Source organism: Chaetodon trifascialis, chromosome 17, assembly GCF_039877785.1.
Source record: "Chaetodon trifascialis isolate fChaTrf1 chromosome 17, fChaTrf1.hap1, whole genome shotgun sequence".
Taxonomy (NCBI): domain Eukaryota; kingdom Metazoa; phylum Chordata; class Actinopteri; order Chaetodontiformes; family Chaetodontidae; genus Chaetodon; species Chaetodon trifascialis.
In genome coordinates this window covers 8,640,389-8,777,402 of record NC_092072.1, presented here as the reverse complement: position 1 = coordinate 8,777,402, position 137,014 = coordinate 8,640,389, and the positions used below count along the sequence as shown (strand labels likewise).

At 42.5% G+C, this 137,014-nt stretch overlaps 13 protein-coding genes, 1 long non-coding RNA gene and 1 other non-coding gene across 29 annotated transcripts in view; 6 read left to right on the top strand and 9 right to left on the bottom strand.

The window, feature by feature from the left end:
* kmt2ba (lysine (K)-specific methyltransferase 2Ba) overlaps positions 1-18,064 on the bottom strand; it is an 86,452-nt gene extending 68,388 nt beyond the window's left edge. For 2 of the 4 annotated variants that reach the window (XM_070984130.1, XM_070984133.1), the window contains exons 1-21: positions 17,668-18,064; positions 13,594-15,130; positions 13,194-13,360; positions 12,693-12,782; positions 12,225-12,381; positions 9,756-10,026; positions 9,199-9,260; positions 8,829-9,071; positions 8,082-8,191; positions 3,653-4,504; positions 3,275-3,388; positions 3,032-3,178; positions 2,744-2,836; positions 2,337-2,454; positions 2,088-2,201; positions 1,617-1,807; positions 1,327-1,428; positions 1,055-1,165; positions 780-853; positions 388-569; positions 1-58 (exon numbers count right to left, since the gene is read on the bottom strand). The exon at positions 1-58 is cut by the window's left edge and continues 28 nt beyond it. In XM_070984130.1, coding sequence (XP_070840231.1) covers positions 1-58; positions 388-569; positions 780-853; positions 1,055-1,165; positions 1,327-1,428; positions 1,617-1,807; positions 2,088-2,201; positions 2,337-2,454; positions 2,744-2,836; positions 3,032-3,178; positions 3,275-3,388; positions 3,653-4,504; positions 8,082-8,191; positions 8,829-9,071; positions 9,199-9,260; positions 9,756-10,026; positions 12,225-12,381; positions 12,693-12,782; positions 13,194-13,360; positions 13,594-15,130; positions 17,668-17,970 — 5,096 coding nt within the window. In that variant the 5' untranslated portion in view covers positions 17,971-18,064. The remainder of the gene's footprint in view (positions 59-387; positions 570-779; positions 854-1,054; positions 1,166-1,326; positions 1,429-1,616; positions 1,808-2,087; positions 2,202-2,336; positions 2,455-2,743; positions 2,837-3,031; positions 3,179-3,274; positions 3,389-3,652; positions 4,505-8,081; positions 8,192-8,828; positions 9,072-9,198; positions 9,261-9,755; positions 10,027-12,224; positions 12,382-12,692; positions 12,783-13,193; positions 13,361-13,593; positions 15,131-17,667) is intronic. The other 2 variants (XM_070984131.1, XM_070984134.1) reach the window with 2 other exon arrangements.
* A 720-nt stretch (positions 18,065-18,784) lies between these two features.
* On the bottom strand, positions 18,785-21,473 carry LOC139345863 (oocyte zinc finger protein XlCOF22-like). The gene is made up of 5 exons (XM_070984728.1): positions 21,440-21,473; positions 20,787-20,923; positions 20,510-20,625; positions 20,132-20,275; positions 18,785-20,034 (listed from the first exon to the last, which is right to left on the bottom strand). The coding sequence occupies exons 2-5, from the start codon at positions 20,884-20,886 to the stop codon at positions 19,348-19,350; spliced, it is 1,047 nt and encodes a 348-aa protein (XP_070840829.1). The 5' UTR covers positions 20,887-20,923; positions 21,440-21,473; the 3' UTR covers positions 18,785-19,347.
* Positions 21,474-21,980: 507 nt separating this feature from the next.
* Positions 21,981-26,823, bottom strand: ndufv1 (NADH:ubiquinone oxidoreductase core subunit V1). The gene is made up of 11 exons (XM_070985367.1): positions 26,763-26,823; positions 25,508-25,617; positions 25,340-25,422; positions 25,014-25,184; positions 24,425-24,608; positions 23,710-23,899; positions 23,365-23,577; positions 22,839-23,005; positions 22,669-22,750; positions 22,407-22,552; positions 21,981-22,219 (listed from the first exon to the last, which is right to left on the bottom strand). Exons 2-11 carry the CDS (start codon positions 25,610-25,612, stop codon positions 22,142-22,144), a joined length of 1,419 nt encoding a protein of 472 aa, XP_070841468.1. The 5' UTR covers positions 25,613-25,617; positions 26,763-26,823; the 3' UTR covers positions 21,981-22,141.
* A 976-nt stretch (positions 26,824-27,799) lies between these two features.
* On the bottom strand, positions 27,800-35,708 carry hcn3 (hyperpolarization activated cyclic nucleotide-gated potassium channel 3). Its single transcript, XM_070985381.1, has 7 exons — positions 34,767-35,708; positions 31,404-31,833; positions 31,113-31,274; positions 30,605-30,823; positions 29,914-30,060; positions 28,912-29,152; positions 27,800-28,743 (listed from the first exon to the last, which is right to left on the bottom strand). The coding sequence occupies exons 1-7, from the start codon at positions 35,222-35,224 to the stop codon at positions 28,541-28,543; spliced, it is 1,860 nt and encodes a 619-aa protein (XP_070841482.1). The 5' UTR covers positions 35,225-35,708; the 3' UTR covers positions 27,800-28,540.
* Positions 35,709-37,902: 2,194 nt separating this feature from the next.
* On the bottom strand, positions 37,903-38,931 carry LOC139346263 (uncharacterized). The gene is made up of 3 exons (XR_011603239.1): positions 38,822-38,931; positions 38,074-38,128; positions 37,903-37,966 (listed from the first exon to the last, which is right to left on the bottom strand). It is a non-coding gene; the product is annotated as an uncharacterized lncRNA (long non-coding RNA).
* A 13,797-nt stretch (positions 38,932-52,728) lies between these two features.
* ecm1a (extracellular matrix protein 1a) lies at positions 52,729-54,481 on the top strand. The gene is made up of 4 exons (XM_070983975.1): positions 52,729-52,824; positions 52,920-53,176; positions 53,924-54,129; positions 54,263-54,481. The coding sequence occupies exons 1-3, from the start codon at positions 52,752-52,754 to the stop codon at positions 54,125-54,127; spliced, it is 534 nt and encodes a 177-aa protein (XP_070840076.1). The 5' UTR covers positions 52,729-52,751; the 3' UTR covers positions 54,128-54,129; positions 54,263-54,481.
* A 1,285-nt stretch (positions 54,482-55,766) lies between these two features.
* LOC139346260 (phosphatidylinositol 4-phosphate 5-kinase type-1 alpha-like) lies at positions 55,767-63,520 on the top strand. Of its 3 annotated transcripts, none has more exons than XM_070985252.1 (15): positions 55,767-55,895; positions 56,268-56,422; positions 57,763-57,797; positions 58,025-58,111; positions 58,741-58,871; positions 59,013-59,130; positions 59,356-59,508; positions 59,651-59,950; positions 60,128-60,324; positions 60,462-60,545; positions 61,247-61,295; positions 61,384-61,468; positions 61,671-61,838; positions 61,991-62,216; positions 62,405-62,489. In XM_070985252.1, the coding sequence occupies exons 2-15, from the start codon at positions 56,374-56,376 to the stop codon at positions 62,487-62,489; spliced, it is 1,767 nt and encodes a 588-aa protein (XP_070841353.1). In that variant the 5' UTR covers positions 55,767-55,895; positions 56,268-56,373. The 3 variants fall into 3 exon arrangements, with proteins under 3 accessions (XP_070841353.1, XP_070841355.1, XP_070841352.1); XM_070985254.1 differs by lacking the exon at positions 55,767-55,895 and adding an exon at positions 62,577-63,520 and having other exon boundaries at positions 56,114-56,422; positions 62,405-62,480; XM_070985251.1 differs by lacking the exon at positions 55,767-55,895 and having other exon boundaries at positions 56,114-56,422.
* A 2,752-nt stretch (positions 63,521-66,272) lies between these two features.
* psmd4a (proteasome 26S subunit ubiquitin receptor, non-ATPase 4a) lies at positions 66,273-71,244 on the top strand. Its single transcript, XM_070985410.1, has 10 exons — positions 66,273-66,329; positions 66,939-67,079; positions 67,237-67,351; positions 68,092-68,178; positions 68,327-68,395; positions 68,537-68,752; positions 69,497-69,605; positions 69,727-69,858; positions 69,982-70,034; positions 70,662-71,244. Exons 1-10 carry the CDS (start codon positions 66,304-66,306, stop codon positions 70,830-70,832), a joined length of 1,119 nt encoding a protein of 372 aa, XP_070841511.1. The 5' UTR covers positions 66,273-66,303; the 3' UTR covers positions 70,833-71,244.
* A 294-nt stretch (positions 71,245-71,538) lies between these two features.
* Positions 71,539-80,455, top strand: znf687b (zinc finger protein 687b). Of its 2 annotated transcripts, none has more exons than XM_070984906.1 (10): positions 71,539-71,585; positions 72,319-74,676; positions 75,375-75,637; positions 75,721-75,905; positions 76,111-76,287; positions 76,382-76,544; positions 76,851-77,207; positions 77,514-77,614; positions 78,189-78,276; positions 78,464-80,455. In XM_070984906.1, the coding sequence occupies exons 2-10, from the start codon at positions 72,333-72,335 to the stop codon at positions 79,070-79,072; spliced, it is 4,287 nt and encodes a 1,428-aa protein (XP_070841007.1). In that variant the 5' UTR covers positions 71,539-71,585; positions 72,319-72,332; the 3' UTR covers positions 79,073-80,455. The 2 variants fall into 2 exon arrangements, with proteins under 2 accessions (XP_070841007.1, XP_070841006.1); XM_070984905.1 differs by having other exon boundaries at positions 75,342-75,637.
* On the top strand, positions 76,597-76,732 carry LOC139346437 (small nucleolar RNA SNORA13). Its single transcript, XR_011603263.1, has one exon. It is a non-coding gene; the product is annotated as a small nucleolar RNA SNORA13 (small nucleolar RNA).
* A 599-nt stretch (positions 80,456-81,054) lies between the features above and the next one.
* On the bottom strand, positions 81,055-83,283 carry aqp10b (aquaporin 10b). Its single transcript, XM_070984386.1, has 6 exons — positions 82,972-83,283; positions 82,333-82,459; positions 82,103-82,240; positions 81,706-81,824; positions 81,361-81,578; positions 81,055-81,265 (listed from the first exon to the last, which is right to left on the bottom strand). The coding sequence occupies exons 1-6, from the start codon at positions 83,281-83,283 to the stop codon at positions 81,055-81,057; spliced, it is 1,125 nt and encodes a 374-aa protein (XP_070840487.1).
* Positions 83,284-85,007: 1,724 nt separating this feature from the next.
* Positions 85,008-87,678, bottom strand: hax1 (HCLS1 associated protein X-1). Its single transcript, XM_070985250.1, has 7 exons — positions 87,494-87,678; positions 86,890-87,143; positions 86,364-86,578; positions 86,205-86,268; positions 85,980-86,113; positions 85,547-85,667; positions 85,008-85,443 (listed from the first exon to the last, which is right to left on the bottom strand). The coding sequence occupies exons 1-7, from the start codon at positions 87,556-87,558 to the stop codon at positions 85,370-85,372; spliced, it is 927 nt and encodes a 308-aa protein (XP_070841351.1). The 5' UTR covers positions 87,559-87,678; the 3' UTR covers positions 85,008-85,369.
* Positions 87,679-89,077: 1,399 nt separating this feature from the next.
* On the bottom strand, positions 89,078-114,628 carry ubap2l (ubiquitin associated protein 2-like). 9 transcript variants are annotated; one of them, XM_070984247.1, is made up of 30 exons: positions 114,577-114,628; positions 113,050-113,187; positions 112,213-112,290; positions 111,025-111,135; positions 109,461-109,635; positions 108,744-108,845; positions 108,562-108,607; positions 104,951-104,995; positions 104,052-104,158; positions 103,639-103,698; positions 102,964-103,016; positions 102,636-102,721; positions 102,224-102,404; positions 101,822-102,020; positions 101,376-101,710; positions 101,045-101,217; positions 100,460-100,580; positions 99,440-99,479; positions 99,142-99,331; positions 98,669-98,735; positions 98,039-98,369; positions 96,794-96,882; positions 96,609-96,662; positions 96,411-96,492; positions 95,987-96,204; positions 95,611-95,716; positions 94,214-94,339; positions 92,176-92,243; positions 91,798-91,992; positions 89,078-90,547 (listed from the first exon to the last, which is right to left on the bottom strand). In XM_070984247.1, exons 2-30 carry the CDS (start codon positions 113,143-113,145, stop codon positions 90,452-90,454), a joined length of 3,630 nt encoding a protein of 1,209 aa, XP_070840348.1. In that variant the 5' UTR covers positions 113,146-113,187; positions 114,577-114,628; the 3' UTR covers positions 89,078-90,451. The 9 variants fall into 9 exon arrangements, with proteins under 9 accessions (XP_070840348.1, XP_070840347.1, XP_070840349.1 ...); XM_070984246.1 differs by lacking the exon at positions 114,577-114,628 and adding an exon at positions 114,398-114,530; XM_070984248.1 differs by lacking the exon at positions 114,577-114,628 and adding an exon at positions 114,398-114,530 and having other exon boundaries at positions 100,460-100,550.
* A 1,085-nt stretch (positions 114,629-115,713) lies between these two features.
* Positions 115,714-118,438, top strand: LOC139345997 (protein C1orf43 homolog). Its single transcript, XM_070984904.1, has 7 exons — positions 115,714-116,071; positions 116,166-116,267; positions 116,386-116,494; positions 116,601-116,654; positions 116,830-116,996; positions 117,096-117,154; positions 117,719-118,438. Exons 1-7 carry the CDS (start codon positions 116,009-116,011, stop codon positions 117,924-117,926), a joined length of 762 nt encoding a protein of 253 aa, XP_070841005.1. The 5' UTR covers positions 115,714-116,008; the 3' UTR covers positions 117,927-118,438.
* A 9-nt stretch (positions 118,439-118,447) lies between these two features.
* tuft1b (tuftelin 1b) lies at positions 118,448-135,652 on the bottom strand. Its single transcript, XM_070984903.1, has 12 exons — positions 135,548-135,652; positions 124,569-124,646; positions 124,374-124,472; positions 124,176-124,250; positions 123,920-123,985; positions 123,500-123,589; positions 122,561-122,671; positions 120,804-121,027; positions 120,469-120,574; positions 120,138-120,221; positions 119,809-119,903; positions 118,448-119,689 (listed from the first exon to the last, which is right to left on the bottom strand). Exons 1-12 carry the CDS (start codon positions 135,596-135,598, stop codon positions 119,617-119,619), a joined length of 1,152 nt encoding a protein of 383 aa, XP_070841004.1. The 5' UTR covers positions 135,599-135,652; the 3' UTR covers positions 118,448-119,616.
* Positions 135,653-137,014: the final 1,362 nt, after the last annotated feature.

Below are 137,014 nucleotides of genomic sequence, written 5' to 3'. Positions count from 1 at the left end.
CACAGGGCGCACTGCCTTGCATCTTCCGTCTTGGGAGTTTGCAAATCACTAATTACACCTGCGAGGATGAAAGAGGATCAAATGAACATAAACATTTAAAACCACAGAAGGAAAATATAATGCCGATATGGCATATGATGTTTGACGATAACCAATGATTATCGGCTTGACTCTTACAAATGCGAAAATAAAGATATTTCTTCGATTGACATGCTTATTTTTCTAACACTAGTGTTTAGATAGCCTTCACCAGTTTAATATAGACTAAATAATACAAAACCTGATCCTTCCCTACCAGAAATGAACAGCAGCTGTACGTCCGAAGGCTCTAACTTCTCACATTCCTTCGCTTACATGATACAGAACAGGTTAGAATAGTTTACATACCGCGTGAATACAGAGGGAAGCTGCGGGATACACCAGACTGCTGTGTAGTGACGGAGGATAGCAGAGAGTCAGTTTTCCCTGCCTGTGGGCCCCTGGACTCCTTGGGCTGGTATGTCCTTTCCAGCCACTGTGCATAGCTGTGCTCCTTAGATGGTGGCAGGACCGCCTCAGGGAGCATGCTGCTACAGAGTGAAGGTCAAGAGGGGAAGGCCAGAGAAGACATTTGAGACAAACGTCCAGCTTCTTAAGAGTCACGAGTGACACTTTCATTCTCTAGAAGTTATGACTAAACACTTATCTTATGACATAAAGCTCAAATATACATTGTGAGGGAATCCTGAATGTGAATGGAGGGAATAATGTTTGACAACATGTACTTATAATAAACAGACCTTGGAAATTCCTCAGAGGAGTTCCACTTTTTCAGATGGCTGGCAGGAAACCAACTGAACACGCGCTCAATCAGCTGTGAGAAAAAACAAATTTCAGTAAGTGCAAAGGCAAACTGTGGACAGTGTCTTCTTAAACTATTTTTTGAGAATATGTTACTCAACCAGTCTTTTTATAGTTTATTTGTCTAGTGTCTCAGCTCCACACCCCATCCGGTCAAACCAGAGGAAGTTACCATGAAAACAGAAACTGAGGGGAATAAGTCCGGGAGGCTCACTTTGACATAGTGTGCTCTGGCCTGGCTGGTCGGTCTCTGATCCTCAGGAAGAAGCTCCTCCTCCTTCAGACACTTCTTCATCACAGAGGCGACATCTGCATGGAAAGCTTTCTGTGAGCGCAAGAATAGAGAGAGAAAAAAAAAAAGTGAGCAGGTTTCATAACAAGAAAAGAGCCTCAAAGACAGAACGTCTAATTGTTGATTGTTGACATAACAGTTTCATATTTTCAATCATTTCTCTCAGCTGAATATGGTGACAGTTAGTTACTCACTATTGAGGTGTAGCTGCCCCCTTTAAACTTCTTCTTCATGGCTTGTAGATCACAGACTGCTTGCTGATGCCTGACAGAGTGCGTGTTGTTTGTTTCCTGACACTGAAACACAGCAGTTAAAATAAGAGGAGAAATTCAGCGACCTGGTGAACGAGATTTAAAATAAAACATAACAGGATAATTTTAAGGGAAAAAAAGCTTAACAGCACAAGTTACTATATTTCTGTTTTGTTTATCACTGTTGAAGTCAAACACACTGCTTCAGAGCAGAACTCTTGGGTAGCTCTTACCGCTTTACAGATAAGGAGGTGCTGCGTGGCAGAGTTGCAGAGGAGATCAGTGAGCACCTCCTCCAGTCCAGCAACCAGTCTGCTCTGCAGCTCTTCACTCAAGCTACTGGGTTCACTTGTGTTCTGGCTGCAGGCTTGGCAGGTGAAAAACACTTCTTCTTGTTGGTTTGACAGCAAACCAAACAGTTCATCTGTAACGACAGAGGATAGAAAACAGAGGATTTTAGTGTTGATTTACTGTAGATCTGTAATACTATGTACATATTTACTATGTGTGCATGTTCTACACGTATAACTAGTATTGTAATTTATTAAAAGTAGGTCTGTAAGCGTTTATTTATATGCATCCTTTTAAATGCAATAGCCAAACATCTTCATTCAGAGCCTTAATTTAACTGAATCTACCCCCCTTTGACTGTAATGATGACTCTGGATTCCTTTGAAATTCAATTTATGAATGAAAAGTGTTACCTGAAAGTCCTTCACATGTGTAATGAATCCAGTGGCTGCACTCTGAACACTGTATCATCTGTGCGTGTTGCTTCTTGTCCTCATAGCACTTGTGGCAGATGGTGCAGAAATTACCTGATGCAAACACAGATCATGTATCAGTGTATGTCATCCATTCTAGTGCCACACATATGAACTATGAACACCCAGGTCATCCCTCAAAGCAACACTGGACATGTTTGGTTAATTTCTGAGTCTGAGAGGTCTTACCTTTGTTGTGGAGAACAGTGCAGTCAGGACAGAGATCCTGCTCATGGTTCCAGGCCAAGTCCCAGGTCTTTCCAGGAGTCACACCACAGCTTTTACACCGAATGCAGGTCATGCACACCTACACACACACACACACACACACACACACACACACACACACACACACACACACACACACACACACACACACACACACACACACACACACACACACACACACACACACACACACACACACACACACACACACACACACACACACACACACACACACACACACACACACACACGTCACAAAATGACAAAATGACAAGCATATGAGGCCCTTGACAATGTTTTTTACTTTTGATACCCCTGAGACAAAGCAAGGTGATTCCTATGTATTTTCAGGCTTTTAAAGCAATTACCCAAGGTATGCTGCAGTTCATAGGTTTAGGGTAAGTTGGTCCCAAGCAGGCAGGGTGGTAGGAGGTTTGACATCTCCTGCACTGCAACACAGGCTGGACAGAAAAAAACAAATACATTGATTATTGGTTATGTCATCCCTATCTCAAATGAATAAATATGTTAATATAAAAGCATTCCTATATGATCTCAGTATCTCATCTCTCTCTTAAGGCACAAATGGACTGGTTGTACAACACTGCAAGTGCAGGGACATTTAGGAGACATTTTATGGGTGCTGGGTTGCATACCTTCGTGCTCTTGCTTCGACGACCACACACGTGACAAAATTTGCAGCGCCTGCAGCACCAGTTCTCCTTGTTCTCCTTCATGGGACGCTCCTCCGGTGAGAGACAGAAACTGTGGAAAGGCTCACAGCAGATCTGGCAGAATATCATCTGATGGAAGTGAGACATGACGAGAGTCGTTTAGTCACAAAAATGATGTCACTGGCACCAAAACTTTGCAAATACGAACTTGGAGAGCTAAATTACCTCATGTCGTCCTTGACTGGCGCACAGCAGACAGACAGGTTGTGGTGTGGTTGGGACAGACGTGAGGACGCTGAGGCCGCCCATCAGCCATACATTTTGTACAGCACAGTCCTCCTGGTAGACACGAGGTCAGCCAAAAAGCAAGCGGAACGTGATCAGTTTCTTCTTTGTTATTTTAGGGATGCATGCACTCAACGTGAAATATGGAAACAAGCAGCTTCATAACGACCCCATAACAACTACTAGTAGCCTGACCAGCCCTTGACATGCAACAACATCAAATACAAGGATGAAGGCAATTTATATAGCTAGTGCTCAAAAGCCATATAGAGTCAACTTCACACACACTCCAGTGAGTGATATAGAAATTCAACACACCTTAAAGTCCACGCGGATCTTGTACTTGTTCTGCAACAGGCCCTTTTGGGGAAATCCGTTAGTTAACCCCGACAGGGTGTTCACTGACGCACACTCTGCAGGACTCTGGGAATGAAGGACATAGTGTGGATCAATTGTAGGACAGTTTTGCACCACTGCCGCTTTTACAGAATCCTCCTCCTTCTCCTCTTCAGGCCGATCCCCTCGTTTGTCCTGCCTCTCCTCTTGCGTGCCCTCCTGTAACTCTGTGTGTGGACGGACAGTCTGAGGGAGCACTTGCACAGTTTTGTGCACAGTCTTATCTTTGTTAGCTCTGTATGTCTCAGTCAACACATCTGGGTGCTGCACCTCAGACTCTGTTTGTCCCTGAAAAGACAACTTTGGCGAAACCTCTGCCAGAGATGGTTGCAGTATGGACTGAGGATGTTGTCGAGATGACGATGATATACATTTGTGCGAATGCAAGGTTGACTGCACCACAGACTGGGGCAAACGGTGCAAACGTAACAGCAGGGATTTCTGTGGAAGGTCTGTTATGGGATGCGGTGAAAGTGGAGAAGCAGGATGCGTTACAGGCTGGGACAATTCTGGAGGAGACTGTGTTGTAGAATGTGATGAATGGGAAATAGCAGGCTGTGTTACAAGCTGGGACAATTCTGGATGCGACTGTGCATCACATCGATCCAGACACTGAGGCAACTGCTGTGGCAAAGACAGAGCAGACTGCAGGATAAAATCAGGCAGACGGTGTAAGTGTATTTGTAGCCGCGGCAGCTTCGGCATTGGACTCCTGGATGGGCTGGTTTCTGGTAAAGTTTCTCGGGGCTCCGTCTCCTCCGTGCTCTCCTGTTCCTGTGGAGGAGGGGACCGCCTAAGCCAACCAGCACGACAGGTTCCAACGTTACACTCATACTAGTGACATGCAGAGGCGGCGACCGGCAGCAGCCAAAGAGACAGAAAAGGGGAGGAAAACTGACTTTGAGTAATGCGTTAGTCATGAATACAAAGTGAGAAAAGGTAAAGAAAATCTAGCAAATGCATTCAGCAGAAGTTGAGGTAGACACATTGGTACAGCGCAAGTAAAGTATACATGTGTCCAGTTCAGACAGCTGGATAATCACAAAAACAAAATAACTAGTTGACAAGTGCCAATAAAAATGGGTGATATCTCTAATGTGTAAGCTGCATAACACATCTAGGCAGAGAACAAGGGAAAAATCATCTGCTTTTGATGTCTCAACATTTTCTAGCATTGCAGATTCACACCTCCCTTTCACTCCACAAGGAAATGCACGTGAGGCTGATGCGGTGTATAAGTTAGAACACGTTGCTCTGATTTAGTTGCCATACCACAAAGAAAGAATTCATGCGAACAAGGAAAAGAGAGGTTTGTCTATTTCCCCTGGGCAAAATTCAATTCAGTATACCTTTATTAGTCCCACAAGGGGAAATTCCAAAATGCACTGTGCTACTGCTATACACTCACATCTACGACTGCTCTTAATGATTTCTGTTGTTCTTTAAAAAGGAGTTCATAAGTCAGAAATCATAAGTCGCCCAGAATTGTTATGCACTAAACGCTCACACAGCACTTCAGTTTACATTTTGGACACATGCACATAGTTTGTTTAGATGGACCTAGCATGTTCAAGTATTTCTGTGCATTTTCAAAGATGCATATGTGATCATATTCAGGCAGGTACTCCAATTAGATATGTTTGGATATGTTTTATTGTTTACTAGCATTTCCTGAACCGCAGGTCTTCACCTGTAAAGAAGAATTTCATTTTTTTTAAGTCTGCCTTTTGCACTCACCAGTGTGCTGTCCAGCACCATGTCTGTTTATATTCTGAAAAGCTCTTCTCCTGAAGAAAGTTGCCATTGCACTCCCACACTGTAGTGGGCAGTGTGGTGGACAAATCCACAGCTCACAAAGTGCTAAAGCCGACCATAACCTGGGTAAAACTAGGAAAAGCTGCGTGTTGCTTTGTTTACATTGCCACATTTATAGACCACATGCTGCTGATTCTGTGTACTCGCTTGCTCTTTGTTCTCATCTTAAAAATATGGCTGCTCCTTTCGTTGCTGGTCTGTTTTGGAAGGAGCAGTGAGATTGAGCTTTTGGATTGTGGCAACACAAAACAATGAATCAAGCATCAGTGAGGAACAACATGCAGTCACTATGACCTCAGACCATGATGCTTCAAATATTAATATGTATGCATGCACTGCATCACAGATGGGGAGGAATTCAGGGGAATTCACAGGGGATTTTTTTTTTATGAAGAATGGTAAAAGATTCAAACAACGAAGGTTTAAAGGTCAGAAATAAGAAAGAATCATGTGCATTAGCACTAACAGACAATTATTTCAGGACAGAGCAAAGAGCTTTGGGTTTGCTTGATCAAACTGGCATGTGATTTGAAGAAATCAAATGCACATGCCAACTAGAATAAGCAGAAGCAAAGACTGATGCAGCACAGCCAAGATTGATGCTTCATCTTAAGTTATGATCCAGCACAGCAGCCTCTTCCAACATTGAAATTAGTGGCGTGACAAAGCAATGGTGAACTTTACAGGTCAGTCATACTGATGATCAAAGTAATTATGGGTTCCTTAACAGCTCCTTGTTAGCATCAGGCTAATACCTTTATCTGAATAATAATAATAATAATAATAATAATAATAATAATAATAATAATAATAATAATAATAATAATAATAATAATATCCAATTTTTAAAGTGGTGCTACTTTGATGGGAAAATATTTTTATCAATGATTACATCAGGTTATTCTGGTTGTTATTTTGTTTATTTAAAGCTTACACATACAGGATAGGAGGTCATTTCTTTCTCTGTGTTTGCCTTTTCTTGTAGCCTTTGGCCGGGGGCTGGGTATCATTCAAAGATTTTACTCAACCTTCATAACTAGACTAAAATTAAGAAACTATGGAAAATCTGTACAACATTGCACTATATAAAAACATCAATAACTGATGAGCATTGATAATAAACGGGAGGGCAGCAATGCACCATTGTAGCATCTAGTCTACTAATCCAACAAGATTTTTGTGGTACTGGGAAATGGTGACAGGGTGTGAACTCTTATTGTCTCTGTGCTAAAGAGCAGCTAGCCCGTGCCTGACAATCATCCACCGTGTCAACTTCAGGACATTTCTCTCCTTTTATCATTCTGAAACACCATGTTTGCTGTCAGAAACGCTCTCCACCGTGGCTCCCGGTTATGGACAAGCCAGTGGACAATGTGGCAAGCAGACCACAGACAAGTACATACAGGTTAGCTATACTGGCTAGCTAACACGCAGCACAAAGTTTAATTAGTTATCTGTGTGGACAAGAAAAGAAAAAATAACAGAGCTCCATCTCTGGGAGTAACTTAGTGTTTTTCTTGCAGGTCTCTGTGATGTGAAACGTTAGACAGTTTATCACCAGCATTATGAGATCTTGGCACGGGATCTTGGTAGAGGCATGCTGCGTGCTTTTTGGCTCAATGACACTGATTAGATTTACTTCTTAGGTATTGAAATTTGATACCAAATGACAAGGCATTGTTTGATCCTCAATAAAAGAATTGAACTCTGGCACCCAGCCTTCCTGAGCCACCCTCTTTATGCAAAGTCCCATGCACAAATCCTGTTGTAAACCATGAGTGCATAATGCTGTACTGTAGATGTATGATCACAGAAGAAAATAATAAACTTGTGTGGGCCAAATGTGTAAAGTGCATAGTAAATGGTTATTTAAACATGAAATTATTTTTACCTTCCAGTTAAAATGCGGTTTACGTTTCAGAGCCAGGAGTCTGGATAAACAAGTTTTTCCAAAAACTTCACTGTCAAAATTACACTTTGCTTCAAACAGACAGCAAAAGGGGAATGTATGTTGTGCTTCAATGAAAAAGAGAAATGGGCTGCTTTTTATCATGAACGTAACTTAATTCGTTTATAATATATAAAGCATGACGCTAAAGATACATGCAAGATGTTTAACATGAAGAGGAAACTGAAAAGTGAGAGACAGAAGATTAGCAAGGCTGAATTTGAAAGATGTTATTAAAACGAACCACTCATTCCAGCACAGAAGATTAAATTAAAATATGAAAAAAATTATTGAAAGTGAGATGCAGACCTGGGCAAAGTATTAATTGGAAATATTTGCAGGTGTTTGTCGTCTAAAATCATTATTACTCACACCGTAGGTTAATTAATTTAATCTGGTAAATTTGTTTAAGAAATCCATTATTTTGAAGGTGTTTTTGAATTGTTAATTTTTTTTGAAACACCATCTATGTGAACATTTAACAGACTACCAATATAAGCGAAAACAGTTTCCAAAAATACAATTTGACCCAGGTTTGACCAGGTGACATACTTTAGGCGAGGAGGGGAATCTGCTGGGTGTTTTTACCTTGTATGCTTTGGGTCTGCCCCCAGCTCCTCTGGAGAAGGGCCTGCGATGCTTCACCACCTCACCTGGAGGGTTTTCTGGCAGTGATTCGCCACCTTGAGTAGCAAGATCTCCAACAGAAGACAAACATATCTAAGACACAATTCTGATGCTACTGGGGGGCTTCAAAACATTGTTTGCTCCAATTTCAGTGAAATCTAAACATGAATGATTATGTGGTCTTCCTGTGACAGATTCACAACCACTGTGCTTGTCAGTTGTTTTCAACACCAATCTGACAATCAATGAAGTTTACTCATCATGCAGGGTAATACACAGCCAGTGAAACACAAGTACAATGTCTTGTGTGAGAAGCTCTTTAAAATCTCAGTCCAATTTTTCATTTTGATTATATTTTAAATCAAGTTTAAGCCATGTTTACGAGACCAGTAGAAACTGTAGCCAAAGAAATGTTTGCATTGCAAATGGCTTTGCTAGATGAGGGAGGGCTAATTTGACTAGCTTTTCTTCAGCTCGCTCCATGTTGTCTTCTCTATCAGCAAAAAATCTGCCAGAAATGAAAATGTGCTGGAACCACAGCTGAAAAACAGAACTGCTATTGACTCCACAACTAATCCTGACAATCTGTCTGCTCTATGTCAGGAATATAAAAGTTATGGTAATTTCTGATGCACTCCCTGCAAAGAAGCTCTGAAATTAAGGTCAGAGATATTCAAGCCTCAGTCCCAGTGACTTTGCTTTACCTACCTTCATTGCTAGCAGCAGCAACAGTTGGCTTGACTGTTTGTTTTTCTGCCCTATCCTGTTCTTCTTCTTCCTCCTCTTCAGATTCAGACTTCAGCAGGCTGCTGTAGGAGCGTGGCGTGATGTTACGCAGGGACTGTTTCCTGACTCCAGGCGCCATGGAGGACGATCCCTCACCGGCCCATTCGAACCCTCCATTTGCATCATCACTGCTTGACGCAGAGCCTGACAACCGCCTCGCCTGGACTGAGAAAAGGAGCCTTGTGATTAATTTTGTAAACAAACCAAATATTTGGGTATGTCATTGAATTGCATTTGTTTCTGCTAGCTTAATTAATCACAGAGCAGGAGCATCATTTAATTAGAGACATACCTTTCAATGGTTTGATGATGCGCTGAATCCTTGCTTTCTCAATCCGCTCACACTTCCTGTATCTGGGGGCAGAAGAAAAAATTCAATGTAATTGTATGTCCACACTGGCTGAGTGATTTGTACTGCTCATCGTCACAACAGTTTGAGCAATTGGTTAACTTATCTTAGAACAAATGGGAAATCTTAGGAAATGGGGAAACGGCTAACCTTATTTTGTCTAAACTGTATGAAAATCTGCATACAAACACCTCTAAAGCTCATTAAATAAATGTATCTCCCTTGTTTATTCTGTGCAGAAACCGGTGTAAAAAAACATCACATTTGTTACCTTTGGACAGAGCCAAGCTAGCAGTTTCCTGCCTTTGTGCTAAGCTAAACTAGTCAGCTGCTATCTGTAATTTAATTTTTCCCGAGCACACTTTTAAGTAATAGCAAGCATTTTGTTCTACCTTTAGTGCTGGTTACTGTAACTTCTCTACGGTAACAGTGGTTAGGACCTTAATTAAGCTGAGTGGCAGCGAGAACGAGGCCTTTATTTGGAGCCTTTATTAACTTACATGCAACACTGCCGCTTGGTGTTTGGCCCCCCGAACTTGGGCTTATCAAGGCAGTTGATACACTTTGCGCAGTCCTCCTCTACTAAACAGCCTTTGCAGCGTCCACAGCGCCGGGAACGGACTCCCCCGGCTGCATAACGACTCAGGATCTTCCTTTTTCTGAACCTGCGGCCCCTCCCCCTCCCCCTTCTCCTCCGCTGGATGTTTTCCTGAGAGACAACCCACTGAGCCCTGCCCTGATCAGTGATGTCATCGTCGTCATCTGCCACATCTGTGGGCAAGACACAGAGAGGATGGGTAAAAGAGGCACAAACAGCATGTTTCAAACATCATTAAGAGCATTTGATGTGGGGCAACATACTGCATTTGGATGCCAGAACATCAGTCTGCAGGAGACATGACAGGTCTAACTGCAGTGATTGGAGGTGCTTACTGTATATACTCATTTACAGGTCTTTCGTCCAACAAGCAAGCCTGGTTTCTACAGCTACTGTAGATACTACTGGCTGCTTGAAGTGTTGGAAACTAAGAGTCACTGTCGAATAAAGTTAGGTGACTGGACGTCTCTGACAAATCCATTGCTGGTGGAAATTCCCCTGCCTGACCTTTTTGGATTTGAGAACTAGTAGCAATAGATTTGAAGCTTAACTCCCTTGACATCCTCTTGCAACCCCCAGTGTTAATATTTTAAAGCCAGCAGGCACAAAGCAACTTCAGACTGAAAATAATTACTTACATAATTTAACTGAATAATGTAGCTTGTGTAAGGATCCGTTTTCCCAGCAGCGCTAAATGTGTTCATTTGTCAAACGGCACTTCCTCACCTCATACTGAGTGATGCTCACTCGACCAGTGTTGGGTATAGCTTTCCAACAGCGGTGGCTAATCTGTGTGTGACAAAAGATATTTTTGCTGGCAAATATTTTAGTTACAACTACATTGAGCTAACAAAGCAGTTTTTTTATTTTTGCTCAGCAGGTTAAGTTCGCCAAAAGCTTTCAAAATTGTGCTCTTTTTACAGAAGAGGTTCATATTTTTTTTGGTTGTGTGTTTAGAACTGCAGAAGCTTAACTATGCCAGTTTGAAAGAATATCTTAGCTGGCGAATGTGCTAGCACACTAGCAGAGAAGCTTTGCCAAACAAAAATTGGCAGAAATTAATTTAAGTCCGGACAATCTTAATGAAGCATTTTGGAGAAACTGGATTAGAAAACAGTTAACCTACCTGAGAGTGGGTTGGGGACAAAATCAAGTCAATCTATCTTAATTTACAATCTGTGAATAATGTGTAATTCTGTCCATTCTAGGATGGTAGTAACTCCAACTACACAGTAGCAACAGCTGTTGCTGCACACCTTGCACTATGCTGTGGGGATGTAAGCTTCTGAACTCACCTGTGAAGGTTTAGCAACTTAATTTTAAAACCTTTTTGACTTTTTCACACTACATAGAAAGCAATTTAACACCATTTTCACCATCATACAAAACTATTTCTAATGATATCATTAAATGAATTAATGTGACCCCCATAAAATGGATGGATGGATTAATTAATTGATTTTTTTTTTTTTTTTTTTTTACTAAAATCAACACTTGGCCGATGTGAGTTCACGAGCTTTCTTGCTACTGTAGCTAGCAGTAGTGACAGTGTTTGCTGCAGGTCAATAGTGGACTGAAAAGCCTCCTGTGAGCACCATCCACTGTCGCAACCATCTTCCTTTTCATTAGTAAGTGTGCAACAGCCTGTAAACATTTTATAACATTACTGCTTTGAGCAGACAACAAAAAATATCTTTTTCCCCCTTTTATTTATATTTATTTTTTTATTTGTTTATTTTTTTGGAAGAAACTGAATTCATGGTTTTTAATACTTTTCCAGACAAGCAGATGCCCTGTATTAAACTGAGTACTTAAGTCCTCTTTGGGTCCCTCCTTTGTGTTGTGTGTCACACTCTGGACATTTCAACCAGATCCTAACCAGTAAGAATGACACTGAATAAATGCATTACGCATATCTATTTTCACCGTCATTTTGTTTCCTTCATACCATGATAAACCATGACTGCACTGCCTTCTTCCTGTATTCACTGGTTTACTTTGCTGGTCCAAGGGAAATGGGACACACATTTGACTTTCTAAGCAATGCAAACTAAATTTAGTTTACATGCAATTTACCATTACCAAAAAATGACCATTAACTATGGGTCATTTACAGTCTACATTGTGGAGAAATTCCTGCAATGGCTTAAAGATTGTACACACATTAAATTTGGAACTTGTTACTTGTTGTTCTGATCTAGTTTGTTTAGTTAACCAAATGTCGCTTCCTTGCTTACCAAACCTCATTAGAAATCATTGCACATACTCAGCACAATACAAAATGCACTGAAGTGACAACTCTTCTCTATTAAAGACAAAGGGGTTAATTTCTGCATTCTGCTTAAAAACAACACATGTAGACACACTGTACCTTCTGCTGCGGGAGAAAAGGTGATGCCCTCTCTCTCGTGAAGTGGCAGGGCGCTGAGTCTGGGAATATCATCTGGCACCATGGCGCGGGGCTGCCCCAAAGCCACTGCTGCTGCCCGACAGACATGTTTGATCCTGGGACCGCCCAACGGCTGCTCCTGCACAAGAGCACACACAAAGACAATACTGTGAGATGTATGAATCTTTGGTTGAAAACAAGTTATGATGGCATCCCTTGTGATCTATAAACAAACTTCCCTATAGCATGATGTATTCCCCGAGTTCAATTGCAAATAATAACAAAACAGATATAGGATTAATTTCGTCCACTGTGGTTCTGTTACTGACTTGTATCACACAAAGGTGATGAAGGTAAGAACCAAACCGCAGGTGATTACAGCAAATTCGGTGGACTGATGCTGCTTGGATTTTAACATGAAAATGCACATTTTCAAGTTAAAAGAATTACCTGAGGACTAGTATCTTTGGGAGACACGCCAACTCTCCTCCTTCTCCTCCTCCTCCTCCTTCCACTCATTGGAACACGTGATTCTCCCAACTATTGGTAGGAAAAACAAGGTTTTATGAAAGAGGTGCTCTAATACCATTATGTTAATATACATTCCTAAATAAACAGCTAAGCTATTTGTTTACTGGATGTAATGAGTAACCACAACCCAGGGTGACATCCTTAAATGTCTTGTTTCATCTGACCAATAGAACAGAAAAGCGACAAATTCTCATTTTAGTAGCCTGGAAACAGCACATTTTAAGCATTTTCCCTTCCAAAAATGACTAATACTGAGTAATTGAGTCATCGACGTATGATTACAGCACAGGAAATCATAGTGAATTCAGACTATACAGTACAGTGTGCAGTCATGTATACCAGGCAGAGGAACACAGATTTAATAATTCCTTATAATCTTCTCTTTTCTGTCTCAGCACAGATTTGATCTTGGATTCTTACTTGTGACAACTTGAGCTGCTTCTGCTGATCAATCTTGATGAGCTGGACTTTGGCTTTCTTCAGCAGGTGGAGCATCGTCTTATTGGCTCCACTGAGACCAATTCGATGGCTGGACCCGCTGACTTCCAACGTCTCATGACTGTCCCCAGTCATCACTCCTGCTTCATCTGTACCAAACAGCATTTGTAGAAACTCTGAGATGATGTACAACTAAACAGCTTGTAATTGTTGGACCACCTGTTGAAATCACACTTGTCCAAAATAGCTAAAACATCTTAATAATGCATGAACAGAAAATTAATCAAAGGCTGAAGCAGCTGCTGACTCGAAACCCCATTTTTTTCTCAGTTTAAGTTGAACTCAACATCATAAACACACAAAAAGAAGAAACAATCCTTACCATTGTTGCCTGTATCTCCTAACGGCACGTGTGAGGGAACTTCCACATCGGTGTTCACCACCACGGCTAGTTTCCTCACAACACCAGGAGAGTCCATCTCCTCCATCATGAGCTTTGACCTCCGCCTCTTCTTGACATGAGAGGTCAAACCGTCGCCATGATGTGTATAATTCCCCTGAGTGTCGGGCTGGCCTTTCTTTTTCTCTGCCAGTTTCAAGGTCAGTTTCTTGAGGTTCTTATAGATCTCTAGGTGGCTCGTGCCAGGACTGGGCTTTGATGAGAACTCTTTGACAGCAGAGGAGCTGTCAACCACAGATAGAAAGTCACTGTCTGACTGCAGAGAGTTATCATCATAATTTGAATCAAGACATGATGGACTTGGTTTTCCGTCCTCTCTCTGCTGACTTTTCAGCCAGGATGACAGAGAACCCTTTGGAAAAGAAATCATTTCCTCGTCCAAGAACCTCTTCGGCGTTTTAATAACGCGGGAGGACCGTGCACTCATTACAGGAGTGGAGGAGTTGTTTAAGCTCTGCTGGACTTCAGAAAACGAGCTCAGCTCACCCACTGATGAAGTGATATTCGGACCTTGCAGCTGCTGCCCATTGTCATCCGTCGTAGACGTGGCCGGAATGGGCAGTGGTACATAGGTGTAAAAAACACGCTTAGTGCGATTACGACCAATTTTTGGACGACCAATGATTGGAACGTTTTTTAGAGGCTTTCGCCTGTGCCCAAACAAAGATTTGCGTTGTTTTCTGTGTGTTTTTTTTTCTGAGGAATTTGCAGATTTACACTCGAGGGGCATCGTTGCCTCCTCTCCACTCTGGGCACCGGCCTCAGCTCCGACCTCTGGAGAGGTACCCATACCCTTCGACAATCGCTTTCTTTGCCGTTTGTGAAAGGACGTGAACGACAGAGCTACAGCTTGAGATGCGTGTCCGGTGTTCCCAGTTTGAAAACCCCTCATGCGTTTTACAGATCTCTGTGGATGGGATTGGTCTGCATGCAAGTCCTCTGATACCTCGCCTCGTTCTTTGACCTTGGAAGCTTTTTCTGCAGCCCTGACTTCTGCCAGAGCGCTCACCAGCTTCTCTTGCTTGGTGCCACCAGCTGAGGTAGCGGCTGTTTGGCTTTGCGTGCTGCCTGAGTCTGCTGATTTTCCTGCTTTCTTCATAAAGTCAGCTGATCTTGCACTGTTCTGTCTACCTGAGGCCTGCTCGTCTGAATATTTGGCTTTCGCAGTGAGAGCTACCTGCTTGCCATGCAGTTTAATTACCATTTTGGGTACTTCTTTGACTTTATCTGGGCTGTCTTTGTCACTCTGGCCTTCTTTAGGGACCCTTGGTACTATTTTCCCAATAAGAGCCGATTTGGGGGTCTTGGGTATAATTTTTCCAATGAGAGGCCTTGCTCCCACAGAATGGTCTGAAGCTTGGGGAGACTTCACTTGGCTGAGTAACGACGATTGAGGATCAGTGCCAGATGTTTTCTGTGGACGAACTCTTGTGGTCCCAAATCCAGTGAAATCTTCCTCCTGGAGAAAAACACAGAATGTAAGATGTTTAAATGATGTGGACATGTTGAAACAAAGACCTATGGGTATGCTGTAAACCACATGTTACAGACCATAAACACATACAATTGCCATGATATAGCTTAAAGCTTAACTGATATTTCGGAAAGGACCTCTATATAAAATAGGCATGAAGATGAACATAAAATAATTAACATATCTGAAATCTCCAGCATTTCCATAATTTTGAGAGCTGATATTAAATGGGTAATGAAGATCATTGTCTGCCCAGTATTGTATTAGCTTTCTGTGTGTGTGTGAGTGTGGTGATCTTTAATTTCACCCAAGCCACTGCAGGCATTATGCAACTCAGAAACAGAAAAAACTATCCTTAATATTTTCCTCACCCACATCTGAGTTCATCATTTGATTAAGAGGTATTAGTCCTCTGTTCAGCGTCAAGTACCGTTCAGCGTCAAGGCACTGCTTTCTACTCTTACTCCAGTGTTACATCAGTATAGTGCTGAGGCACCAAATGAAGCTGATTTTGGTTTCAATCGGTGAGTCAACTGTAAGAAATAACTCGACCTGTGCACCATGCCTGTGCATAAGTTTTAGTGACACATACAGCAATATTTTCCCAGTAATGGATCAGGAGTGTAGCACCCAAGCTATAGTGGAATTAAAAACAATGCACTTCAATCTAATGCTCCCCTAAAACAGTGCTGTTTTAATACAGCCAAGCACTGGAAATTAAGTACATTCAAACTCCATTGCTATAAAAGTTTAAACAGATCCTTTGGAGCTCACTCAGCCTCCATCATCCTCTCATTCGGGTACCTGTCTACCTCAGATGCAAAGACTGCACACGACAGCCGATAAAAAGCACACTTCAACTTAACTTCCACTGACTCACATCCATCTTCGTGTGTAATATAACAACTTGATACATCTGTCAGCGATGAAATTCCCCTAATAATCAAAAGTACCACAGAGCACAGGATTGTGTGGGGCACTAAGTGACGTGTGGTCGTCCAGTAGAGCAGCACCCACAAGCTTTTGCATGGACCATGTGATTCTGTTACAGTCCACTTTAAAGGATTGCATCAGTGAAGTCCAACTGATGTCAGATGCTAAAGCCCCCTGCTCTGGAGATTAAATAATATGATGAATCCAATTTGGCATTATAGCATTATTACCATCCTGTCTGTCTGGGGCTAAAAGGACACTACCTTGGAAGTAAATGATATTCATCAGACTGGCTTCTTCACAGTGTGGCAGATTTAAGTCCTCTCTTATTTACTGTATACTACATATATATCATTATGAATGAGCCCAGCACTTATCAGTTAGAGAGTACAGCTGTGCACAGAGTGTCTATAACCTTTGGTCATGCAACCCTCTCACAGTATATGTGGAAAAAAATAAAATAAAAAAAGGTGGGCCTGCACACAATACTGTTTTATTTTCTAACTGCATTCCTAAGCTTTTGCCAATGTTGAATATTCAACTGACAGTAACCTAACAATGACAGGCTATCACTCCATCACTGTCGAGATTTCATCCTCAGTGCCCCTGAATCCTCTCATACATGTCAATCAACGAGACTTCATATCCAACATGTCACCCATCATGCATATTACACTTTGCAATAACTCACAGTTCGTGTAAAAGCTTGTGCAAACAGTGTAAACCGTGCTGGTAGAACATATGTTGCAGCATGCAGACAATTAACAAAGAATCATGCGCTTTCCTTAAAATAAAACGCAAGAAAAAAAAGCTGAGAAAAGCTTTGATTGCTCCTTAACTTAACCTTTATATCAATCTCCAAAATTAAAGGGAGATGTGGACGATGGGAGTGACAGATGTTTGTAAGCAAACACGAGAAAAAATATGGTTTTAGAAAGGTGGTGGAAAAAATATTTTTTTTTAGTATATGGTCAAAACATCTAGCTCACGTTTCTGTGTCCCACGTTAAGATGACGTTCAAAACACCGAACAGTCAGCTGACAGCTCCAACGTGGAGAGTGTGAACCCCAAGTTAGCAGCGCCGACGTTTTAATTACGGCGAGATTAGCACTCTGTGGACGTTCAACCCAACAGGGGATGAGCAAAGACCTGCCTCGGTTTCCACAACAAAACACATCCACGATTGTAATCATAACCGCCAAAGTTTCCGCTTTATGTTCCCCTCATGCAAACAAACTCAGCTGGACAGACACTGATCTCCGTGTATGTACGGCTGCTGTAGCATTGCTACGGCGATTTCAAAACAGACAATGACTTACTAATACTGCTCTGCAGTAGCAATCAAACTGGAAATATTCACCCATGTGAAGTATACCCTGCCCGCAGACGGCTAGCTACAATGCCTATTTTGGGGTTAGTGTTTGCAAGCTAAGTTATCGCTAACTAGCGTAGCTTTACGTTAGCTTAACACTTCAGGAAGTAACAAACAAACTGTTTTAAATGCCATTCTTTTAAACGAACTTAGTTTATGCGTCCCATTAAGCATATTATGACCCTTTTAGCTGCCATGCTATAGTTAGCTTATTCACCTCCTCGCTGTTGCTGGAGTCGAATCCCACATCTCTCTGCCGGCTGTGCTTCTCCGCCACCCCGAGCAGGCGTAGCAGGGACGGATCCTCGCTCAACGCCAGGCCGATGTTGACGGGCCTCGGCCCTCCTGCAGCCAGATCCCCATCGTCCGTGCCCAACCTTCCGCGTCTGGTTCGTTTCTCCGACCGCAGCCTGCTGCGAAACGTGCACGGTCGACCCGGGAAACGAGCCCGAGCAACCGTTTGGGCGCTCAAGCCCGCGACGGTAGCGGGAGATGATAATCCGCCTCCCGATGCCGCCATTATTTACTCCAACAACACGGACGGCGCGCGGGCAGAGGGTGACAGCAGCTATACGAGAGGCAAGATGGACTGCGCTGATGCAAAGGCGCGAGATAGAGAGGAACCACAGATGCATCATGGGAAAACGAACTTCTCCGAGCCGGGACGCTCCAATTTCGAGACACTGAGCGACTTCGCTTGAGTGAAGCACTTTTCCATAGGATGAGGTATCAATGTTTTGTGTACGAATTGAAAATTGTGTAATCCAGACATCAAATTGTGATAGTACCAGTGATGGAGGAAGTATTCGAAACATTTACTTGAGTAAAAGTAGCAATATATTAATGTAAAAATACTCCATTACAGAAAAGTAATATAATAAAAGTACTATATACGGTTCTGATTATGCAGAATGGCATAATGAATTATAATATTATGGCTCATGTTAACTGCTTTGTGTACTGGGTGTTTAGATCTTTAACAGTGAACCATATTTTACAAATAGATATGTTTGTATGTAAATCTTAAAAAAAAAAAAAAAACGGAATCGGCAAAATAAATGTCAAGTAAAAGATACAGTATTTCCTTAAGAAATGTCATGAAGTAGAGGTATTAATTAACATAAAATGGAAATACTCAAGTACTTAAAGTACCTCAATACTGTACTTATATACTTAGAAATTTACACAGAAACTGAAAATGATCCACGCACTGCACAGGTAAATAGACTGCACTTTTGCACTTTTCAATCTTAGTGGACAGATCACTTTAAATTCTGCCTCTCATTCAGCCATTCATACACACACTTTCACAGAGGATCTGCCAAAGACACCATGGAACTGTAAGTATTGTTTAATTCAACAATTATTTACTTTTTGATAAAGAAATTTAAGACCATAACATTGCATCATTTAAGTGCCATTGTACAGAATCCCATACCCTTACTGTGTTTAGGAATTACATTCACCATGTAATTGTCACAGAGTTTTCCTGAAAAATGAAACAGTACAGCTTATATACAAAACCTTCCCACAATTGAGGGAGAATCAGCTCGTTGCTCTACAATGAATATAAAACATTTCAGGTACAATAGAGGTAACATGGACAGCAAAAAGGCCCTTGTGACATGAGCTTCTAGTGGACATAAATCATAACTATGTGCAGATTGGTATAGAGTTTTATTCACAGGTGTAGGATGTCTTTCTAAAAGCAACTGAAAAATGACAATCCAGAAACCCCCATAATTCAATTGTGTTGCATAACCTCCCTTCAAAAACTCTCACCCTGAAATATTCACATAGAAATCTTCTACCTATACTAAGGAGAATATGATAGAAATACTCTGACAATCATTTAACTGAATGTTGTAGAATGAAGATACAGTCTTTTCCCCATATATTATCTTTGCTCTGCTCCCTCCTCTCCCTCAGTGTGGGTGTTCTGGTGGATCTTTAGGCTGCTCTCTCGTGCAAAGCTCTTTCCACAGGTGGGGCAGGTGTATCCAGAGTGGTGAGCCCTGGCCATGTGTGCTTTGAGCAGCTCAAGCCGAGCGTAGCTCTCATCACACTCTGTGCATGTGTGAGCCTTGCGGGGGGAAGGCCCATGTGCCTCCCTCTTGTGTGCCCGCAGGGCTGCAACAGAAGGAAATATGAGGTCACAGTCTGCTTCTGGACAAGGGATCTTGAGCTGAGCTTGCGGCTCATTGGAGGGGCATCCCTCTGTTGTAGAGTCATCGTATCCTTTGCAATCGCCTGTTTCCTCTTCTTGTTTGATCTTCTTGTTGTCAATCATCCCTAACTGAGTTGCGTACTTGGGTTTACGGCCACGTTTTTTGCCTTGTGGCTTAACATCACAGTTTAGATCATTGGCGAATCTCTCCTGGTGCTGCAGGAGCTCTTCTTCTGTCTGGAAACCACGACTACATTTGCAGCATTGGAAGGTGTTGATGTCATCAGCCACTACCGGGCACTGGGGGTGCACCGCAATGCGATGGTTGCGAAGTCGTGAAGGACTGGGGAACATGGCGCCACAGTCCCTGCAGGGACACCGTCGTTCTATGCACTCATGTCGTCTGTGTTTGTTCAGCTGCAACACATTTAATATTCATCATTACAATAAACAACTATTTTATCATTTCCCAAGCACAAAAAACAGGCTTACATGTAGCCTGCTGTGCCCTCACCTCAGTGAAGGTGAAGAAGTTTTTCCGGCAGTAAGAACAGCTGAAGGGCTTCTCCTCTCTGCTGTGGGTGGCCTGATGCTGGCTGAGCTCATCAGAGGAGGAAAAGCACTTGTCACACTTGTAGCAAGTGAAGACTGTATTAGTCTAAAAAACGATGAGCAGAAAATTGGTTAAAAATATGAATCCTAACTCAATGTTTCACATCAATTTACTCCATGGGAAATCAACACCACAACAAGTACACAGTACTTTCAACACTACTGATTATAATAAATCAAGATTATATCATTTTTAACACGTGGTATCGAAAAAGTATTTAAGTTTGACAAGCAACACTACTTGCAACCGGTCGTGGCATTTTCAGTCTTTTCTCCCTACCTGCTGGAGCTGCTGCTTGTACTGCTCCCGGTGACTCTTCCTCATGTGTCTCTCCTTGGCTTTGGCGTTACAGAAGGTGATGAAGCACTGGAAACACTGCAGACTCTCATGCTGATCTGCATCATGATGACATGAGCTGCTTGATTAGTAGTGAACATAATAGAGGGAACAGATAGATGCTGCACAGCATCAAAGCCTGTCTACTTAGGCAGTCACAGTTGGATTCACTGCATCACATCGTGTATGAACAAACTTACGCATAGAAATGTTAGCTTACAGGACTGCAGAGGGACGACCGCGGGCTCAGACTTGATCTCCGCTGATGTGGACCTCCTCTCACTCCCGACAATGACTTGCTCTATCTTCAACATTTCCATGCTGATGCTTTCATACACAAACCCCAGCCGTATGGAGCTGTAACACAGGCACACTGTTGTTGCATGCACATGTAAGTTGTGTTACCAGGCAAAGCTAAAGCGACTGTTGCTGATGACTGCAGAGGCAGACGTGAGGCTAGCGTTAGGTTAACCCGCATACGTACGAGGAAGCGGATAAATAATCAAACATTGGAGACTGGGCTCGTTGAAAACAAAGCACAATTGCTAAAAACAGACACGCCCAATGAAAGGTGGGTGTTTTTCATTTATTCGGGCAGACGAGCAATGAAATAAAAACAGAATCACAGCTAACGTTAGGCCTGAGCTAGTTTCCAGAAAGGATGGAGGCAACGGACCCTGGTCGACACATGCACTGCTACAACTAAAAGCGAGACTACTGTGTTCATATATTTTATCATTATTTTAAATTGTGTTCCATGGTGCTTTCTTCTGTCTTGTATCTATGCGTTTTAGAGCAATATCTATGTGAGGAAACGCTATTAATTTGTGCTCATGTCTTTGTAAACAATTCAAAAAGGCATCCATTTCTTACCGTGACAAACATCCACCGAAATGAAGCCGCGGTGAAAATTCTGCCCACGTCACGTGACACGAGAAAGGTTCCCGAGCAGGAAGTTATCGCGAGATCTAAGACAATAACAGCTGTGTCTGCATTGTTTGTGGAGTGGCTTTGAATCTGTCTAGAAATGGATGCTTGAATAGGTAAAACCACAGTTGATATCACTTGGTAACTGTATTTACTTGCATCTTTATTCGATTTATTTGATAAATTTATTCTGTCTATTCTTCCTTTAATAAGTGTTTAAGTAAATTTAACCCTGGCTGTGCTGAATGTTTTGATACTGTGCATTGTCCCATTCCTAAAAATTGCACAAGAAATCATTAGCATAATACCTTCAGTGCTTTAATAATAACTGCAATATATGGTGGAGATCATCAAACTCTATTGAAAAAGTACCTGTGAACAATAATCATTTTGATTATTGTTAGGTGTTCCTTTCTACAATTTTCTACATGTAAAACGCTTCAAAACGACTGAGATTAAAATGCTACAAAGACAAAACAAAAGTCTCTTGAAGGTTCATATAACTTTATTCAGACAAGGCAGACACATCAATGTAAAACTTGATGATGAGGTGATCAGACGGCACATTATCGCGTTAAATAATTTTCAAGGACACAGGGCTGGGACATGTGAGGCAAGAGAAGAAGTCCAAGGAGGTGTAGGAGCCATTTAAGCCCTGGCCTGCTTCTGCTGCTGGTATTCAGAAATCCGGCTTTCCATCACAGGCCTGAAGTGCCTGATCAATCCCTGAGAACATAGACAAGAGAATACAGAGGAAAATTGTACATTAATTTAGCTTAAATATGGCAACAGAGTGTAATAAAAACAGCATATCAGAGCATATTTACAAAAACAAAATGACTGCATCAATTTCTGGAGGAGGAACAACAACCCTGTTAGTCTTCAAATGCATTATGACAGTACATGTGTTTACCTGCACTGGCCAAGCTGCACCATCTCCCAGAGCACAGATAGTGTGTCCCTCGATCTGCTTACTGAGCTCCCAAATCATGTCGATCTCTGTTGGCCGTGCATTGCCTTGCACAAAACGCCACATCATCTTATTCATCCAGTCCACACCTACAGACACAAAGGAAAGGGAAAAACAATGTATTTTTAGGCTTGTAATGCTTGTATGTGTGTAGCGTTAAGGTCGGCGTAGTTGATGCATGAAATGACACTGAAGTAGCACTTACCTTCTCTGCAGGGGGTGCACTGGCCGCAGCTCTCATGTTTGTAAAACTCAATCAGGCGGGCGATGGCTCTGATGACGTCAGTCTGCAAAAACAATGCATCCACCAATGTAACAGATGTCTGATTATGGCTTGGGGCGTCACGAATTATGCTGCAGAGCTGACAAACTTACAGATTTGTCCATGACGATAAGCGCAGCGGTGCCCAGGCCAGTCTGAGCCTGGATGAGGCCGTCAAAGTCCATCAGCACCTCTTCACACACGTTCTTGGGAATGAGGGGCGTTGAGGAGCCACCAGGGATTACAGCCAGCAGGTTATCCCACCCACCACGCACTCCACCTACCAGACAGATGTTTGTTTCAATTAAGTAAAAAAATTGCATTCAGTAAGGCTGTGCTTAAGCTGTCTTAATCTTTTCAGTCCACAACCCCCCTAGTGCAGGAAAACACATGCAGATAAACAAATGTATAAAAGAATATATTCAGAGGTCCCTTTCCATCAGCTCTCATGACGAAGCAATTTTCTTGACAAAATCCCATTACTCTTGTCATAAAATATCACAAACATCTAACTCTATCCCCCACTTTGAGACCCAAGGTGTTATCATCAACTCGAAAATGTTGCCTCAGTGAATTACAGCAGTAGGCTCATTACAACGCTGGATAGATTTTGTGTCACATGCTTTGTGTGACATGTACCTGCGTGCCTCTCAATGAGGTCTTTCAGGGGGATGGACATCTCCTCCTCAACGGTGCAGGGGTGGTTGACATGGCCAGAGATGTTGAAGAGCTTCGTGCCGGAGTTTCTCTCTCTGCCAAAGCCCACAAACCACGAGCCTCCACGACGGCAGATGGTGGGCGCCACTGATACGGTCTCCACATTGGCAACAGTCGTCGGGCAACCAAACACACCTTTGAAATAGCGGCAGGAGTGAGGTGGATATTTCACAACTACTTTTATTTGGAAAGTACGAGTGTTTTTGCTTGTGTTAATGCTTTGTAATTCATCACACTTGTACACTCGACCTGTGGTCTGGAACTCACCCACATCAGCAGGGAATGGGGGCTTCAGACGGGGCTTCCCCTGCTTTCCCTCCAGAGACTCAATAAGTGCAGTCTCCTCTCCACAGATGTACGCTCCAGCACCACGCATCACAAACACATCAAAGTCATAACCAGAACCACAGGCGTTCTTCCCAATGAGGCCGGCAGCGTAGGCCTCATTGATAGCCACCTACGAAGAGATATTGAAAATATAATGGTTTTAGGATGAATGATTACAGAGTCTTGTACAATCATGCCCTGTGTTGTACATAAAGCTATGAAGGTGCCAAAATGAACCCAGCTTCAAATGTGGCTACAGAAAAGACATTGTCATGATGTAAACAGCAATTTGGTTTTATCTAAAATAAGGTCATAACTGGACAAAGTGAAATTTGATTAAGATATGTGGATTTGGGAACCGATGTTCCTTCTCGAACTTTCAAAGCAGTTTTGAACATCGACGGAGTTTAGATCATTAGATTGGCTATTAGACTAACACACAAAATATGTGAAATATTCCATATTTAATCATATTTTTGAGTAATATGAGACTCAAGAATTCACTGAACAGAAACACTCAGCCCTTGCTAATGCGGATTTTGTGAAAAAATTAATACTGGAATGGTATTTTCTTAATAATCTAATGATTTGATTTGAAAAATCCTTGAAAAATGTCAAATCATTTTAAAGTTTGTATGTGTTTGTCCATTTTCACCTGCAGGTTGGACGACTCATTGTAGAACTCTCCTCTGATATAGATATAAGCAGCACGCGCCCCCATGGCCCTCCCAGCAACCAGGCAGCCCTCCACCAGCTTGTGTGGGTCGTTCCTCATGATTTCCCTGTCCTTACAGGTGCCAGGTTCTCCCTCATCTGCATTCACCACCAGATACTTTGGCCTGGAGCAAGAAGTTGTGTGAATGGTGTTTATTACAGCAAATGTCATTTCAGCCCAACACAACTTTGTATCTTTATTCAATGACCCCTGTTTGTACAGGAAATATGTTAATATCCACAATCACACAGCATTTTGCTCACTGTTTCATGGGAATATTAACAGCTTCCTCTAAGCTTCCTTCCCCACCAGCCAGCTTCCTGGCTGGTGGGGAAGGAACTGATCAAAAATAATCTTGCTGCCTTTTGGAAAAGTTTGTTTAAATATCAAGCCAATTGGTATGTGAAAATGTCAGAAGAATCAATGTTAATTGCTGACAGAAAGATCTGGTTATTTTCTGATGAATAATCAAAATAGTATGAAAATAAGAAGAACTGATATATGTGCATCTGTTTGTCTCCTCACTGACCTGCCATCGCTGGGCTTGTTCATGAAGCTCCACTTCATGCCTGTTGGGAAACCAGCTCCACCCCTCCCACGCAGGCCAGAAACTTTGATCTCATTGAGGATCCAGTCAACTCCCTTCAAAAGGATCTCCTTAGTTTTGTACCAGTCGCCGCGCTTCATCGCTCCCTTCAGCCTGCAGCACAAAGATCCTCATGTCAAAAACATGCAGAACTGGGATTCTTGTTTTACATTTACTGCTCAGCACACTATTTTGCATTGTGTGAGAGGATCAATCAAATTAATATTTTGTTTTAGATTTTCCAGAGCACATGAGATCAGGGGTGTTACCTCCAGTCATGGCGGCCATAAAGGTTTGTGAAAATTCTGTCCTCATCTGCCAGTGGTCCAAAAGTTGTTTTCTTAGGAGCACTCTGGAAAAGTAAGACAAACACATAAAAGGTTAACCACATTGTTACCATTAAAATGTTCTCTTTTTTTAAACAAAGTATCAGGTACCTGTGCTGTGCTGTTAAATCGGGTGATTGCAGTCACTCCACCCTGGCTGACAGCAGCTGGAGCACGAGCCACCCCACTCACCACTACTCGAGCCAGGGACAGCATCCTTCCTGCAGGGAGGAGACAACATGACATGAATGGCAAGTCAAACAAAACATATCAAACAAACATGAAATGTAGGACAGTTACAGTCAGGGCTGCATCTAATGATTATTTTCATTACTGATTCAATTGCAGGTTAATTGGAATCTCATCAATAAAAGATCAGGAAGTCCAATGTGGCATCTTCAAATGTTTTGTTTTATTCTGACTAATAGTTCAAAACCCAAATGATGATGATCATTTTCCAAATATATAAAACAATGAAACCAGAGAAACAATTAGGGCAAATTCTCATATTTGAGAGGCTGGGGCCAGAAAATTATTGGGATTTTTGATGAAAAACAATACCTAAATCAGTTTTTTTAAGAAAACTTAGCCAATTAATTGGTTTTCAAAATAGCTGATTAGTAAATTTCTGTCGATCGACTAATCGATTGACAAATTTAAAAACATGTTCGTTTTACTACAGAATTCATGCTGTAATTTGCTTAAATAACAATCTCCTGCCATAACTGCTACACAGCTTTTTGTAACCCAGTGAGCAGAATCAAAACAAGTCGAGTGAAAGCCGACGCTGGTTCAGTTTCAGCAGCAGACGCAGATTATTTCAACACAATGACAGAAACAAACACTGGATTAACTTTCTTTTGATGGCGAGGATCAATATGTACTAGAATTAAATATGTTTTGACATTGGGAGAGCATTGTCGGAGATCTTGTGTAACTTCTTATGTGATGATGTTATGTCAGCGGTATCGCCAGCACGTTAGTTAACGAAGGTGAAGGCGAACCTAACAGTGTAATTAATCGTAAAACTCCATCTGTAAAGTTTAAGGTCTGCACACCTGTAAAAAAATAGAGTAATTGTGTTTTGAGTAACTGTTTTGTCTTCACTTACCCATATTGAGGGTACAAACTGACCTCCATGCGCATACTGCTAGCTACGGCTAGCCTAGCGCTAAGCTAAATTAGCTAGCGGTTAACCTTGCAATGTCAAAATAAAAGCGGCGAATTTGCGATGTAGCACCCAAAACCACAAACTGACAACGCGTGAATGAATTCTTTAATACCTGTTGCAATGCAAGCAGCATTAACATCAATTAAAACCGATGAAGTGATTGATGTAAGTTAGCAAACAGTGGGTTTTTCCTACCTTCTCTACGTCCCGAGTTTATGAAATGTAGACAGGAAGTGGATGCACAAGGACCGGAAGGTGTCACCAACAACACAGCTGCAGCGCTGCGGAGGCTTTTTAAAAAGTTCTGGTTGCACAACATGCAGACAACGAACCGCCCCTCAAAGGTGTGTGTGTTTGTGTGTGCATGCACATATGCAGTTATGAATAACACCTCTGAAACAAACTGTTTAGGTAAAAATACATTTTTATATCACGTTTAAGGTCAGGGTAGAAATATTTAAATTTACATGACATCAGAATGAGGACCATTCAGCAGAAAAAAAAATGAAATAATGAAAGAGGACAGGATAAGTATTGTGTTCAATATTGAACAAATTCATGTGATAAATTAATTCACTAATAATAAATACATTTCAATAATAAATTTTAACAATAGTTTTTTCCCCCTCTGCATTAAATTTATCAGCAAAAAATATACTGGATCAGTCTTTGCAGCACACATGCATAAGAGAAGGTGACTTACAGATAATTTAAACGATTACTCATCTTATCAATATCAGTATTTCCTCTTATTGCATGGTTGCTTAGACTATCAACCTGTTGGTGTTAAGCCTATTCACATTTGTCAAGTTTTGAAAAAGATAAGCAGATACTCTCATAGTTGGTCTTTCACAGCCATAACAGGTGTAATTAACTTTAACTGCAGAAGAATTCCGTTGAGCTGCTTCTGTTTGCATTGTTCATGTTGGCTCACTGTCACACTGTCATGGCTTAATGGGACATCTGAATAGGACCAAGCAATTGGTAATATTGTTTACACCTGCACTTTTGCTGTTTTCACATGTCAGAATATCTGGTATGAAAAGGAGCTTTAACCTTACTTGTAGCTCTCACTGTTGTATCTGCTAATTATCTGCTAATTAACCAAATCTAGGTTTATTACCATAAACATTTTCTTAAAAGCCAAAATACAGTATGTTTGCAAATTTATGCCATCAGAAAAAAATGGGTTGCAATTCAAAAGGAAAGTGAGAAACTTACGAAAATGTGTGGGAAAAAAAAACAATTAGAAAAGTGGATACTAAATTGTAGAGATGCAAAGGTGGACTCGTCATTTGTTGAGCTTTGTCCGAGCTCAAATGTGAGTCCAAAGAAATGTGGCAATTTAAACAGTGACGTATAACTGTGTACAATCTGTCTCTGTACAGTTATTACATCACAGCAGCTTATCCTCAGCGAACACCAGTATTAAACCCTGACTTGATTCAACCTACAGACCTGAGGGCTCATTCAAATCTGTGCTACTTACAGCTGTATGATGGATCACCCAGCTGGTGCTCCTGTGCGCTTCTAATATCTCCTTTGAACGATGTGATGGATAATGAAATAGCAGTCTCAGAAAGCATACAGTCATCTGATAGTGATCCTTAAAGCAGTATTTACAGTTGCTGCCATTGGTAAAAGCACATGTATCACCATAATACAGTTTGTACATTACATGATGGATCTAAAATGAAAAGCTCATAAAGATCTAACACAAAAATGTTCATGTAGCCTATTGAGATTCAAGTAATGAAATGAAATCAACTGAAGGTACAACAAGTGCAGCGATAATATGATAATAAATAAAACTGAGAGGCTCCATCAGGTTGTCCATCACTGAGCACTAAGTAAAAAGCAATCAGTAGAATTTACATGGACGGTTTCTTTGTTATGTGGTCAAGTTCAGTCAAAGTGTGACGAATGTCCTCCACATGTCTGGCCGCAGTCTCTCTCTGTTAGTACTGAGGACGTCACTCAGCTGGGGGAGGCTGATAACTGGGTCTGCGGGCGACCCGGCCCAGTCGGTCCACAGCCACACTCTCAAACGCCCTCCTCATCAGAGGATGCTCCTCCAGGACCTCGTTGAAACTGTCCACACTCAGGGAGTAAAGGCGACAGTAGGTGTCAGCCTTCACTGTGGCTGTGCGTCGTCCTTGGGTGAGCAGGCAGATCTCTGAACCAAAGGAGGGAGAGTCAGTTTAACGTTTAAAGCAATCGTGTCTATGGATTAATTGAGCAATTAACTGATTGATATTGAAAACAACCAAAAGTTGCAGCCTTAAATAATTATACATTTGATAATGAACTGTTTGAAGGCTGAAGTCGGCGACAAATAATTTACCCCCAAAATATGCTCCATCATTGAGCGTAATGTCTTTACTGCCGCGTGGGATAACAGTGACGGTGCCGTGCTGGATGAAGTACATCTTCCGACCCAGAGTTCCCTCTCGTATAATCAAGTCTCCAGGTTGGAAGACTTCGAAACGCAGCTTGGTCAGGATCACTGTCACAAAATGAGGGTCGGTGTTGGCAAACAGTGGCATGTTGGCTACCAGTCCACGACAGTTATAACTGACAATCTCCTGCATGGTGAGACAAAGAGAAGACAGGCGACATTAAGGAACGGTCACAGTGGCGCCTAGAAATGGTTATTTTATCTATATACGCTTTACAATTAACATGAACGTACTGTGTTTGTTTTAATGTTGAAGATTAATGATTTTTAGCACATTTTATAGAGAAAGTAACAAAATAAGTCTTGAAATTCTTGTTTTTCTTGTGTGAAGAGTGACTAATGGACTGACTAATTACTGGAGAAAATAATAACATTAATCAACAATGTCTGATGTGATGCATAACAGTGGAACACAGATTGCTGCACTTTGAACATCAATTATCCTATGTTATGTGGTTCTGCATACATTTGAATATATTTTAAATACACAGTATATCAATATCTGAAGAAAACACAGTATTAATAGTATAATATTGATTTTGAACTGAAACTATTTGTCTATTAATTGATTAAGTAAAAAGACAGAAATTGGTGAACTTTGCAGCTATTCCAATGTGAAGATTTAACTTTAATATCATTGTAACATCTGATCATCTGTGGGTACAAATCTTTCATCCTGCTATTTTTTTCACTATTTTCTGACATTTCATAAACTAAACAATTGATTGAAAACAATTAATTGAGACATAACCAACAGTTAAATCGATATATTGAGTTCCATCTCATCGTCCAGGCCTAAATTTGCACCTGCGTGGGAATGTGACAATGACAGAGAGAAAGAGAGCAAAGCAACAGGAAGTCAGGTCAAAGGTTTCATGAATGACAAACCTCTTTGAGCGGATCGCTGAGCTCTCCGAGGATGCTGTCCTCATCGAACATCTTGCCTTGGAATCGCTGCTCGTAGTAATCATGGATCCTCTGTCTCACATCCGCTGGCAGTTTATGGAACGACATGTACTGCTCCACTTGCTTATACTGAAAACATTTGTACAAAACACATGGCGAGATGACCTTCATGAAGATGTAAGTGAATTTCCACGGGGCTGATGTCAGATGTCACATTTAGTCACATTTTGTTCCATGTGTTTGCTGAATTATTGCTAAGCACAATAATTATGCATTTATTCTATTTGTTTAGCAGTTTTTTCCCCCCAGTTTTAAGTGGATTACAAACTCATTTGTAATGGGCATTAACAAACAGTGATCCAGAACAAAGGGGCCGCCATTTGTCTATCATCCATTCTGCTTTATCTTGTGAAAATCCCCCGGAAAGGGTCACAGTAGGGCCACAAAATCCATTAGGTAATACACATATTCTCTTGGCGTTTGGCAGAGTTTCCATGAATAAAGTGCGAGCAAGTAAGCAAGCTTATGATATAAAACATGGCTGTGATATTAAACCTCGCAGCCAGAATCACATTAGCATCCACGTGAAGCTCCCAGGGCACAAAACACCAGAAGCTGTATTGCAAAATGTTTCAGTCTGTTAATCTTGTCACGTCTGTGCAGGGACAATTACCTTCTCTTGATACTGGCGGTGCGATGCATCCAACGACTGGACCAGGTTAGTTGCATGACCGAGGAACATGGCATAGCAGGTGGCCCCCACGACCATACTGATCATGGTGAGCCAAACGTCAGTCGTGCCTTCTGGAGGGTGGGCACCGTATCCTATACACAGCATGTGGCTCATGGCCATAAACAGGGCGTAGGAGTACTGTATGTGCCAAGTAGAATTCTGAGGAGAATAGAGTATCAACAAGGGGAGAGGACACAATAATGTTACTTTGACACTTCATTGTGATTGTTATGGAATTGGCTAAGAAATGTGACATGAAGTTTTCAGTCCCATTATTATAAAGGTGTTGCAGAAATATGTGTAATTTTTAATTAATGATAAGGAAAATGAACCCAGTTTTCAATTGGTGCACTTGCAGTTAAAGAAATAGCTTGATGCTCATTCATTTTTTTGCTGAGAGTAAGATGAGGAGAATGTGAATAGTATATATGAACAAACATGTACTGACCACCATATTATTTTTGGACACCCAGCAGTCTGCGGGGAAGTCCTGCAGCATTGGCACCATGAAGGTCAGGCAGCCATCCCAGTGGCACAGCAGCAGCATCATGCCAATCAAATTGACTATACGCACCACAGCGCTGGCCAGGTCATAAGTCATGTGGAAAATCTGACAGAGAGGAAGTTGTATGGAGGAAAAACACAACATTAAATTGGAAAATGTTGACTTTCTGATGTGTAGTGATCTGTACATGAACATGAGCTCTGCCTCTCCCTCATCCTCCTCCCCATCCTTTACCTCCTCCCACTGGTGAATGTAGCGGATGAGGCGAGACAGCCTGAGAAGACGCAGCAGACTCAGGATCTTGGTGAAGCGCACGATGCGGAGGGCGCGGGCGGTGCGGTACACGTCAGACGACTCGTGCCGGGACTCCAGGTCGACGATGAGGAAGATGTAGTCGACGGGGATGGAGGAGACGAAATCCACCAGGAACCAGGTGCGGAGATAATGCATGCGGATCTCTTTGGGGTCCAGGATGATGTGGCTGTCCTCTCCCGGGATGCCCGTGCGGAAATTGAAAGCCAGGTCCATGAGGAAGAGAGTGTCAGACAGGACGTTGAAGATGATCCAGGGCATGGTGTTCTGGTCTTCAAAGAAGGTGATTCCCCACGGCAAAATGACCAGATTGCTCATCATCAACAGGAGCATCACAATGTCCCAGTAAAACCTGGACAGAAGAGGAGTATGAGCTTTTTATTGTTTTCAGAAATGCATATTTGTGTGTCCAGTGTCCATAAACATGTATCGTGAACTGGACAGGATATAACACCAAAGATGAGGTCCACAGTGCTCACAGATCACATCCTTGATTCAGATCTGGAGAATTTTATTGATCCCGAGAAAGGCAATTCATTTGCAGGTTACCCAGTCCATACACACAACTCCAAAACTCACAGACAAGTTATCTGTAAGAGGCAACAGATCAATGTGCATGGGTCAATACAAGGAAACAGTGAGCAGCAGTAGATAGAATAAAACATCATAGTTGATTTAAATGGTGTTCCTGTATTTCAGACACATGGGCCAGACGTCGCCATCGAACAGGCCAGGAGGCTCTGAAGAATCAAACGCTTAAGACTGATTAATATGTCTTCAGTCTTCAGGTTTTGCTCAGTTCACTCAGTGTAGTTACAACAGTGGGCTGGGAAATATTTCTTTTTCTATCCAAGCCTGTCTTTTGCAGGTTAACAGTCACACACTGCTGCATTAAATCAGATGCAAAAGCTAAGAATTTTTTAAAAGTGTTGGCAGCCTCCGTGTATCATGATCTGAGTACACACATATACTTGTACACAAGTCCTCACACTGACTCGTGCACAGTAAGTGTTCTTGCATGCATGTGTATATGGATGTGAAGAAAGCCAACATGTGTATTTCTCAAAATATTAAACAATTACTTTAAGTTAGAAAATCTGAATCAGCTATGAAGGTCAGGTGAAGTCATCCAATCAGGAGGTCAATGTGTCATCCAGGGCTTGACCCATCTCAGGGCGAGGCTTACTCTCATAACAGCTTCTGTCACAGGAGGAACTCCACTCATCAAAAATGTATGGCGTTTACCTCATGAGGCCCAATGTACTATCAAAGAAGACAATGAAGAAAACAGCACTGCTACTGGAAATGTCTGTATGCAGTGTGCTGCTTTTCTGATGTTGAAGCCAGACGTCTGCGCGCTGCACATAGCTGCTCTCATCACCGTATCATGTCATACTGGTCCCATTTGCCTTTAGGTCTCCAGTGTCTCATTATACACCACGGCTACACGGTTTAGGTTTCCTTACAGATTGTTTCCATCAAGTGTCAATCACTTTGGGTCTCGCTCTCAGTCTCTTGCATTACAGAGGCACAGTAACAGAATATGAACCAGACTATTTTTGATTACCGTCACACGTCGGTGATCGCAACATGAACCCTGTGAGAAAATGACCTTCTTCTTTAGCCAGTCAGAGTGGAGACACAGGAACTGATAGATTAGGCCATCATTCTCATTCATGTTTATCCCTCCATCAATCTCTTGCATCCATGTCCTCTGTGTCTACACGCTGGTTTACATGACTGCTTATCGTCTCCTCTCATGTTGCAAAAGATTAGTGGTTGCTTGCTGCTAATAACTCGGAACCCGGACCGAATGATAGCTGTTTAAGCACGTGCATATGTATGTGTGACACAGAGGCACTATTAACTAAATTTAGTTTGTAGCTTTTAAAAGCAACAGAAGTTCTTCTTCTTCTGCTTCTGAAAGACTGAAATATCTCAACAACTTGTGAGTTAAGTTTCTTCAGACATTCATGGTCCTCAGAGGATGAATGCTGGTGACTTTAGTGATCCCATGACATTTATGGGGGTAAATTGCTCAACAGCTAATGGACTGACGTTGGCGTTAAATGTGGTACATTCATGTTTTCTTCAGGATGATATCATTTTGAGACTTTTATTTTTACCACCACCACCATCAGCTATTAGTCCAATACTTTGATTTATTAATGTTTTGGATATTTATCTTCTCTAAAAACAAAAAAAGAGAGGAGATAAAGATGTGACAAGAGGGTTAAAATGTACCATATGATGTGTTTGGTCGCCCCCTTTTGGATTCCACTGAGGGACTTTTGTTGCTTTTCCCGTCACTTGTTTTTCATCCACCTCTGAATAAAAGCCCAAAATGCTTCTCCATTTCTTCCTCTCTCTCTGCTTATATCCATATAATATATGTCTGTTTGATAAGAGGGTCATAGCAGTGCAACAGCTGCTTATTTACCGAACTATAAACTGGATTTAAAACACTAAACAGAAACAGCTAACTGACCTTAACCCCCAAACAGGATAACTGAGTGCCAAAAACGTGCTGTTCCAACTCATCTATTCTAAAGGGGAAGTTGGAGCATACGGTTTAAGGAGAGCAGGCCTTCGATAATCCCCCCTTCAGCTGTCTGTGTATTATTGCATAATAGAGCAAGATTGGAATTATAGGGATTCTTATGGGCAATAATCCCTCTGCATGGGTTTATCCTCTCTGTCCGGCATTGGCCTGATGTTTAAAAATTGTTTAAATTTCATGGCAGCTATTATTATTGACCCCACAGACGGACTGCTTGGGCATCAATGCTAAGATGTCGCTCAATAAAGCTAGCAAAAGATGAATGATCTGGCACATCCTGCAAAAGTGAGGCCAAATGAGAGCAATAAATTAATGGATGTTTTTCAAATGGAAATATCCGATCACCTAAACTATTAGGATCTGTGAATGCAGATCCTCATACACAAGGAGAAAGGGAGTCACCAGTGCTGTCATTAATCCAAATGATCTTGTCCTATATACTGTATCACTAATCAAATCCCTTCATCGCCTTATCATGCACGAGGAACCATGACATCAGCTGCTGTACTGCAGTCTGTCCTTGGAACAATCGGATCTGAGCACCACCCCGGTCTGTTTGGTTGGATGAAAACTGGATGCTTTCAAGGGAAATGTATAAAAAATCAATGGTAAACTTCTACATTTTCCACAGAAATATGTAGACAAACCGTCCCACAAACAGCACTGAGAGGAAAGTGATGTGAGGTGAAAGTGAAGTTCTGAGGACACCCCAACCTCATCATTACCTGAAGTCACTGTAGGGGTGGATGATCCACACTCCAAAGCTCTTGACCCTGGCCTGTTCAGCGGCAACACCCTTATGGCTGCCAAACATGCGCAGGGAGAACTTGTTGACCCCGGGCTGCAGCATGGATCCAAACTGCCTCTGGAAGTAGGTGGACTGGTCCTGTGGAGGGTCATCCTCGGGTTCTTCGCCGTCCACGTTGGTGTCCAGCAGGCCATCAGGATCCGCTGTGTAGTCGTCATTGTGAGTCTTGACCAAGGAGAAGAGCGTCTTGGTCACATCGGCCCTCTTGTCTGTCTTTGGGGAGGGGGTGGTAGGGGGGCTCGTCCTCTGGGAGCCACTTCTCCATCTCGAGAAGCGGAGGCTGCTCCAGCTGCGGTATTTGGGCGTCTCCGGTTTGTGAGTTGGACTCTCGCTGATGCCTCTCGGTTCATCTGCGCTCCTGGAGAGGCTGGTCATTTTTACACTTTGCACTTTAAAATAGGCAAAACAGAGAGGGCGCTTTTGCCCCTGGATTTGGCTCTTAGGGGGCTGGTTGTAAAGTTCACTTACTGATAAAGTTTACTGCAGCTGTTACTTCTGTGTGAGGCATTATTTTAATGTTAACTTCCTTTACAAAAAAAAAAAAGAACAATCCTGACACACCTTGAAGTAAAAATAAACACCATGCAGCTGCTGTACTTTAAAAGTATAAACCACAGCAACTACAAAATTAAGTACCAGGATGCCAATTTAACTCCCTCCAGAGTACATTGGAAGTGTCAGAATGTTGTATCATAAAAACAAATGATTTTTCTCACAATATAAATCCATAAAAAAGTTGTAGCGTCCTTTAAAAACAGCAGTTTCCAGTAATGAATGAAGCCCGCTCGCCGTCAAAAGAAGAACTCAGATGTACTGTGTCCGCCTCTGCTTGACAATGAGAGGACGGATGCATATTGACAGAGGGCTCAGTAGCCTTCAATAATCGGCTTGTTGGCAAAACTGCGTCCACTCACCTCTCTCCTCCGCCTCCACCTCCTCCCCCTCCTCCCTGCGGTGAAAGCGCCCTCCCTCCTCCGGCACGATGAGTCCCTGCTGCTGACCCCGCTGCAGGTCGTGTTGCTCAGCCAGGACGAGGGTCCTCCGGGTCGCCAGCAAACCACGACCCCTCCATACCTGCTGGAAGTTTCATTTGATACGAGAACATACTGAAAACGGGTTTTCTCTTTCACTTATTCTGCCCTTATTGAACAGGCTTTTAATATGATCTTATTAATATCCGCATCCGCACAAACCATGCACAAAAGGCATTAAAAACCCCTTATATTATAGTTAATTTATAGCCTCCTTCATGAATCAACACATGAATAAAAAAGGAAGAGTTAGACATTTTAGGAAGTACCCTTACTCGCTTTCTTGCCAGGATTTAGACGAGGAGATTGATGCGCTGTATATAAATCCTAAAAACAGCCAGCAGCTGGTTAGCTTAGCTTAGCATAAAGACTGGAAGCAGGGGGAAACAGTTAGCATGGCTCTGTCCAATTTATTAACGTCATGGGTTTGGGGTTTATTTTTATTATTGATTAATCTGTCACTTATTCTTTCATTTATCAGTAGTCCAATGGCTCTCAAACCACACCACCAAAATTGATTACATTTATTTAAGTTATAAGACAAACAATGCTTTAAAGGTACAAATTTGCTGTAAAGGAACAATCCAAGTAAAATGTTCAGAGTTATGTGTTGAATTACAGCTGTGCATTCACTTGCTCAGTGCTGCCCACATGTGCCCCTCTCCTGGTATCTTCCTGTCTGTGGCCAGGCCAGTGTCCATTATATAGACCCCCGCATCACATTTCATCATTGTCGCAAATGGACTTCTCTGAAGCGGCAGGTGTCGTGTTTACATCAGTGACTCAGACACACACAACAGGCACACTTGAGAAGCTGCAGTCACCATTACTGGGTCACGCTGAACGCCACCTCCTTTCAGAAGTTCAGTGTTTCTGATATCATGGTCAATGTTCATCAGTAACATCAGTAAAGCGTTTTTATTTTATTTTATTTTTTTTTATGACATTTCAGAGGAAGAGCTCTCTCTATATATCTCCCCGTTTTTAACAACAATTTGCTGTTTTATGGGGGTTTTAGTCCAGCACATGAGAAAGTAAAGCTTTATTTATTAACAATTCCAAAGTGATTCACATGTGCACGAAAAAAAATCTACACGTTTAAGCAAATAAAGTAAAAATAAATTACAATATAAAACACTGCATCTTTTGAAAGAAAGCTCATACTTCTTAAGCAAAATGAATAATTTAAAAATACACTGGATTACTTTAAAAACCCAACAACATGAACCTGAAGCCCACCTTTTCAGCTTGACTGCTAATAATGGCCTTTATTCAAATCGTATTTAATTATTTTTTGGAAACCTTTTTATTGCATTTATCAATGCTAATGTTTTTTATTCTTACATTTTTATCATGTATTTCACTCATATTCATTTGTTTTTTATTTGTATTGTCTTATTAACTTGTCAGTCACATGTAAAGCATTTTAAATTGCAATAACTTGTATGAATGGTGCCATATAATAAAGTCTGACAATTCTAAGACATTAGCTAAGATGGGGCAAATATAGGGTTGTAAGACATCAGCCATGTGATCACACTGTCTACCCACCTCCCTCTTTCCCTTCATTTTGTGTGCGCACTGTCTAATGAAAGCAAAATAAGGCCTCCTAAACATATCAAAAAACTAAAATAAGTGCCTAAGAAATGATAAACGATCTGACAGAAAAACAGCCTGTGAACATCGCAAACATTTCAGTAAAAAATCCACTCTTATTGTCAGTGTTATGGGAAACATTTTAGCTCAACAGTATATCAGTAACATTTCATACATGAGTCACAGGATAAATATCAAAAGTCAGAATCGGAGTTGCAGTTCAGTCACTGAGATTTTATACCGTCTTCAGGAGAAGCTCAGCTGGTTTTGGTGCCACAGAATTTCCTAAAGGACACAAACATTTGATTATTCCACTATGGACGCTCCCTTCCAGAAAACATTTGCTTCTGCATGACAAGAGACTTTTTTGTGGCTTACAGAGCTAGTGGGTCCTTCTTCACATGATCACATATCAGTCTGTAGCCTGTCAGCTGCGCTCTCAGAGAAATTATCTCTTTCTTCCAGGCATCAGACTCTGTCTTTAAGGTAGCTTGTGGACAAAGAAAGAGAAGGAACGATGCAGACCTAAACAGTAATTCTTGTATTTGACCACATGGTGGCACCAGCAGTTGAGCATAAATTATGTTTGAGTTATACCTTCAGTCTCACTGTGTTTCTTCTCCACGCTGGCCAGCTCACCAGTTTTTGTTTTCTACAGTAATGCAGGAGGAATGCTTGTCAAAATAAACTGCAACACAAACACTAAATACTTACTTTAATACCTCACAATCAAACCTGTAAGACTAGAGTGCATGCTTTAACATCACGCAAGGCAGAGACGGGCAGTTTTAAAAGCATCAATGCAACAATGTGAAAATACTCCAAAAAGTTAAAGCTGCGCACTCAAAAATCCTTCTTAAATAAAAGTGTAATTGAATCTGCATCAAAAGTAATTACTATATATACACAGTTAGGCGGTTCAATCCAGTGGGTCTCAACCTGTGGGTCATGCTCCCTTCAGTGGGTCAAAAGTACTTTATAATAATACAGTTCCACTTCTGCACAAGGCCTTAATGTTTGCACAAAGTGCTTTGCATTCATAATTACATATGTTTGCTTTCTAAAGGATGGATGCCTCACTGGATCTTGACTGCCTCATTGCTCTGCAACATCCTGGTGCAACAAATCTATAAGTTGGGTGTGATCATTTGTTCAAAACTTCAATCTGTCCTCCTGCTTTTCCTGATTCATACAATGAGTTTCTGTGCTGCTGATACGTTCTTTCTTCTGTAATAGCACATTCAGCTTTGGCATACGGAATCAAAATAACCGGCCCCACACTCTGACCATGTCATGTAAAAGATTGTTTTGTGAAAGAATAACATGAGAAAGAGAAACTTGTCACCTTTTCTGCTTGACAGGCATCATTTTCTGTTTTCTTTTTCTCCAACTCTGGGCTGAGTTTGGCCAGTTCAGCCTCCAGGTCCTGCACCACTTTTGTTCCCTGAACCAGCAGCTTTTCCACAGTCACTTTGAAAATCTCTTTATTGACACGTTCATTGTCAAGTTCCTGTGAAACCATTTGCAGCTTTTCAGACCCCTTGTCTAGCATTACCAACACCTGATATTGGCCGGCAATAATCACCAGCAGCGCCATGGACACCAAGGTGGATAGAATGGACACGATCCAAAGAAACCTCATTGAAGCTGTTTACTGTAGTGCAGAAAGAGTGAAACCAAAGAGGAGAGACATAAAGGTCAGGCTCTTATCGTCAACAGTGTGATAAATTTCCTACTTTCTGAGTCACATGTCCTCTTACCTTTTTATTGTATGTAGTCCACTTTAGTTCCTGCTTTCTTGTGCTCACTAATTTGCCCCCAGACAACAAACAGCCACCAGGATACACCATGCAGGCTGTCATTTGATTTGCCGCTTACACCAGTTCATGCACTTCTCATTTTGCCTCCTCCCTCTTTCTCAACAGACTGCTCTTCTGATTGAGTTTCACACTGCAAACAGGTTGAACAACCCCATTAACATTCAGTGTAACTGGTGTGATTTAAATATTAAGGTGATGAAGTCAAAATGTGTAATTTGACCTCAGGATAGGTAAATAAAGGGGTTTTACTCCAATGGGAAGAGGCCCTGTGTTTCCCAAAGAGGGAAGCTGGTGGCTTATTGGAGCAATTGAGCACACCTGTGTGACTAATGAATGATTCAGGCAGAAGTATGGACAGAGTACTTGGAGACCAGTGGCGACGAGTGTGAGAAGCGCTGCTACGTGTTGCAATCCCTGTCTAAGAGACTCTTAGGCTTCTTAAAAGTCATCCTCCCTCCTCCTAACAGTTTTTCACCTTAGGCCTAAGACGCTTTGTGAATAACTTTTATCTTACCAAGGGAAAATTCTAAGAAAAATCTTAGAATTCCTCCGTGACGTCATTCTTAGAAAAATCTTAGAATTCGAGGAAGCGCTACTTTTAGCCTTAGGATGCTTTGTGAATGCGGGCCCAGGCCTTCTTCTCATTTCTCAGCTTGTGCATCCTCCACCCTCTCCTCGCATATTTATCCCCCCTGCCAACCTGATGCAGGCAGAGGAGGCAAGGAAGAAACACGAGGAGAGAGAAACTGAGGCAAAAGGCATTTAAGACAAGGGGACATCATTTCAAAGTGACATGACATATGGCACAGCTGCATCATCTGCCCGTTGGTTTGTTACAGTCTGCTGCTGCATTTAATGGCCTTTGTCACATGAGCAGAGCAGTGTTCATGACTACTTGTATATTTACTCTTAATTCAGTTCTGTTGGGATCCAGATACTTGTGCATGAAGCAGGTGTTTTCATTCAACTACAGATCTTTTTGTTTTGAAAAACATGGAACCCAGTTTTTTTCCTGGCCAAGTTCAGATAGCTCCCGCTTCATGGACAGGTGCCTGAAGGCTTGCCTGAGCCAGTCCATGAGACCAACCTTGAGAACAGGTTTGACACGCTCACTAGAAAACATTAAATGCTCATATCATTTCTTGCTGAGGATGGTGGATTTTAAGGGCCAGTGGTAGTTTGTTTTTCTAAATGACAATGTGACATTGTCAGGGGTGTTCATGGCTCAGTGCTTCATTCTGCTCTCATAGCATCACGTTCAGCTGCAGCAGGTTGTTTTTTCAGAGGAAAGCCTCTAAAGACACACAACCTGCTCAGCACCAAACAGACACAGTGAAGTGAAGCATTCAGCAGGTTCAGATAGTCATTTTAATACTTTCTTGATGAGGAAAAAAACTGTTTTTCATAAGAAAAAAAAATCCTGTGATTCCTGAGTTTTACATTATTTTGCGGCCCCTGGGGGAAATCTTGAATTCCAGGTTTGGATCTACTTTTCTATGTAGGAACCACTACTGCCGCCCTGCTTGACTTGTTATCTCCTGCAGCTAATGCTTAAAACCCTACCCACATACTTCATGGCCCCGCTTTGTCATCTCTGGTCCGACCGGCCTTACTGGTTTTACTGGAGTGAAGGAAAAATGAGGCTGTCCACACAGTGACACAGGTCACAGTGACACAGGTCACAGTGTAAGGGCGGCCCTGAGGATCCCTGTCCATGTTTGCAAGCTGTGTGGATTTTGTTTAGTTGGCTAACAACTTAATTGTTTTATAAAGATTTGGTTATCGATGTTGATATGAGACTGTTCCAATGTAAATACAATACGTAGTGTATTGATATACCGGCAGCCAAGAATCTAGATTTATTGCAGTACAGTAGGTTTATCTGGTATATATATTTTTTTCATGTTATTCATGTTCATTTCATGTTATTCACATATAATATTATGAATCAACAGGTTGTATATTATTTTGCCAGCCTGTCTGTCTCATTTTTCTCTCCTTATGATAGAAATAAGAGAAGAAGGAGAGAAGAAGAAGAAGAAGAAACATACTTTTATTATCACACACAAACTCTCACACACTACATGCATGTGATCTTCTTGCATGTTTTTAGTGGGGGTATTTTTATGGAGGATACCCCAGGTAAACACGGGGAGAACGTGCAAACTCCACACAGAAAGGCCCTTTTTCCCCGAGCAGGCACTGGAGGCATGGTGGAGGACACGCCCCCCAGCACCCACAGCGGGAATCGAACCGGGACCTTCTAGCTGTGAGGCGACAGTGTTGCCACCAAGGCTTTATTCACATTTTCAAACGCTATGTTTCACTTTCAAGATTACAAAAGAATTTTAGGATGAAAACTAGCCAATGTGTTTTGCGAACATTGCGCGCTCGTTGGTAATGTTAGCTGGCTTCCTGGCATGTAAACAGCACCAAATCCAATAGAGCAGGACATTGCCACCAATCTCTCTCTTTTTCTGGTGTATCAAAAATGTACAGTTTATCCATTACATTGTGTGCATGCCCAAGTTCAAATATCCAAATAAGCTTATTCAGAGAAATCAGCCAAGATGGGTGCAATGTGTATCAAGATTAAGGGTTACATTTGTAAACCAACTGGATTATTTGAAAAATACATAGAGCTGAAAAGAGCACTGTTGCACTAAAAGCTGACATTTTGGAGATACCTGGGTTTCACAGAACATAAATGCGTGAGAACAATCTGCATGTAGCCTACGAAGAAAACATTTACGTATGTGTGTGTGGGCATGACTATATAACGATTGCTGCTGATATATATACACGTGCAAACAAAGATACTTTTACGTGTTCCTGCTGATTAAATAAAACGACCTGATAAAATCTTTCTCTATCTTACACAAAACACAACAGTGGTACAATTAAGAAACAACGGCACCATGTCGCAGTATGGTCACTGCCACCATGACGCCAGAAAACACTTCCACTTAATCCTTGTGAATATAGTTATGATAGCATTGAGGGAGCTCTTAAGAATTATGCATTTACACAACACACACCTACCCATTATTCTTGTGGGTGTTGACAGCAAGGTCACAGTGTCAACAAATAAGTCATAGTTGTTGAATGTGTTACAGTAACGCTGTAAGGTGGGTTTTAAAAAGCAGATAACAACGACCACAATGAGACCAAGAGACATTTTGAATTGATCTGTGTTATAATCACTGCACTTTTGCCATTTTTTTGTGTGCCCTGATCCATTTTCACTTTTGAACTCACTGTAATGAATTCCTTTGCAACCTGGTAAAAAATGTGTACAAAGAGCTTGAGTCCATCTCTTTTCCAATCACATCAACAATGACTTTACAAAGAAACATGTCACGTGATGCCGCATTTGCTCACATTGAGCCACCTAAAAGCTGATAGGTCCATTACTGGAGATAAGAAAGTATTTAAGCTTCCTTAAATCCAACACCTGAACCCTTGAATGCCTGTTGATCCACTCAGGTGAGAATGATGTAGATCTCTGAAGTACTGAACAAACTATTTACTCATTCATTACCTAAAGTACGAATGGGAATCCTCTCACGCGATCAGTCGTGCATTTGGAAAATTTTATGTTATATATTGTATGAGTGAAAAGCATGTTTTTTCTTTCTTTCTTGAGTTTTGTTTTTATAGCTGCTGATGTGAAAATTGCTGATATTTTCCTGTTCTTTATTCATTATTTATTGTATTTCATTTTTCTACTCTACATTTAATATCTATATATTGAGATGTGTATGCTTGCAAGATGGCATATATCTACAAGTTAAGTTAGAAAGTGTGTGTTTTTCCTGATTAGGTCAATTTTGGAAAAACTCTCATTGGTTTGCTCCTTTAGGTCCTCTCCTGGAACAAACATGGGATTGTTTGTTGTGATCTTTTCAGCTCTTCTTCTGAACGGTAACGGTTATCAAGTTTTACTTTTTCAATAATGATCATGAGTGCTGTTTCAGTGAGATATTACAGTATGAGTTGAAATAGATCACAACAAAAGTTCAAGAAAATCAGCTCAGAGTCAATACAAACTGTCAGCTATAAATATATTGTTGTACATTTTCAGTAATAATGTCACAGAAATGATTAGACATATGTTCAGATAAATATGCTCATAATGATATTTTGCAGATCATAACTAAAGCTTGGCAGCAGTTCCTCATATTTTGTCTGTGTTTGTTGTGTGCTGCACTCACTTATTTAGTCCACAAGAGAGAAAGATCTATGCAAAGCAATTAAGATGAAAAATGCCACCCTGAACTGTGTATTAACTTTTTAAGGATTTTGTAGAGGATCACCAGCCACTTCAACACCAGAGTCAGGCACCTGCTGGGTCATGGGTAATCTCCACTACACCTTTGATGGCAATTATTACACCTTCATGGGCAACTGCACCTACACCATGGCCAAGAACTGCCATGTTACTGGGACCCTCCCAGCCTTTGAGGTGGAGACCAATAATGCGAACGAGGGCAACATACAGCTCCCATCAGTGGAAAGTGTCATTGTCAACGTTTACGGGTTCAACATTGAGATAGTTCGTCTTCAGTTTGGAATTGTATGGGTGAGTCAGTGTTGACATTGTGTGGATGCTGAATATTGGTGGTGGTGGTGGTCTCTCCATATTTTCAAATAAATTGTTGTATAAAACATGCTATACAGGTGAAATCTGATTTATCTTCAGGTGAACTATCAAGAATGGACTCTCCCAATGACCTTGAACAACGGCCAGGTGAAGCTTTTCCAAGAAGGTCTGTTTGTCATCATGGAGACAGATTTTGGCCTGAGCGTGCGTTACGACTGGAACAGCTACCTTGCCATCACTGTGCCGGGCAGTTTTGCCAACAGTGTGTGTGGCCTGTGTGGCAACTTCACCAACAAGATGGAAGATGATCTCACAACTCCAAATGGTTCAGTAGCCAGCAGTATGGCAGCACTGGGAAAGAGCTGGAGGGTTCCCAGTGCCTCAGATGATGCCTATTGTCAGGATGAATGTGTTGGCCAATGCGTTGAAAGCTGTCCTTTCAGTGATGTTCAGAAATTAGAGAGACAAATCTTTTGTAGCACCCTTGTACAAAATTTTGTGGAACTCGTAGGTTGTCAACCTGAAATTGACGTTACTGTCTTTGAAAGCAACTGCATGGTCAACCTCTGCAGGGGTGAAACTATGAAAACATATCTTTGCAGCAGCCTTCAAGGCTTTGCTGACATCTGCCAGAGGTCTGGGGCCAAAGTTCCCAACTGGAGGAATTCTTCTCAATGCTGTGAGTCATCCGAAGTTTAAAAAGCATTAATACATGTTTTAAATTAAATTACTTACTGTCATAGTGTACTTCTCTAAATCTGAGATCTAAAACCCTTTTCATGCTTTCTACTTTTACTTATTACATCTCAGAGGGATTTTTTTATTTTTTTTATTTTATTTTTTTTACTTTAGTTACTAGTGACTTTACAAAATGAGATTCTGCATGAAAAAAGCAAAGATGCCAAATTTTTTTGGGTTCCAGCTTCATAAATGTGAAGGTTTGCTGCTTCTCCTTTAAATATTTTAATGATATCGAGGCTTGGACAATTAGATGGACAAAAGCATTGTGAAGATGCCACTTTGATAATTGCGATGGCTTTTCTCACTATTTTCAGAATGTTTACAAACCAAACAATCATTTGATTAACGGAGAAAATAATCATCACTTTAATCCATAATGAATTTAACTTATATGAATGCATGAGTAATCTCTACTGATTATCTCATGATATTATATATGATCGCACAACAGTCACAGGAGTTAAGGGATTGTGTTAAGAACATTTCGTGACTATACCTACTTGCTTCCAACACCGACTAAATGTGAATAACATAATATTTACACTGAGGATCTATCTCCTCTTTGTCCACACAGCTACACCTAAGTGTCCAGAAAACAGCCACTATGAGTTCTGTGGGAGCGGCTGTCCTGCTACATGTGCAAACACTCCCACCAACTGCAGCGCCACCTGCGTGGAGACGTGCGTCTGTGATGATGGCTTCATGCTCAGTGGCACAGTGTGTGTCCCCGAGGCTCAGTGTGGCTGCATGTATGAGGGTCACTACATAGAAGCCGGAGCCTCTTTCTGGGGTGGCGAGAGTTGCGCCAAGCGCTACACGTGTTTGGCTGGTGGGACTTTGTCTTCCAAGCAGACGAGCTGTCTCGCTGGCCAGCTGTGCCAGGTGGTGGGAAGGATCAGAGGTTGCTATCCTGTCAGCGAAGCCACATGTATGGTATCTGGTGACCCACATTTTGTGACCTTTGATGGGTACAGATACAACTTCCAGGGCACTTGTGTGTATGAGGTGGCCGGCGTCTCCAATCAAACCAGCCTGGAACATTTTAGTGTTGTGTTGCAGAACAATGGTCAAGATAAGAAGATTGGGTCTGTTGTTCAGCTGGTAGAAGTCAGTGTGTATGGGTACACCATTGTCATCAGCAAAGAGCACCCTGGCACTGTTGTGGTAATGTATTTTACAAAAGTACATCATACTTGTGGGGAAATAACTGAAACAGCTTTAACTTTGGCCTGGAAATTTCTGGTCATGTAAGATCCCATCCCTTGTATTCAGAGATTGATTGAGAAAACATGTTTTTAGGTCCTTTAATAGAGTAAGCAAATTGGATTTGAATTAATTGTCTCCCAGTCATCTACAACTGAATTATTTGACAGTTGCAGCGCTACATATATGCCCTTATATGCTAGTTCTATGTATTTATAAGTAAATATACAAATTACTTCTTATTATCAATTATCTTATTATCTTTTCAAGGTCAATGGAGAGCTCTCCAACCTCCCTATGGTGCTGGACAACAATAAGCTCCATCTTTACCAAACTGGCTGGTTCGCTGTAATTGAGACAGACTTTGAAGTGAAGGTGTACTACGACTGGAACAGCATTGCGCTTGTAATTGTTCCAAGCACGTACATAGGCCTCATGCAAGGCCTTTGTGGTAATTACAACCTCAACCCCAACGACGACATGCAGATGAGAGATGGGAAACAAGCTGCTACTTCTGAGGAGCTTGGTCAAAGCTGGATGGTTGCCACGATCCCTGGCTGCGTAAACAACTGCAGCAGCCCCTGCTCCAGCTGTAACGCCACACAGAGAGCAACGTACAGCAGCAGCAGTTACTGCGGCCTCATCAGCAGCCCCGCGGGCCCGTTCCGTGACTGCCACTCCAAGATCGACCCCTTGGGTTTCCTCAGTGACTGCCTGTACGATGTCTGTCTTAATCAAGGCAGCAGGAACACGCAGTGCAAGACTCTGACTGCCTACACCGCAGCCTGCCAGCTGAAAGGTGTCACAGTATACCCCTGGAGGTCAGCTCAGTTCTGCGGTAAGGACATTTACTACTTATCAAGTCAGTCAAGACTGTGGCACCCAAGCTTTTTCCAGTGGAGGGCCAAAACTGAAACTTAATAGTGAAAGGTCAAAAGCAAGCAGTTATTGTCTGGTCAAGACAAACTCCTGTGATTTTCTTGAATGGTAATTCTAATCCTCTCTTGCCCTTAGATGTCCAGAGTCCACCAAACAGCCACTATGAGCTCTGTGCCAGCGGCTGCTTCAGATCGTGTGAGACAAACTCGTCAAACTGTGCAGCTCAGTGCATGGAGGGATTTGTCTGTGATGATGGTTACCTTCTGAGTGGAGATGAATGTGTGCCTGCCAACCAGTGTGGCTGTATTTATGAAGGCAAATACTACCAGCAGGGACAAGTCTTCTACCCTGATGCCCTTTGCCAGAATGAATGCACCTGTAACGGCACAGTAAGAATCAGGAGACTTGAGAGGGATTGTATGAAGGAGTTTTTTTGTGTTCATTTTTCCAAGGAGCAATAGGAATGCATTTGGAGCACTCATAATTTACTCACATTAACTTAAACTAGCATTCTAGCACTCTGAAAAGCTGACCTAGTTTGATAAAATTTAAAGCACCACTTCAGGCAAATCATGTGTTTTCAAATACACTTGTGATATCCGGCCATGCAAGTAGTTTTTGTTACACACACCGAGGGTTTTGAGGTATCTCTCTCTGCAACAATGCCCTTATTACTCTACTATAAATAATCCACGGATCTGTCTTTAATTTTCTATTTCATTTTTTTTATATCAGAACAATATACACTGGTCAGTACTGTAAATGTGCCAGCATTAGCCCAAAGGCTAATTATCAAATGCTGTCCCATTATCAGATTACATTAACACTAAATCAAACAAGATAAGAGTTAGCAAACATGAAGCAACTGAACAGAGGAGAAACAGCTAAAGGCAGTAAGACAAGCGATGTGTACGGTAGGAAATTCATGATGCCAACAAATAACTAACAACATGACACCATATAATCACATTATGTTACAGAAACCATAGGTGCTTTAAAATTTATGTTCATTTGGCACCAAATGAAAGTTTAGTGGCTGATATATCAAAAGCTTGATCATCCAAAATCTTCTACACTTTCAGCCAAACCTACCTGTGCGGCTTGGTTCCATAAGGTTAAATGACAGGCTCATAATTTTTCAAGTCTAAAAACAGGTGTCTGTGAACCCTCAAAGCTTTTTCTTGCTGTGATCAATCCTCCCATTCAAACTACCCATCCAAAGAAACGATATGAACCTTTTCTTGAAATTAGAGAATGATTCTGTTTGTGTGATTTGGATGAATTAAGCCTTTTCAACACTATTGAATAAATAACACAACATTTTCAACAATGATCAGGCAGGTGTGTGTTTCATATTAGGTGCAGTGTACGCAGTCCTCTTGTGGTCCATACGAGACGTGTGAGATGAAGAATTACGTGCGATCATGTCAGCCTTTGGGAAAAGGAGTCTGCTCCATCTCTGGAGATCCACATTACAACACCTTTGACAACACCACCTATGACTTCCAAGGCACGTGCACCTACATCGCAGCTGAAGGCTGCCACCTGAACGGCACACGGCTCACCGACTTCTCTGTGGCGGTGGAGAATGATAAGTGGTATCGTCTGTCTGCCGATCCCACGGTCTCAGTGACCAAACTTGTAGCAGTAGAAGTTTACGGAACCGTATTGATCCTTCGCAGGAATGAAGTTAAAATGGTTTGGGTATGTCACTGATAATGTTCAATGAGGCTAGAACCACTATTATACAGACAATGTATCAAATGAAAACTGCTTGCAGTAATAACCTTCAAACAATTACCACCTTAATCTGCAGCTCCCCTTGGCTTTAAGGAGCTTTAAAGCAAGTTTCAACTCAATATTTTGTTGTCCACTGTGTAAATTTGCTGTTTTGGTTCACTCTCACTATAATTTTGAGCCACAACAGGAAATAGTTTCCAGCAAAAAAGCTCTGAAAATCCACTGTGCACTACTTGTTCAGGACCAAACAGAAGAGAGATGCAATTAGCAGCTAGCTGGTGAACATAGTGGAGCATTTAGCAGCTGAAGAGCCTGATGTTTCTCTCAGGAGTTGGTAGGGACCAAAATTAGAGTTAAAAGAGAGTGGCTATTGGACTATTGGCAGAAAATGTTATCAAAATGATCAAATATAACTGAATTACAGCAAATATATGTCAAATTAGAAGAGATGATGGATGATCAAAACTAATCCATTTTTACAGATAAATGGGCTCCTACATCACCTTCCACAAAACCTCCTCAATGGTGCAGTGAAGGTTTATCAGGAGGGGACATACGATGTCATTATGACAGACTTTGGCCTGAGGGTCACATATGATCTGGTCTACCATGTCACTGTCACTGTCCCTGGAAGCTACAGCGGCAGAACCTGTGGTCTGTGCGGCAATTTTAACAATGACACAACAGATGAGTTCCAGCTGCCGGACGGGAATGTGACTAAGGACGTGCTGACCTTTGGAGCAGCATGGAAAGTGCCCGTTCCCGGAGTGGTCTGTGAAGATGGCTGCAGCGGCGACCTCTGCCCCACATGCAGCGATTCTGAAAAAGCTCTCGAGGCAGAATGTGCAGTTATCACTAATCCCAAAGGTCCCTTTGCTGCTTGCCATGATTTAATTGATCCCTCCTCCTACTTCAGAGATTGTGTCTATGATGTTTGCATGGCTAATGCTAATCAAAGCATTCTGTGTCTCAGCATCACTGCATATATGTTAGACTGCCAAGACTTTGGTGCAAAGATTCAGAATTGGAGAACTCCTTCTTTCTGCCGTGAGTTTGCACATTTTTTATTATTTACTGCACATACACCACATATGTTCAAAATCGATCTATATTTACTGCAAAAAATAGAAAACAACAACTCCTCCTCCTCCAACAATTCCTATTTGTTTGCAGCTTTTTCGTGCAGTGCTGGCAGCCATTATGAAACCTGTGTGGTACCTTGTACATCTCCATGTCCTGGTCTCCTTGACACCATCACATGCACCACAACTTGTGTTGAGGGGTGTGCCTGTGATAAAGGCTACTTCTTCAATGGAACCGGCTGCGTGCCCTTTGACCAGTGTGGCTGTTATTACAATGGCCAAACTTATAAGGTTAGAAGATAATATATCGTTAATGTACAACAGGTAGATCTGAAAGAGTAAAGCTCCAGATAAAGCTGTGAGTACGGAAAACCTTACCTGCTAAACATCAGCATGTCAGTCTTATCACTGTGAGCATGCTAGCAGGCTGATGTTAGCATTTAGCTCAAGCATAAAGCATGGGACCTAGCCATGTATTTCGTGTCATTGCAGATTGGAGAGTCCGTTATAACTGATGACTGTCTCAGGATTCACACCTGCCTCACCCCTGGAGTTGTTCTGTCCAAGAACATGACATGTGATCCCGACGAGAGCTGCCTGATCAAGGGTGGCGTGATGGGCTGCCACATTCAGCAGTGCTTCTTGGACGCCAATGGGACCCTTACTGCATTTAATGGTCAAAGTGGTACCATAACAGTACCAGGGGCCTATGAGATTATCCAGAACTGTAACCAATCTCAGACATCTGACTGGTTCAAGGTGGTGGTGCAGTTGGAGATGTGCACCCCTGGAGTCAACACAATTATGGCTGTGTTTGTGTTCTTCAATGGGGGGATGATCACAGTCAACAACAAGCATGGCATCTGGGTAAGTGTCTGGATATCACATCAATCTTGTTTCACCTTAAAAATATCTATGTATTAATATGTTAAATCTGTGCTCACAGGTGAATGGGATGCCGATGACTCAAACCAATTTCTCCCTGAACAGCATAAATGTAGAGAATTCAGGTGATACAGTGAGAATTAACAGCGCTGCCAGCCTTCAGTTATCCTTCAGTTCAACTAATGACCTCGTCATGAGTGTCAGTGACGAGGTAGCTAACACCGTATGTGGTGCGTGTGGGAGTCTCCAGCCTATTGACACAACGCTACATGATCTGAGAGAGCAACTGCTGGTCTCTCTTCATGGGCTGAGTTCTGCCTTTGCATCACTGAACATTGGGAAATGGAAGGCTCCTGATTTTCCTCAATGGTAAGTCACATAAATTAACACCAAATAATTAACAAATTTGTATCAAAGCTCTTTAATCTGATCATAAAGTACAGACTTCGGAGACTTCATTAAATCTTCCATGTGCAGGATCTGACAAATTCATTATATTTTGCTTGATTAGCAGAAATGTCAGCTTCACAATTTGACAAATGATCTATCTGTTTCTTTTTCAGTGGCATCTAAATTTCAGTCTCGCCAGCTTTTTATGAGCTGCATTGTTCAAAATCCTTCAGCAAGAACCAAACTGACAGCATCACTGATTAATTCATTACTTTTCCCATATCCATGTAAATCCCAGTCCTTTCAATTGTCAACTTCTGAAAAATGTGTTTGTCTTGTCAAATATTTTTAATAAGTGCTGTAATATATATTGTGTATAACTGCACAAGATGCAGTTTTTAACTTTATTGCAACATTATTTGAGAATAAATACTATCATATCAACCACTCAACAAACCACAAATATTAATGAAATGCGTTTTATTGTGTGCTCAATAAAGTATTTCTTTGATGTCTGTCTCTTATGTGTAACAACTGTCTGTGTGTTAATCTAATATCAGTTTGTCATCTCGACTTTTACATAAAATCCATCAGAAATCACATTTATTCGATCCTTTTTGCAGTCGAAAAATAATGTCCATTTTTATTATTATAACAGAGAAAAGGTTACTGGGGGAACATCAGAAATACTCCTTTTCCTCTCAGCAGCTGGGACGACTGTGTCAGTGTCTGTGTTTGACTGACAGCAGCTGGCAGGTTAAGGCCCGGTAGGGGAACAAGAGAAGTCATATCTGAAGACCAAGCACTGATGGACACTTATTTGTGCTGTCAAAATGGATTGATAATATATATTAATATTAAATTATCTAATATTAGCTGGAAGAAACAGCTGTCAAGACAATCAAACCCTCTTTAACAGCACAATGCAGACCGCAGAAGTAACTGTGTGAGCCTTGTTTGGGTTTTAGAGAAAACCTTATTGTAGTGATTCACTGATTTTCAGCGAGTGTGTCCTTCACTCCTCTCACATGAAGCGAATCAAGGCGCTGTTTGTACCGAAACAGCATGGTACGAGATGTTCTGCATTTTCGGTGAGACTAAACCATCCCTTGATAACAGAAAGCATACTCAGACGGTTTTTGAGAAGGGAGATCGAGGGAGTTTACCGTAAGGTCTGTCGAGTTCTGGGAAAGGCGCTAGGATTGTTTTATTTTTATGGCATGCTTCTCCCACACTTTATCCAGTCAGCAAAGCATCCCTGACACAGACTTACCAAACAAGTGCTAGTTTTCTACTCTTAAGTTCATTTTCCCACAACAAATCCTATGTGGAAAGTTTTGCCTCACACAGAAGTTGGACTGAACTCAAAAGTCCCATTTTCATTTTTCAAGTATTAAAAGTATTATTATGCACAAACTCTCCTTCTGTACATTCATAATAAAATGTATTTTTGGATGTTATTGCTTACATGACTGGTTGGCTTAATAGCAAAACATGTTCTGCATGTAAAATCTGAATCTGAAAGGAATTAGTAAGTACAGGTGATAGATAAATATAGTGGAGTAAAAAGTACAATATTTCTCTCTGAAATATAGTGGAGTAGAAACAGCATGAATCTAAGATACCTATGTAAAGTATAAGTACCTCAAAAATGTACTTGAGTATAGTAAATGTATGTAGTCAATTCCTACCACTGCAGGTTTGTCAGTCTGTTATTTGTAATTAAAATTGTTTTAAGGTCATCTCCCGGTATTTTGTTACCCCCCCCAAACACACACCACCACTTCCCCTCGCCCCTTCCACCCCAACTTCCAGGCATTTCACGCCCACACACTCACTCCCCTCTCTTATATAGGCTGGTCGCTGGTCCAGTCAAAATATCTTTAGTCGACTTGTTGGAGAGAAATCTTCGTGCTGGACAACCGTACAGCTATGATTTCAATCAGAGGCCTCGCTGGATTTTGGATAATTGCACTGCTGACTCTTCACGGTGCAAATGTGGGAGGTGATTTCTTCAATTCTTCGAGCATTTATGCTTAATGTACTCCTCAAATTGCAGTGATGTTAACTTCTGTGCTGCTTGTTGTTCTATTTCCACAGAGAGCCAAAGAAACGCTCTCAATGAGCCGGACGTGCCTTTCCCACCTGCCCGTCCCACGCCTCAGAACCTGGCTGCCATTTGCCAACAGGGTCAGGGTCGTCCCAGATACCCAGACAGCTTCTTCCCGGCCTCCGGTGCCAGCCACTTCCGCCGTCGTGGAACGGCCATCAACCGTCTGGAGTGGTGGTACGGGTTGTGCTGCAGTGGACAGGTAGCACAGCAGAACACCCAGATCCTCTGCTGCGCCCAGCAAGCTGTGAGTCTCTGTGTTTGTTTCATAGTTAAGTCCATATTTAAGGTGAGGAAGCCTGACTGTTCTACCTAGAGACGTCTGTTTTGTTTTGTTTTTAAAATAAAATATAATAATATGCTACTATATATTTTCTTTATAAAAATATGCTGTGTATTGCAATTACAATCACACAAAACATTCTACCCACTTATGAAAAACTGCCAGTATTATATATATTTATATATATTATATACAGAACTGGTAGTTTCAATTAATCTTAGTTATCTTTTGGCAATTTGATTTTTTTGTAGGTTCTTCTACATAAAGTAATAGATTAAAAGCCTAGATTTCCTCATGCACATACTTTTTTTGGTGACTTTCTTTTTCAGAAAACAAGGACAAAATGCCTTCTGTAATTACTAAAAACTAATTTCAGAAGATTCACAAAGATGACATTTGTTGTAAGATTAGATTTAAGGAAATTGTTAAGCAAATTTACATATAGACGCATTTTACCACATGATGTGTATAAATATATAATATATAAATATAACTAAATTTAACAAAGTAAATGGCAAGATTAATTTATTCATAATCAAAAGCAGGTTGAATTTATGTCATGATTCCTGTCAGCATGCATGAGGATGGATAAATGGTGACAAGGGGAAAAAAAGTTTAGTTAGATTAACTGAGTGAACAAAAGCTGATGAGGATGAAGTTTCCTTTTCTCTGACTCTTGGTTAACAAGATAATAAACGTCTTTTCTCACAGTGGAAACAAGCCCTGTCCCAGTTCTGCGTGGACGAGTACGGCACCAAGACAGTCCCATATGAGTGCTGTGCGGACAGAGGAGAAGCACGCTGGGCCTGCTTTGACAGCGAGCTGCCAAACCCATACTACTACCCAACACTGGGCTACACTGCACCGCAAATCCCGGAGGAGCCAGGCTTCACCTTCAATGCAAACGCTTGCTAGAGGTGGGTGAAAGTGTCTATGAGTGATATAATAAGGATTTTGTCTAAGTTTGCATTTATGGGCTAAGATCCCGTTTGGACAAAGCTGCATCAGAAAAATGTACAAGCTGAGCAAATAATATTGTTCACCCTGCAGATCTTTGTCACAGACGCTCAGAGGAGGACGGGGCATGCTGGCCGTGTTTATGCTGCGTAAGGATGAACGGCTGAAGTTGGTTATTATTCTGACAGCTCTCCATTTTAACCAAGCTTTGTCACAACAATACATTTTTTTTAATTGCAAATGTTCACTGTTATATAACTCAAATGTGCCCAGGGTGGATTTGACAGATTCTAACATGCAGTATTCTTTGTTTTGAGTTTTAAGACAAGTTATCAGCTTTTCAAGGCACTCTTGAAAATTAAAAATAAATAAATAAATACATTCTATTGTATATGTGTGTGTGTGTGTGTGTATATGTGTGTGTACCATTTATTCCTTATGTTGTGGGGTGAGGGGTGGGGTTAAGCAAGTAGTGGTTTTGGTTATGGTTTGGGTAACTCTGCAGGAGATGAATGTAAGTCTATGTAATATCACCATGAATTATGTATACACAGCTCTGTGTGTTTGAGAGTGTTAACGTCACATACACAAGGTTATTGTTTGTGGTTATATCGTGTCCACCAGGAGTCACTGTTGGATTAGTAGCTGGGCGTGTGACATGTACAGATCAGTGATCAAAAAGAGAAGTTTGAGTGCACTTCACGGCCTGATTAGCAATATGTTGTAAAAGTCACAAATAAGTATTTTTAGAAATCTGAACGCTGTTTGAGATATTTTATATTGTACCTATGACTGTAATTGAATTAGAATTGTAATTTGCGCAAGACCACAACAACTAAAGAAGGTCATTTCCTGTTTGGCTTCAAAATAAAAGTGGACTGTTTTAAATTTAAAGTAGAAACAAAGTACATAAATATACATACATAAGGTTAATGTTTGTGGCCATAGTCATAAAATAAATATCACAAAACGTGGTATTAAAGTAAAGATGTAGTGAAAAAAAAAGTAAAATTGCTCTGCTTTGACTAACTACAAAGTAAAAAAAAAAAAAGCTGCTTACGTGATAATTCATTTGTAATTAATGTAATAATATGATATCATCTATAATGATATCACACTAGTGACAGCCATTCTCTAATGAGAACTTTTGGTACTTCAGGTCCATTGTGCTGCTTACTTGAGTATTTCACTATGTAAGGCTTTATACGTACAAATCTGATTTTCATTTGTCTTTTACATTCCTTTTGTTTAAAAATTGTAGTTATTTTATTAAGTCGCAAACCGCAGTTTTAATATAACAGTTTCCTGAAGAATATTTAATTGTTAAACCACTCACAATTAATATATTTTCAACTGTGCAACAATCCTCACACATCAGTGTTTCAATGACGTTGTCCATTTTACATTATTTTATTATATACTGTAATGTACCACGATGCATATGAAATAAATGACATACGTTTGTCTTTATTCAGGGGTGGTGTGTACACAATAAAGGTCTTAATAGCCCTTGAAGAAATCGTTTTCTTGTCACGTGGTGTTTTGTTGTGAAAGCTTCCGGAAGTCCTGTACTTTCCTTGACTAGCAGGGCAGAACACAAAACTGCCGCTTCCGCACTGCTTCCTTGTTTATTAGTTTTAGGGAAAACAGTGCCTTTAGAAGTAAAAAAAAAAAGTTATTTTTTCTTTCTCCGGAAACGACAAGAACTCCCCCACAACAGTTTCGAGTGAGTTGACTGTCTGTTTGTGTTGTTGTTCGCCATTTATTAGCATGACTAGCATGGTTAAAGTTAGAGAAATTGAATCAGTTAGCAGCTAGCTCTCTCGCCTCTGTTAAGTTAAATGTCGCAATCAAGACGTTTCGGTAACTATCGTGCTAGCTTGTTACAACACACTGCGGTCTCACCGTTCATTACCATTTCCTTAATTACACCGGGGAACGGACAGTTAACAGAAAACTTCCGTGAAGTCTCCTGCTCGGTTCATTTTCAGAGCAGCTCCTCCAGCAGCAGAACCAGCCAACGTGGCTGTTGTCAATATTTGTGGCATGAAGTCATCTGTACTATTTGCTGTTAATGATCAACTTTTTGTCTACAAAGATCCAAAGACACTTGAAGTGCTCTCACGGAGGAAACTCTGAGTTGATGTCCAGGAGTGAATCAGGATCTGAGTTTCACCACAGTCAAAGCTGAGTGTCTGGTCTGAATGGCCACAGCTGCAGAGGAGCCTCCGGGGCTGCAGGGCCCCTCTGGTCGTAAGTACTGTATTATTATCCACCGCCTTCTCATAAATCTGATGTGTTTGACCTTAGGTCGGATGAGTAACTCACTGAAGTGATACAGATACATCGGCTCAGGTTATGGATCTTTTGCACGGCCATGTTTCAGCAAGACAGGAGCTTATGAGACAGTCAGATAGTTCAACCACTGACATGTCTTTCAGCTTCTCAGTTCAATACATCATTTGTGTGCACCTCATAAGTGTAAACCTCAAAGGTATCAGGCAAACCCAGCTAAATCTGAAAGAGTCCAGTGCCTCCATGAAGGCTGTTGTTTTACAGAGGTGATGACTCAATGTTATGGTCATTTATGAGGCTGTAATTTCTGGTGTGGTTGAACTTTATCAAGATATACTTACAGATATTCTAGTATTGATTCTCCTGTTGAAATAAATGTAGTTAGTTTCTTCTTAGTGTAAGAGACTGCATTTCTTTGAGCTATGTGTGCTTAAAAAACTGGCAACTGAGTGGAAAGTAGAAGCAGGAAATGGGGCCATTTAACCTAAAAATAAAAATTAACAAAGTGTGTTGTATTTCCATAAAGTTGTGGGAACTATCCTGACTTTTAGTCTCTGATCAAGCTCTAAAATATCTGTATCCCACATTTCCCATAATACAACCAATGGCATTTCTATTAGACCCTCCAAGCTTGGTAAATACCCACAGCTTTCAAGCTTCACGCCCTCAGTTTCTGAGACATGCTTTTTGATTTAATTCAAGAGTCACCAAGGTGAGATTAGTGTCTCAGATAGTTATGATGTAATCAGGGTTGTTTTGTCAGACTTGACAAAGCTCCTCCAGTGTTTTCACACACTGTATTACCACTCAGCTGACCTTTACATGTAAATTTGGTGTGTTCACAGACAACGATTTGCCTAATATGAAAGCAAATGGAAAAACAGGCTGTCATCACGCACTATTATGTTGTTTCTAGAGAGTGTTCCTTAAAAAAAAAGAAGAAAGGGAACTATTTAGGTCTAATGTTGACTTTCAGGAACGTAACTTTCTATGATAGCGTAGAAAAAGCATACTTATCTAATTCCCGTTCCCATTCCACGCAAAGACCTGCAGAGTCAGTTCTGGAGGAGACTGTCTTCTCTCAGAGGTAATGAATGAGGTGCGTCTGCATGCTTGTTTCAAAGCTTAGCTGCACTTGTAGTTTTCAACATTAGGGAATGATGGAAGCTGTTTCAAGCTGTGTTGTTTGGTATTAATGCATCCAGTGTCAGAGTTGCTTTTGTTTTATTATGTTATTTCTTTTCCTCTTTGTGTATTTCTTCTATAACTTTTCCGTTTCCTCCCTTCTCTCATTTCAGATTCACCTGGGCCTCGAAAAAATGCTTCTCCTGAGGTGAGAAATGGCTGAATTGTTCGGAGGAAATGCATAATGTAGCTCTGTGTCAGTTAGGAAACTCTTGTTGCGTTCATCTTACACAGTTTGGAAATTACTGATATTTAGCTGACGCGTCCTCTATTCCTTCCTCTTTTAACTACGAGAATATCACGTATTGCTGCAGGATTGCATTGGGTTTTTCTTCTTCTTGTAATTCTGCCTTTCCGCCATGTTTATTCTGACAGGGTCCAAGCGCCACCATGACTCAGAACATGAAGAAGACTATTGGCCATCGAGGAATTGATCCCACTGGGGAGACGACGTACAAGAAGGTGGGAGGTCTGCTGTCACTGGCTGACATGTATTTACATTCATACACTTTGAGCTGCAGCTGACAGTTCTTGTCTTTATAGCAGGGAGGGAATCTGCCTTATTTTCTCCATGAATTACTTTGTCTATAAATTATTGGGAAACTGTGAAAAATGTCCACCATGATTTCAAAGAGCCAGAGGTGACATCTTCACGTGCCTCACTGTGTTCGACAGTTTTTGCTTAAAACATTACATAAGCGATTAATCACTTAAGCCGACAAAAGAGGTGTGGATTCATTTTCTGTTGATGGAGTAATTGATGAATCAGGCAGTTATTGCAGCTCTACACTCACTGTTCGTAGAAAAAATATGTAAAACCTTAAATGTAAAAGTCAATAAAACAGTTTTTCTGTTTCTTTACCGTCATGCCAAGTCCTTTTGTGCGAATTCCTTATAATTGGTTAATAGATATTGATGGATCTGTAGTGTCAGTTTAAAGCATGCTTACTCACAGTTCAGATTTGTGTCATTGAAATTACACGTGAGAATTTTAACATGTTAATTATCAGTTGATGATCTGTAAAAGTTACCTGCCAGTCAAACTGCATTTGTCATTTGATACATCATTCATGTTTTTTTCTCTCTTCCAGACGACGTCGTCGGCCCTGAAAGGTGCTATCCAGTTAGGCATCACACACACGGTGGGCAGCTTAGCCCGGAAACCTGAGAGAGATGTGCTGCTGCAGGACTTTGAAGTGGTGGAGAGCATCTTCTTTCCCAGGTGAGTCTTCAAAAATTATGAAGTACCCATATGTTGTAAAGATGATTAAATATTTTGCTTTATTGTGCTTTATTTCCTGTGTCTGTTCTACATTAATACACCTTATTGTATGCGTTTTAATCCTCTGTCTCTTATTGGCAGTGAGGGCAGTAACCTGACACCAGCCCACCACTATGGAGACTTCAGGTTCAAGACGTACGCCCCAATCGCCTTTCGCTACTTCAGGGAGATGTTTGGCATCCGGCCTGATGACTACATGGTATTCTTGTTTACTCAACATCTGTTGTTCTCAGAAATGTGCTCAAAAGCTGACAGATAAGTAAAGCTCTGCAGACAGAGAAAGAACTGTGAACTGGGAGAAGAGAGGAGGGGCTGTTGACAAAACTCAGCTGACAGTCGAATGTCTTGTTTTTAACCTGTAAATCTGTGTTGTTGGTTGTTTTTCCATCACGTGTCCAACCGCTGCGCCCTGGTCTGTTTGCAGTATTCTCTCTGTAATGACCCGCTGATCGAGCTGTCGAACTCTGGGGCCAGTGGATCTCTCTTCTACCTCTCAAGTGATGACGAGTACATCATTAAAACAGTGCAGCACAAAGAGGCCGAATTTCTGCAGAAACTGCTACCAGGATACTTTATGGTAAGATCTGCTGAGGGGCTTTAGGTATATGATGATATTGACCAAATAACAGCACACACAATAACACTATGGACTGAATCCTGATCATTGTCCTCTTGTCCTTTTATCCATCTTTGTATCTGTCCTCTCTGCTCTTCTTCAGAACCTGAACCAGAACAAACGGACCTTATTACCTAAGTTTTATGGACTCTACTGTGTCCAGGCAGCGGGTAAGAACATCCGCATCGTAGTCATGAACAATCTGCTCCCGAGCTCTGTACGAATGCACCTCAAGTATGATCTGAAGGGCTCCACTTACAAGCGACGGGCCTCGACAAAAGAGAGAGAAAAGGCAGTGCCCACATACAAGGACCTGGATTTCATGCAGGATATGCATGAGGGGCTGCTAATGGCGGGAGACAAGTACAGTGCTGTTTGCAAGACCATCCAGAGAGACTGTCTGGTAAGAACTACAGAATAATGCCCATCTATGAGATTAGAAGCATGATTGATTTTAGATAAGGTGATAGATAATATGATCGAAAAGCAAATAGTATGCAAGCTAAAGATATCTGGATTTTTCCTTCAACATTTGTAATCACTGGTCTCACACTATTTGTTTTCTTTGAATACCATTCAGCTTTTGCAGAGTTTTAAGATTATGGACTACAGCCTTCTGTTGGGAATCCACAATCTAGATCAGGCTTGTCAGGAGCAGGCCACCGCAGGGGCTGCGGACCAAAGGAGGCCACAAGGCCAAAAGTCCCTTTACAGCACGGCCATAGAGGCCATCCAGGCTGAGGCAGGGAGCATGGGAACACTGGACACAGAGGACAAGTGAGTGACAGTGTTTCTGTGGCCAAAGAGAGGTCATGTGTGAGGCAACTTCCTTTTAACAGTTTCACCGCAAAGAAGTGTTTACTGAGAAGAATGACAGAGCGCTGAAGGTTATTTCTGTTTGTTTCATTTTACAGGACTGGAGGCATCCCGGCACAAAACTCAAAAGGCGAGAGGCTGCTGGTGTATATTGGTATCATTGACATTCTGCAGTCCTACAGGTAAACGCTACATGTTTTTGCATATCTATACACCCCTTGTTCAGTCAGTGACACTTACCGTGTCTGCACAGCGCCGTAGCAGCTTTAGACATATAGTGTAGGTCACCTTTGGTTCACATATATGCGTATATGTCATTACGCCGCCGTGCAGTTGGATTGGTTAAAATATCTCTTCCATCGGGCACGCTTGAGATGAATGACTAAAATAGGCCCAAACTTGAGAGTAGCCTCCATCACTTACCCGGTGTGTTTGAGCTGCATATGGAGGCTGCCCTGCAGAAGACCCGTTTGTGTTACATCAAATTCATTTCTCTTCATTAAATTTTACATATTTTCTTACTGAATTATTGACAAATTATTCATCCATCACATGATTGGACAGTCTTTCTGATCATAAAATGTGCTTAAATTGTAAAATACAGCTTGCACAGTTTGGCAAGAAAAGCTGTATCTGAGCAGCAGAGAGGAATCTGTTGGAGAGCTAATCCCGTCCAATAAACGTGCACAATAGAAGGAGGTTGCTGCAGCAGGGAACGGTGTTGGCATGAGTGTATCAGTAGTAGTGAAAAGTGTTTATAATGGCTGTGCTGTCCACCAAGCATGAATGAAGCAGTGCAAGTGTGGCCTCAGTGCTCAGCCTGAACCAAAGTTAAACTCTGTTTGTTCTGTAAGTAATCCAGGCTCTCTGTGATGTTTTTCAGACTCGTGAAGAAGCTTGAACACTCGTGGAAAGCTCTGGTTCACGATGGGGTACGTTACCTCTACTGGCCTCAGTTAACAGTGTTTTATATTAAAAGATAATCATGTAAACCTTGTTGTAATGGTTCCTTTTCTTTAGGATACTGTATCAGTACACAGACCGGGCTTCTACGCGGAAAGATTTCAGAAATTCATGTGCAATGTCGTCTTCAGGAAGATCTCATGTAAGTATATACGATATCTATGAGTGCACGAGCATGAATACACACTTTTGGCCAAGCACTTTTGTTTCCTTTATTCCCTTTAAACACCACTGACAGTTTGGGATCCCCGTGAAGAGTTTCCCACAGAATGAAATGCAGAATTGTCAAATATAAATGTTTGGCTTCATGTCCTCTTTATTAACAATTTCCCTCTTGTATCTAGTGAAGACCTCTCCGTCTAAGAAGCGCCGTGCAGTGACACACGGTCCTTTGAAGAAGACAGCTGGCTCTGGGCCTCCTCTGTTAACCCAAACCAGCACCAGCAGCCAGCAGCCTGTACTCCAACATCAAGTCAGCTCCGACACCAAAGAAGACACCGAAGGAGACAACGGTAAGAACATGCAAATAGGATTTCAGGTTTCAGCCAGTGGGCTGAAAACAAATTATGCTGACTGAGACATTCAGACTTCTAGCATGTACCAGCATGTGAAGTGCTTCTTTCACAACACAGTATTAACAGTTTTCCCCTCCCGTCACACCCAGCCATGCAGTCAGGTCGTCCTGACCTCCTCCCAAAGATCTTACTGCCCAGCGACGCTGTTGGCAATGCTGCTGAAACCACCACCTCCTCCTCATCCTCCTCCTCTGGAAACCCTGGATTTGCTCCCACAAGTCAGCCTCCACCTTCCTCTCAGGCTTCCAGCCGGTCAGTCGGAGCAGATTTAAACAACACATTGAGCAAAGAGCAGGAGCACAGCACCCCCAAGAGGTAAGACGGAAAAGTACACATGAAGATCCGTATCTTCATATCGTATCGATCCTCAGCAGTATATGCATATTAATATTGTATAGTTATTACATAAATATGCTTGAAACTGCAAACATTCAGATCAGTAGGTATATTCAGATGTAGTGATGTATTTTTCCATAAAGTTTCATAACGTATGTTGTTTGCAGAACTCTTGAGGAAAGTATCGGTGCTGAGGACGTGATCTCGCTCAGTGACATCGTCCCCAACGCAAACAAATGCTCTGTGAGTTGATAAAATGTCTCGAGGCTCTCAGACTTTTCTGCGACACTTTTCATTTATGCAGAATGTTTTTTATCAACCACTGCTTTTGGTTCACAGGTGTAGATGCGGGAAGGAGAAACGGACTGAAACGAATGTGGAGGATGGTAATGCGTGCGGATTAAATGTTACAGCCCCCCTTGGTGTGATTTGAGGTACCACAGTTGAAAAGTTTCATAGTGTATCAATGAGACCAAGTAGAAGAATATGAAATGATTTTTGTTGTTGTTGTTTTTGCACTTTGATTTCCAAAATCTTAACATGGGTTGAGCACAGTACTGGGTGGTCGTGTTCTGACACTAGTAGGTACATGAATGCTGTGGATACTGAACACTATTATTCATTTCATAGGAATGTTTCTATGCACAACCAAAGATCGTTCTGAGCACTAATGTGCTCAACTCAGCCAGCATTCAGTGTAGAGTGTAACATGAGGACTTTGCCTTTTATTTCAAATTCCTTGTCTCCTTTTTGGAATGACTTCCTCTTTTGTGTTTACCAAATTGCTGTAGCGCATCCTCATGCATACTTTGCTCTGTAAGTGTCTGTCCCACCACCCAAAGACCCGAGCTTAGAGTACTGTCTCTGCTCTACGTTTGACTTAGACGCTTTAACACAAGACCGTATTATTTGGGTTTGGAACACAGTTTTAAATAAACGGGTTTATTTTTTAAAGAAATTACTGTGTTCATAAAAGGTAAGCTGCCATTTTTTAAGCTTACTCTGAATGCAAATCATGCTGGAAAAAGAGGTGATCCTCAGTTTGCAGTCTCTGTTTAACCAGCTGCTCTAATGGACCTGTACTACTTTAAAAACTGTGAATCCTAAATGTCATCTCTCGTGTTCGGGTCAAAGGACTTGTTTTTATGCGCACACACTGTCTGATCAGATGTCTGTTTCAGATTTAGTGAGTCGTAACAAAACAGTGACCCGGGGCCTGTCTCATGAAGCAAGACTAGTGAGTTGGTGAGCTAGTAAGTTTGGAGTGGACCTCGTCTTTTTCAGTGTCAGAGTGCTCAAGTTCTGTTGCTGTGGAAACCAGTGCACCAGACAAAACCAGCAGGGGCTTCTCTGGAAAACAAACACCTCTGCACGAAGTAGTTTCTTAGGGGGAATTTCTTACAGGATCCCAATGAATGAAAAAGCACAGCATTCACAAATGCAAGCGTGACATTATTAAATCGTGGTACAATCACTATAATTCATATTTTTCCTTACAGTGTGTGGTACTGGAAACAGTAATATACTAAATATTTGCAGTATAAGCAGGTGGCCCACTATGGTTATAAATCAAAGAGTAGCTAAATCTGAGAAGTACTTGCAGTAACTAAGCTTTACTGTTGTAGTGTTTGCATTGGTTTGGTGCATGCTTACACTGTGTAGGTATTCTTACACAGCGGCGATGAACGTGACTTTGCAAGTAGGAATATTTCCATAGACCTATTGATATGACACTGTCATAAATAACAGCACGTCACTGGCATTGTTAACGTCATTTATGCTAAGCATCTTCAAGCATCACTCAGTCGTCCATGAGCAGCAGCAGTTTGGTCCTGAAATGCAGTGGTTTGCACCATTTGCAGGCAAAGAAAGTAAGAGCTTCTGCAGTTTGGACGCAGGTACCACCTCCCAGCCAATGAGCATTAGGCTGTTTTTGTGTTCTATAGTTTACATTTTAACCACACCAAAAGAGATTTATTAAATTGGAACGAACACTGTTCTGTATGATGAGTAGAATAGAAAGACTTGCTTTAGCGTTTTTGTCCTGAGCAGATTTAACTTGTTCAGAGAAACAAACTCGGGTAGGACACGCAGGCCTAAAGGGAAATTAGCAGTGGAGGTCAATAGGTGAACGACCTACTGAATACAGGTTAACTGGGAACTGACCTGCTGCACAGTGTCCTGTAAGAGTATTTACTGAGATACCAGATGAATGAAATTCATATGGAAGTTGAATAGAAAATTATATCTGGCTCTGAAATACAAGCCAATAATAATAAATTTACATGAGCAGGTATATGAAAAAGACATTATCAGAAACAGAAGACATTATTAACCAATCGGGTTGTAAAAATGACTCCTGTTAATTGGTTATATTAATTATAACGTTGATATAACTTGTTTCTGCAGTTTCCTGTCAGGGATGACTTTTTTCACCACATCCCTTTTGCTCTTGTTGATTTGTTGATGTTTCATGCGATGGATTTCTAAACCCAGCCTTAACAGACCCAGTTGTGTGAGCTTTGTGAGACCGGTTATCCAGAGTCGTCAGTGTTAAGTATAGCGAGGCATGAGACGGGCCCGAACCATCGCGTAGTTGTTATTTTTTCATTATGGAAACATGGTGATGGCTGCCTGCTGTGCAAAAGTACATAAGACAAAACAGTTTGTCTATTACCTCCAACTAGTAGATGTAGTATTGATGGTTTGATTCAAGCTGGTTTTAGCACTCATTAATTTGATGTTAAAGTTGGGTCACTTTAACTTGCCAAGTTTTACAAAATTGAAAATGCAGATATGTGTTAGAATTATATTTCAGTCTGACAGCATAAGAGAGTTCAGTAACATTCAGAAATGCTTCAGCTATGCAACAAAAGTCTTTGTTTACTCCATATATATTCCTCAATGAACAGACTGTGCAATACCTTAAATGAATTGACAATTTTCTAACAAAGATTAGATGAACAAGCCTCATTTGGGCGTTTATATACATCCTGTATGTGGATGTTATTTTATTCTGCAGGCAATGTTCTCTCCCAATATTTAAAGTAAAACTGTGCCTTACTGTAAAAACTCCAAAGCAGTTACACACAGCCTATGAACCAAAATGTAAATAGTCACATGTATTATAGTATTTATTACTGTATGTATTGCTCTGGTTTCCAAAATGTTTATTAATGGTGAGGATGGATTCAAAATGTGCCTTTCTCTTGCACAACAAACCTGTATCTAAGGCATGCAACTCTAAAAGAGTAAAATCTTTGTTCCTTGTGATGATTTTGATTATTATCATAACAGCTGTTAAATCATCCTGTATTTTTTTCTGCATAATTTGTTAATTCATCTTCACTTGCCTTTTGAATTATACATGTGTGCACATCTGTATACAAGAATCACAACAATGCCTTTTCACACAATATATATTTAGATGTTTTCTCTCTTTCTCTTTCTGTCATGTTTTTTTGTACACTTGTACCTGAAGTTATTAAAGAAAAAAGACATGTTGCTTTTGTTCATTGCATTGCATTATACAGATCACCTTTTATGTCTCTAATAGTGTTATGCAATATGACTACTATACATACTGTAAGACGATATTAATTCGTCAACCATCGGGCATTTTTGTTAATTTTTCTTTTTTCTATTTCTTGATGTATTACATCCTTGCAATGTTTCAGATTAATAAACATGACTGGTTTATGGAAATGTTGGACTTTACTTTATTGTTTGCGTTTATAAAATGAAGTACCTTCATTTGTTGGGTATTTAAATTACTGGATTTGCCTAAATAAATACATAAACATATCTGAGTTGACAGCTCCTATCTTCTTTATTTGTACTCGTCTTTAATAAGATAGTTTAAGGATGCATTTGAAAGTTCAGGTTGCAAAAAAGCTTGTTGGCAGACCTTCAGTTAAGACTGTTTTCGTCAAACTATTCGACTATTCTCTCGTCAGGGAATGACAGGTTACAAAATCCGACCAATCATATTTCGTTTTGTATAGTCTTTGTCCAATAGCCTGCGAGCTTGTAAGAATACGACAAAGAGCAACAAGAAGTTTCCAAAATGGTGCTGGAAAGTACTATGGTCTGGTAAGAACTCTACAAATGCCTTTTTTGTGTAGTTATTGATCAGTTAGGGGACCACACAAAGACATGGTAAATAATTACACGATTAGGTTGTTCATAGGTCAGAATTTAGAGGAAATACCCCCGTTAATTGGGCTCATACTTGACCGTTAACTTGTAGCCGGCTAACGCAGTGTCGACCGGCTGAGTCATTGTAGCTCAATTTAGCTTAAATTTGCTGTATTAATATGTTCTTTGCTTAACTGTAGCACATACGACCACCTTCATTAATGTTATTCTTTACAATTTAGTCCTTTCTATCGAAATTATCAACTTGACAACCCCAAATACTTGATCGTCTGGACCAGCGACATTTATGGTGTTCCAACTTGCTAGTGTTAGCAAGCCGTGCTAATGCTGTTTTTATACTGTGACGGCAGTTCTTAAACACATTTTAAGTACTTTCCCGGTGCAGAAGCTAGACTTTTTTTTACACAGGGAGCTGATGGTGAAGATGAACTGAAACGTCTTACTAACATAATGGGATATGGGAACATGTCAGCTGCTAATGTTAGCCGGTTAGTTAGGAAAGTAATGTATAAAAGCCACGTCAAACTGTTATTCTGCCCACAGTGTGGACAACAGTGAATATATGAGAAATGGCGACTTTCTACCAACGAGGCTACAGGCTCAACAAGATGCTGTCAACATTGTGTGTCACTCTAAAACACGAAGCAATCCAGAAAACAATGTGGGGCTCATCACCATGGCAAAGTAAGTTATTCTCTCTTCATTTAACGAAGATAAGCAGAAGTTGTAATAATCCTTTCATCACTTCAACAACGCTTCATACCACAAGTGGTTTGTGGTTTTATTGTACGTGGTTGTAGGTGGTGGATAACCGTGGATACTTGTCTTTGTTTTCATGCAGTAATTGTGAAGTCCTAACCACACTGACACCAGATTCTGGACGCATCCTGTCCAAACTCCATGCTGTCCAGCCCAAAGGAAAGATCTCCTTCTGCACGGGCATCAGAGTGGCTCATGTGTGTAACTTGAATTTTTATAGTTTAAATAATTTGTCTCAAACGTGGATGGAGCGTGAGATTGACAGGCGGATCGGTGCAGCGGCTGCAGTAATGCGGTTGCTGTATCGGTCTGTTGTGGTGAAGAAGGAGCTGAGCCGAAAGGCGAAGCTCTCAATTTACCGGTCAATCTACGTTCCTACCCTCACCTATGGTCATGAACTTTGGGTCATGACCGAAAGAACGAGGTCCTGGATACAAGCGGCTGAAATGAGTTTCCTCCGCAGGGTGGCGGGACGCTCCCTTAGAGATAGGGTGAGGAGCTCTGTCACCCAGGAGGAGCTTAGAGTAGAGTCGCTGCTCCTCCACATCGAGAGGAGTCAGCTGAGGTGGCTCGGGCATCTCTATCGGATGCCCCCTGGACGCCTCCCTAGGGAGGTGTTCCAGGCATGTCCCACCGGGAGGAGGCCCCGGGGAAGACCCAGGACACGCTGAGGTGACTATGTCACTCGGCTGGCCTGGGAACGCCTCGGGATCCCCCCGGAAGAGCTGGAGGAAGTGTCCGGGGAGAGGGAAGTCTAGGCGTCCCTGCTCAGACTGCTCCCCCCGCGACCCAGCCCCGGATAAGCGGGAGAAAATGGATGGATGGATGGATGGATGTCTCAAACGTAGAAGAAGGGATCGATCTAGTAATTACTTAAATGGTAAATAAGAGGTTTTGCTTTGAGCGGCCACATTTATGTTCTGTGTTTTCTTCGTAGCTGGCCTTAAAACACAGACAAGGAAAAAACCACAAGATGAGGATCATTGCGTTTGTTGGGAGTCCTGTGGAGGATAATGAAAAAGATGTGCGTATGAAGCCTCGCATTACATTTTGTGCCAGTCTCACAGAGAGAAATGTTTTTCTACCCATACATCGTGGGTTTAACACACTGTGTATGCCTGCACTTTTTCTTGATCTCTTCCTGTTTCTGTCCCAACCTGCTGATCCTGCAGCTTGTCAAGATGGCAAAGCGCTTGAAAAAAGAGAAAGTGAATGTGGATGTCATCAACTTTGGAGAAGAGGTGAGAAATCCTTTGATGACAAGACAAAATTAATGCAAGTGCAGCATTTTATTTTCTTGATTTCCCACATCTGACACTTACTCCCATTTATGAATTGAGTTTTCAGTTGTTCTTGCCATCTCTTTCCAACTGTTTATTCAGGAGGTGAACACAGAGAAGCTGACTGCTTTTATAAACACTTTGAATGGGAAAGAGGGGACGGGATCCCACCTGGTCACAGTCCCTCCAGGGCCCAGTCTGGCTGATGCACTGCTCTCTTCTCCCATCCTGGCCGGTGAAGGAGGCTCGATGATGGGTCTTGGTGCCAGCGACTTTGAGTTTGGTGTGGATCCCAGTGCTGATCCAGAGCTAGCCCTGGTAAGCAATATAGTGTGTCCCAACAAAAATAAATATTGGCTAAGATGAATAGAACTTGAGAGAGAGAGTCAAGTGTTCTTTATAAAGCAAATGTCCCTGTTTGTTATGATGGCACTAAAAAAGTGAAAACATCGCATTTATTTTATTTTTTATCTATATATAGTAGCTGTACAAATAGAGGGTAAAACTCAAAGTCATATCAGATACTCCATTCAAGATGTGCCTATGCTAACACCAGTTTGTGAGATACTGTTTGCGCAGCAAATAATGTGTATTAGCTCCTTGGAACCAGGCTGAGGTCAGAAACCAGTCACACACACATAGAAAGCTAACGTGACGCTGCTTAGTGGCGTATTGTAAATTGAAATCTCATTGCTGCAGAGAGAGGGCTCGATAAAGATGATTTAGGCTATGGGCATCCTTGAAACAGGCCAAGAATGCAAAAACCTTTCAATGGACTTGTTAATTTGTTGAGATGATACTTGCCTGATGCTGCAGTGGATGTTGGCACTGTACTTTGGACTAACCATTTTCCTACATGAGAATGTGAGAAATATTCCTGACATTGCCATTTACATCTTTGCATCTTGTCCTTTTATTGGACCACCCCAGAATATAACACCCGTACTCCCACATGTTGGTGCTCAGTGGCTGTGTCAGAATAAAAGACTGCAACATTTTAGAGTTACAAGTGGTGTCCTTTGCCTTCGTTTCTCACTGTGCTGTCTCTGTGCATTCCTTCAGGCCCTGCGTGTATCAATGGAGGAGCAGCGACAGAGGCAGGAGGAAGAGGCCCGCAGAGCTGCTGCTGCTTCTGCGGCCGAGGCAGGCATGCCCACACCCAGTGCAGACGGTAATTGGAGGATTGACAACTAGTTGCTTTCAGTTATGAGACAGCACTTACTATAATTGTTAGGATTCAATAGAATGATACTCATTGGTCCATGACTTTGTTTTGATTGATTTTGCCACAGAGTCAGAGGAGGCCTTATTGAAGATGTCAGTATCTCAGCCTGAGAGTGGTGCAGCAGTGCTTCCTGACTTCAGCAGCATGACAGAGGAGGAGCAGATAGCCTACGCCATGCAGATGTCTCTTGCTGGAGGAGGTGAGTAACATTTGATTACTGCACAAACTCAAGCTCTTGCTATCGCTGTCTCTTATGGTCAGTCTCATCTTTGCCGGTATGTCTTTTAAGAGACTAAGTTCTTTACTCTTGCTCTGTGAACAGAGTATGGAGAAATGGACACAGGAGCCCCGATGGACACTGCAGAATCAGCCAAGGTGAGTCTTTAAATGAAGCTGTAAAGCAATTGTTAAGCAGACTCAGCTGCCCCCCTTGTGTTTCATAGTTACAACAGGGAAGACTGTTTTGTTTTTTTGACTGGCGGACGGGGCATTTTCAAGGCATAAATAGACATTAAATTCTGCTGCTCTAATCATCATTTCAAGCAAATGAGGAACTGCATTAGAAATTTCTGTTTTTTTGATTATAAGAAAAAAGTCAAAGGTACAGCTGTGTACTTGCATGCATATAACTCCTAAGGTGGATTTGATATAAAAATCACTGAGATTTAAATCCTTGGTATGTGCTGCTAAAGCGGTGGAAACTAAAGGTTATGCATAGTTGAAACCCAAAATGGCATTTGTTCCCAGTCTTTAATGAGGAAAATTGAGGATGCCATGATAAGAAAACTCACAGTGGGGAAAAATACTTCTGGAACCAGTGTCACCTTCAACTGAACAACACCTTACATACAGGATGAACAGGCAGCGTGTGGGTTGTCATACATGATGCACGTCACACACCTTCACATGAGGCAGAAATCATGGACCCGCTCGATCTTATAACCACTTAAACAAAGACCTAACAGATCCTAATTGATTGCACTCTGTACTGTAATTGAATAGGAGGAAGATGACTACGATGTGATGCAAGACCCAGAGTTCCTTCAGAGCGTTTTGGAGAACCTGCCGGGTGTCGACCCAAACAACGAGGCCATCCGCAACGCCATGGGCTCCCTGGCCTCCCAGACAGGAAACAAGCCAGATGGCAAAAAGGATGAGGAGAAGAAGAAATGAGGAGCAAAGAGACTTCAGATATTTACCCGAGGAAAGAACAATTGCAGACTAATGCAGGATTACTTTAATATATGAAAAGGCTGCTGATGCATCGTCTGACTGACAGCCCAGCATGAGACAGCACTCTGACATTTAATGCCATTGTTTTGTCAGACACTCAAAAGCACCAATAGAATAACAATTTAGTGTAAAATTTGACAGCCCAGTCATATAAATTGATATCTCCAAAATGCAAAAAAGACCTAGTCAAATTGCCATGTGCTCTCTTTACTCTGCATTTTCTCTAAGTGGTATAATTACTCATAATTGACCTGTACAAGAGAGACGAATTTGTGATGACAGGATCTTAAAATAAACAGCCACACTCCTGTCATGTCTTTGTGTTTTTTGCAATAAAAGCTGTGTGTAAATACGTTGCCTTTTGGTGTATTTGTTGCCCTCATTACCTCATTGTTGAAGGTGCCCAGTAGACTGGGAAGACAAAAACGTGATGATGGCAAACCGTCAGCTGCTTGCAAAGACCACTGTCCCAACTTCAAATGGCTTTGCTTGGCGTTTAAAAATAGTCTGCAAAGGACATTTATTAATGTTTAATGTCATACTCCGTGGAATAAATATACGTGTCGTTTGCACCATCCTCCATGCATTTTTCCAGCGCTATCACAGCCTGATAGGATGTCTCCGGTCATGTGACGGGAAGCGCAGCATTTTCAGCTGAAAACGAGCTTGGATAGTCGGGAATCGCATATCCAGGTAAACAATCAAAATACATGAAATATTAAACGAAAATCCCCATCCCAACCATCATCTTCTGTGACATCGTCGACCCTACGATCACCGGGTTGCTATCGCTGTCAAATCATACCTCAGCAAACCGCTCCAGTTTCTTTTTAATGGCGAACGCTAGCTAGTTAGCTAAATGACCCCTCTCTGTCTTGGCTGGAGCTCAGCGGCCAGCTAGCCAGCCCCGGTCGGGAAGGAATATCGCTAGCTCAGAATAACCGAGGTCGCTGCCCCGGTTGAACAGTTTATCAAATGGTCACTGCTGCAAAGCTTAGCATGCACTAAAAGCATTAGTGAAGCAGTGTTTCCCATTCATAGCAAATTAGTGCGGTACCTGTTACCAGAGGAGGGTTTGGCTGCAGAAGCGCCGTCGCTAGCGCGCTAGCTGGCTAATAGACATGCTAGTGCAGGATCCTTGTTGCAATGCTAGCTTCCCTGATAACAAGCTAACCTGCTTTAGCTTGTCAGTTTATGTCAAAGGAAGGAGGATGCAGGCATGTTTTGCACGGGCTTTACCTCGAAAATATGAGCATTTTAACGACCATTAGCAATTTTAATATTCTGCATGTCGAGGTTTTTGCAGCAGGTATTATGCTAGCAAGGCAGAGCCAAGGTTGATGGACAATAACACAGGTAACTTATTTTCATGTCAGTGTATTCTGCTTCCCTCTCCGATCATGTCTATGAATCTGTGCTTTTACAGGAGTTAATCCCGGTATGGGGGACATGAAGACCCCAGATTTTGATGACCTGTTGGCAGCATTTGACATTCCTGACATAGATGCCAAAGAGGCCATCCAGTCTGCCCCAGATGAGGCCGAGGGACCCCATGGAGCTGCGGGCGCACCTCTGGGAAAGTCGGATAGCGTGGTGGGTGTTGGATCATCCTTAAGACCGCCGAGCCCCACAGACCCCCAGGCGGACACCTCAATTGTTAGTGTGATTGTGAAGAATAAAGTACGGCTCGAGACCGTGGATGGAGGGGATGGAGAGACAGACCAGGACCCTATCGATGTGATCACAGGGGTCGACGTGGGTCCCAGACTAGGTGCATGTGCCCCTGGAATGGCTGAATCTGAGGCTCTCAATCACAACGGTTTTGGGGCGTCTGGTGTCTCCACGCCTCTTCCCCTTAGTCAGACCCAGTCAAACGGAGCGCCATGGTCTATGAACACCCCTAAAGTGTCTTCAGAAGCAGCAGGTGCTGGTGCAGCCAAGTCCCACAAGCAGAGCGGGAACATATTCAACAGACTTAAGCCGCTTGTGGCGCAGGGGTCTGGAGATCCGGTGGGTCGGGCCAGGAAGATGCAGCTTCTGCAGCAGCAACACCAGCAGCAGCAGGATACAGGCCAAGAGAGGGCAGATGGGGTCAAAGCATCATTACCCTCATCTTCCTCACTATCAGCCGGGTCGTCTCCTCTGGCTGCAGGTGGGCCCGTCGGACTAGCCTCGCCTTTCTTTCCACCTTCCAAGCCTCTGCTTCCCACTCCATCTTCTGCCCTCTCGTCACACCCGCTGCACTCATCTCAGCCTTTTAACGGAGCTCCCAAAGGCGGCCCTGCTGGATTTCAGCACCAGCAGATGGAGGAGGATGATTCTGACCCCGATTTGGGGAGTCCACTGGTGATCCAAGAGAACCCAGACTCCCCGACTTGCACTCAGCTGAGCCGACGTTACAAGTCTGACTCTGTTTCAGCTCAGCCCACGTCCTCTACTGCATCTCACCCCAAACCAGGGGACACTCCTTCCGGGGCACCTCTAACTTCATCAACACCCCAGTCTGGCTCTACGGAGAGTCCCCAGCTGGAGGACAGGCATCCAGAACATGTCATAGAGGAGAGAGACTCGCCAGAGAGTCCTGAACCAGAGATGCCAAAATCAACTGCTCAAGTCGCAGCTAAGAGGTGCTCCAGCCCTGCAGTGGCCTCCACTCCACCTCCTCCTGAACTGCGGGAGCCCAAAGAGGAGGAGGAAGAGATGGAAGTGGGGAATGGGATTGAGAGGGTCGCTGACGGCAAAGCTGACAAAGGAGAAAATGTGAGAACAAGTGAGGAGAAGATGGAGGTAGACGATGGCAAGCCTAAACCTCTGTCCACTGACGGAGGAGAGGCAGGCGCTGCTCCAGCACCCGCTGCTCCTGCAGCTCCATCCCGACCCCTCAAAGTCCGGATAAAAACAATTAAAACCTCCACAGGTGGAATCACCAGAACTGTGACAAGGGTAGCGCCTAAAGGTGGCGCTGCGGGGAAAGGTTTGGACCCTAAAGCTCAAAGTGGGGAACGGAAGGTGTTAGGAAACAAGGCCCAAAAACTTGAAACTTCCCCCGGTCACATAACAACAACGTCCCAGAAAGTAAGTGCTCTCAATGCTCTGCCCGTGTCTACACTTGCAGCCAGCAGCGTCATGCTAGCTGCCGCCACAAAGGTCCAAAACAAAATGGCAGCATCGGACAAGGCCAAGGTTTCTGCCACCGCTGTTAGCATCACAAAGTCTGCTGCCCTGCCCGCAACCCCCGCCGTGGCCTCCTCTCCCAAGTTCTCAGTTGCTGCAGGTGGGATCAGTGTCCGCACAGCCACTAATAAGACAGCTAACGGAGGTAGCAGCACCATCATAGGCGGCGCCATCCAGCCAAACAAACCCGCCTCCATCGTCAACAGTACAGGTGCCGTGATCTCCCGCAGTCAGTCGAGCCTGGTGGAGGCTTTTAACAAAATCCTGAACAGTAAGAACCTTTTGCCGAGCTACAAGCCCGACCTCTCAGCACCTCCGCCACCTGAGTGGGGTCTCCCACTCCCGGCCACTGGGTACCGCTGCCTGGAGTGCGGGGACGCTTTCGCCCTGGAGCGCAGCCTGGCCCGACACTACGACCGACGATCGCTCCGCATCGAGGTGACCTGCAACCATTGTGCTAAGAGGCTGGCCTTCTTCAATAAGTGCAGCCTGCTGCTGCATGCCAGGGAGCATAAGGAGCGTGGGCTGGTCATGCAGTGCTCGCACCTGGTCATGAGGCCGGTCACTGTAGAGCAGATGATTGGACAGCAGGACATAACACCCATTGGTGGTAAGTAAGGCTGCAGCGAGCAGTTGTTTGAATTATTAAAATTAAAAAAGTCTAAAAGAAATGTTCATCTGACTGAAAGTCCAAAAACCTTCAAAAGTCCAAAGATATTCAGTTTACAATTATATTAATCAGAGAAAAGCATAATATTCTCATATTTTAGGAACTAGGAAATGGAGAAACAATTGATTATCACAATTGCTGATGATTAATTTTTGTCCATCGAATAATGAAGTGTTGCTGCAGTGGTACATAAGTTCTGCATAAAGTGTGTTTTCAGTTCAACATTCAGTTATGTTTACATCGTATCGGGGCTGCAATTTGTCCTGTAACAAAAGTGAAAAATATGCGTCAGAATTTCTCAGTCTTCAGATCGCTTGTTTTGGCTGACCAGCAGTCCAAAACCCAAAGATACTTAGTTTTTACTTCCAAAGAAGATTAAAAAAAAAAAAACACGAAAATGTTCAAAAATGAGGAGCTGAAATCATTTTCAGGATTTTTGCTTAAAAAATTTGATTTGATTATCAAAATTGTCGCTATTGATTGAAGTTGTTTTCAGCCATGTTTTTTTTTCCTTTAGTGTAAAGAATCATGAAAGAGTCATTTGTGATTGATCGCCATTGACCATTTCCGTTCGTCTCTTCTGGTTTCCACCCGTGGCTGACCAGGCCTGCTCTCCTCTACGTCCTCCTCTCCTCCAGTCTCCTCGCCTTCTACCACGACCGGGGGCTCCGCCGTCTCTGCCAACTCCAGCCCAATGAAGGATGCTTCAGCTCCGGCGGCAGCACAGCCTCGACCGGTCCGCCGCGCGCCGCAGGGCCCCCAAGCGCTGATGCCCCTGCCATGCAAGAAGGCCGAGGTGCTGCAGTACAACAACTTCAAATGTCCAGAGTGCCAATCACAGTTCTCCGGCAAGGCTGAGCTGGTCACCCACTTCCAGCAGATCAGAGCCGCTCCCAACTCGGTGAGCCTTTGTTTCCTGCTGCTGTTACGAAACGCTGGTGGTCGCCGATTGTTGTGTTTCATTTTCCTTTTCTCCCGTTTCAGACGTGTACGCAGTGCTCGCCTCCCATGATGCTGCCTAACTCGTGTGCCGTGTCCGCCCACCAGAGGATCCACAAACACAGAGCGCCTCACGTCTGTCCCGAGTGTGGCGGCATCGCCCGGCAGGCCAGCTTCCAGACCCACCTGGAGGAGGCCTGTCTGCACTTCGCCAGGCGAATTGGATACAGGTGTGGAGAAGCCATCGCTAAGATCTCTCATCACATCACATGAATGCTAACAACTGGCTAAATAATCCTATAATATAGCTTCAAATGATGTCTGGGCCTTGATTTGATACCTTAACAAGAAAGAGTACCAATTATTTATTTCTGATGCTAACGCTAATGTAAGTGAAATGTGTATTCGAGCTTAACTCATCACCTTCTCGTCCAGGTGCTCGAGCTGCCAGGTCGTATTCGGAGGTTTGAACTCCATCAAGTCCCACATTCAGACTGCTCACTGCGAGGTCTTCCACAAGTGCCCCAGCTGTCCCATGGCCTTCAAGTCTTCCCCCAGCGCCCAGAGCCACATCAGCACCCAGCACCCAACGCTCACTGGAGGACAGGCCAAGTACGTGTCCCGCAAAGCGTCTCCAGAGGATGAAAATTAGGTTTGCATTTTGGAAAGAGATCCCTAAAATCTGATGTTTTTCTCCTTGTTGCAGAATGATCTACAAGTGTGTGATGTGTGACACGGTCTTTACCCAGAAGCCCTTGCTGTACATGCACTTCGACACTCATTTAGCCAAGCAAAAAGTTCATGTGTTCAAGTGTCCTGACTGCACCAAGCTGTACGCCCAGAAAGGCTCGATGATGGAGCACATTAAGGTGAGTTTCCTGACGATTCAGATACTTTAGATATTAAGCTGACGTAGCCTTTTGCCTTTATGTGTTGCCCGTTCACTGCTTCCTACAGTGAATGTGGTGTCAGCAAAGGCATACAGCAATTTCTTGGATCGGCCTTAGCAAGGTTCCCCCCCGGTGACCTTGTCCTAAGTTCTATACCAAGTACAGCAGTTAATTTAATAACAGAAGTCAGTTTCTGTGAGTCAGATCATCTTGTAATTGTTGCTTTTTTAAGCTAAATGAATTAGTTTTAATGCTCTGTGTGCCTTTCTGTTCTCCCACCCTCAGACCGCCCACCGAGGACCATCAGCCAAACAGACAGAGTCTCAGTCCGAGGCCTCTAACTCTGCCTCAGCCCCGGCCAACACATCCGGTCCCTCCGGCCTCAAGTCCAAATCCTCTGGAAAACCCGACAACTCCGACGGAGAGGACTGGGGGAGGGAACAGGAGGAGGAAGAAGAGGAGGAGGAAGACGACGACGATGACGACGCGGACGAGGACTACGAGGCTCCGGGGAGCCACTCCGCTGCCGCGGGGGGCAGCGCTCAGCCCGCCGCCCAGACGGAGTGGACCTGCCCCCAGTGTCAGACCACCTTCACTGACAACGAGGACTATCTGAGTCACGTGAAGATGGAGCACGGCAAGGTGAGGCGCACCGCCTGCCATTGGCTGAGTACTGAATTGAACTGCTTAAGTTTTGTGAATGGAAAATAACCTCAGATGGTGGATGGCGGAGGAGGACAAGAACCACTCATGTTTGGAAGGAAGCTGTTGTTTATTTCCTGTCTGTGCTGTAGCTCATTTGATTGAATATCTTTATCTTATCTGTCTCTGTGTCTATGTGTGTGTGTGTGTGTGTGTGTGTGTGTGTGTGTGTGTGTGTGTGTGTGTGTGTGTGTGTGTGTGTGTGTGTGTGTGTGTGTGTGTGTGTGTGTGCTGCCCACTCCAAAGTTCCCTTGTCGTATTTGCGGAGGCACGTTCAGCACGTCTTCCAGCCTGAGACGTCACGAGCGTGTCATTCACGAGGGCAACAAAAGAGTCTTCCATTGCCAGTGAGTCTTAAATTGTCATCATAGACACAAACACAGTTGTGATTTGAACAGTTTTTCAGTTTCAGTTTATTGTTAAAACACAGAAGAGTTTTCACTGGTTGAGCCTTTATTAAGGCATGTTAATTAGCAAAGCTTGTCCGAAAAATGAGCCACGTTAGCTTCTTGCTGATATATCAGAAACAGAGTGCAGTACAGAAATGCCGAACTCGGTTTGAGATGATTCAGATGAATCCACTGACCCAACAGTGTCACCATTACACCATACTGTCATTTATCTGTGTTGATCTGTTCTGTACACATGACATTAATGCATGTCAGGGATCCCTCCTCAGTTGTTTCTTTAATCCATTTTTTCACCCTGTTAAAGGTTTTTCTGAATTAAGGGTCAAAGGACAGAGGGCATCAGATACTGTACAGATTGTAAAACCCCTTGAGGCAAATATGTGATATTGGTCTACATGAATAGAATTGACTTGACTTGGCCATAGGCTTTATTGATTAGGCCTAGAATATCCATAACCTGGTGTAATCAGTGCAGGATGAGGTGATTGATCGCTGTGTTATTGTTTGTCAGATATTGCACAGAAGGCAAACGCACCTTTGGCAGTCGGTTCTTACTGGACAAACATATTCGGCTCCATCACAGAAGCACAGATGGACAGGTGAGTCTGTGGACGTAAACAGGCTCGTGTCTCAGTTGGAGTCTGTCTGTGATTTGTATATTTGTTATTACTTATTTAGACACAGCAGTTGTGTTCATCAAGGTATGACTGACTCTTGTACTTCTTGTATGCCTTGTGTATCAGTACCGCAAACGTTTAGTCTCTCTCTCCCCGTTTGTGTGCTCAGGGTCCCCCCATGACCAGGAAGCGTGCAGCCACAGGCGGAGAAGGTCCGGGCAGCTCCTCAGAACAGGACGGTGAGGGCGGCCCCCCTGGAGGGAAGGCAGGAGACGAGGAAGAAAACACCACAGAGGACGGCGAGGAGGGTGCGGGTCCTGCAAAGAGAACCAGAGCGTCCGTGGCGTCAACATCATCGGCGCCCAATGAGCTGGAGGAGGAAGACAACATTTTCCGTTGCGTTCCGTGCGGCTTCTCCACCGAGGACGGGGCGGAGTTTCAGCGCCACATCCCCCAGCACCGGGCCGACACCGCCTCCTTCCAGTGCCTGCAGTGCGGCGTCTGCTTCGCATCAGCCGGCTCGCTCAGCAGGCACCGCTTCATCACTCACCGCGTGCGGGACACCCAGAGCGACGCCGACCGCGGCACCCCGCGCACTCACGGCTCTCCCGACGGCTCGCCTGCCGCCTCCCCTCAGGCGCTGGGCGAGGACGGAGAGGGGAACCTGAGCTGCAAGGTGTGCGGCCGGCGTTTCGACAAGGCCTCGGACCTCAACACCCACTTCAGGACCCACGGCATGGCCTTCCTCACCGCACACAAAACAGACAAGCCCCAGTAGAGGGGTGGGGGGGGGGTCCTCTGAGACTGACAGATCGTCTACAACGAGGAATCGAGGGTCATGATGGAGGAGAAGCTGTAGAATATGAATGTTGATCCTGAGATGAAACAGCTGCTCCCTGTGCAGTTTTTTTTAGCCACCATTAACAGTTTTATCTGTGGCACCTCTTCTGTGCAATTATAATTGCATGTTTGATCATGTTACTGGTCACTTAACTAAACACACCTGTGATAGACTCTTGAGTGGAAAGGCTTTGAACAGCCCCCCCCCCCCCCCCCGAGTGAAGCGTTTATATATCAGCCATGTTGTGTCTAACACATCTCGTCCTACCGTTTCAGTCTCACTCTGCACTTACTGTAGCCACCTGCCTGTTTTATCATGTAACACACTTACATACACACACCTCCCACTGTACTCCTGACAGCTGTAGTGCCGATATTTTTGTACTTCATAGTTCATAGTATTCATACTCGTTTGCCTCAATTCCACGCTAACTTGTCCCGGCGTCAGATCAGCTTTTCCAGCTCCTGAGGTTCGAAATAATCTGATCCCAAGCCTAGATCTCAAGACGTCTGAAGCATGAAGGGGAGTGTTTGGAGAATTTGACACTGATTTTTATGTTGCTATAATATTTATACGAAACACATTACTGCTGTCGGTATTTGTGCGAGTCGGTTGCGTCAGATCTTATTAGACATGGTGCGATTTACCTGCAACAGAGACATGAGGCGAGACTCTCTGGAAGCATTTCATTAGGAGACGAGGTTACCGGAGGTCCGTAACCTGTGTAGTGTGAATTATGTGTGATGTTGTTAATCGTTAAGCTAGAAGAAGAGGAGAGGTCAGGCTTCCTGCCAGTAGTATATGTGTATGAGTTTTGCCATGTAAATACATAGGCCTATAATTACACTAAAAGAAAGCGTTCTGGTTTTAGTAACTTGCTATGATAATGTGAATACGTATAGTATTTGTACTTGTACTGTTTCCCTTTTTTTCCAAACAATTTGAAGTTAAAAAGAAAAAAAGAAATCCCCCCCCAGAGGTAGCTATACATTGTAATTACAGAGCAGAGGGCGAGCGCGGGGGTCTTGTTGTCTTAATGTGTATGAAAAACAAATGTTTATCTCTTTGAGACGGTTCTTTTTTTTCTACAGAATCAGTGCTTGCTGTATTCACATTTCTTTTGTATGTTTCAAAAACAGCCGTCATGGCCTATGAGTGGATTTTTTTTTTTTTTTGTTTGTATCTTTTATATGTCATGATATCATATTTATATAGTTCAATAGTGGAAATTTCATGTCATTTTCTTTTCCATGGTTGTGGTCTGCTTGCTGAAATGCCATACACTTTCGTGCTGTTTCGAAAATAAATGTGTAAAAGAGACGATTGAGTCGTGCAGCGGCTTCATTTGCAGAGCTGAGGGTCGCAACCAGAGCGCCATTTTTGAGCTAAATGCTAACATGCTCACAATCACAATGCTAAGATGCTGATGTTCAATTTGCTAAATAGCACTTAACACAAAGCACCGCTGAGGCTGATGGGAATGTCATTAGTTTTTTAGGTATTTGGTCATAAAGCAAAGTGATGGACAAATTAAAGGTTTGACTAGATGATGGTGCTAGATGAAAAGTCGGGATCACCAAAGTCATTCGGATCCATCCTGAGGGGAACGTGAGGATTTGTACCAAATTTCATGACAATCCATCAAATAGTTGTTGAGACATTTCACTCAAATGTCAACCTCTTTGTGGCGCCAGAGGAAAAGCCAGCAGGTCACTGAAATCAGGACTCATGCTCGAGGGAACGTGAATATTACTTTAGTCGTACTTGCACATGTAATTATGGCACAAAACACGTTTTCTGCCATCAGAATCAGTCTGTTCCAATAAAATCAGTCAGATATTTAGACACCTTCAGTGGATATCAATATAAATATATATATATTACGTATTTATGCAAGTTTTTCCTCATTAATGCTACAACTACAAATGAGTGCTGGGTTTCTCGCTGTCTGGCTCCACCCCCTCCAGCTCCAGCCCCGTCTTGCCCTCAGTGGCCTCCTGACATGAGGTCTGGAGCTCAAACGGGCTGGCAGGATGGTGGACTTCAATCATCAGCTTGTAGATGAGTGTTCCCAGCAGCGCCCCCACACAGGGACCCACTATGGGCACCCACCACCAACCACCTCCAGCCCTGCAAAGACAGCAAGTCACATCCAATCAGACCATTAAATTCATCCATGTGGGGCAACAAAGTGCAAATTATATGGTTTAAATACAGAAACTAACCTGAAAACATCAGCTCCCCAGCCAGCGATGTACGTGAACAGTCGAGGTCCTATATCTCTGGCCGGGTTGATGGCGTAGCCGCTGTTGGAGCCCATTGAGATGCCAATAACCAGAACTACTAATCCCACCAGTATGGGCTGAAGACCATCAGGGACGGAGACGTTCTGCTGGTCCCCAAGAGCCAGGACACAAACCAGCAATGCAGCTGTGCCTATCACCTGCGTAACATGGGAACTGTTACATACCGTATGTGCACATTCAGTGAATTAAAAACAAAGTATTCATCACTGGTTGTTATGTACCACAGTGAAAATGAAGGCAACATCTACTGTGACAGTATCTGACCTGGTCCACGACGCCTCCCCACAGACTGAGGTAGTCAGCTGGGTAGGTGGAGAATATGCCTGCTGTGGCAGTGGGACCCGACACCGTCAGCTCACCGCCGCTGTATGCCCGGATGGCGTCTGCAAACATCGCATCATGCGTGCAAAAACACGCATACCATTACCAGACTTTCATTCATACTGAACAGTAAAGAATAAGTCTTCTGATACTCTATAGTCTACACTGCCAGAAATAACAACTGAAGAACCAAATGTGTATTCATCCACAACTGAAAATAGTCCCCATCAAATCTACTATTTATTCTGATTCAGGGAGCATTTATTAAAAGCTACAGTGCCCAGCTGTTTCTGGAGTTGATTTAGCCTTTTCAGAGAAACTATACACAAATATAACTCACCATAGTACTGCAGACCGACGGTGGCTGCAGCCAGAAAGGCTCCAAGCACTTGGAAGAAGACGTAGAAAGGTAGCTTTATCCAGCGATGTCTGCCCAAAATGCACAAGCTCAGAGACACGGCCGGGTTCAGATGGGCACCTTATGGATGACGATAAATCAAGAGTTCAGATCTGAAATGAAACATCAGAATTTAACGTGATGTTTTTTATACAGTTCATACAGCTGCTCACCTGAGACTCCACCAGACACAAACACGCCAAATGTCACTCCCAGAGCAAAACCCAGATTGATTGACAGGTACTGGCCCTTCTTTTCTTCAGTTGTGGTCACTTGGGCAACGGAGCCGCATCCAAACAGCTGCAATTACATGAGATGAAGAGCTGAATTAGACAGAGGGAACAGAGCAGTGAAACAAAAGCCTGAGAAGAATCTGTATGGGTTTATAATTCCAGATGTGATGAGGCTCATGTTCTGGCACAGATAAGCGAGCACGCGTCATTTCAAAGGGCCTGCTTTATGATTTGTTATAAATGTTCATTGCCCCCCCCTTTCACCTCACCCATCCTCCCCCTTGTTGGCACTCTCCCTTCCTTTCTGTCAGTCTCTGTCAGGCCAAAGTCCTTCGGTTATCCATTGAGTGGAATCACAAGCTGCTTCAAATCATGAGAGTAAGCACGCAGCTGTTTTCAGAAACAACATTAAATGCCTGATGTTTGAGTTTACTGATCAACATCACATCTAAAAAGGTGAATCCTTTGCTGTGCTTTCACAAACTTCCGCATTAGAAAACGACACATTTAACCTCTCCTACCTACGCCAAAGTGCCTCATGCAACTAACTCAAGTTTAAATCCGTGGAAGAATACTCACAATCAGGACGTAGACGCCGAGGCATTCAGCCAAACACTCCCTGACCAGCTGGTTTCTGATCTGACATTTCCTCAGCAGCCTCTCCATCCCAGCGCTTTCCTCTGCACCGTCCGGCCATAGGTGAGCTTTCAGAGGCGGGACACCGTCATCAGGTGGGTCTGACCCGCACAGCACTGCACTGTCTGTCTTACTGAGCAGAGTTTGCCCTTTCATGCTAGAGCTGTGGGCTACGTCACACACTTTATGGCATGGCGGAGGTGGACGTGGTGTGTGTGCATGCAGGAGAGGAGAGTAGTTCACTGTGTAGGACATCCTGAACCCTAAATCGCAGTTGACATGATCAAAAGCTGCAGAGAACCAGCCTGACACTGGCTCACTTGGTTGGTTTGCCGTGATTTCACCTGATTGGAATTGGCTTTGATTGGTCCCCTCGTTTGATTGGTTGTTACATTTCTCTTCTCTGAATGCGAGCAGGGTGTGTGTGTCCAAAAAATAAAACAAATATACACATCTTCCTTCTTTCACAAGACTGCACAGTATTTCAGTTTATGCAACGACTTGTTTTTGTGACCATGATGCATCTGTGTAAACCACAATAGCACAATAAAGCTGATAAGAGATGGAAATCTCTTCAGATGGCAGCATGTGCTCGCACATTTATCACTGTGTAATCTGGAATACGAGCCATTACTCCTCATACAGCCACGACAGAGACAGATAAGTGGCAGGGCTTACACTGTCATGCACTTTTCTTACCTGGTCGAAGAAGCAGCTGGAAGCACTTCGCATGAGAAAAAGCTGACTTTTTTTTTTTTTCTGATTGACAGAAATCAGCAAAAGTTCTCACAGAGAAAAATACAAACGTTAGCAGCTGTAATCTAATTTGCAGAGAAGGTTGTGATCTGAATCCAGGTGTTTGGGCCTTTTGGACGTCTTGTTTTCTGCCAACATTAAATAGACGGGGGAAAATTACACGCAGCTTTGTTTGTTCCATCCACTGTCAGGTTTCTGTTATACATAATGATATCTAGACACAGCGCACAGATTATTGCGGGACAAAGACCTGAAAGGCCTCAGATCAGTGATAACGTGATTATCTATAAAGCTATGAGAGAGAAGGAAGGAAGGTGAGTGTAAACAGAAGGGAAGCTTCACCTTAATCCTTTAAAACCTGCAAATATGAGACAGATGAGTGAGCACGACGCTCTATAAATGCTGTTTTTCTCTGAAGTCGAGGGTACAACGCAGTGAGGGCTTTTGATATTTCACACATCAAAGAAAACTGAATCTTTTAATTTTAGCTGAACATGAATGATCACTAAGGTGGAATGAGATAAAGAAGATGGGGAGATGAGAAAAGGTGGATTGCAGAGAGCTAAACCGGTAAGTACCTGTTCAGGCTTGATTCCAGATTCAGCTTGGCAGAAAACGTGACGGCACGCAAAGACATGACAAAAACAGAAGAGGATGCATTTCCTGTCAGTGTTCAGACGTTGAAGCTGCTGCGGTGTTTCATTGTGGACAATGTTGGACGTTCCCTTCAGTACGACGTTACAGGAGCAGTTAAAAATCAGGTTCAGAAAGGCTTGATTTCAAATTCATTCAAGTTGTTCAACGTCCTGTTTATTCGGTTCACAGCTGCTCTGTCCAAAACCACTTTGTTTCAGCTCTCTGAAGCTCAAGCTGACAAAAACCAGTTTGTTTACTGAGTGCAAGAGGCCTTTAAAATTGAGGACAATAAGGTCTAAACCAGACGACGCCATTAAATCAGCCAGATGACATCATATGTGGTTGATTAAGCTTCTTTGGGCTGGAAATAAAACAATCTACAAAAATGAACAGAAATTCAACTGGTGGTCGTCCACTTTTTGTTTTTAGGCTATTTTGAGTTGCTGCATAAGTAAAAACTGTAAAACTAAACTAAAAAAAACAGGAGAGATTGACAATGTCTTCTTATTGCTGATGTCATTTCTTATTCCAGATGTTAAAGTCTTCTATCAAAATGGTCAAAAACGACAGGCGAACTAACAGCTATGTAAATATATTAAGACTCTTTATTTGACATATCACATCCATACAAGCTGCAGGACAATTCAAAAATAAACTATGTAACTGTGGACTGTTTAGTGCCTGATGTGTCTCTATTTGTCAGAGTAACTAGTTTTCAGGATTGGCAGCTTCTAGTCTACAGGTGTGTGGTCAGTTGGGAAACCCAGTGTCACCTTAAAACAGCCCAAAAACCCAAATCCAACACATTTATTTTGGCAATTGTAATTCATGCAAGTGTTCTGCCCGTATATGTGTATCCTACAAATAAGCAAACTCACAGCTGCAGAGAAACACTCATACAACAACAAAAGCTATGTCAGCTGGTCCAGAGAATATACCTCACTGTACATTACTTAAACCCTCCAAAGAACTTGGAGAACAATGTGTCATCATCCCGCATGTCCGAAAACGGATGGACACCATCTGAAATAAAAACAGAAACGCATCACAGCTAGCAACTATATTAATCAAAATACTCAACAACCTGTGCGATATATAAACAGTGTGTAACTGTGTATGTACTGACCTGGTCCGACAGGTCCGGTCTGCTGGTCTGGACCCTCCAGGCTCGCAGACCCTCCTGAGCGGGTCACTGTGGTCTCTTGTTTGCCTTGGCTGTCTCTAACTGTTCGCCTCTCTTCCACAGTCTGACAGAAAAAAACAGAAATTCACAACCAAGTGGCAACAAATAAAAAAAGATTTCAGTTCATGTTATAAATAGTTAATTTGTGCTCTGGTATTGTGTAACATGGAGTTATATAAGACCTTACAGTGCAAACAGTGTAAGTATTTTTAAGATGTTTTTCCTCTGCGAGCATCGTGTCTCAGACCCGCCAGTATTTCTGTCATATTCCACCCACTGAGCTAAACTGGGCCACTTCAGCTGCCCGTGAAATGCTTAAAACCTGCTGTATTAATATATGATTCAGAATGAAATGAAGATAAAGTGTTTCTCTCACCCCGTCAGGTCTCACCACCTTGGTGACAGTGACTGACTGGAAGAAGGATCGGGTCCGGGGTTGGTTCGGTGCCTGACCAGCAGGTGGCGTCAGAATCTGATCCAGGCCCTCAGAGGACACTGCAGAGTCCAGATCTGGAAATGATGGGAACGGGATATCAGCTGCAACACTGGGTAAAGTCCTATACTTCATTTCTTTGACTGAAAGCTTAAAAACATCACCTACCTCTGTCTTCTTTGCGCTCCTCCTCCGGAGCTCCCTGTGGCCGGGTTTTCCAAATGTCATTAAACTACAAAGAAAACACAAGACGGCTGATATGCAACAATTCATGTTCCCAGAGAAACATAGTCTTGATGGAAAAGTATAAGCGAATCTGTTACTTACCTTCGAAAAAGGGGTCCAGCCATGAAATGGCGACCTGGGAAACTCATCAGAGGGGTAGCCATCGTTTCTGGGCTCCTCAGTCGGCCTTGCGTGGGGTCCTCGTGGGTCAACGTCTTGGGATTTGAGCATGAAGTCTCTCAGGGGGTTTCCACTGGATCCTCTTTCACTCCTCTCCCTTCTGTCCTGAGGAGGTGGCAGCATGGCTCTGGGAACACCTGGAAGAGAAGGGGGACACAGACTGAATGAAACAGGCGACTGCTCTCTATAGACTTCCTGTGTGTGAGCAGGATCAGGCAGAGCCTGATTTAATTGAACATTTATTTAGGTACATGCAGATCTAAAGCACAATATAAAGCGACATGATGAGGGCTGTCAGGCAGGCGTGTCCTGTGTAATTACATGATCCTGTCACGAAGAGGGTCCCTGTGTCAACATGTGGTTTTAAAGCCAATACTGCCAAATAAATTATTTCTAAAGCTAGCAAAGAGGAGCAGCGACGTGCTGGATTATGGTTCAGGTTTCATACCAGTGTGTCCAGAATCTGCCTGTCCTTCCCAGTGGCCCAGCTGGGAGAATATCTCCTCCATCTCCCGGAGGACGTGGCCAAACAGCGGAGGCTCCTGGATCCTCATCCCGTCGGGGCCAAAGCTGAAGCCAAACCTCCAGGCACTGTCAAAGGGGTCCTGCTGGTCCCCCCGGTATCCATCATAGTAGAATCCATCTTCTTCGTCCTCATCGTCGTCATCATCGTCATGAGTCATGGCATCGAAGAAGGGGTCCCTGAGACATTAAAGCGGGTGAAATGGATGAGTATCACCAATGTACACTGGCTAAATCTTGCTCAGGGTTAGCGAGATATATCAAAGATATATCAAATGTCAAGTCAGTTACGTACATTAATAGACCCTAAAGTAGTCAATCGTGTTAACGCTGAGGTCACTCTTAGCCTAAATAAACCATCAACCAGCTACTCGAGGGACCCCTGTGGTCATCCTGGCTGAGAAACTCTAATCTTGTAACTAAAGCTTTTCATTACCTAACTAACCCAACAGCGTGCAGCGCAGGTACCAAGTTAGCGAACTTCTGTTAGCTTAGCAGCTGCGGACTTGACTTTGACTCCATAAACTTACCTTCGGCCACGATAATGACCTCCAGGTACCCCGAAGAACCCGCGAAATAAGTCAAAAACACTCATTTAATGACGAGTTTAGGAGAAAACTAAATCATAACTAATAAATATACCCACAGCAGACACTGATAACACCACAGCTCCTGTTGTCAACAGTGCCGTAAAGTGCTCCTGTTACTTCAGAATGACGCAACCGGCCGTAAGGACACAAATACCGTAAACAACTGAAGGAATGCGCAGCAGTAATAACAGCACACTGCCAGGAATTGACGTCTGAAACCAGGATGTTTGACATAAGCGCAATTATTATATTGACCTGAGATACTTCTGCTTTACTTGTGTATTTCCATTGTGTGTTAACCTTACTTACACAGCATTAGAAAGTGAATTTTGCGTTTTACTTAATTCCATTTATCTGACTTGATTGATTTACTGTGTAAGATTTCACGTACAAAACACGATAATATAAATATAGGCCAGTTATTGAACCACCCAACAGTACATAAAGTTAACTAACATTAAAATGCTGCATCTTAATGCATCAGTGATACAGCATAATATATAATACTGACAAAGGCCATTCTCAGACATATATTTTTAATAATTTATCAATTCTAGAGAAATACAATAACCTGATCATACTCTTGAAATTCTACCTAGCAAAAAAAAATTGACTACAGCACTTTAACATGTAAGGGAGTGTGTTTACGAGGTACTAAGACCAAAGTGAAAAATCTGAATATTTCCTCCACTTCCTGTTTGTTTACGTTAAAGCGGACTGCTGGTTCCTAGCAACAGCGCTCCATCGGTGCGAAACATTCCAAGATGCAGTCAGTCAAACCCGCACTATTTTATGCCATAGCTAATTGTGAAATTAATGACTGCATGGGTTAATTAGGCAATCTGACTTCAAAAAGAATAAAAAATGAATAAATACATCAATAAAATTAAAATAAAAAAAAAAGGAAAAAAAATAATAAAAAAAAATTATTTATCTGGATGCAAATTCCTTCTTGCCACATAGAGCTGATCTTTCCTGACATCCCGTCAGCTGTCTGAATACTGATTAGTCACCCAAAATGCTGCTTTTCACTTCATGTCTGACAATCTCACACCTGAGCTACGACCCCTCGTGATGAAAACAGGACATTTCTCTCCTGTCAGGAGCAGTTAATTCTTTAGGCCTGTTATTTAGCTGACAATCTAGATAGTTAGTCCAACCTGCTCAGCAGCGAGCCGTCAATCACATAAAGCATCTCATAAACAAACAAAAAGCGACTGTCTGGAGAAGTGCTGTGTTTGGAGTTTAATTTGGTACTGTTGATCCTCTGGAGTCTGTTAGATAATAGAAAGCAAACCCAAAGCCTGTGAGTCAGATGGTTTCACTTGTGCCAAACACTTGATGGCACAAGCTTTGTCTTCCAGCATTTGTCACTTCATTGTTCCGCTGATATCAAGAATCGGTGAATTAACGTTTCAAGCTGTCAGATGAATTAAGGCCAGCCTTCAGCAACACACACGTCAACCCTGTCAAACCGCTGGAGGAAGAGATGCTGCTGTATTTACAAGCCACATGAGAAACAAATATAGTTTCTTAAAAGACATTCACATCCAAAATGATGAAAATGTCTTTTTCTTGTTTATTTACTTAATATTTATATATTTTTACAAAATAAAAAAAATATATGAAACAAAAAGCTAACAAGTCTGCAAGGATTTGAGAAGGAAAAGGAGAAAGCCATCGAACAAACAGGGACTACAGTACTTGTGTTTTTTTTATATATGTACAAGACAAGTTTATCCATTTAAATTTTTTTTTAAAACGCACAGTACAAAAAGAAAAAATAAATCACTGACAAAAAAAAACCCATAGTACAATTCTGTCCATCAGTATTCAATGTTGCAGGTTTCCTTATAATGGGGGACAGGTGGTGGAGCAGGGAGGAGGTGGGGGAGGAGGGAGGGGGGCCTCAGAGACAAAAAATAAAACACACTGGAAGGCAGACTGGGTGTGTATTGGCCTTGGAAATCATTCTCAACATCTCTTGCAGAATAGCTGGGACCTTTATGCAACATATTTATATTTCATGGGAACAGTTACTGTACAGTGTTGGATCATGAAAAATCCTGTGCTAAGCAGAAAACAAAGCACAGTACACAACCCACAGCCCCCGTGTGTACAAACATGCACGCAGTCACATGACAAACACGCTTTCCTCACAGTCCAAGCCAGTGAGCTCGCTTATATGTCTTTATATATAATATATCTATATTTGGTAAAAAATAAACTTCACAACTCTACCAATTTAGAGAATTGTTTCTTCAAACTTAAAATGACATAAAAAAAAACCTTTTAACAGCAATTAAGCAAATTATTGTGTTTGGGTGTTTTGTGTGGGAGGGGGGAAGACTTGCCATCAAAATTAAGGAGTGGGGAGTTGAGGGTGAGAAATACAAAACCAGCCTGTCCCCCCCACCTTCAGATATTAATTCCTCCCCCATCAGCAAGGGGAAAAAAAGGGGGAAAAAGACAAAAAGAACAAAAAAAAACCAAAACACATTCATTCTTTTAGAAAACAGTTCTATGTTACATACAAGTGAAAGAAAAAAAGGGGTGGGGCAGGGGTGGGGGTTAACACGATACAAATTCCCAACACTCAATATTTCACCTCTTGGCGGTGTATTTCTATAACCATTAAGCTCCATTCTCCCCTCTCTCTCTAAGCCCCTCCTGTCCCTCCCACCCATCCATGCATCATTACAGTGCTCCTTCTCTCGGCACAGCACCTCTGACCGCGGTCAGAGCTGCAGGAGTGCTGGGCCAAGAGACTGGGGAGGGAATCTCTGCAGGAGGAAGAGGGAGTTTATATGTGGAGACTGTTTTGCGGAGGGAGTGATGAGCCCCCTTCTGGCTTCTGTCAACAGTGTGGTGGTGGTGGGGGGGCTGCGACGGTGGATGTTAGTTTGCCCCCCAGTTGTAGCTGTTGTATGCCGACTTGTTGATCTGAGACTTCTGCTGAATGGAGGCGTTCTGGCTGCGCTGTCCAGTGCCGCTCTGCAGAGAGAGGACAGAGTTTGTCTCACACCGGTCTGTCGATGCACAGTCATACACAGACACATGCACTGTGTTCTGTTTTAATCTGTCTTACTCATTGTTAGTGCAACTGTTTTCACCTGAATGTAAAAGCCTCACAGGGACGGGGGCTGGGATTCGCTTCAGCTACACACCCCGTTTACATTAAACGTGTTACATTAGTTCTGGTTTGGTGTGAAAGCTGTGCACAGTGCACACACAGCAACTCTTCCCCTTGTGGTGATAGAGTACGAAACGTCTCTTTTTTGCCCCTTTTCTACCTGTCAGCAGTTACTTTGCAGCTGCAGTCTCAACTAATAGTGCTGATAACTCTTAGTAAGCGCTGTGACAGCGGTGAAGAGAGCAGTGGAGTCACCAGAATCTGGTTTCTCCACACGTAAGTGCCACTGATGCAAAACAACAGTGATGAAAACTGTCTAATAAACGAGTTAATAGTCTTTTGCCGACTGGTGATCGGGATGATACTTAATCAATGACTTAAGAGATGATCAATGACTGCTTTTCCTACACTGACATTAGGTGATTTTAACTAACTTACCATCAGAGCTAAGATGTTATGAAAATAATCTCTAGATCTGCTCCCTGCTGCGCATTTAGAGACGTTTCTGACGGAGCGGCACGTCCTCCCGCTGAGCTCTGTTAATCAGCACCAGTGACGAGCGAATTTTAAATCCTCAATTATGAACCACTTTGCCGTCTCTTTTCTATCTATTCTCCGCTCTTCATATGCCTGCTCGCCAAAGCTTTGCTCTGCAATCCGTGAGAGTAGCTCATTTTATGGATATGATTTGAACTGTGATATTAATGATACTGATAAACACAACATGATGCTGTGATACTGTCACACCAAGCACAGATACACAGAGCGGTTGTTTAAACTGGAGACACAGCATGTTTAAACATGTTAAATAAAATGCTCACACTCCTTTTTAAATGCCATATAAGAGCTTGCAGACAGGCTGTGCAATATCTTTAGGTCCACCTTTGGCATCTGGTTAAAACCCTTCATATCCCCAAATACAAGATGTTAGGTATTTCTTTCACACCAAGTCGTCCATGCTAGCATTTCACGGGTGTGCTGTGACACAACTCCCCCCAAACCTGAGCTGTTAGATTTGAAAAGAGAAACAAAGTGTCTGACTGAACTGAACCACAGGTGTGACCTGCACAAAGGATGGAGAAAAACACAACAACAACAGCGCGTGCACTACCTGTCCATCCTGCTGCAGATGGTGGTGCAGAATCTGAGAGTGGGGTTGTTGGTGCGGTGCCAGGATGTGCATGAAGGGCGCCGGGGCGTAGCCAGCGGCAGCCGGGGGGTTGATGGGTCCTCCGCTCCCCAGAGCAGAGGGCAGGCTGAACGAAGCTGCTGGCGTGCCGGCATGGAAACCCTGCTTCTCAAACGACTGCAGGAGGAAGCGAGACAAAGAACAGATATTTTATGCTTGATGCAAACTATATTAGGTCTGTTTCAGCGGCTGACTAATGTCATTTTAATGCAGTTTCACCACTTGTAAGGATGTGGTGGGGTCCTTTCCTCTGACAACAGGCTGCAAATATTCTTCTAACCATGCATGATCTGTAATTACCTGCGTCTTTGTGTAAACGGACCCTGAAATATCTGGTACCCCCGTGTTGCTTGACGTCACAGAGACTCCTGCAGAGACAGAGGAGACAGGAGACAAAATCAGTCCAAAAATCTGGAAAAGCTGAGCATGTAAAGGAGACTTCGGTGACACCCACCAACAAACCATGACCAGCCACATGGTTATACTCAGATTCTCTCCAGCATACTTGCTACCATGTTGTACATACTGGGAATCTAATATCTATGATAATATCTCCAATTCAAGTGTCTGAGAAAAAAAAAAAAGATCATGTATCTCAAAACAAAGCAGAATCCCTGGAAATCTCAAGTATGAACACGTGTCAGCATTCATAGATGATTTTTGCAGAATTTCCCTTCAATGATGACAGCAGAGAGAGTGAGGAGATGAAGAGGGGTGAGATGAGGAGGGAGAGAGCTGAGAAAGATGGTGTTGCAGCGTATCAGTTCCAGTCAGCCACAGTGGTTAAAATCTGACTGTATCTGGTGGTTTCTGCTGTGGTTGTTCTGGCACACACTGTCCCCCTGTATCGCCATGGAGATGCAAAACAGGGTCAACTGATGTGCAAAACAAGATGGACACTGGACAGGAGGAGACTCATATCCAAGACTCAGTTCTAGTGACATTTACATAACAAAATGTTAGTTCCTTAAAGTCCCTCAACGTTTGATTTTTGGCAAAAAATTGTGAGCGAGAGGATGAGAAGATCATCCGGAGGTGGTCGATGTGACAAGTCCAACATTTACTTCAGATTTTAGTGTGAACACAACTTAAAGGACAAGGTTTAATCGATATACATTGACCCTTTAAACTCTCAAAACCCCTTTTTCAACACTTGTCATTTTAATTTGTTTTGAAAGCCTTGGTCCAAAACCATTGTGGCTGCTAACGTCAATACAATGAAATTTAAATTTTAATGTTAAGAGTGGGTCTGAGCTGAGCCCTTTACAAACATGGAATATGTAGCATGGCTGGCTCCATGTTCTGTATCTATCAAACTGACTTAAAATGACTTTCATTCAGTCAGTTATGTAAATGCTCTTTATAGCTTTATTAAGACATGACCGTGATGGAAATAGCTGCAGTGGTGATGCGATATTTGGCATCGAAAGCTAGAAAACAGTGGTAACGATTTAAGGAAGAAGAGTGCTTTGAGTTCTTTTACAGGCTGCATCAGTGATGGATTTTTTTAAATTCATTTTGCTGTTGAAACAGTAAATAACGTCCATCGTCAGCGTGAGGACAGCTCATCCCCGTGTGCCCGTGTAACCCTTGCATTAATGCCATCTGCCATTTGATTCAGACTTGTGTTACAGAAATGTTCTTCGGTCCAAGCTAGTAAAACTGATAACGCATGAAAAAGTGCCTCGGGTGCTTATTTTGACATGAGAACAACATACAAAATTCCCTTCACATTTACACAACAAGGTGCATGTCTGAAAGAGTAATCAGTAATAATAATTAAAACAAATCCACACACATTTCTACATAGCACAGCGTTGTTTGATCGAGACATTTTGTTGCCCTTTCTCTCTTTGATTGAAACCTATTTCACCCACAGGACAGTGAACTTGATACTCTGGAGACGGACATAGCAGCAATGACAACATGAGTGGAGAGCAAGCAACACAGAAGGAAAATGGGATCATCAACCAGAGAAACTCATCAGTTTATGGCAGCCACAGCCCTTGTGACCTGCCACATTTTCGACTCTAAAGCTGATAATTACGCAGTACAACTGTCTGGGATACATAGACCAGATTGGATTGCAGATGAGTTGCTCTGGAAGAGAACAGGTAACAGAATGGCAGACGAGGCTTGTAAGAGAGGCAGGCTGCACTGGGCTGTCTATAAGCGTATGTCGTGTGATGGGTCTTCCCACAGGCACAGCTCATCAGCAATGAGGCAAAGGAACAAGAGCAAAGAGGGGGAGAAGGATGGTTGGTGACACAAGGAGGAAGACGGGAGGGACAGGGGTTTTTTTCCTTGTCGTTTTAATCTGGCATGTGGCGGCACTCACCGACTCCAGGCCCGGTGACAGAGCTGGCTGGCTTGTTTTGTGCAGAAGCGGCAGCGGCCACGGCAGTGCCGTATCCGCCCTTACAGAAATCCCCACTCCCTGAAGCCTGGCCCACATCCTCATAGCCTGCAACAGTCAGACACACAGCCGCAGCCCACAGCGTTAGACACACCAGGCAGGGGAAGCAGACCTGCCTCAGATAGCATTTGCAAATAATTCATAGCGTTTTGTTTGAAACCGTGCACCACATGAACAGGTTTTATCAAACAGTGACAATACAAATAGTGTCAAGTCCTCTAGGAGCTATACTGATGCCTGTATACTTAACTGGAATTATCTGAACTTTGACACCAAATGCATTGTCCTGTGTGGTAAAGCCTGCCCATCCGGCACAGCAAGCAGGTCAGATTCAACGCCAACGTCATTTGCAAGTACTATTTGACCCAAGTCTGAGGGGAGGAGGTGGGGGAAGTGAGGGGGCAGGCAGGGTGTGTGTGTGTGTGTGGGAGGGAGGGGTGGGGTTGGAGAGTGAGCTTGAGTTGGGTGACGGCAGAAAGCAGCAGATGGTGCAGCTTAGAACAAATAGGTGTCGCACATGTAGTGACCAAAGGTGGATGTTGAGTGATGAATTAAAGTATGAATATAAAATACAGTACCACTGAAAAAGGAAAAAAAAGAATATAAAGTGATGGAGTAGACACCAGAAGGCCACTGCCAGAATGTGAAACAGCTGAGAGAAACTGGGCTCAAAGGGATATGAGGAAACATGGGAGGACGATGGGTGTGCCATTTGTTGGTGCGTTTAAGATGAATGTGTGTGCAGGAGATGTGGTGGAAGGTGAAGCCTTGGGGCAAACTCCACTTTCTGGAATGAGCAAAGCAAGCTATGGAAGACCAATAATCTAACCCCTCTGTTGCTTCAACCGGTATCACCAGGCGCCCCTGTTCAAGCACATCTTCCTAATACCATCCGGTTGAAATGGTAGTTCCATACATTTTATCATGAGGCCATTCAAAATAAGCGACAGACGTTTCTTGTCGTCATGAAAGCAGCAAAAAATACAAGATGCACATTCTGACACAGCGAAACCTGAACTTTAAATGGTCAACTTGAAGACGTTTTGTTCAACTTCGAGGTCAACAGTTCACGTGAGAGTCAGCGAGCAAGAATGTTCTATGAACCATTAACAGCTGCCTTGACACAAGCATAACAAACGTCTTTGCACAAGTGTCATGATTATGCTTGTAAATGCTGCACAGCTCGAATGAAATATGCACTCCACACAAGTGACAAATCAATGGGCTCAGTCGGCAGTTACTGGTATGCAAGTAGTATGTAGAGCAGGACCTGCATGACCCCTCTAAACATGCCGTTTCAACATGGTTTAGTGCCTCACCAGTGCTGTATCCATGGGAACCATAGCCACTAGCCTGTTGGAAGGGTGTGGCTGATGCATTGACGCCGACATTCACACCGTGCTGCTTTGACGAGGTAGGAGCCACCTGGACAGAAACGACACCACGGCATGTACTGTCATCAAGGGAGGAAACTGAACAGACAGAAAAGGGAACCCGAGGTAGCACTGGTGCTCCCCGCTGAAGATCTTACATGCGCCAGCGCAACTGTTAGGAACTCCACTTTAATCAACATGCACTGCAACATGCTTTTTTTTTTTTTTCTACCTTAACTGTATCACTGACAAAATGCTTTGGTAAGAGAGAGAGAGAGAGAAGAACTGTAATGAAAGATTAGCCAGACTTAAGTTTTCTCACCGGAAACACAGCAGGTCCGTACTGGAACGTATTGGGCAGGCCCGGCATGCCAGTGTAGTATGGGAGGCTCGTGTAGCTGTAGCCAGGCGGCAGCGCGGGATTGAGGAAGGGCTGCTGTGTGGTGTGATGCGTCTGGGTCTGGTTCTGTTGTGTCTGAGCTAATGTGGTGGCTGGAGCCGGGGACGATGCATCACCTCGACCAAACTTCGATAGGTCACCTGCAAACACAGGAAAGGGGAGGTTGGCAGCTGGGGACATACTGGACTACAAATACCATTCCCAAATATTCCTTGGGTTTTTCATTGGGATTATATCTAGATAAATCCTACCAACAATAACAAAAACAAACAAAAAGTAAATTCAATATCCGACTGTATTTGTTGTGAGGATTATCATTTTACAGAGTTGTTAGCGACTGGCTCACCAGAGTAAGGGTTGCTCGTCAAGCTGCCCTCTCTGCCAGTCAGTGCTGTTGTGGGAGTTGCAAAAGGGATGCTGTAATAATCCTGGAGAGAGAGAGAGAAAAATAGTGAAAAAAAAGAAAAATATAGACCATGAAGCAATGACTTGTGCACATGTTTTCACTGCAGCAGTTTTACACTTTTCACAAAACCAAACTCACCAGCGGTATTCTTGTCTGCAGCATCTGTAGGTCATCATAGCCGTACACCTGAGGCTGAGACGAAGCACAAAATGTGCCAGAAAACCATGTTATTATATCATAGTTATGTTATATAACATGAACTCTGGTAAGTACAGGTAAGCTCAGGTTGTGCAAACACTGACTTGACCCTGGCAGAAACCTACAGGGTAGGCGTGCAGTAGTCCAGGAGCCATGATGTATGGGTTGGGCAGTAGAGGGGGCACTCCAGGTGGCAGGTTTGGAGGTGCTTTCCCTGTTAACACAGAGCCATGAAAAACATTTAAAAATACAGCATTTTACCCAACAAGTCAACACTAATATCCATTTTCCTTGTTTGACTATGCACACTGAAAATGTTGTGTGTAAGCATCTATATTTGCTACCGTCAAATCACAACTTAAACTACAGAAACAAAGAAGGGCAGCACGATCAATCATTCTCCATAAGCTGCATCAGTAAATGACAAGACTGCAATACACCACGTGACGAACTCTGCACTGGAGGAGATCTAACGTGTGAGAGAGAGCGAGACAGAGAGGGAGAGAGAGTATGACCCTGAGGAAAAAAAAGCTTCAGAAGAGCAACCAAACGGAGAGCTGATGAGTCAGAATCATGGAAACCCCCCACCAGTGACTGTGAGGAAATGGAAACCAATTTATCCATCCAGTTCTGACAAAAACATTGCACGTATACAAAGTAAAGGGCCACAGTCTGTTATCGGATTTTTAATGAAAAGATGATTGCTGTCAAAAGCAAATACTTCCCAAGCAATCTTTCGCCATAGATGCACCACTGCGGGGTAACAGCACAAATTTATACAACCACCTGAAACAGCAGCGCAAAATCTATTTAAACCACAGAAAGTTGCCAGAAAATCAATTTTCTGACTTGACAACACAGACATCCATAATGGTTGCACAGTTAAAGATCACCATGACCAACAAGCTCTCACAGGCACAAGAAGATTAGAGGTAATCATTTATCACCTGGTCAATATTATAATGCTTTGATCAAAATGGTGAGAAAGGAGGGATTCCACAACAGCATTAACGCCACAAACAAGCTCCGCTTCATGCTCTCCTACAATTATTTGTTGTTCTGCCAACTCAAGAGGGTAAGGCAGACCTGCAGCAATGGCAAATTTATGCTGAAACCTGACTATGAACACATACAGAACCCTGTTCTATAAGTTATTCAGAACTTAGTTATTAGTTATTCAGACTGTGAAGCCCTGACAGCAGATTACCAAGGCTACAATTAACTCACCGCTAAGGCTAACTGCATATTGACAGCACAAATTGAAATATAGGAGGCAGACAACATGAGGGGAAAAGGAAAAGCTAAAATGTTATTTGCTGAGCAATCTCACAAAGTGTCTTTTTGACTTTGAGCTTGTGCTCGTGTCTAACCTGAGGATGATGCAGAGCCACGTGTCGATGAGGAAGTAGCTGAAGAAGGAATGGCCGAGCCCGTCGTGGAGACTGACATAGTGGAGGCTGCTACAGCTGGGGCACCCATGGAGGCAGTATTGAGGCCCATGGCCAGGCTGCTGACGGGGCCGAGGCCAGAGGGGGCTGAAACTGTGGCAGAGCCCACCGAAGAGGCCTGAGGGGCCCCTAGCGACACCTGCGCAGCAGCCACCGAGGAAGAGGAGGAGGGGACTGATGACGACGGAACGGCTGAGACGGAGGAAGGAAAAGAGGAGGAGTGCAGGCTCGAGTCACCGTCTACGCTGGGATGCTGTAGAGGCGGAAGGAAGAGGAGGAAAAGATGTGGTTAGGATTGATGAGATTACATTTCCATTAGAGTGAATGGACATCTAATGAGTCTAACTGCCATCACAGGAAATGCAGCTTTGAAAAGGCTTACACAGATAAAGGGAGGTACATCGTTCTACATAAGCCTGTTGGCACAACTCATGCTGTCTGTCTGGTTAAAAAAAAATCTCATCTTCTCTTTCAATGATCATAAAGAGCAAAAGACAGCATGCTCGATCCACCTGATGGGTATAAATTAAGAAATACACATGAAGGACTGACCAGTAAGCTTGAGTTGGAGGTCCGGACTGAAGATGGTGCAAGGTTGTTTTGTTGTGATGGGTGAGAGCTGTTTAAAAAAGAAAAGAAAAAGTTAAAGACAGGAAGGTTCAGAGTCGGGTTGGCAATTGGACGAACATCTGCGATTGGCTCAGTCCACGGCCTGTTGTTTTTTTAGCTGAATTTTGTCATTTTATTTTGGTAATTTAAATGACCGCCTCCGAAGGATGAATAAGAGCTGCTGCTCAGCAACAGACTCACGTTCAGCGAGCTCTGTGAATCAAAGATTTATTTCAATCAAACCAGAGTAAGTGAGGGAAGAGTGGACGGACTAACCACGACGGTTCCTGTGAGCGTTGTTCCTGTTTCAACAAAGTGTGTTTTACTACAACAGATGCATGGTTGTATTTTGTGAGTTTATTCTATTATTACTACTTAAGTACTAAATGATATGTGTTAATTTAGCTACATCTCACTTGTTGTGTTGAGGAGGGGGAATGGTGCTTGGAGGCAGGTCCTCGCTGTGCCCCAGAGCACTAAGGGATGTCTGATTGGATGCAGTCAACAAGGAGGCGGGGCTGTCAGTCAAAGTGCCCATGCTGGATACAGATGCCTGCGTGACTGAATCAGAGGCCGACTTGACGGATACTGCAGAGCCCGCTGCAGCTGTGGAGAGACACAAGAGACTTCTGGAGCAGATTCCAATCCAGAGTGATCTCAGACCATTTCAACAAGGCTTTCGGGAGAAGAAGAGCTTTGTAAACACACACTTACCTTCCACAGACTGTGTCGCTTGTATCGAACTGAAGCCGTTCTGTAAAACCAACAATGAAGGTGAGCTCACAGGTTTCTATGGAAACAGGCCATTGATAAGAAGCTGAAGTGTGCCGGGCTCTTGGAAACTAAGAGGTTGTTTTATATGTCGAGTATTTTAACTGCAGGTCAGGTTTGAAACCAGAGGCGCATTACAATCGCTGCCAACTCAGAAAACAACAAAAAGCTGGAACAATGAGGGGATAGAGTCACACCACTGGCACCGACTGAGTGTTCAGTTTATTAAGAACATCTGCTCGCTTCATAATCTTTGGATTAATGATCAGTAAATGAGTTTAGTGATGAAGGAATAAAGGAGGTTGACCCAGATAAAACAGGGACTTTAAACCTTGAGACCCCTGAAACATACAAAAAATGTGTTGAATTCAGTACTAGAGGGCGTCCCATTGTTTCTACATTCAATGCACATAATAGGACAACATACATACAACTATAATCATTTTTATAATTTTCTATGATGCTTGAAGACTTGTGACCTCTGTGGATGCAATTCATGTGGAGCTCTTAATTTTAATCAGAGGTTTTAATCAGACAGTATTTACAGCTGATACAACTGGAGACGCGTGTATTAAATCAAAGCCTCTCACAAGTACTGAGCTCCACAAGACCAAAGGCGGGGTGGACAAGCACTTTGTCTACGCCAATCACTGCTGCAATGCTGCCTTTCAATGGGGTCGTGTTTACTGTGTTCACAAGATAAATCCATAAGAACGCCCCCCCCCCCCCGGTGTGGTAGAAGACATTTTCTGAAAGCTCCGAGCTCAGAAGTTGTGACACGATCGTCTGAGGAAAATGCTAATATTCCCAATGGTGTCATGTTTTCCTGTGTCACTCTGCCTCGGCATTTCCTGCACAGCTTGCTAAACTGTTAGCTTCGGAGGCTTTGAGATGCAGACAGTAGCATCCATGTCACTGTTTCCTTGTCAGCTTAAATGAAAAACAGGGAAGCTCGGGTCTTACCTTGGGCTGCATATCCTTCTGAGGGGAGGAGGACACTGAGGGGGGGTAGCGCCGCGTCTGAGGCGCTCTCTGATCATACAGGTCCATCTGGCTGGAGTTGGAGAGAGCTGGAGTTGACTCACTGCAGATTGTAATGTATCAAAGTCAAGTTTGATGGTGTTCTTAGAGAACAATTAGTGGTTCTGACTTGATGATTGATAATAACTTTCAATTTTAAAGCACTTTTAAAGACGAGGAGTTCCACTTAAATATCTTTATGATTGGGACTTCTAACAAATGGTGAACAAGAGGAAAAAATAGGAAGACTTTTACATCTTTTCAAACAGTGACACGCAAATCTGTCCAGCACGGTCCTCTGCTACTGAATTATAAGATCTTACTAACGTATTGTTTTGTGTTGTTTGAAAGAATGAGTCTTGATGATGCCTGATGTCACCATGTGGGACAATGTAGGACATTAAATATTATAAAGATAACTACAAACAGTTTCTTTCGACCTACTCAGGATATGAAATCTCCTCTTCCAAATCATTCACACTGCAGTTGCGTACACCTTTGCACAGTTGTGTTCTGGTATGTACCAACCTGCTGGGGCTCGTGTAGAGACTGTTCTGAACCTGGTTGGCTGGTGTTGCAGTGGTTGGGGCGGACTCGTACTCTTGAAGAACCGGTTCTGACCCAAACTGCAGCGCCCCAAACTGAAGATTGAGGCCTGAGATGTCTGTTGAGCCGGGCATCTCTACCGCCATCGCAGGAATCTGAGGAATATTATGAAAGAAGACATTACTTTCATGCAACATACTACTTTTGTAAACATGAACTTCTGAAGTGTCCCTCTGACTATTTTAAGTGGGATTTGAACACTTTCTAGGAGACAGTCCATCCAGAATTTATTATTCTTAACGTTGAATGTTACCTTTGTTGTAATAGAGGTCCTCTTCTTCTGCTGTTTGAGTTTGTGTTGCTGCAAAGGCAGCGGACTCTGGGCATCTGAAGAACTTGGGGAAACTTGCTGACCTAGAGAAGGAACTGCTGCCATTTTGGGAAGGGAGGAAGCAGGCGGAGGCACCACATGGGGCGAGGATGTTGTTTGTTGGGGTAAGGACGAAGATGAGGAGACAGAGGAGGAAGGAGGCAGGCCCTTGTCCTGCAGGAAAACATCCAACATGGACGAGGTTGAGGTGGCGGCCTGGTAGGGCTGCCGCTTCGTAAAGGGTGTGTGGACCGCAGACTCTGGCTGAGTCTTCATATCTGGAAAAAGATGTTGAGGGGATGTTCAAGGAGATTGAAGGGAAGTTTTTCAACTGAAATATTAAGTCTTGTAATATATCTAAAAGTAATTATAATAGGACGTCATCTCACCATATTGTCCCAGTGAGGTGGCACTGGTGTCCCAGGATGAAGGGGTTGTGTTGGGAGGTCCAGTCTGGGAGTGCTGGGCTGCCAGCTGGGCCAGTGCCTGGGCTGTTTTATACTGCTCCAGAAACTGAGAGCCAGTGGTCCCTGTGCTAGCTCCTTTAGGGTCCCCCACATCCCCGAAACCCTTGCTCAGCATGCTGACCTGCAATGTTTGCAGATTATGACACACTGTTATCACAATAATGCAGCATTTGCATTATTTAAATAGTTGCCTGGCTCTACATTGGTTCAATATTGACACAGTGTCATGGCTCTATCCTCTTCCTGTGTCGTTGGAAAGCGACTGAGTTTTAAAAGTTAAGGGATCATTTCAACTACACAGTTAAAAAAATGTGTGGGTCTCACCATGCTGTGCTGGGTGTAAGGGGTGCTGGAGGATGTCTGGGACAGTGGCACCCCTTGTTTGGAGTTGCTGAAAACCAGTGACTGGGACAAGGAGGCGGGCTGGGTGGCCTCCATGGGGGGGTTTTCTGTCTCTGAGGAGGAGGACGGGGGAGTCTTCCCCAGGAGCACCGCAAGGTCAATCCTATGGCAAGGTGGAAATATTTACTAGATTAGATTTCATTCTTCCCCCAACCAACAGCTCACGTTTAAGAAACAAATTAATCACCAATCATCATATATCAGACTGACATTGGTATGTTAAGTGATACACCAGTTGATCAAGTAAACCGTGAAACCAAGCAAAATTTTTATTTATTTTTTTTTTCAACCAGTTTGAAAAGCATTAATTGGACTATTAAAGTGCTCAAGTGACCTCTGTCCTTTGGTGATGGTGACGTTCTCTTGAGGCAGAGGCATGGACGCCACACTGGAAGCTGTGAATATCTTGGTCTCTGAAAGCTGCAGAGAGAGAGAGAGAGAGAGAGAGAGAGAGAGAGAGAGAGAGAGAGAGAGAGAGAGAGAGAGAGAGAGAGAGAGAGAGAGAGTTATAAAAGTAAACATCTAGATTCAAAGGGAGATCCAGCTGTCAGTGAACCTGCGCTAAAATCTGCTCTAACTTCTGATTTTTCTTTAGAGGTGTTGGCTTAGTGTTATATTTAGAGCTGCAGCAGTCGCACGAGGTTAAGCCCAGAAACACTCACATCCTCATTCCAGTCCTCAGTGCCCCACTCCTCTGTGGCAGTCCTCCAAGCACCTGTGAGTCAAAGAAAAACAGTGCAATAGTATTGTGATTAGGGCTGTACCGAATGTCATTTCTCACATTCAAAGCTAATTTAGGGTGCTATCACACTGCTGCTAGACCGTCCTGTTAATATAGGTGCGTGTCTCCCTTTGTGTGAGGCAAGCAGGAGAGCAAACAGCTTTATGACCACAGTGAAAATGTTGTTTTTGAAAGAGTAAACCCCAACGAATGTGGACTGAAGCAGAATATTTCTTTAGATAAAAAAGAAAAAAATCTGGAAATGCTTATATATCTTTCTTCTTGCATGAGTGGATGAGGTTTGACTTTTGGACTCGACAGCGGCCTGGAGAAATTGGATCACACAAGACAGTATGCAAACCACCACTGGAATGCAATTCTACAATTGGTTCAACGCTGATAATGTGAGTGTGGCCGGATCTTTATCTGCAACCGTGCAGAAATAGGGAGTTTAAACAGAATGAACAGACATGCAATAAATAAATAAAAATAAAAAATAAAAGCCGTGCAGCATTCCAATGTTGATTCAGAAGTAAGGCCCTAATTGTGATGGGCGAAGAGAGCTTCAAACAGAATAAGGGATGCAGAAAACCAGCAGGAGCGAAGGCAGATTTACCAGGAGCAGAGTCAAACTTGGGCGGGTAATTTGTTCCTTCTCCTGCCGAGTATTCCAACCCTGCAGACAAAGACAGAGGTGAGGAGATCAAAGTTAAATGTAATGAAAACAGATGATAATCCTTTAGTGACCTGGACACAGACATCTGGATGTAAAGCTCTGAGACGGCATGTGTGGGGGTTCATGTATTTGTAAAAAGTGCACGTTTGATGATGAACGCTTCAAGGCAGAGCATAAAAAAAAAAAAAAAAAAAAAGAGTCTTTTAAACGACCATCCTTTCATCTTTACTACGGGAGCTTCTTGAGAATGCTTAACATGATTTTTTTAAATTGTTCGGATGCTAAACAGATGCTTCATTGATAAGATCAACTTCTCTTACTGGAGGGTAACATTACTTAATAAATTAACTTACTAGCTCCCTCCTCCAGCTCCACATTTCCTGTGTTGTTCCAGGTGCTGCCCCCCCCATAGTTTTCTTCTGTCTGGGCTGGCTCCGCATAGTCAGCAGGGTTGAATGTTCTGAGAAAGAAAGCGATAAGAGGGTTGAGAGTTGAGTGTGGAGGGCTGTCGACACAACCAGAAACATCAGCCAGGTGCCCAAGCACAAAAATCTGAGGTCCACTTTTGAACTTACCTACTATAGGTCAAAGTTCTGAAAATGTTAAGCAGAAGCAGACCCCAGTTCAGTTCTTAAGAGCAGCAAAACCACTAGTGATCTAGTTGGTTTTGTGCCTGCATATTGCATCAGTACTCTTTGAATAAATCCCCAGCACTGCTGTTATCATCATTGGGCTTTTTAGCTAATAGAAACACTTCAGAAAAGGAGTGATTGAGGTTGAAGTGGGAAGACGGGAAGAGGAAATGATAAGAAACTGAAGTTAAACCATTACTGTCTTCGAGAGTCTGTGCAGCCAAGACATGCAAATAAGTAGGTGTAAGCTTTTAACACTGTTTTTGTTGTTCGTCAACAACTCTTTCCTGGTACTGCACATCTTTCACAATGTGAGACATCTGTATATGCTGAGAAATTTAAAGCTGGTGCAACCTAGCAACATGATCGAGTAAAACACTTTTGTTTTGAGTCAAGCCAAGCCGCCTTCCTATACAAATCTGAGGACATTTATGGCTTGCGTGACGAGATATAACATCAAATTACAGGAAGATCATATCTTTTTCAGGTTCTATTCATAGAATGAGGAGTAATACTTTCTATTTTGATAACATCTTGTGCCACATCTTCCTGTTTTATGGCACTCAAAATATCCCTACAGAAAGCAAGAACAACAGACACACCACAGGCCATGAACTCACCTCTCACATCCTGCAATATCATATGTGGGCCCCTTATCAATCTGGCTTTAGAGGAAAAATAATGGCAATTACTAGAGGCACAACAAAGTAAACGTTGAAGATCAAGCTTTTGTTTTTCAGACCACAACCTAAAGCAACAGCATAAGCAAAATGCCTTCAGTCTGCCTGTGCCAGTCCTGTATCAAACACTCTACACCTGTCAGTCACTTTATAATGCAAGGCAAGCCAGTGTGCTTTTAGTCACAGTGTGTAAACACACAGTCCAAGCAACCCAAGTCACCACAAGTATACACAATGCAGCCACAAACAAAAAAAACTGTTGCTAGATGAGAGCAGCTGTGCAAGAGTAAATGCAGTAATCTTTTCATTAATGCAGCTTATGCCTAAACAACCTTAGGAATTTCAATGGTACCTACCATCACACAGACAGCCATACAGGACGCTGCTGTGAATGCATCAGTCAGTCTCAATATCTCCCCCATTAAAAGAAATTAAGTCAGCTAGTCTCATTTGACCTCACTGTTATTTTCTTAGGAAGTTGAACAAGGCAAACACATACAGACAGATTGCTCTCTGTATTCCTCAGAGGCCAGCAAACTACCAAAAACACAGGACACGCTGCATTATTTGGCTCCAAACTTCTGTGAGGAAACAAATCAACACCACTTTGGAAATAAGAGAAGAGGGAAGCATGTTCACTGAAGATGTAAAGTGAAATTTGCATCATTTTAGATGGAGGAATAACAAAGTTTGAGTACTGCTTTGTGCAAACAAGTAACTAAAGCAGGGGTTGGCAGTGGGGTGGAGGGGGGAGTAGAAGAACACATTAGGAGAAAAGCACAAGTTCATTCATTCATTTAGCCTATAATGGAGACATTAAAACAGACAGAAATGGTGCCAGCCGGACTGGATCGCCTGTCAGCCTTCATTTTCCCGGGAGGTCATACTCAGTGGCAAACACGGTTTTTGGAAACCAATGTACACACAGATGTTCTATCAACATTTGCTTCATAATGATATGGTAAAGCAGAAAAGTTGTCTATTGCCCATTTAACTGGTTCAATGCACATCAGCACTTCAGTCTCCACCAGAGAAAAAATACATTTATACTATTGTTTTTCTAGCTGTGTCTTACAATATCAGCCATTTTCATGGGGTTTGTATAACACTAACTTTGAGAGGCTTGTGTGGATACAACAGACTGGGACTCCCATCTCCTCTCTTGTTTTTTTTCATCCAAAAACAAAGGCAGCTAACAGTTGCCCCGAAGAGGCAGCACTGTCAATGAGCCAACCATTGCTGTGGTACGAGTGAATACAACTGCAGCTACATGATGAATGCATCTCCTTTACACCAGCCAACACCAGCGATGGCAGAGGTTGATATACTGCATGCAGCAATGTTACAGGCTGCATTTATGGCCAACGATATCCACATTAAATTAAGACTCACAACCTGCAGGACAGTGATAAAATTTAAATTTTAAAACCATGATTTGATTCAGCAACGATGAGCCAACACTTCCTATTTCATATATACATGAGCAAAACTATCCCCATTTCCTGACAAGGTGAAAGATAGACTGAAGAACTGTGTCTCATAGTAACATTTCCATTATTAAATCACTATTATGGCACAATGCCAAACCCTGAAGACCTCCTTAAGCAGTGTTGTCAAAGCTTTAAAAATGTAAAGATTGAATAGCTCCCACATTGCATTAAATGATAATACTGAATGTGCCTCTGATTCTTGGAGCCATGATGATTTCCACGCCTAAAACAATATGGATGCATTTTGAATATACCAAAAGTGAGGCTTGGGCTACCGGTGTCAGTGGAGCCTTGGTGATGTAGTGATAACCAAGCTACATTGGTTATACTTTCTGTTTTCCAGCTAGCATTGCCCATCAGACTAATTACCAAACGATCTCATTCCTCCTACTGGCCACAGAATGAAAGAGTGACTGAATCTGTGTCTGAGATCCTCGGCACCGTGATGTTTTCTGCATCTACATCTGCTACATTTGGCCATTTCTAGGCAATATTGAATTTATTCCTCAATATTCCTTCTAATCATTTAAGGTCTACAACAATTTTAGAACAAATCTCTCTGATCAGCGTATTCATCAGTATTTCCCTTGTGCGATCAGCCTCACAGTATTCCTTCAGTCTGATTGAGTGGATGCTATCATTTTTATGTTAATGTATTTAAGTACTCTGTGCATGTGACTTGAATGGTGCAAGCTGCCTGAGCATCATCTTAAAAGGTACTAACACAGGGTACCAATGATACACACACAGATGCAAACCAGCCGACTATCATCTCATCACACTGTAATAAACTGATCACCTAAGCAGACCTTAACTGCTTTAAGACAGCCACCTTTAAAGCCGCGTGAGTTTCATTTAACTCGCTGTGTTTGACGGACATTGAAGCCAAGCTGGTAAACTGTATCTGCTAGCAGCAAGAAGCAAAAGCAATCACAGAACTGTTGTGTGGCACGAGGCAGGTGGGGGTTAGGTCATATGAAAACACCTCAGCTAGCACTGCATGCGATTGCAGGTGGGAAGCCACAGCGCTCAGCTCACCAAAGACAAGCTTGTTTTACAACCATATGAAACCAATCATATTGTAGCGTTCCTTGAGATACGCAAGTCAGTATCTGAGCCCACACTCGACAAATATACTTAAAGCTGTCAGATGTTTTTACAGCGTCACAGGACACAGACCATAAGACACGTGGGGTTTTGTAACTTCATACTTATTGTGTGCTCCACCACTTGAGCAAACATCTATCTGTGAATTGCAGTGTAACACTCCTCGTTTCATTCAGGCCTACTTCTGAGCCACTGTGCCTCAAATATACTTTTATGGCACTGTTACAGTAGCTTTGAGGTACACACTCATTTCAGTAGGAGTGAAAATTACATTCAGGCATCCCTTGGGAGGAAGCCACTCAGCCTTTCACCTTGCTCGAGAAAGCCACATCATGTCACATGCGCTACTTGAGCAGAGCCCAAAAAGATTTAAAGATCTAGAACTGCAGAGCAACATCGCATCACACCTGAACGCTTATCATCAAGAGCAGGAAACGTGCTGTGACAACTTCTATGATGTCGCCCATTAAATGACAAAAAAAAAAAAAAAACAAGTCAAGAATGTCGGCACACTTGAGATAAGTACTTCCTCTGTTATGAAACCTGCTGGTCAAGATGTCAGTATGAGATGCCAACTCGTCTACTGACATTATGAAGTGCGCACGCACACGCACGCACACACACAAAGTGAAACAGAACAAGGAAAATACAACTGAATTATTCGTTGTACAGGACCAGAGAGCAGAGACGGTTCACGTTAACCAATTTGGCCCCTGACACCCTTCTGAATGGATCTATCAAACTTTCACTCTAAATAAAATGTTTAGACACTGTGCACTCTCTGAAGAGAGATATTCAGCCCACGCTGTCCCATCCGATTGGCTGATGTATGTCCTCCCTCCTTAGGATTAAGGCTAAACAATAGGCTGGGGTCCTGCTCTCTGGTGACCATGGCAACAGGTAAAAGTGGAACAAAAGGCCTTCTGGTTTAAGGCAATGCAGGTGTTCCCTTACCCCATGCCCTGTGCCGAGAATCTGCCTCCTCGCCGTCCAGATACTCCTGGGGAGACAAGTGCTTGGTTCAGTTTTTTAGTCTGACAAATATTGTGACAAGAATGGCAGCAGTTAAAGTAAAAAAAACCACCCCCATCCCCATCCCCATTTTGATTAGATGCATTTCCTTCATCAACACTCACCCACAGTCCCTCTTCCTCTGCCTCTTCCCCTTCGGCCTCGCTCTGCATTTCTCCCAGCTACTCCAGCCTTGCCTCCATCCAAGCCATTCTCCTGACCACGGACTTGAGGGAGGAGGAGAGAGAGAGCGAGAAGGGCATCAGAAACAAGAGCTTTAACATGAAAAGCTATTAAATAACTGCTGTGTTGGCAGAGGCAGGGACATACAACTGCAACCCTTTAAATAGCCCTTGAGTAGCACGGTTTAGCCTTATTGAGGCAGGGGATAATGGAGATGATCTACAAGACGCTGATCTCTCCCTTCAAACCAAAATATGTTTTCAAGCTACTCTGATTAGTTTAATGTGGTTCCAAGCCGGCGCTGTTAAACTGCATTTTTGTGGCACCTGCAAGACATTACTATTCTTAACCTCATCTAAAAGACACTGTCACTGTCACTCATAACTCCCAAATAAATCTGTGAGTCCTACAGGGCTCTTGTATGCTGATGCATGGGTTGAAAGTATAGCATTTGTTTTGATTAATGATCAAAAGTCACAGGAGAGGAAGCTATCTCATGTTGTAAATCCAAACATGCTCGCTGCAGGAGGCCAGTGACTGACTACTAAGAACATGCTCAGTAAAACATACTTTTCTGCATATCAGCGCTCTGTTAGGCTCAACAAATAAGCGTATTCTCCAAAGATAACTGAGCAGTAAAAGGGATGGTAAACACTTACACTCTCGTCCCCTGCTGGCTCCACGGCCCTTGCGTGGAGCTCCGCCTCGGCGACGTGCTACATCTTTCTCTCCTCCTTTCTCCCTGTTCTCTTTTCCTTCCTCTCCGGTCTCTGCCTGGCTTGTCTCCTTCTGGCCTGACACCCCTTTCTTCTTCCCCACCATTTCCCAAGAGTCCTTAGGAAGAGATAAAGACAGCATTACACTGTTGTTCCTTTTAGTCAATGTATGCCAGGACTTATCGACTTTGTGCCGAGTCACGAAGACAGAAAACAACCACTGAAGAAAAGCAGAGATCAATTTAAGGGTGTTTGTAGACCACGGCCAAAACAACAGCATTATGTGCCCTTACAAAATATGATCAAAACCAAAATACATGTATTCATAAACAAACAGGTTGGATGGTGAGTGCTGGCATTGGCTTGAGAAAACTGGTCGGGACAGAGAGCTAATTTTAAAAAAGGTTTTGATGCTCTTACAATTCATCAACATGTGGTAAAGTCTACTTCTGACTACTTTAAAGTTGGCAGCAACTACTTTAAATTACAAAGTGAAAAGTAAAACAAATTCTGTTTTGGTCGTTGTCGGTAATTTCCCAGCAAGCCATATTGAACTTGCTCATTTTAAAGTCCCTCCACTGAGCCTGCATCTTGACAATTCAAGTAGCTGACAACCCCTTATCAGGTCTGATTTATGTGCTGGCAAGACCCATTTCCGCTGTCTGCTTTCAATGCCCCCCTATGCTCTACTTGTTACCGTTATATCAAAGCTCGCATGCATCCATAAGGGCTCACTAAGTTGGTCCTTGCTGCACTTGAGTTTCGAGGCTTGTATACTACTATATTCTGTGTACTACTATTACATGACCATCTCTTTATGTTCACAGACTTTCACATTGGTTGACTCTACTGCAATACTACTACCTTGTATTGCATTTCAATTGGATATTGTGTCTCATTTAAAGTGTGTGATGGTTGTATTTTGTCTGTTTGTATTGCTTGCGGTCATTGTTATAACAATTTATATCCTTCCCCCTTGGCCAAGTCACTCTTGAAAATGAGATTTTAATCTCAGTGATGCTTTTATCTGGTTAAATAAAGGATATCTTTAAAAAACAAAACAAAACAAAACAATAAATTAAAACTAATCAACAATTCATACATACAATTTCTGAGAATTATCAGTGGATTCCTGTCTTCACCTCTAGTTCAGTAATTTCACTGATAAGGCATGACAGTAATAAACATATTGATCATATGTTTTTAATGGGTCAGTGACAACATCATTACTTGAGTGGGCCATGCACAAATGACCTACTGACCAACAGGAAAGTACAGAAAATGTGTTTACAATGGTCATCTTCATGCGCCTTTTTACATTTAAACAAAGCTTTGTCTTATCTAGAAAACCCTGTCTCTTTCTCTGTCTAAACCATGCTAAACTTTGACAGGAGTCCTACCCCTAAACTGTTAGTCCACTATAATAGTTATCTAAGCCAGTGTGGCACTGATTTCTCCAGAATCTGGCCCCCACAGAGCTAAGCCCTCACACAAAGCCAATACTCACAGTGTCTGGGCTACCCTCCAGCAACACGTTAATGGCTCTGTTGACATCCCCGTTGCAATCATGCAGTGCGATCATAGACTCATCCTGGTCCTTGCCTGTGATGTCAATCAGCTGGAAAAGGTGGAGTAGCATGATAAGATACAGAGGTGACCACTGGCTGACACTGCTTGCAATTCATTTTATAAAAAGGCTCTAATGTAGACGTATCCAGAAAGCATGGATTAAAAACATGGATTCATCAGGACACGGTTAGATACAGAACAGAACGGCTGCTACCTGCAGGGAGACAGCATCTTGATCACTTCAGTAGCTTGAACATAAGTTTCACTTTCCATAAAGGCTGTCATCATTGTCCTTTTTCAGTGTCTTGGAAATTATTACACACTATTGAGCATGAAAAGAGGTACCACACTCTCTTATCAAAAGGTCTTGATGACCTCTTTGAAGAACTTTCTGACCATGATGTCATTTAAGGGTTTTGTTTTTCCAACTCTGACTTAATCATTAATGTGGACAGACCACGCAGGATTTAATGCCAAATTCCTGATAGTGACACCTAAAAGAAATCTAAAGCTACACTGGTAAGATTAAAAAGAGTGCAGATATCAAGTGCATGTTAAGAGATGAGCTAGAGCAGTTCACTAATTTATCAAAGGCAGGAAACTACTGAGATTCAATTCACAACAGCACACAGTAATAACCAGGGTGACACTTGGATACAGATTTTAACCTCTTAACAGAAGTGCAAAGGAAGAAATTGACCAGAAACAATGATTAGCCTGGTCACTTTCTCATAACTGAGGGAGAAATACAAGATTACGCTTTAAAAATATATAGCTAAAGCTATTATTTCTTTTATTACCACAGCTAGTCAACACATTTCAAAGCTATTCACAGAGTAACATGATTTCAATACAGTCTTGAGACTCCTACGGATTGAACTATACACCAACATCACAGCCTTACTATAATATACTGAATACTGTGTCAGTGACTTTCTGTGCTTGATGACAAACCACATCTGCAAAGCATAGGAGACACACATACTCACCAAATGCAAAACACAGTAGATGTCACACTATGCAACAATGCTAAAACACAAAGTAGTGCTTCTTGTCTATTTTCAAAGGTGCAAAAAAAACTACAAAGGAAAGCTAAAGTAGGAGAAAAGTAGGTGCATCTGCTCACCTGTTTGACCTTCTCTTCAAAGTCTGCATCATTGTGGTCTGAAATCATCTGCGCGAGTCGGATCTGCTCTGCGGTAGCCTGTTCCAAGAGGAGTGAAACACCCAACATTTACAACAAACAGAAGCACAAGAAAGGACAAACACCTAGCTCGAGAATAATTTTGAGCGTACAAAATTCAACAGCTACTTCAGTAATGGTGTGACGTTATGCTGATAACGCTTTTCTGTCATGGTGGTGCACACAGACTTTCTGTGAATACCACATCTGTTCTTAACGTTCACACCAAAGCATCGAGGGAACACAGTTTCTTACTCCTCTATAGTCTGGACTGCATGCATAAACTGCTGTTGCATATACATTCTTCACGATTAATTTCACAGATTGTTTTGTCTGTGGCGTAAATATGCCAACATTAAATGATCACAGAAGGACTGGGAACTATGCACTTAAATTATCTTGCAGACATGGGAAACTTAAATGACCAACAACTAATGGGAAGTTATGACCAAAATATACAAAAAACAGGGAAACAGACTGCACCCAATAAGATACGCAATGTGCTGGAGGGACACACCATGATGAGGAAATTTATCAAAAGGCTATATAATAGGGCTGTAACTGGCATAGTTTTCCATAACCTCTTACAGAGCACATATTGTTGTGGTAGGCAATACAAGGTAATACAGCCCCAGTTGTAGGTGTGTGTACCAAGTAACCACAAACTTTATGTCACACAAAAAAAAGTAACATAAAGTAATAGTTGACTAGCTGATATAAAACCCTGGTGCACATCATTGTGCACCTTGGCAGTGTGACAGGTGGTGAGAGTGAAGGTACCTGAGGCCTTTGCTTGTGCTGTGTCTGGCTCTGTGTCTGGCCCTGTGTCTGCTCCCAGCTGCCCCGGGCTCGGTTCCCGCCCATGGACGTCATCATTTACAGTATATACAAATAACAGTATTTACAAAGGAATAACACCTGAGAAGAGAGGGGTGAGAGAGGCGTTACAGGTCTGTGACTATGACCTACTTATGACATGTACATGCCTGGTTCACTTGAATACTACTTCCTCAAACTGCCTGCTAGGTTACTGCCCGGTGGGAGGAAGCTAGCAACGCTATCAAGAAGACAGCATCAACTTTGTTCCCAGGGACGCCTAGAAAACATTAACAAAGGGTGTTCTTCAGCCCCGTTTGTAGACAATGTCTACAACCAAAGCTAGCCGCGGGTTTGACCCGGGAAGCAAGAGTGCCACGGTGCACTGGGCGCTGCTGCACTCAAGGCTTACAAGTGCATAACGTTAGCCAACTTATTTACCTCTACAGAACCTTATGCAACACTTTCTGTATCAAAATAGCTTTGGTGGTGTTTAGTTAACCTGCATTGTGAAACGACAGTATATGATCTCCGTGCACACGATAGATAAACACTAACTTACTAAACATCAAATGAGAGAGAGAAGATATAAACACACTCAAGACAACCAACTACATCTCTGTTCGATCACAAACTCTTAACCTTGCTATCGACAGCGACTCTTTAATCTTGCACACGTTACGTAAAACCCTGTTTGGACTAGCGCACAAACAAGCCTACAGCCAGGGCCCGTCGTACATATCCAGTTCCACTAGCCAGCCACATGGCCAAAATGCTAGCCACCTAGCTCGAGGGGAAAACATCCAGCGTTGAAGTCTCAGTGGGCTTCCGCTTCTCACGGTTTCACCTCATGGCGACAACGAGGCTATCTCTACCAGCCGCTAGCTAACCAGCTAACTGAGTGCCGATAACTGGTTATACGAGGCTGAGTTGTTAGCGTTAGCCGAATTAGCTTGATAGCCAACAAGTTAATGAGCTAATCAGCTACTGGCAAGCAGTGAAGCTTTCATGTTCGACCAAACCAAAAACGCCCATGCCACTCCGCTGCCACCAGTTGTCTGCTAGCGACTGTTAGCTATGCTAAATTAACGAACTAGTTAGTTAACGTCGTTTCGTATAGCTAGCCAACGTTAGCCAGTTAGCCAGGTTAGCTAAGTTGCAGCTCCATAAACTGCACCTCCATTCTAGCAAAATCATTCACAACCACTGTCCTAGTATAACCTGATGGCCGGACTTTCGACACAGAAATCACCGAGGCTAAAGGTAGGCCTGCAGGCCGCTAAAATGAAAATAAATAACAGGCGATACTGACCAGAAACCCGGCTCAATATTAGACACTGCTACACAACCGACCGACAAGTGGTCTCGTTGTCGACCCTCTAGTCGGATTTAGAACAGGATATAATTCCTGAACCCTAAACTGATACTACTAAATTGGGAAAAATATAACGAAGCGACTCGCTCACACAATAAGCGAGAGACTGAATTTACCTGTTTCTTTTCCACTCTGACACCACGGAGAGCTGCGTCACGTGGTTTACAGAGCGCTTCGAGGAAACTGGACCCACAACATGTGACCACGCACTAATATACGGGAGATTAATATTATCAACGATGTAATGACATGTCAGTGATGGGGATGCACAACGCAGATAATGAACTTTGGCAAACTGTGAGGGATGAGCCCCGTGACTGACATCCGTTTTGTTCTTAATGGGCGCTGTTATCTACATTTTATCTATGAAAAGTGCTGTATAAATCAAGTTTTTATTAAACGTATAGGGTAATAAACATATGTTTAATATTACAGAAAACATGAGTGTCGGAGCCACGTACTTGCAATATGAACTCACTGAAAAAAATTCAGAAAGACTCATGTCTCCCATATTACAGCAGTACAAATTTACAGGCAGAGACAGATCAAGAAGTAAGAAAACAGATGGAAAAAAATAATAGAGTAGATAAAATAAAATGTACTGAAGAAAGCACAGAAATGACAATCAAAGGCTGCATACAGTATGTTACATACAGTGCGTTACAATACATTTATACACGACTTTATACAATTGTGCAAATAAACACCCAAATGTGTAATTTTAAAGGCTCCACTTGTTTAAAAACAGAAATATCCATGCCGTATGCACTGCATAACATAAGTATATAGGCGTAAATATGAATAATAAATGCAATATACATCAAAATGTATTGAAGTCTATCGGGGTGTACATTGAATATGTAAATATACATAGTCACTATACTATATACAATAATATGTAACACGTTTGAAATAATAATAATGTATATAGGACAAAGTGAGGTTGTATTAATGTAATGCCAATTAAAATCATTAAAATCACCAATATGAAAAATCATTGTGCAAAATTCTCCTTAATGTTAGTATTCAATTTTGTACAAAAGAAAATGCAAAATATACATTGTACAATATAAACCAAACAGCAGTAGATTTTTTTTTGGGGGGGGGGGGGGTAATTTTGGGGCTAAACAAATAATAACATTGTCATATTGTACAAGATGTTATTTAAAGACACTATAGACTGAACTGACTAGTCCTCCTTACACAGTTATTACGGTAATTTAGAGCGTCGCAAATCAGCTGTCATTGTCGCAGTCGTTTGCCACTGGCTAGCTCAAGCTAAACTGCGTACTTCATGCACGATGTTGTTGAACATGAAGAGGAGCGTCAGTACGGTCCCTGCATATTTTTTTTCTTTCTAGAAACCGAACCTCCTTTCAAATCTGATACGTGATAAGCAAATTTTGGCCTATGCTGAAGTGGTCATTCTTTTCTAAATGGACAACGGACTGTTATCTAGCAAGCTAATGTAGCAACATAGCGTTTAGATTCATTGCTAGCTAGCTAGTTAATCGACCTGTGGATAAACTGTATACGCTGACAGATAACATGGCAGAGTCATCGCCGTTATCAGGGGTTAATGTTGTTCTGGTTATGGCTTATGGAAGCCTGGTAAGTAACGTTAGAGTATCGGTTGCTAGTTAGCTAGTACGTGATTATGTGATAATGCTTATTAACACCCTGTCACGTTTGGTTTGGTTTGTAGGTGTTTGTGCTGCTTTTTATCTTCGTCAAAAGGCAAATCATGCGTTTCGCAATGAGATCCCGACGGGGACCTCACGCACCTATTGGCCACAATGCACCTAAGGTAAAGCGGATCCCTTTTCTGTCCTTTGTTACTCTTGAGTTGTTTGAGTGGTTTAACATGCAGCAGCTGCTGTTGGTGCCCGAGTTAATGGGTCTCTCCTTCTTGAATTAATTTTCAGGGTTTGAGGGAGGAGATTGACTCCAGGCTGTCCAAGGTCCAGGAGATCCGTTTCGAACCACGTCTCCTCTCAGAAGAAGACGACAGGCTGAAGCAAGGATCACAGCTTAGTCAGTCACCTTCTCAGCTCAGCTTGTTGGCGCCTGAATCTTCTCTAAATCACCTATTAGTCTTTTTGTGTTTTGTAACAACATTTTTTTGGTTTGTTTTTCAAAGGTTGCTACAACTACCTGTACAGAATGAAAGCCCTGGATGCCATCCGTGATTCAGGTGAGACATCAGCTTGATGCTCAGACTCACTGATTATGCAGTTGCATTAATTATTCTTGTTCATTTTGTAATTACATATTTTGCTCAGTGAGTTTACCAAATCATCAGTGTCCCCATGGAGAGCATTGAAGTTTCATCTTTCTACATTTCTTGTTCCTTCCTGTTTGCACATCAGGTATTCCTCTGCAGGAGATAAGCTGCAGTCCCAGTGCGTTTACTGGGCGCAGCTTCAGGAACTGGCTGCTGGAGTTGCGCAATTCCCACTCTCTGATCAAGAGCAGCCGCAGCGCACTCATCGACCGCTTGCTTGAAGGCTACGACAGCGCTCGTCATGGGACTGGGGTGCGTATGAGTGTTTTTGTGTATGACATATAGGTGATGAAAAGGGGGAATTTAATGAGTTTAACATGCAACTCATCTGACTTGAACTCCTTGTTTCAGGTGTTTGGGGAAGCCGAGTTTCTTGAATACCAGCAAGCCCTCAATGAACTGGCTGATGTGTAAGTGCTGTTCTACTGGTCTAGACTTGAAGTGGTTAGCCTCATAACATTGCTGGAAAAGGTGTGACGATCCGCATTGCTCACACCGACAGTGCAAAGCGTAGTGTGTACTATGGTTTTAAGAAGGTCAGGCGATCATCACACAGCCAGTCGTATTTCCTCAGCACAGGCTGTGGAGCCCACATCGCTTTTTCTTTTCAAAAAACGATTTATTTTGTGTCACAGCATCCAAGGAAACGTTAGCTAACAGTGGCACAACACCTGATGATGTGTCATGATTGGCAATATATAAATGTTTCAATTGGATGTTTTTTATTTATGTGAATTCTGTAAAAAAGTACTAGCTTTGTAAGAAATGGCGTTCTGAGGTCCATCAGTTGGCCACAACAAAAGCTGTTTTGAACAACACTCTTCTCATTACTACCACTCTTAGCATTTCATTACTAATAACCATGAATATTATGACGTGTATATATGTGCTAATTATATTTGTGTAATTCCATCCGTCTTACATAGTAAACCTTTTTGCATAGTAATCCCTTTTCTCTGCCTCTCTTTCCTCAGTGTGAAGGCCTATTCCAGCACCACCAGCCTGGACCAGCATCACCAGTCCGCCGCCAAGGACCTGACAGGCTCTCCTGTCCGGAGCACTCCCTCCACCATCCAGGTCACCTACCTGCCCTCCACAGGCCAGCGCAGCAAGAGGCCCAAACACTTTCTGGAGCTCAAAAGTTTCAAAGACAACTACAACACACTGGAGAGCACCCTGTGAAAGACTGCTGCTGTGGCCTGACTGTGCGTGTGTGTGCGTGAGAGTGTATGCGCAACACTGCAGTCTGCTGGGAAACAAAAAGCTGTAACATACTGTGACTTCAAATTAAGCTGTAAGATTCAAAACTTCTGACAGTAAATTCAGATAGGACAATGTCTGTTGTGAGCATTTCCATACATTATATTTTTCAAGTAATTTAAAGGGATTATGTGGGAAAAAGATGTTACATTGCAGCCTTTGTTCTTATTTTGGACCTAATGAGTGTGTTCAGAGGACAAATATGATTGTAGCCATTGTAGGTTTTCATGGTCAGTTTTGTAAAAATGGCAAATTTAATAGTAAATCACATGGATTTTATTGTTTCCTCAAAAGTCCAAATGTAAATATGAATGCATTTTGATTTACTGTGTTTGTACATATGTAAGTTATTTATATGGATGATAACTTATTTGGCATCGATTTGTATTTTAAGTGAGGTTGTACTTTTGTGGTTTCAGATAAAAGCATTACAATCCACTCGTACATATTCAGTGTGTTTAATTCTCCACTAGGTGGCAGTACAAGGTTATAGTGTAAAGATTGACAACAGATGAAATTTAGGTTTGTACAACAAATAAGTCAGAAAAGCCAGGAATTACATTATATTTGACAAAGTCGACAGTAAAAAGGACACAGACTGAACTTCAATGTATTTATCTACAATGTTCACAGTAAATAGTTTAGAAAAATGTTCATCTTGAACTGCAAAAGAAAATATTTTACAGAGAAAAAGTCCACACGAGCAATGCATACGTATGTTAAGTTTATCAGTTATTATTAAATATGCAACATTTTAGCACAAACAGGATATATAATAAGGGTGCTGAGGCAGAGCTTGGCAGCGTAGATGAGAATTAAAATGACGCTATCAACTAGCTTCTATCTCTACAAGCAGCTTCTAACGGGTATTCTCCAGCATAACTAAAATAAAGAGGGTCAAAATTCTAATATATGAAATAACATTATCACTCATTATATTCGACGCACTCTCATGTCAGGAATATATTTCAACGTTGACACGGCCAACTGCATGCCTGCTATTGGCAATGAGGTGCAGAGCACTGAGGACCCTGAGCCCTGCTGCTGAGCACAGTGGCTAAGTAGGCTGCAGGATGAAGAAGAGCTGAAAACACTCCTATATTTGTCTAAATGTATGTGTAGCAGACATTTACAATGACAGTTTTTAATCCTGACCCACTTGTTTTTACACTGACCTGTTCGAAAAGCTTATTTCAGATTCTGCATGGGAAAGAAGTGGAGGTGGGACACAACACAGGGAACTTTACTGAACTCTTGCAGACAAAAAACTGCACAGATTTGTCAAGGTATCTACGAAGTTCAATAAAACTCTTTGCATTGTACCCCTCCTTCCTTGTTTCCATTTTAGGATTCCTCCTACCAGTGGATCCTAGTTCCTTGTAACTTTCCTTTTTTAGGTTCTGTCTGAAACTGAGAAAGCCGGTAAAGGATTGCAGAACAGCCTCAAAAGTAACTGAGGTACTAACAAAAGACCAATGTGCTTTGTCACCATGAGGTCTGTTAAGCCAGCCCTTTTTGAGTCACTGCAGACCTGTGTTTTATATACTGGTAGGTGGTTAAATATATTTACACTGCATTTTACTTCCGGTCATTCCTTTGGTTGGCAGTTCATTCAGGACTTGATCTCAATGACTTTGATGAATGGGAGGGCCTTGTTGGTCGGTGTCGTCGGTGTGAGTGGTTTACTGTACAGAGGGGAAAAAAAGGGAGATATGCATGTTATAAGCTTTGCTTGGACTTTTGAGCATAGTATGAGTGATAGACAGACACCCTCTCAGGAGGAAACTGGGCAGCGATCGCTCACCTGTAAACAACCTCAGGCTTGTTCTCAGTGGGCGTCAGTGGCGGAGGGTCCTGGCCTGCCAGGAAGTACTCCATGTGGTCATGCATTTCTCTGTTCTGCAGGCAGAAAGGGGTGAAAGACTGAATTAGTCTGAATTAGTTTTTCATGCAGGACAACTTTTCAGCTTTTCACTGATTGGTAAAGTGTTTCATCTATTTTGCAAACAGAAAGTACAACTAAACAAAACTATAAACTATATAAACATGTCTGTAAAAACATCAGTTATAGCGATGATCAAGCCTTCAGTGGATTCATTCAGATTGTAAACACGGTTCTATGAGGCCCCTGACCTCAGCTTCCAGGAAGGCCACTTTCTCCTCCAGGTCCCTGATGACTCGATCTCGCTCTTGGATAACGGTCCGTGAGTTCTGCAGCTGCATTATTGAAAAAACAAACACAAACAAATGATGTGAGATGCTTTGGAGAAACACGGCTCCCTTTTCCAACAGGGGCAGACGCAGCATCACTTATTCATGACAAATGAGTTTTGTTTCCGCTTGGCTCCACTCCCTCAAATCAATTCCGCTTTATGTGTCCGCCTCCTCCAAACCTAATTCCCTTATTAATGTCTTCCCGTGCATCTGTGGGACAAATAGTCAACCTGCTTGTGTGCATTAATACCTGTTCGATCATGTGGCGGACTTTCCTCTGCTGACTCTTTAACATGTCGTCAAGGTGATGAATCTTTTCTTTTAGGATGGCCACCTCCTTCTCCAGCTCTGCACACCTGCAAACACACAAATATATGAGAAAACTAATGGCAAATTTATACATATGAAGTGTAAAGCCATACACTATACAGCTTATTTTGTAGTTTTGGCGAGAGGAGGTCATATTTGTATGATTTGTACTTTACATCCTGGGAAGCAAGTTGTTAATCGATAATCAAACCAGCATATTCATATTACTCTGACCAGTGATTGTACTTTGGCTCATCACTATGTTTCTCGTCTCACCTCTGCTCCTTCTCTCCCCCTTCATCTTTGTCTGCTTGAAGCTGCTGCAGCTCTGACTCCCCCGCTGCCATCTTATCTTTGAGGTTGCTGCTCTCCATCTCCATGCTTCCCAGCAGCTTCTGCAGCTCCTCCACCTGCTGAGCCCTCTGCTCCGACAGCTCCTCCGCCTTCTGCAGGCGCTCAGACTGCTCGGCCAGACGAACGGCGTACTCATTTGACTCGGCCTGTGAGGGAAGCCGCAGAGCAACAACTAAGTAAGCAGTGATGGATGCACTGTTAAAGGCTCTGAACATCCAAACTTTAAACAGGGTTTTTCTTCTTTCGTTCTCAAAAAAACAATCCTGCCACTGTTTTAAAAATAAATCTCTGACCATATAAAAACAAAAATACAGCTGAACCAGGTTCAACAGCATGCCAGACTAACACGGAGCAATATAACCCTCACCTGAACCCTAAAGCCATGTTGGCCAATCAGAAGCCTGAATAAAATGTATTTTTAGTAGGCTACTACAGGTCCAACCCTTAAATTACAAATCCTACTGTGGTGGGACTTGTAATATCACAGCAGGGTACTGTCCAAAGCGTGCATTCTGATGCCTCTATTCCTCAATAAAAGTGGAAGAGTAACTGTACATGTATGTGAAAACATCTAAAAAGTTCTGTCAGCAAAGTTTGCACCAGCACAGCACAAAACCGCCTCATGTAAACAAAGGAAAGAGCACACTCTGTCGTCACATGCCAAAAACACTATCTACACTGCAAACAGTGTCTCTGAACATCTTCACCCTGGGAGGAGTTGTCTAAAAGCTCCATCTTCAGTGACATAAAACTGTGTTTGTGTGGTTAATGAAAGGCTAGATAAGAAAAAGCTAAGTTTAAACAAACGCATACAAGTGGACTCGGCATCAGGCTGAAGATGTTTGGTGCTAAGTCCCGCCCTAATAGGTACAACACAACCAATCAACAGGTGAGGAACAAGTGCAATTTGAACACATCCACACTGTCCTGACAACACAACGTCCAAACATTCAACAAAATCCAGCGGGGCAAAAGACTGTTCTGAAATAAGATGACAGTTTAGTCAGATTATCTGAACCTCTTTAAGATGAGGTAAAAGTGAAAGTGAGAGCCGCTGAGATGTTGGTGTAATCCCTATTTGCAGAACAGCGAGTGCCGTAGTTAAAGTGAAACCAGGGACATCTGTAAACTGTAGTGGATGTTTACAACAGATCGATTGACAAATAGCGTCTCTGTTCACCCTTGCTTTCTCTTCTGAGTACATTCAGCTAGCCTGGAGGTTTGTTTGAAACCTCTCTGATTGTCTCGTGTATTCAGATACCACTTTATATCAGCATTCAAATGTTCACATTTAAATATCTCATTAGTATGTGAACTGTGTCCCAAATCCTTACTGCTGCTAACTAATGCTAATTCTAAGAGGGTGTTCAGTATGAAGTGGAAAAGTGACCAAAAACTAAACTCAAAGCAGCCTGTGATTTTGCAGTGTGCTGTTGATATACACTGTACTCCCACAATGCAATGCAAACAGGGGAGGGAGGGTGTCTGTGTGCCGTGTCCCTGCATGACCTGACAGATGAATGCACTGTGGAGCAAAGACCCAAGCAGCGGAGGATCACGTGACGAGGGATGAAGCTGACAGATAATGAGGGTGATTAAAGGAACAAGAGAGCAGCAGCGGAGTGAGTCACAGCTGCAGACAGGAAATTGTGTCGAGTTACTCGTCCCGTGAGACAGACCTGCAGTCCCTCCTTCTCCTCCTGGTGCCTCTTCTCCATCTCCTTCAGCTGCGCATACAGGCGCTTGGTTGCCTCCTTGAGCTTCACACTCTCCTCCTGATTATCCCCGACCTGGAGAGTGCAGGCAGACACAACGTGACACGATCAATTAGGCTTAATCTGGCAAACTACTTGAACCTGAGGGCAAGACAGGAGCTAACAAACAGATGAGAGAGGTTGCTTGGTCTAGCTGGAGGCAACAAAAGCTTTAGCTGGAGGTTGGTTTAACTGTGCAGAGTAATAACTGTTCTGCCAGCAGTGCAGGGAGAGTAAGTGTTTTATCTCGGGGCTGTCTTTGGGTGGGCAAAATCGCTCCCCAGGCACACAATGCACTTTGCATTACTATATAATCTGACACCACTTAGAATGGAGGGCAGCGTAAACGGACCCCTGCTTACCTACATGCCACACATGCAGGTCACTGGGTATGGATAGCTGCAGCACCGCCCTGCTCTGACACTACTTCCTTTGTAGATAATGGTGTTGTGTTACAGGAGATGTTATGATGTGCCGAGTCTAGAATAATGCATGGGAATCCAATATTGTGTGTGTGCGCGCATCAGTAGCCTCAGACTGTAAGTGAGCCCTGGCGCTGTGTGTGCGTGTGGTAAGCTTTGTCATCAGCTCCAGCGAGCCTGGCACCATTTTCTTCGGAGCAGCAGGCAGCTGGCTGACGTGAGTGGGAAACAGCTGGAGGGCCACGCATTTTCATCCCGTTGTGAATGTTACGCCTGTCATTTAAATACAAATTTGAATGCATTCAAAGTAGTCTCGGCTGAAAGTGACTTCTGCCATTTCCCAGGGTTCATTCATATTAAACCGATGAATAATCACATCACAGGAGCACCAGCAAACACTCTTCTGAAGACTTTAAAGAAGGACGAGTTGTGGTTAGCTTACAAGAATGTCTGACTCAATGAGAACAGTGTTGCCATTGGTGAGGGCTGGTTGGTTGCTGGGCACGTTGACTCTGAAGCCATTGACTGGATACTGAAAGAGAGAGCAGCGGTTGGTTAGTTAGTACAGTATTTCTCTTTTTACTCGTAAAATGATCAAACACAGAACCTGAGAGACATGACTTAATTAATGAATCTGTCAAGAGTTTTTTACATCAATGAAATAATTGTTCTGTAAATTGCAAAAAACACTGATTCTCTAAAGCCCAATGCCACTTCTTCCAGTTGCTTGTTTTGTCCACAATCAGACGATTTTCAGTTTATACCCACAAGAGAGAAGCAGCAAATCATTTCCTGTCGTAACCACACAATTATTTGTCTCATCCCTTCAGCGAGACAATCTGGACTTTTCGAGGGCGTGTACCTTGTTGTTGTTACTGTTCTGCCTGGCTGCCATCTGCTCTCTCAGAGTCTTCAGACAGTACCGCACCTATGAACAAAAAACACATGATGCATTACAAAAAAAAACACGACACCTAAACCACTTCACCTTATTCAACTAAGCCACTTAACATCATCCTAAAAGTAACACAAAAGTCCTAATGCTCTCCACTAGCGGCTGAACGCTGACTCATCGTCTGAACGCGTGTGTTGCTCAGCTCCGTCTGTCACACACTGACCTCCTGAATCTGCGACACCTCGTCCGTCAGCATCCTGACACTCTCCCCTGTCTGTGCGCGGCCTTCAAGGAACACCTGGCCAGTTAGATAATACAGGTGAGCTCAAAAATTGTTCAGACAAGCACGGAGGGCGGACTAGCTTGTACATGCACAGAGCTAAACAAACAAACACAAATACACCAAATCCAGCTCGCGTACCTTAATGACTTCAACTTTGTCTTCTGTGGGAGTGATGAGTTCAAGTGTTTCTTCCTGCTCTTCTGGTTTCTGTGGCAGCACTACTGCTATACTGCTTTCCTACATTCAAAAGAAAAACAACGTCCCATCCAATGCTTTTCTTTGCTTCATTCAGTAAACCACATGACAAAACACATTTCCTCTTTGATTTGGTACCTTGTTGCCGTGGAGCTCTGAGGTGCAGCCTGACCGATCTTGATCTTGTAGAGTGAGTCTAAGCTGCCTGCATCGGTCCTGAAATGAAAGATGAGAGCATAAGAGGAACCTGATGACTAGGGGGAGCGGGGTGGATTATGAGAAAAAACAACCAATGAAGACAAAGGATAGGGGCTCAAAATGAAAGTTATTAGTGAGAAAGTGGGTGGAGCAGGGAGAGAAAGAGGGACTCTTAGCCATAAAACTTCCCCACACTGACGCTCTTCCGTGGATGCCACACAGTTAAGACAGTAAAGCCTAGCAACTGACGCCGAGGAGACATTTCCATTGCATCCTCGGGGCAAACTGGAGGAAATGAAAGCAGTCCAGTCCAGCAGGGGCCAAAAATACCAACACTCAAAATATCTGTGACTGCTGAGTCACTCTCAACTCAACTTTGTCGCCTTAGCGACAAAAACAGACCATGTGAGAATTGTCGAGCCCCTTTTGGGATTCAGTATTTACAGAACATAGTTAGGAAAACATGGGAAAAATCTGATGATCGATTCACTTTAGAGCCACAGACTGGGTATTTATTGTGTACTCTATTTCATCTCATGCTATGCTATTCTATCTTATGCTATGCTAATCTGTATGCATGCACATTCTATTCTATCCTGTTTTATTCTATGCTATTCTGTAGTCATGTGCCTTCTAGTCCATTGGTATGTTTTCAGTATTGTAGGTAGAGTGTGTGCATTCTACTTAACACTCTTCTATTCTGTAGGTGCATCTATTACACTCTATTCTATTCTGGGGACATGTGTCATGGAGACTGACACTGGAGGAGAACTAGAGATGCTGCTTGTTGCTTCCAGTTTTTTTCCAGTAGACTTTGATGCTGTTACATCATCCTTATCATTAATACTGGAGATTATTTCCTCCAGATCCGCTGTGATGACTCATTCGTGGCCTCATTGGCGTCATCTTGCAAAGTTGGTCTTTAACTTTACAAGTGCCCTTTGCCTGCGATCCTGACCTCTTTATAGCTTCTTTATCTGTTGATCATAATTAGATTTTTGGTGCCAGATTCTCCAGTATTACTGTAATGATTATAGCTATTCACATCATAATCCAGACCTCTTCATTTGTTTCACAATACAGAGATTTATAGTAGAGTGTTTCATTCCTTTTTTTATAAGACACTACAGAGTGGAAAGGGGGTAAACAGAGAGCGGACATGCAGCAAAGGTAAGGGAACAGCCTTCGGATGCTAACAGGTACCAGGTAAGCTACCTGGGCACCTTCTCCCAGATATTTAGTAACATAAAGTACAACCTTTCCCCAAAGCAAACACATGCTTTGACTACATAATCCCCCTTGGCAACACCCATTTAAGCAAGCAAAGCAATGGCTCCATGTAAGCTATGTTGCTTTTTCTCTTCATGTGCAAAGAAAACTGAGGTGAGTTATGTAACATGGTTGATTTTTATCTCATCGCCAAACAGAATTATGCTTAATCCTCTAAGCCTCTATGTGGAGTTACGTTCATGCTGACATGTGTGTCTGTGTTCGTACAACATGGAGCACACTCTAGCTGTGGCATGCGCTGTGTCTGTACCCTGCAGTGCACAAGGTAATACCTGGACTGATATTATCACTCATTATTAGGGACGGATGCCTATAAAAACTCTTGAGCTTTTTCTCCTTTGTGGTGCTGCTGTGGGTGTGATCATCAGTGGCCTTAATTAAACTTTGTGTGGGTGTCAGCTACAGAGCAAATGAGATAGCAATTAGACCAAAAGCCAAGGTGCTCAAATGGCACATAATTTAAAAGACAAAAAGGCAAAAAGAAGCATGAACAAAATGTTCCGTACAAGTCTAGACTGTAATTACCTTAACTTCTTTGGTGACTTTGATGGGAATAGGAGGGAATCGCCTGAACTATTATCATGATAACCTATTAAAAAGGCAGAGTCATAACCATCACTGGGTTGGTTCAAGCTGGCGTTGAAAGTCGTACTCCGCTCTCTCCCCCGTCTCCTGTGTGCCTCTTCACTATCACCGCCCAACAACGTAAAAGCCTTCCAAGTGAATATAATATATAGTTACGTGTTGATTTGTTTTTCCTCTGTAGAATACAGCTGTGGTGCAGTAAGGTGCTTACTGGTGTCACACTGCTGGAAGCTGAAGCTTCACTCATAAAAATGTGTTTTCCATGACCGGCTTTTTACTTACAGTCGGAGAGGTATTTTTACAAGTTTCACACGCAGGTGATACTCTTTCATGGTACATAAAATGCAAAAGAAACAGATGCTGCTCCCCTGTCTTAAAGCACGCTATCGGACGCCACAAATCTTCTTTGTAATTTCGCCTGCGTAACATTTTACATTCACTTTTGAAGTACTTCCTCTGTAACATCACGTTTTAATGTCACCCTGTTTTTGGTTGATGTCACTGCAGAAGCATTTTGTTATACTATACACTAGATAAAGTCACTTTACACACCTTTAATTACTCCCTGTGACAAAGATGCCTGTGGTTACAGTGCAGGAATGACAAAGAGGCACTGGCATGTACTCGGCATACCACAGTGTGTTGTGAGATTTAAGTATGAACACGCGGCTGCAGTAATAGCGTCAGTAATCACATGATTTATTGACACCACACACATGTCTGTGACCTGTAGCTTTTTCCTTAGAAGTACTTTCAGTCAAGAAAATTATTCATCAAAACACAATCATAAACACAAGATAGACTGTGAGAAATGATACATTTTGCAATTGTTCCTCACAGATTTTGTTTTACACACGAGGACCATCAGACAACAAAGTTCATTAATTCAGCCACACCTTTTTCCAAGAGAAAAGCCTTTCTCTGTATCACAATTCCAAGTAACAGCGTGGCACGCACTTTTGTGGACACACATTAAGTGCCACGTGAGTCATCAGGCCACATCAAATTGAGAAAGCATCCATTAGGCAGTGTGGCGGTCTGATTGTTACAGCTCTGTGTGATAACCTCACACAACAGCAACAACCAACAACAGAGGCCCAGAATATATTTCTACAGTCTGTTGCACTTATGAAGATGTTAGGCAATTAACATGCGTCATGTGACGCCTGGTGCCTGCAGATGACAGATGAATTGTGAAACGTCCAGAATGGTACTAATACTGTATTTCATCATCACCTTTCTGTAGGTGCAAAAAACACATAAATTCCAAAAGGCTTTGTTACATCCTGCAGGAGTCAACTGTTAAAAATCTAAATGTTACTATGAAAAGGGGATCGCATAGAGCTTTAATGTATGTGTGCATGTGTGTGTGCGCGTGTGTGTGCGCATGTCCATTCATTAGGCTGTGAGTTATATTTATACAAATGAGATTTCTCCTTTGAGCAGAGCATTGTTGTCTGCAGGATTCTTATCCAATTCAAGTAAATGACTAAAATAGACACTTCTGTGTGCGTGTGTGCCACACATAAAATAAACCTGCGTGTGAATAGGTGGGAACAGTTTATGGTTTTAGAGTTGTTGTTTTTTTTGTGTGTGTGTGTGTGTGTGTGAACATTCCTACCATGTTGACACACATACAGTACAGTAATGTATGGCTGAAGAACAAAGAAGGGGAACCCAGCACGTCACATGTCGGCTACACATTTTGTTACTTACATAAGCAACCAGTTCTCTGCTCTGCAAGTCAAACATCAGGCTAAATGGTATAGCTGGAAAGACAGTCCTTTGTTCGTAATTGGTGCGCCTGAAAACCATCAGAGCCGAGGCAGTGACAGGCAGGTCAACATTTCACTCTGTGATTTGAGGGAGCAGCAGCTCGAGGGCTTCTCTCAAGCAGAGAACCACAGAGGATCGTGGGACAGACACACCCTGGGTGGTGCTTACCATGGAAACTCTGCACGCTATGCTTCTGTGGTTCTTTGGAAGCCTTTTCATGTTTACACGTCAGGCGTGTGGCTATACTAATCAACCAAATAAGCACAACTGCAGAACAGGTTACAGATAACAATCTAATATGCAAATAAATAACAGATAAGTATCATGCAAATTAATCCTGAGCGGTGCCCAAACTTATGCCAAGTTCGAGCTTTTTCATGTGCTGTGCTGAACGGCTGTGAGGAGTTATGTCTTTCCCTGGGAAGGATCCTGTGTTTCTGTGTGTAAGCACAAATTAAATACATGTGGGAAACTGCTGACTACAATGTTGCCCTTACATAAGAATAAAAAAAAACTTTGAACTCTGTGTAAAACATAAATAAAAAAAGAGTGTGTTAACTTGCTAATCCTTTTTGACAGATACTCAATTGAAAACATTACAAAGACAATCTATTTCACTTTTACCTCATCAGTTTCACACGATTGGATAAAGGAGATTACGGCATGGGCTCCGGATCACTTTGTAAAACTGTTGCAAATGACTGCACTCTGTTTTTATTTACATTTTACACACAGTCCCAACTTTTTAGGAATTGGGCTTGTAGGATCATGTGGTGGTGCAGACACTGAAAGCTCTACACCAACCTCTGCTTAACAATAGGAGTCCTGGACTGATCACACTGCAGTCGGCAAACAGGTCAACTGCACGGCATCACGAAAACAGTCCCAAAAAATGATTATGGATGAAATAGAGGTCGATTAGAAACCACTCCTACAAAAAGTGATTATTAGCTGTCATTACAGGCCACTGGTCTGTACATGTGCTCATGTTCCGAGGTGAAATTTAACACTGACTCACTGCATACCTTTGCAGTCCTGGCCTGTCCAATTAACATCTGAACAATTGTTAACTGTTATTTTGACCTGATGTAACAACTCTTAAATTCATGTATTGACAAGAAAAACACAACAGACTTGAGTAAGAAAATGTGGTGAATGACGAACACGAGGACATGAGGGTGTTATTCTAAGTAAACTGGTTATACCGCCATATCGCCTCAACTTAATACCCTATTTGCTCTCTGCTGCACAAACGTGCAAGCTCACACTTTCATCTGCTCATGACATTCACAGTGCAATAACTATCTGCCTCCACTGTAGAGGCAAACAGAGGCTCCACTAGGCTTGTCCATGCAGCTAAGGGAGCACTCAATTTCCATTTCTGCCATTTACCATCTATGAGGAATAACCTCAAATACCAGTTAGAAAATGGAAAATAAAGTCTGCAGGGTTACATGGTATCCATATCACTTATATAATATGTGTGTCATGTTTACATATAAACTCATTTCCTAATACGATCAATCTCCGGGTTAAATAAATCTAATAGAAATGGCTTCAGAATTAATAACAGTAATTTAGGTGTTCCGCCGCTGCTCCATTACAGTTGATTGAGTGTCCCTCTGAGGTATGAATCTACGTTAATCAGATTCTCATTTGATCAAATCACAAGATAAAATTATAGTTAAACACTGTACGTCTTGCACAACACTGCAGAGAAACTACTCGCATTTGTTTACAGCAATAAGGTAATTAGTACACAATGATTTATGAAAAAAACTGCATTTTATCAAAACAATGAACCAATTTTGATGAGTCAGTAGTATGTCAACATTCGTCCAAATGTGTCCAAATTGGTGTCCCCAAAATAACATTTAATAGATTTTTATTTTGATGCAGAGGCACAAATGAAGTGTTTAAAAAAGGGAGTTAAACATTCTGGTAAATAATCTGCCACAGAGGACACCTACTCAGTAACTTTCACAGCTCAGCTCTTCAGCTGCAGCAGCAGGCCCTGAGGGAGGGTCTGCTTTCTGTCTCCTCTGTCCTGCTTTTGCCATATCAGATAATGGGGCAGGAGGACAAAGCAGTCTTACTCTTCTGTATCTCCAATCTGCTGGTCCTGAGGTGGGAGTGCCATTATGGAATTCAAAGTGCGGCAGAGCACAAATCGATAAGTTGAAGAGTAAAGTAAGACTGCAAGTAACTGTTATTTTCATGGCTAATTCATTTGCAGATCGATTTCTTGATCGACTGATTGATGGTTTCATATATAAAATAAGAGAAACTGTCAAACAACTGTCCAAAATCAAGAGATGTTCAGTTTATCACCACATGAGACAAAGACCAGCATCCAATCAGCATGATCGACAGGCTGGAACTACGTGATATTTTGTATTTTGATTGAGAAATGACTTCAGTGACGAATCCAATTGTCAAAATCATTTTCTCCTGATTGACTAATCAATTATTCAGCGAATTGCTTCAGCTCTAAAGTACAGGGATTTAAAACTGAGCTGATGAGAGAGAGTAGAGTGCATAGGAATCACGTCGTTTGGAGTAAAGACTTGAATAGTGAAAGTACAGGATATAATATCTGATTATCTCTGACAGTCAGGCATTCAGAGAAACCAGCAACACTCTTCATCAGACTGTCTGTCCAGCATGACTCAGGGTTACTGATTTGGAGGTGATATCACTGCTTCAGCTCAGTGTCCCGGCTACAAGAACATCCACATACAGTCAGTGACCTCCCACAATCAATACAGGACCATCCAATCCCAGTCATCGAGCTACAAACTCCTCCATGACCCTTGTGTGCAGATTCAAAGATGATCTCAGTGCTGTACTCAGCTGTACAGGCTGACCAATACTGAAGAACAACGAACAGGATCAACCAGAAATAGCTATTAATCTACGTATGTGCGAAAGAGAAATGAAAATATTTGTTTATGTCCAAAGATAGTTGATGACTATTGTTGATGTCCCAACACCAGAACCTAAATTCCAATTCCAAGTGTCAACAGAGCTCACAGCAAAGTGTGAACCCCATCTGTCTGAGTGTAGTCAAAGTAAAGTGGTTTACTGCCAAGCAACACGGCTCCACATGCTACGAACGATAAGAAAAGCCATAAAACACTTAAAACAAGATGGTAACTTGTCGCTATCAGCAGTGCTGCTCCAATCCATCAGGTCACACATTAAACATTAAGCCCGATTTCCAAAAAGGTGGGACGCTGTGTAAAACAGAACTAAAACAAAATGTGATCATTTACTAATTGCTGAAAATCCAAACAGTTCAAAGGCTCAAGTCGTTCACAGGCGAGGATGGAGCGAGGTTCACGCCTGAACACAATTCGTTTACAAATGATCCCATTCTGTTTTCATTTATCTTTCACTCAGCGTCCCAACTTTTTGGCTGCGTGAACTCTTCCCCTCTGATTAATGGCAACAGCGTGTGTCACCAATACAACATAAAAACTGAATCACTCTTCTCAAAGCTCGAAAAAGTTTTAAAGTTGCATTTTATCTGACATTCAGGTGGTCTGTGACAAACAAAGAATAATGAAGAAGAAGTCACATCCATTCAGACTGAACAAAATGATGTTTGTCTTCAGTTTTTGAGTATGGGAGAATAACTTCAGTTCACCATGACGACATACCCAAATGAATCACACAACCAAACACCTCACTGTAATTCATAAAGCAGACAAAACTACAGCCACAAGTACCATCAAGCACTTCCCACGGGATGAACCCAAATGCAAACCCTTCACGTTATCTCACGTAGGATCACGCTGATATCTACCTGGGCAGACGAAGCAGTCCGGGACTCTTCCAGATGATGTTCAGGCAGCAGTGATCCAGACTGTCTGCGTCTGTGTGACTAAGTGCGTGGGAAGCCGCGACTGTCTTGCCTTACATGGCTGGGTGAGGCTTCCACCAGCTGCCCAACCCTTTTTCCACCAGACTGTTCTCCATTCAGTGAGCTACAGAGCCAGTGCAAGGACGCACACAGTTACTAGCCTCCCCTGCAGGACTGAAATGTCAAATACACAATGGAAAGTACTCGAGGGAACATTTCCCTGATTAGATTATACACAGTCCTGAACGAAGAGGGTCGCAGACAGTGAATCTAAACATTACGAAAGCCACATATTATCTTTATAGTTTGATAATCAGACTGAATTCCCATTTTGTTGTTCATATTTTGCTACAGGAGGTCTCAAATTAGACTATCATCTCCATCAAACAGTCATTCAGGGTAAATGCGTGACTAGGTTAAACCTCAACGCTCAACTGTATGCAAATATACATGAACACACAACTTATGTGGAAAAATAAGTGACCAACAGATAAAACTGAGCAGTGACGACGGCTTCATTTATCCTCCATGTGGTGACAGCGGTAGGTAGCAGCACCCTGGGGAATGTGTGGTCCGAGTTATATAACAGAGATTAATGAAGTGTCTTTATATAACCATTGCTGGCACAGTGAGTATGCGCAGTGTAAACAAAAGTGTGCAAACAAAAGTCAAATGCCACAGTCCAAATATGTTAACGTCTGTGTGCCAATGTGTCTCCAACTGTCTGAAACTTCACAAGTTAAACTTCCATTACCGAAATGATCTTATATCAATTTAATGCGTAGTACAGGGCTGCAACTAACAATTATTTTCATTATCATATCCAAACAGGTGTTTCTGGAGGACTGAACAACTTTCCCAGACTTCTGCTGACTCTCTCCCAACTTGTTCGAAACATGTTGTTACATCAAATTCAGAATAAGCATATATTTACAAAAAATTAGTGATGCTGAGGTGAAACATTAAATATATTGTCTGTATTGTTTTCAACTGAGCACATTTCAGAAAAGATAATCGAGTTATCACATCATGATTTATATGTTTCACACAGTGTGGTTAAGTCTAAATGTATGACATCACCTCTCACACAGTATACCTCACAGTTTTGTGTTTTGCGTGTTTCTTTATCTTTTACACAAAGGGTAGACATCGTGTAAAAGAGAGTTTGTGCAGGTGTGTGCTTAACACCCTGTTTTGTATAAAGCTACTTGTATATGTTTATAGTTGCTTGTCCTTTTGTGGCTATGTGAGCAGAGCAAACATGCCATTTAACAACGTCAGCGTCACACACAAAAGCCTCAGGGTGAATCTCTCATATGTACCTGACAAAAAAAAAAACCCACACAACAAGGTAAGCTATTTTAATAATAGCCTTGTCTGAACCATTCTTTCTATGCCAGCATGTTCTCACCCCATGACAGAACATACATTGACCTAGATGTCATTTGTCAAGAAAAAACAACTTAAGTCCTAAATGTGCTGAGGTGGGATGAAACAGGTTTCCTCTGGGAAACTGTGGTTTGCAGAGCAGCACGCAAAAGAGGTCAAGGCTCATGTTTACAGTGAGATTACAGGACTCCACAAAGAAACCACCAGAGAATCATTTGTAAAAGAACCAGTGAATTCATAGAATCAGTGTGATCAAGTCAAGTTACTTTGTATAGTTTGTACAGAGCTGTTATTCATTGCTACAAAGAGAGATAAAGGTCTGAAAAGCCTCCTCTAATCATTTATTCTTCTTTCCTTTACCACAGTTAGAGCCCATCAAAGCTGGCAGCTGCCACAAATTCATTTGAGATGGGTGTAATAGCCCACACTTGACTATGTATGACTCCTCTTCCTGCCAAATATCTGTATAAACAAAAGATCTGTTCATTCATGCCACCATCCTGGCACGCAGGTATCATTACAACAGGACATAACACTTATGAACTCAACGGTTTAGGTGTAGGAATTACTTTCACCATGATAAAAAAAAGAAAAGTTATGTAACATTCAACCTTTCATTTGATGAATCCTGATTCAAAGCCAGCACAGGGTAGCGTGTAATGACAACACTGTGCAACAAAGCAGATCACATGTTTGAGTTTGATGAATGGTGCCCAAATAAGACTGGGGCAGGAACCAAAACCATTATTTGACTGCCAGTGGAAAGCAGATGCATTCACTTAACTGCTCAACTAATAAGCGCTTTCTTACTGACTTGTTTGGAACACTTTGAAGTTTTCTACCTTCCAAAATATCAGGTCAGTCAGTCTTCTCAACAGATCCTTTACAAAGGATCAACTTAAGAAAATTCTGGGCCGGCACACAAAGCTGCAATTATTTTTTAAGCAATAAAAACATGGCTGGAGGGCACGGTAACTTCGCTCACTTCTGATGACCTCTGAAGCAGAGCGCTCAGCCTCCACTTGTTTCAACACATCAATTCATTGTTTTAACAAGTTGCAGTGAAGAGCAACCGCTGCGGTGTGCTGCCTTTTCCTCTCTGTGAGGACACGATCAGCAGTATGATGGGATATGAGCTCCACACTGACTCTCCAGTGGCTCCAGTGAAAGTGTCATGTACACAGTGACACACACAGTCTGTGGGGAAAGCTGATGATAAGCATTCAGTCAGAGTAATCCTTTGTGATATTATTGCACAAATGAATAATAGTTATTGAATTCAGGGACCATTAGGCAGTACTTTGACGTTTTTCAGAGGACAAGGGACGTCAAGTAATTCACTTTGCTTCTTAAATTGCATTCATTTGATTTGAATTCAGCCATGTTTTCAGATATTAGGACCAAATTATGTCACAATGTACAACTAATCAGACTGACATCCAGCACTCCCAGCAGCCACACACACACACACACACACACACACACACACACACACACACACACACACACGCACACACACACACACACACACACACACACACTTGAGTTAATGCTAAATCACACAATGTGCCACATCAAAGTGTCTCGTTCACATGTAACACTAAACTCTTACAGAAGAAAGACTTACGAAAATCCACAAGTTTGGACACATTTTTACTTCATAAGAACAACTTGTATTGTGACGTTTGATTAAAACAATCTCATTTTAAACATCTCTTGTAAGTTATATCTATCAATTGACTAATTTAAAAAAAAAGTCCCTCAAAAATCTGTAAAATTGTCCTCAACGGTCCAAACATTCGCTAACATTAAGCTAGCTAACATCATCTTTCATAGCTGTGGACACTTTTTAACTACGTCCACTGGTGTCACAGGACAGACAAAGAGACATTAAAGTCACTATAATGGTATTATTGAGTACTACAGACCCATTTAAGTTATGTTTTCCCTGTCAGGGAGTGAACTTGTGTCCCTCTGGGTGAAAACATTTAAGCTAGTTTTACTCATCACTCACGTTAGCCTCGCTGCCTCCATTGCTCACCGTGCGCTCCACGCCGACGCTCATCTTCTCAGTTGGGGAAAGTTGGGAAAGTGAAGCCGAGACATGAAAACAAACAAGAAATTAAAGATGTCGACAGTTTCTCTGTCCCGCCTGTCAGTGTTTAAAACATCACATCACATCGCCTCCTCCACAAACACGCCCGCAGTGGAGAGACACCTGGAGCGCGTCCCGCTCCCTCCGTCTGTCCGCCCAGGTTGTGAAGTCAAAGCCTGCGGGTCTCCGACAAGCCTGCGCCTCATTCAGGTGGAATGTACTGAATCATAAATCAGGACGAAGGAGGCAAGTCATTGTGGAGATGTTGTATTATCTGAATGTACAGTAGGTGTTGTCTTTTATCACTTTCCTGTCTTGTATCTGCTCTGATATACAGACATACATGATCTGAATCTCCCTGTTAGTATACAAATGAATCTGTACAGTATACATGCATATTAATATGTATGCATTTCATCTATTATGTCACTTAAATCTGGAATAGAAGAAAATTCACAATGGACTTTGTAGCCAGCTATTCTAGTATTTCATACTTGGATCAGACAGGTTATTTATGGCTGCTAGGAATAAAAAATGTTTCATGTTGCCATACATCACAAGTGGCAGCGATAGACTGCATGCTGTAAATGAAGGGCAGAGATTGAGATGGATAAATCCAAATAAAGAATTCATATTCATCCTGGGGATCTCTAGGGAGGATAATGACTTAATGATTCACTCAAGAACACATATGGCTGAAATAAAGCGTTTCTGACCTCAGGCAGGTTGATGGCACCTCCATCCGGCAGACTTTTGCTGCTGAACCACAGCATTTTGTCCTCAGTCACCTGCCTGATCTTTTTCCACATTGATCCCATACGCTGTCCCTCTTCATTTGTGTCGTTTCAGCAAATTTTGTTCAGCTTCTTCCCCAGTTTCCAGCAATCAGCACCAGGAACCTGCAGTAACTGTGATCTGCCTCCCGCGCGCTGCAGCTAATTCTGTGTCAAACCTGCAAATAGGATATAGTCCTGTTTGATAACAGTCCAGTCACATGTCAGGTGGCTCGTTGCCACTTACACTTGCCCGGTACTTACTTCCCTGCGAGGCCTGTTGCTGAACTCGTTTACCTTTGGTGGCATATGGCTTGAAACTTTTTGTGACATGTGTGTGAGACACATCAGCCCAGAGAAACTGTCCTACTTTCAGCATTCAACAATGCTGCTGTGACAGCGTGAGAACATGGTGAACTTTGTTGAATAATGGATCAAACCAGTAGGAAATAAATAGTGTACTAAACAGAGTTTTGGTAGATGAAAAAAATTAAAACTTTTATAAGAGTTTATTGATTTTATTTAGCATATTTTTATAACCTTAATCATCAGTTATCCATCAGTATGTTATGAGCATGAATTCATATTAAAAGCTCTTAAAGAAACTTCATAG

What these genes read in the sequence shown, in the direction of transcription:
- LOC139345863 (XM_070984728.1), bottom strand. Translation starts at nt 20,886, where the DNA reads ATGGAAATGTTGAAGATAGAGCAAGTCATTGTCGGGAGTGAGAGGAGG. An exon ending in GGTCGTCCCTCTGCAGTCCT is followed by an intron (nt 20,626 to 20,786) that starts GTAAGCTAACAT and finishes ATCATGATGCAG; the next exon opens with ATCAGCATGAGAGTCTGCAG. An exon ending in ACAAGCAGCAGCTCCAGCAG is followed by an intron (nt 20,276 to 20,509) that starts GTAGGGAGAAAA and finishes ATCGTTTTTTAG; the next exon opens with ACTAATACAGTCTTCACTTG.
- ndufv1 (XM_070985367.1), bottom strand. Translation starts at nt 25,612, where the DNA reads ATGCTGTCCCTGGCTCGAGTAGTGGTGAGTGGGGTGGCTCGTGCTCCA. An exon ending in TATGGCCGCCATGACTGGAG is followed by an intron (nt 25,185 to 25,339) that starts GTAACACCCCTG and finishes TTTGTGCTGCAG; the next exon opens with GCTGAAGGGAGCGATGAAGC. An exon ending in AACAAGCCCAGCGATGGCAG is followed by an intron (nt 24,609 to 25,013) that starts GTCAGTGAGGAG and finishes TTCTTGCTCCAG; the next exon opens with GCCAAAGTATCTGGTGGTGA.
- LOC139346260 (XM_070985252.1), top strand. Translation starts at nt 56,374, where the DNA reads ATGGCCACAGCTGCAGAGGAGCCTCCGGGGCTGCAGGGCCCCTCTGGT. An exon ending in GCTGCAGGGCCCCTCTGGTC is followed by an intron (nt 56,423 to 57,762) that starts GTAAGTACTGTA and finishes CTCTCATTTCAG; the next exon opens with ATTCACCTGGGCCTCGAAAA. An exon ending in GGGAGACGACGTACAAGAAG is followed by an intron (nt 58,112 to 58,740) that starts GTGGGAGGTCTG and finishes TCTCTCTTCCAG; the next exon opens with ACGACGTCGTCGGCCCTGAA.
- aqp10b (XM_070984386.1), bottom strand. Translation starts at nt 83,283, where the DNA reads ATGTCCTACACAGTGAACTACTCTCCTCTCCTGCATGCACACACACCA. An exon ending in TGTGTCTGGTGGAGTCTCAG is followed by an intron (nt 82,241 to 82,332) that starts GTGAGCAGCTGT and finishes GTCATCCATAAG; the next exon opens with GTGCCCATCTGAACCCGGCC. An exon ending in TGGGGAGCTGATGTTTTCAG is followed by an intron (nt 81,266 to 81,360) that starts GTTAGTTTCTGT and finishes CTGTCTTTGCAG; the next exon opens with GGCTGGAGGTGGTTGGTGGT.
- hcn3 (XM_070985381.1), bottom strand. Translation starts at nt 35,224, where the DNA reads ATGACCAGCCTCTCCAGGAGCGCAGATGAACCGAGAGGCATCAGCGAG. An exon ending in ACATTCACCAGTGGGAGGAG is followed by an intron (nt 31,275 to 31,403) that starts GTAAAGGATGGG and finishes CCTCTCTGTCAG; the next exon opens with ATTTTCCACATGACTTATGA. An exon ending in ACCGCCAGTATCAAGAGAAG is followed by an intron (nt 30,061 to 30,604) that starts GTAATTGTCCCT and finishes AAATGTTTTCAG; the next exon opens with TATAAGCAAGTGGAGCAGTA.
- tuft1b (XM_070984903.1), bottom strand. Translation starts at nt 135,598, where the DNA reads ATGAGCGTCGGCGTGGAGCGCACGGTGAGCAATGGAGGCAGCGAGGCT. An exon ending in AGGAGAAGGAGGGACTGCAG is followed by an intron (nt 121,028 to 122,560) that starts GTCTGTCTCACG and finishes CTTCCCTCACAG; the next exon opens with GCCGAGTCAAATGAGTACGC. An exon ending in TGGCCTTCCTGGAAGCTGAG is followed by an intron (nt 119,904 to 120,137) that starts GTCAGGGGCCTC and finishes TTCTGCCTGCAG; the next exon opens with AACAGAGAAATGCATGACCA.
- LOC139345997 (XM_070984904.1), top strand. Translation starts at nt 116,009, where the DNA reads ATGGCAGAGTCATCGCCGTTATCAGGGGTTAATGTTGTTCTGGTTATG. An exon ending in TTATGGCTTATGGAAGCCTG is followed by an intron (nt 116,072 to 116,165) that starts GTAAGTAACGTT and finishes TTTGGTTTGTAG; the next exon opens with GTGTTTGTGCTGCTTTTTAT. An exon ending in CTCAATGAACTGGCTGATGT is followed by an intron (nt 117,155 to 117,718) that starts GTAAGTGCTGTT and finishes CTCTTTCCTCAG; the next exon opens with TGTGAAGGCCTATTCCAGCA.
- psmd4a (XM_070985410.1), top strand. Translation starts at nt 66,304, where the DNA reads ATGGTGCTGGAAAGTACTATGGTCTG. An exon ending in CGGGCATCAGAGTGGCTCAT is followed by an intron (nt 67,352 to 68,091) that starts GTGTGTAACTTG and finishes TTTTCTTCGTAG; the next exon opens with CTGGCCTTAAAACACAGACA. An exon ending in TCATCAACTTTGGAGAAGAG is followed by an intron (nt 68,396 to 68,536) that starts GTGAGAAATCCT and finishes CTGTTTATTCAG; the next exon opens with GAGGTGAACACAGAGAAGCT.
- ubap2l (XM_070984247.1), bottom strand. Translation starts at nt 113,145, where the DNA reads ATGATGACGTCCATGGGCGGGAACCGAGCCCGGGGCAGCTGGGAGCAG. An exon ending in AGAAGGATATGCAGCCCAAG is followed by an intron (nt 99,480 to 100,459) that starts GTAAGACCCGAG and finishes TTGGTTTTACAG; the next exon opens with AACGGCTTCAGTTCGATACA. An exon ending in CCTCCAACTCAAGCTTACTG is followed by an intron (nt 98,370 to 98,668) that starts GTCAGTCCTTCA and finishes CCGCCTCTACAG; the next exon opens with CATCCCAGCGTAGACGGTGA.
- znf687b (XM_070984905.1), top strand. Translation starts at nt 72,333, where the DNA reads ATGGGGGACATGAAGACCCCAGATTTTGATGACCTGTTGGCAGCATTT. An exon ending in GCCAGGCGAATTGGATACAG is followed by an intron (nt 75,906 to 76,110) that starts GTGTGGAGAAGC and finishes CTTCTCGTCCAG; the next exon opens with GTGCTCGAGCTGCCAGGTCG. An exon ending in CTCACTGGAGGACAGGCCAA is followed by an intron (nt 76,288 to 76,381) that starts GTACGTGTCCCG and finishes TCCTTGTTGCAG; the next exon opens with AATGATCTACAAGTGTGTGA.
- ecm1a (XM_070983975.1), top strand. Translation starts at nt 52,752, where the DNA reads ATGATTTCAATCAGAGGCCTCGCTGGATTTTGGATAATTGCACTGCTG. An exon ending in TCACGGTGCAAATGTGGGAG is followed by an intron (nt 52,825 to 52,919) that starts GTGATTTCTTCA and finishes CTATTTCCACAG; the next exon opens with AGAGCCAAAGAAACGCTCTC. An exon ending in TCTGCTGCGCCCAGCAAGCT is followed by an intron (nt 53,177 to 53,923) that starts GTGAGTCTCTGT and finishes CTTTTCTCACAG; the next exon opens with TGGAAACAAGCCCTGTCCCA.
- hax1 (XM_070985250.1), bottom strand. Translation starts at nt 87,558, where the DNA reads ATGAGTGTTTTTGACTTATTTCGCGGGTTCTTCGGGGTACCTGGAGGT. An exon ending in GGCAGATTCTGGACACACTG is followed by an intron (nt 86,579 to 86,889) that starts GTATGAAACCTG and finishes CTTCTCTTCCAG; the next exon opens with GTGTTCCCAGAGCCATGCTG. An exon ending in GGAGCGCAAAGAAGACAGAG is followed by an intron (nt 86,114 to 86,204) that starts GTAGGTGATGTT and finishes CATCATTTCCAG; the next exon opens with ATCTGGACTCTGCAGTGTCC.